General features: G+C 46.1%; 1 protein-coding gene across 1 annotated transcript; it reads right to left on the reverse strand.

The window, feature by feature from the left end:
• Window positions 1-45,417: 45,417 nt before the first annotated feature.
• C12H16orf87 (chromosome 12 C16orf87 homolog) lies at window positions 45,418-121,398 on the reverse strand. The gene is made up of 4 exons (XM_078670926.1): window positions 121,262-121,398; window positions 90,777-90,873; window positions 67,950-68,129; window positions 45,418-46,030 (listed from the first exon to the last, which is right to left on the reverse strand). The coding sequence occupies exons 1-4, from the start codon at window positions 121,295-121,297 to the stop codon at window positions 45,912-45,914; spliced, it is 432 nt and encodes a 143-aa protein (XP_078527052.1). The 5' UTR covers window positions 121,298-121,398; the 3' UTR covers window positions 45,418-45,911.
• Between the last annotated feature and the right edge of the window lie 14,754 nt (window positions 121,399-136,152).

Genomic DNA, 136,152 nt, shown 5'->3' on the forward strand with positions numbered 1-136,152 from the left:
CCGCAAGGGAAGCGAAGACCCTTCCCTAAGCGTAACAAGGGAAGAACATTTTAACAGACAGAAAGAGACTGTTATTTCCATGTAGAACTGTGCCGTCCAGTAAGAACGGGGCACCGAAAGAACAACAGTCCACTGCAAGAAGGTATGAAAAGACTGGCACTTCCCCTACAGCAACGAAGGTTTGAAACAGATCACAACCGATCCCCAAAGAGGACGACTAAGAGGTGACCAGGACCCTGAGTCAATAGAGAAGGCAGAAGGAGGGGAAGGCAACAGGAGAGGAAATAGAATCTCCTAGTGAAGGTGAATCAAAAGGCACCATATTACAGGAAAGAAGCCCCTTAGCAGAAGTTAGCTGTATATGGAAACTCTCTGAGGGGTGCAACAATGTGAACTCCCTTGACAGAAAACCCAAGGAAACTGAAGAGGCCAATGGAGAACACCACTTGGCAAGGTCCTTGCAGAACGGGGAGGCTGGGTGGGCGTTAAGGAATCTGCGGCTAGACAATGTCTCTACCAGATACATCGTTACCGAAGGTAAGTAACTTGTACATCTGATAGAGACATCTAACCGCAGATTCCTTAACTTAGAATAGATACCACAGCCATATCCCAGAAGGGAGGTGGGTCTGGGACAGGACAACAGAAAGCGTCAAGCATTTGAGATGGTCAACAGAGTGACGGACAATGGGGGAAGATGTGGTGGAACAGCCAGACAGCAACCCAAAGAGCTCGGAGAAATAACGGAATGCAAGACATCCCAAGAATGCCAGAATAGCGCTACAACATACCCGTATAAGAATGACAGGTAGAAATGGCACCAGCCATATACCAAAACAAGAAAGAGAGAGAAAGAACCACTCTCAGCATAATGGTGCAGGAAGAGCTGGAAGAGCTGGAAGAGCTGGAACCAGAGCCGACCAGACTAGCCTATGTAAGGAAGGTTGGAGGAACTTTTGCCAAGAACCAAGGCAAGAGGTAGAAACAGAGTAACGCCCTGAAAATAGCAGACAAGTACAAGAAACACAGCAAGCGCACACCCAGTCCCAAAAAGGGGAACAGGGGCGAACAACAGCAATGTAAAGCCCACCGAAGCTGGATACCACCACAAAATGCAGTAGGCAAACGGCCCCAAAAACCTCAAGGTGACGTAGCCAAGAAGCAGAAGACTGCCCGACCAGGCAGCACGAAGGCCAAAAGGAGAATCAACCCACGAAGGCCAACAGGAGAATCAACCCATGAACTCAGACATGACCGAGTACCAAAGACAACTGCCATCAGAAGTGCTATGTCGCAGGCGTAGCTGACATAATAGGACGATACTTAGTAAAGAGGCACATCGCTGACATAATAGTAGTACGATACCTGGTAGAGAGGCACATCCGAGGGAAATGGCAGTAGAGGAACAAAAAGCACCAAGGCATAGAAATTTGGGAAGAGTCTCAGAACCCAAGACCCAACCACCCAACGTGGAGGGAAGTAACCGGCGTCCAAAGAAATAAGGACAGTGTCTGAACACTAGGAAAAGGAGCATTTGTAAAACTGGGAACTCCCAAGTAAGTGGACGCAAGGAAGAGGAATGTCAAAGCAACCGGCCTGTATACATAGTGCATAACATCGAAATCTGTAGAGACAGAAGTAGTCAGGAACATGAAACATGTCGATACCAGATCATACCTAGCACAATAAGGGCAGGCATGAGCCGCTTAGAAGAGGAGATCATGAAACTTCCCTAGAAGGTGGAACACCATAGAACGGTCCACCAAGGGCGCATGTAGCCCACAGGTTCTCCAGGCCCTGGTGATGTAAGCAGAGCTATATAATAGCATACAAATACCCACACGGAGTATGCACACCCCAAACATTGGGGAAACACCTCTTAGGGTGATAAAGCCAGCCAAAAAAGCACAGCAACAAACCGAATCCGTGAACAGAAGGTCCGAGCCATATGACATTACCAAGCTGAGCTACCGGTTTAATACCACAGTCAGAGGACAAGACACAGCAACCTGTTGAATACTGCCACAACAGGCCAACAGTAAGGTCAAAACAGAAACACATATAAGGGATGCCAATAAAAAGGGTAATCACCCTTGCAGAAAAAGAATATGTAAGGCTCACTGCCCATGCTAAACATAGAGCGCATCTAAGGGATGCGAAATGAAAAAGTACCACCAGGGAAGACGTGCCTAGGAAGACCTAAGTGGGAAGACGAAATCCCACAAGGAGCCGTTGAACCGCCGATTCGGCGTGAGCATCCAATAACGAAACACCATCATGGGGTAAGTCAACCAGTTGCTCCCAGATATTTTCGGGGAAGACGCTATCTCTCAACCAAGCATGGCGCCTTAAGGCAACAGAACCCGCCATAGCTAGGCCTAAAGAATCCACCGTATCTAGGGCTGAGCGGACTGTGAATTCGGCGAGATCGCGGCCATCCCGGAGGAGGAGTAAGAGATCAACACGAGCACCTTCTGAGGTGGTAGGAAGCAAAGACTCCGCAGAGTCCCCAGGCAGAGGTAGCCCGAGCCAAAACACACACTGTATTTAAAGACCGCAGGGCTGCACTAGTGGATGCAAAGATGTTCCTATCCCATGACTCAAGCCATCTGGACTCCTGAGAGGGAGGAAGCATTAGAGGTGGCAGGGAGGGAAAGGCAGTCTGCAACACAAACCCCTGCACATCAGGTTGTAGAAAGAGGCAAACAGGGTCATGTGGAGCTGGACTGTGGGGGTGCAAAACTGAACGAGCCACTGTGCCACCTTAAGCAGGGCGAACCCAGGTACCCAAGAGGGCATCATAAAGGGAAGCCTCAAAGGGCAGAAGCGGTTCCACATTGCCGGACCCACGGTGAAGGACCTCAAGCAAGGGGTCCACAAAGGGGCAGAAGGGGGTTGCATGTTTAAAATGCGTGAGGCAAATGAGACCACTCTCAAAAAGGCTGCACCAGCCTCTGTAGCCCCACGTAAGGGAGCCCCATTGAAGAATGAGGATCCTGATGGGGCTCCTGGGGAGGCAAAGAGCCCGCCGGATCTGGGAGTTCCTGCGGAGGCTCCACGAATTCCAAGGGGGGCACTGGTAACAATACCTCCGGCGACGCCGGGCGAGAAGGTGGTGCCGAACTTTCTCCAGAGGCCTCTAGAGAAGAGTTCACAACCCTGTGTCGACATGGCGCCAAAACAACGCGTGTCGGCACAGACTGTGTCTCGTCAGATGACGACTCAGCTGCATCCGGCATCGAATCGGTACAGTAAGGTGTTGAGTCGGCGCCAAAACTATGACACGCTCACCTTCCAAAGCAGGAGGAGGCGGCGCCGGTGCCGGCAAGGCAAGCCTTTGGCGCCGCCCCAGTATTGACTCCACCTGATCCAAGGAAGACTTCGATTCCAGAGAAAAGAGCGGAGGCAGAGCCGAGGAGGCGAGCCTCCGGAGCCGGAACAGCGCCGACCCCTGCTCCGAACAGGCGTCCGCCTGCCCGGAAGCATGGGGTGTGCTCAAGGCAGGGCTAGGAGCACCAGCAACCACCTGCGGCGCCACAAGGAGCCCAGTGGGGCTATGCGGCGCGGCAGAGGCGCCGTGGGACATAGAGGGGAACTGAGGTGGGCCGTGCCCTAACGACTCCAGGTGGACCAAAGAGGGGGACCCAGCCGGACGACACCACATCTCCGACGTTCCTGGGGGGCAAAGACTCAGTTGGAGCCGAGGGCGAACCCACCGGCGAGTCCGTCGGGGATCCCACAAGAAGCAGAAGCCCCGAGGATGCCCCAGGAACAGGAGAGGACCCAAGGGAGGCTTGCAAAGCCACGACATATGCCTCCATCTGGGCCCATGTCGCCCCCACACCCGGAAAGGGCGGATAAAGGGGGGGAAACTGTTGGGAGCGCTCGTCCGGTATGTTCCGGGAACCAGTGACCCAGACAACAGAAGAAGTGGAGGCCGGAGACCTTGGCGACAAGCACCTCGACTTACCAAGTGGTGAGCGAAAGCCCCGGACCCACAAGGGCGATCGACAGCAGAACCGGATAGAAGAGGGACTTGACGTGGACGCAGAGCCGGGGGACAAGACAACTCCGACCGGGACAGCTGTGCTGAAATAAGCTTCATACGGCGCTCCCACCGAGACTTCGGTTTCAGACGTTGGCAGGTGTCGCAGTCCGTGGAGTCATGGTACTGCCCAGGACATCTGCCGCAAACAAGAATTACAAGTTTTAAAGCCCGAAGGCATTGCACACTGTTCCTGATGCGAATGCATCGAAAAGGAGGCCTGAAAACAGGCCAGAGGAACCGCTCACTCTGGAGAGTTGCACGCGGAAAAGAAGGAAATTGACGTCAGCGCGCCGGGTGGGACTTATATGACCTCGCTGACGTCACGTACATGGATGACATCAGGCCGGGGTCGTGTGGCTCCGTTTCCCAGCGCGCAAAACAATTTTGGATACAGTCTGACGCCTGGGATTATTCTAAATTAAGGAATCTGCAGCTAGATGTCTCTATCGGATTTTTAGACTCCTGCACCTCCCTGTGTCCATGGCTACACATGTACAAGAAAATGGTTCTCATCTCTCCTAACACAAGTTCCTGAAATGAAGGGGTCCTCGTAAATATTCATTTCAATTAGTTTGCATCGTATGATTAAAGAGTTCCTAGTCTGCGAAAATTAGATGGTTTGTGTTTGGTTGTGTTCGATTTGGCGTCCCTCATTTTGTAATGTTTTAACTAATTCCATTGTGACATTGCTGTTTTATACTGTGAAAGTACAGACATTCCTTATGGACACCAAATGTATATTTAAAAATATATATTTGTATCATGTCTTTATATTTAACCCACAATACAAATGCTTTTTAGCCACTGAATGTTCAAGCAGGGAAATGTAACAACTCGCAAAAGAAAGTGAAATAAATAAAAAGAAACTGTATTCGGAACAGCAACTCCTTTGAATAGCTTCAGTATACATAGAAGCACAAATCTTTTCATTTTTAATATGAGATCCGTCTGCAAAAGTCTTCATGTGCTTCTAAAAAAAATATACTCCCTTGCATTTAAATTCAAGTAAAATATTTCTTTATTACCATTTTAATATTAAAGAGGCATTAAGCGACAGAGTATGGATATTCTGAGGGGAAATTGGATACTGGACATACATAGGTAGGTTTCTTGTTAACTATTTTTAGACCTTTGAAAATATGTATGCCATAAATTACCACAAGCTCATACTTCCCTTCACATTCTTGCCACAGCTGGATTCAGAAGAACTTGAACACCTCCATGCTCTTTTATTTCAGCCTGCTCCTCAGGAAAAGCTTTACATTTAAAACCTCTTATTCCAGCAACAGGGCTTCAGGTGTGCTTCACATATGTCATTAGTCTGGAAGGTTAGCGCTCTTCTAGTTCTTTAGAATTCTGTAATGAAGCTGAAGTAGAGCACTGGTTTATGTTTAGGGAAAACAACGGGTCAGTTTGGCCCAAGAGTAGATTAATCAAGTATGGAGGTAGGAGGGCGGGTGAGTGGTTAATAAGCTGGCAGGGCAGCCCTCAATTGGAAGAACACGGGGATGAGCAGTCAATGGCAAAAGAGCCCAACGTATGAGGCGCCTCATACATTGGGCGCCCAAGAGTGAATCGCTTCAGCGTGCCGACCAGAATGGCTAATTGAAGCTCCACTAACAAGGCGCCTCATACGTTGGGCACTTTTGCCATTGACGGCTCATCCCTGTGTTCTGCCAATTGAGGGCTGCCCTGCCAGCGCATTAACCACGCACCCTCCCTCCTGCCTCCATACTTGATTATTCTACCCTTAAGGCTAGGAGCCCTGCCAGTGACGGCTGCCCCACGTGGCCTCCTCCAAAGAGGACCAATCTGCAGGTGCAGTAATCCCAGGTACCAGAGCTCCGCCGAACCACCCGGTGTCATCGTGGACTTCCACTACCCCGCCCCATTGATATAACAGTAAACCTTTTAGTGGGTCCCAGACCTTCATGAGAGCAGACTTGACCAGATTCCCCTCATGTACTACATCTGGCTTGAAGTAGTTCCCCCACTAACTAAAGAAAAAACGCACTTCAAGGCAAGCAGAATATCCCTGTATCCACCACAGACCGCTTCGACGACCACGACTCCCCCTCCCCCAGGGACGTCGCCACGGTAGAGATTTCAGGTTGCTCACTTATTGTCCTGAAGATGATCTTAAGTCCCTAAAAGATTGAAACACTGTTGACACTCACAACAGGAACTTCCTCAATTGTACTCACCTATGTGAAGTTCCTTTTCTGTTGTCAATGCAATGTAATGTTTTTAAGTTCATCTCACTTTGTCACATTAAGCACCGGTCACTTTATGTGAGCACCCGATTATTCAGACTATTTCTAATCCTGCTTGTGTAAAATGAAATCTTTATCTTACAACACATATGCTCCCCTACTACTTTCGTGCTCCCGCAATGATTAATTGCCTAGCTTAAATTTTACCTTGTGTCCTCCTCAGGGACCCCACTTGGTTGCACAGGACCTGATTGGGACAAACTGAACCGTTGTTTTCCCTAAACATCTGCTAACCCCAGGTTCTTCTAACGGGGTCCCCTTGTTCTACCTTACTGAAGTAAAACACTGGGGCATGAGATTGCATACTGCTGCTGGACCTACATGTTTCACTCAGCATGCCAGACTTTTTTACCTCACAAGGGTTAGGAAACCTTTGGAGAATGTACAGAAAATACGTCCTGATTTTAGGTGTCTAGAACACTCACCATAATTTCCATGATACAATGAAACCCCTCATTTTTTTTTTCTTTTACTGCAGTATCCTCAACAGGAAATACTCTCAATTTAACAGCTCCTATTACAGCAACATGGTGTTCAGGTGTTCCTCACATTTATCATGAACATACTTTGTTAGATTTCTAGTGGTTTAGTAGAACTTTGGGGTGAAGTTACAGTAGAACACAGGGGAATCAACTGAAAGGATGCTATTGGAAATACATGTCTTACTTAGCATTCCAGACTTTTTTGCACATGGATGAGAAAGATACCTATGAATTTATAATACATGGGAGCCTGCAAACCCCAATAGAAAAGTCCATCCATAATTTCCTAAATTGCATATGACTAATCCTTATCTAGAGTGTGCTGGGCCAAAAAAGATTGACTGGGAGGTCCTCTGAAATAATCTCTGCCATGGATAATAACTAAGCATTCCACTGAACACCTATTTTTTCCTCCTCAGAAGGAATACTAAGGCCTCAAGCCCACTTTTTCAAAAGAATCGAGCTATGCCTTATTAAAGAAGCTTAAATAGGCTAAAACCAGTCTGCAGTTGCTTGTATATCCATATGGAGGAGAACTGTGCTGGCAGTTCGGACTTGATTGTTCCAATTGGAAGAGAACCAAAGTTTATTTGGATAAGGAAGTCTCGATAAAGAGCGACATATTGGCAAAAACTATAGACTGGGGCATGGTCAGCATAGTGATCTGTGACTGAGTTTTATTCAAGCATTCCACACCTCACCTTTTTGTTTTCATAACTGTGAAGGGTATGCCCAGACTTCAATGCTATGCTCATTGCGCCACAGGAGTCAAACTGGACCTCAATGATGAGGGTTGAAACTGGTCTGGGGTTGTTTGTTAGGTTGTGGAGGGTACCGGTCCATACAGTTCAAGCAGGACCAAGGCTGATTTGCATATGGCTCGCCTCAGTCTAAAGTTGCATAGTGTGTAAAATAATGATGTATTGGGAAGAAGAAGATCAGAGTACCTAGTGCCTGAGATTAATTCAAGCATTCCAACCATCACAATTTTGATTTCCTGTGATTCATTTTTCAGTCAGTACTACAACAGAAATGAGTGATCCTGCCCTGCCAGCATCATACAGAAATTATTATTTAGGGTCTTAACATACCACTCTGTCACATGAATAATTTCATGTCAGGAGAGCAAAGAATTTCTTTGTCTCTGGCAATTTATTGTGAAGTCTGTTAAACTTCTGTGCGGCATCCTATGCTGTATTCTGCAAACTCACCCCATTTGGATCATTTAGCTTACCTACAAACATTAAATCCTGACCACACAGGAAAATAGTCTATATTCTTTCAGACAAAAAAAGGTATTTGTCCATTAAATATTCTGGGATTCTCTTTTCTCTATTTTGGGTATTTTATTAATTATGGGTTTTTATTGTTCTCCCAATTCCAAGTTTTCTACTGTCTCATCAGGGCCATAGTCTACTTCAGAGGACTGTCTCCTGGTATCTTGGATACTTGTTGGTCATTAGCTAGTTTACTTTTTTTCTTTTTTAAATTAAGGTCAATATCCTCACTCATCCGTTTTGTTTTCATATTTAGTGGACTTTTCTTTGACAGAGCCATCAATTTGCATGGTTTTCCTACAAAATGATACAACAATCTCTGCAAGAATAGGCCCATAGATAAAGAGCTGAAAGGAAATTATATGTTTTACCTACACATCTTCCAACAGACCAGCCCTTAATTTGAGCGGTGGTTTCCTGTGCTCGGTACCAGCACTTTATGGTCAACAATAGCTCTTAAGACAGCCTGCCACATGGTGAAGCTGTTGGTCTTGTTTTTTTGAGGGCTATAACAGTTGTTGTTTAATAATTAAATATACATTAAAAATCACTACTACCTGCAACCCAAGCTATAAGAATAGCTCTGGCAGCATGCATTAGTCACTTTAATGTATATTGAAAGTTTGAATTGTCACACTTGTAGGAGTGTGATGGCTAGTAGTGATAGTACCGTCATTGGCAACACCAGTGGGAGCAATGGTTGGTGCTATCTGCAGTGGCCTCCTGACAAGGGTCCTGGCACTTTGTTTTACATATTATGCACTGAAACAGACCTAGTAATGCCTCTAGGAGAATGCAGAGTAGGTACTTGGTTTAACTCTGAAGACGTTGATTAACAGCCTTGTCTGCTAGACATTTTGTTGTGCTACTCAGGTCACATATTCCTGTGATTCCATAGTTTGGATTTTATTCTTAAATCCATTCAACTCCTTCTCAAAGCTAGTTAACTCCTTCTAGGCCTCTTCTAGTGATTGCAATTTATTACCACGGTTTCTGGTAATGGACCTCTTATTGGATTTGATCTGTTCCAGTACACAACCATACTACCGAAACATTGGCACCAGTGGAGAACACCATGCATACCACTCTTCTTTTTGATTAATTAGAACAATTCTTTCGAAGGGGAAACTTTGAAGAGGTATACAGTGCAACAAGATACCTAAAGGGCTGTCCCTTTATTCCTTAAAGTGAGATGTCCTTTGATGATACACCATGTCTAGTTGTAGTCCCCATAACCATTACAAAGGGCCTCTGCAGGAAAATCCACAAATGGAGCATGTTTAATAGAGTTCCTGCTCTTTGGATTCTTCTCTAGGATCATCCCACTTGGCACTAAATGGCAACCCTTCTGGTAGATGCTCCTGTAACACCCATTCTTTCAGACTTCAATTCGAATTTTATGACACGAGGGTCCAGGAGAAGAGAACTATTTTCTATTACCTTATTAATGCCAAGTCATTGACCGAATGTTTACTTTCCCTTGAGCAAAAATAAAATTGCAGATTCAACTGGAACACTATAGCATTTAGCACCAATTACCGCTCCAAAGTTAAAGGGGCGTGACAAGAATGACTTGAGTGAATAAACAGCAAGCATTGGCAAGGCCAATAGGTTACACCTTTAAAAGACCGACCTATTAACGTAGCCAATGTTTGCTTCTATTGGCATTCAATAAAACACATTCTGAAATGACTGGTGGTGGGCGTCTGTGTAGACATAACCATGTGCACAAATGATTGGCATCTTGGGCTGTTTTTTCTTTCTTGCGTTGAGAGGCAGTGCTAGCAATTTTGGCATATTATTCGAAACGTATTACCCATTTAAAGATGGCGGACAGCTGATGGCTATTTTAGAACTAGGAGCCAGGTGTCTGAACAAAAGGAGGGTAGGTCAGAACTAGACATGTTATACAAATGAATTATCATGGCATCCTGGTTGCTCCCTTTGAACTATTCCAAAGTATTACATGTGGCTCAAATAGACCTGTCAGAATTTGACATTGTTGGAACTCGGTTCAGAGGGCCATGGGGCAAACAAGAATTAACGGGCCCCAACCATGGTGGAAGTGGCTTTTTGTCCTTGATGTCCCTGGGCCCGCCTAGTATGGGCTCAGAGCAACTAGGCCAAGTACCCCCTTCAGCAGTTGACTTAGTAGCACGGATCAATCTGTTCAAGGCTTCTCAGGAAAGATGTAGGTCTAAGGCGAGCATAAACTTGCAACTCAAAACACATTCAGCAACCCCAATAAATAATTGTCCAGTCAAATACTTGCCTTTATACAGAAAGGAATAGTTACCTGGTAAGACAAAATACAATACAACACACTGCAAACAATATATACACCCATAATGAGGTCGGCTCACTAACATTAACTGGGTCAGCTTTCCAGTCCCACTTCCCCATTCATGCATGATGACATTCAAGCTAGTCTCCACGTACACGTTCCAGTCTCAGAGGTTCTATGGAGGCATATAGCTGGATCACAGAGTTCCTGTGCTGGAGTAGGTTAATTCAGAGCAAGGCCCGGTGTCCCATATGTTACTCTTGTAGAGTGGAGGCTCCGAGTTCCCGGCCGTCGAGAGTTTAAGTCCTTGCTCTCACTCAGCATGGGTCATGCCCCCTGTTGTCTTAGCCACTGCACATGGGGGAAGAGGGACAGCCTTTTTCCTCAGTCACGGCCTCTTCATCCGGACATGCAGGTAGGGTTGTTGCAGTACATATAGTGCAACAAACCTCTCTTCACTGCTGCCCATCACCTGGCATACCAGAGGGTGGGGGTCCACAGGTGGTGTGACGTCACAGCCCTCTACAGGTCACAGCACTGTATGGTGCAGTGGATCTCACAGGTTTCATGGATTTTGGGTCAGGTAGAAGTGTTTGCTACAGGCATCAGCAGAGTGTTGCTGATCCTTCTGGGTGATCTCCCCTCACACAGCATGGGAGGCTGGCAGACCAGTAACCCCCAGTCCTGGTCACAACAGGCAGAACACTTGCTGATCCTCTGCACACTGATGTGTAGCTTTAGCTTGATGACTTTGGAGTCTCAAGCTCCCCTTTTTTTTATTTACTCTTGTGATTTAGTGTTTCTGTCTTCGTGTTCTGGGGTTGCTCACTGAAGAGCCTCCTCCTTTGTTGTGCAGTCAATCACAATAGGACAGTCTCCAATCTTAATAACCCCAAAGGCCAAGGGACGGACTTGAGGTTCATGCCTTGAAGTCAGCATCAATGATATGTGCTTCCAAAGATTACCAAACTGCCCCAGCCCTACTCTTTATGATTCTCTAATCTGCCCCTTCTCCTTCCTCAGATGTGCCCAAACACTTTGACTAGTGACCTCTTCTTTCATAATCAAAGAGCTCCACCGAAGAGCTTGGCTCTTCCTTCCTCCAGTTTGCGCCTCACCCAGCTCACGGAAAGCTGCAATCCACAAATATGTCTGGATGAAAACATCCACCTGCTCTTCCAGCAAGGCCGGAGTCTCACAAAATGGATCCCAGTGCCTTCAGTGTATTAGGCACTTCCCAAGTGCACACATATTCCAGCACACAGATGCATTCAGAAGAGCAGTCTCCAATGTACTGTATCTCTTTTAGGGCACACATACATCCTAGTCACTCATGCAGCCTCACACGCCAACTCCTACGTCATGTACCTTCCCACAGGCACACCCAAGTGAACAGATGCAACTGCTCATGCGTTTCTCCTGCATGGTACCGTCTTAAAAGCAAATATGCATCCTTATGCTGCATACAACCCAATTCAGGCCAAGGACTGAGTTAAGTACACAGCAGCAGAACATTACTGGAGTGGGCTAGGAAGCACCATTCTAGTTTCAGAGATACAACAGAACGGTTCACTCTACTGATCACTAATAACATGGTATGCTGCCACCACCGCTCTAGTGTTACGTGACTAAGTGAAGGTGGTAGCCTTCCAACTCCAGAGGGTAAATCTATGTGTACCACTTCTGGTTTAAGCAGACGGCAATCCATGAGACAGGCCTAGGTCGTAGCATGCACACAGGATCAGTACTTGGTCATGATCAAAAATCATTACTAAGGATCCAGATATCGCCGCAGCTGTGGCACACCTCAGTCATCATTGAAGGGACTTTTCTGTACCAACAGCATGGCAGCTCTCCACCCTACTGCTGAGCTCAAAGAAGTCATATTTGCCCATCTAAGCCAACATGTCTATTTTCACATTGGGGAGGTGGGGGGTTCAAAGCACATGCACTGGCCACTGGACAACATTACCTGAGTATAGAGAGACTAAAAAAACCGCAATTAAATTCTGACTATGCAAAATGGGGCATATTCTCACAGTTGTAATTAGGCCTATTCTATTACTGGTTGTAGATCTGCAGGTGATATTGTACAGCCGTTGGCACCCAATGATGATGCACTAAGAGTAAACAGTGGAACAGATAATAACATTTTACAAAAATAGCAAAATTAGTAGACCTGCATCTAGAATCTTGACTCCTAAGGCACCTCTATCCATTTGCCAAATTTAGACATATTGTTAGTCATTTAACAAGAGATGTCATTATGTAAATTCGACTCAGAGATGCATGGTTTTTATGTATATTCAAAGGTGATTTTCAGTCTTGCTATTTACTGTGTGGCATACAGAGGGAAAAATAACTTTAAGCCCTAACTGTAGACCATACATGCAGGTGAGCACAAATACACCTTGCAAGTTTTCATTTTGGATTGCCCGGGGGAGATGGCAAGATTACCCACCAGCATACTACAATAACCTCCAGGGAACATTTCTTTATTTTTTTCTAAACCATCATACTCACAGAAAATATTGAAGCAACCTACATTTAATACCCCTAAACAGCAACTGTCCCAGTATTTAAGATCCATCAAGCCAGTTTTGTGACAATAGTCACAGCCATGTACCCGTCATTGTTTGGAGGGCTTTAATAACTATTAAGCGCAAACTAGTAATTATGAGCCAGATGAAGGCGAAAAATGAGGTAACAGGCAGTTAACAGCGGGAAATGCCTAGCAGCAAGTGAGCAAATAAGGCTATAAAAATATAAGTCCCCAGTTTTACTACTTACAGGCAACCGCACCCATCGTCCCAGTTTGCTTCAAGTTACTGCTCCACACTTTCTCTGAACACAGAATGGAGCACAATAAAAGCATTGGCAAAGCCAATTGGTCTAGTCAATGGGCAAGATATCTATCAATCAATCAGAGTACTTGTAAAGCACGCTACTTACCCGTGAGGGTCTCAAGGCACTGAGGGGAGGGGGTGCCGCTACTGCTCGAAGAGCCAGGTCCCTGAGGAGTCTTCTGAAGGCGAGTAGGTATTGGGTCTGCCATAGGTGGGTAGGGAGTGTGTTCCAGGTCTTGGCGGCGAGGTAGGAGAAGGATCTGCCGCCGGAGGTTGTTCGTTGGATGCGTTGAACAGCGGCGAGGGTGAGGCTGGCGGAACGGAGCTGGCGGGTGGGGGTAGGGGGTGTAGAAGCTGAGTCTGCTGTTCAGGTAGGCTGGTCCGGCGTTGTGGAGTGCTTTGTGTGCGTGGGTGAGGAGCTTGAAGGTAATCCTCTTGTCGACGGGGAGCCAGTGTAGGTCTCTCAGTTGGGGGGGTGATGTGGCTGCGGCGGGGGACGTTGACGATCCGTCAGGTGGAGGAGACGTAGGTGTTTGGCTGGAATTCCTGCGTAGAGTGCGTTGCCGTAGTCCAGTCAGCTGCTGACGAGGGCCTGTGTCACCGTTGCCTTTACTAATCAGGTGGGAGTGGAGAATGGGAAGGCTGGTTGAGGTGGAGAATAAATAGAGAGCAGGAGGGTAATTATAAATCAATATGCCATAGGCACAAGAACAAGTATGTACTGTCTTTCAATGAGGAGGAAAACCAGCAACAAAAATAATGCTCTAGTTACACAAGAATAGTACGAACTGTGATAACCACTACTAGTGTGTACTCGTGGACACAACATGAACACTCGTAGAGCATTTTAAAAAAAAGTCCACCACTACACACACTTAAAAAGGGTCAAAAGTAATTAGGTGCACATAGTTCGCAACAACTCACAAGCCATACCAACTACCGGTGGCATCATTTACAATTCAAAACTGAAGCACCCACACTTAACTGCTTAACCGCGGCCATGGAACGGGTAGAGAACAGAAAGTAAAAAAATTAAAATGTTAAAAAAAATAAAAAACAACACGCTACGAATCAGCTAGCGCAGTCATAGTGCTTATTTTCTTCTGTTGGGAGGGAGGGGATAAGAACCAGGGACAGGGCAAGTGGGTGGGGTATGAAGAAACCAGAGCGGGGAGGGTGAGAGGGGAATAAAGAAACCAGAGCGGGGAGGGTGAGAGGGGAATAAAGAAACCAGAGCGGGGAGGGTGAGAGGGGAATAAAGAAACCAGAGCGGGGAGGGTGAGAGCGGGGAGGGTGAGAGGGGAATAAAGAAACCAGAGCGGGGAGGGTGAGAGGGGAATAAAGAAACCAGAGCGGGGAGGGTGAGAGGGGTATAAAGAAACCAGAGCGGGGAGGGTGAGAGGGGTATAAAGAAACCAGAGCGGGGAGGGTGAGAGGGGTATAAAGAAACCAGAGCGGGGAGGGTGAGAGGGGGATAAAGAAACCAGAGCGGGGAGGGTGAGAGGGGTATAAAGAAACCAGAGCGGGGAGGGTGAGAGCGGGATAAACAAACCAGGGCGGGATAAACAAACCAGGGCGGGATAAACAAACCAGGGCGGGATAAACAAACCAGGGCGGGATAAACAAACCAGGGCGGGATAAACAAACCAGGGCGGGATAAACAAACCAGGGCGGGATAAACAAACCAGGGCGGGATAAACAAACCAGGGCGGGATAAACAAACCAGAGCGGGGAGGGTGGGAGGGGTATAAAGAAACCAGAGCAGGGAGGGTAGGAGGGGTATAAAGAAACCAGAGCGGAGAGGGTGGAAGGGCTTTAAAGAAACCAGAGCGGGGAGGGTGGGAGGGCTTTAAAGAAACCAGAGCGGGGAGGGTGGGAGGGCTTGAAAGAAACCAGAGCGGGGAGGGTGGGAGGGCTTTAAAGAAACCAGAGCGGGGAGGGTGGGAGGGCTTTAAAGAAACCAGAGCGGGGAGGGTGGGAGGGCTTTAAAGAAACCAGAGCGGGGAGGGTGGGAGGGCTTTAAAGAAACCAGAGAGAAGAAAAAGACACCAGAGCGATGAAAAAGAAACCAGAGTGATGAAAAAAAAGCCAGAGATGGGAGGGTGAGAAAGGGAGGGGGGGGGGACAGATCGATGAAAAAGGAGCCAGAGCAGGGAGGGTGAAAGGGGGGGAAAAAGAAACCAGGGCGGAAGGAGTGGGAGGGGGCAAAAGAAACCAGAGTAGGAAAAAGATACTAGGATGGGGAGTGTGGGAAAGCAGCCAGGACAGGGATGATGGGAGAAGCAAGCAGGACGGAGATGGTGGGGGCGGGGGGGGGAGCAGCCAGGACTGGGATGGTGGGAGGGGGGAGAAGCCTCCAGGACCAGGATGGTGGGAGGGGGGAAGAAGCAGCCTGGACAGGGAGGGTGGGAAGAAGCAGCCAGGACGGGAAGGTGGGAAGAAGTAGCCAGGACGGGGAAGGTGGGAAGCAGCAGCCGGGGGGGGCGGTGGCGGGGGGGGAGAAGCAGCCAGGACGGGAAGGTGGGAAGAAGCAGTCAGGACGGGGAAGGTGGGAAGAAGCAGAGAAGCAGCCAGGACGGGGAAGGTGGAAAGAAGCAGCCAGGACGGGGAAGGTGGAAAGAAGCAGCCAGGACGGGGAAGGTGGGAAGAAGCAGCCAGGACGGGGAAGGTGGGAAGAAGCAGCCAGGACGGGGAAGGTGGGAAGAAGCAGCCAGGACGGGGAAGGTGGGAAGAAGCAGCCAGGACAGGGAAGGTGGGAAGAAGCAGCCAGGACGGGGGAGGGTGGGAAGAAGCAGCCAGGACGGGGGAAGGTGGGAAGAAGAAGCCAGGACGGGGGAGGGTGGGAAGAAGAAGCCAGGACGGGGGAGGGTGTGAAGGGGGAAGAAGCAGCCAGGACGGGGAGGGTGGGAAGAAGCAGCCAGGACGGGGAGGGTGGGAAGAAGCAGCCAGGACGGGGAGGGTGGGAAGAAGCAGCCAGGACGGGGAGGGTGGGAAGAAGCAGCCAGGACGGGGCGGGGGAAGACGAAACCAGGGTGGGTGGGGGGGGGGGGGGGGGGGGAGGAGAAGAAACCAGGGTGGGCAGGGAGAAGAAACCAGGGCTGCGAGAACAGAGCGGGGTGGGAAGTGCAAGGGGGGGGGGAGAAGAAACCAGGGCTGCCAGAAGAAACCAGAGTGGGTGGGTGGGTGGGAAGGGGAAGAATCGACAGCCAGGACGGGGAGGATCGGACGGTAGAAATGAAAAAATATGGACGTTGAGGGTGGAAGGGCTAAATGTAGATACCAGGACGGGGAGGGTGGAAGGGAGAAAGAAGAAACCAGGGCGAGGTAGGTGGGAGTTGAGAAGAAAAAAATAGGGTGGGCTGGTCAGAGGGGTACAATGAAACCATGGTGGGGTGGGTGAAAGGGAAAATAAGAAACCAGGGCGGGGAAGAAGAAACCAGGGCACAGCGGGTGGGGAAGAGGAAGAAACCAGGACATATGAAGAAACCAGGGCGAGGCAGTGGGAGGAGGGGAAAGGGGAGGAGGCGGGCGGGTGGGCGGGGAAAGCGGAAACCAGGGCAGTGTGGGTGGGAGGGGAAGAGGAAACCAGGGCAGGGTGGGTGGGTGGGAGGGGAAGAGGAAACCAGGGCAGGGTGGGTGGGTGGGAGGGAAAGAGGAAACCAGGGCAGGGTGGGTGGGTGGGAGGGGAAGAAGAAACCAGGGCAGGGTGGGTGGGAGGGGAAGAAGAAACCAGGGCAGGGTGGGTGGGAGGGGAAGAAGAAACCAGGGCAGGGTGGGTGGGAGGGGAATGAGAAACCAGGGCAGGGTGGGTGGGAGGGGAAGAAGAAACCAGGGTGGGTGGGAGGGGAAGAAGAAACCAGGGTGGGTGGGAGGGGAAGAAGAAACCAGGGCAGGGTGGGTGGGAGGGGAAGAACATAGGGCAGGGTGGGTGGGAGGGGGAAGAAGAAAAGAGGGCAGGGAGGGTGGGAGGGGAAGAAGAAGAAAATAGGGCAAGGTGGGTGGGAGGGGAAGAAGAAATTAGGGCAGGGTGGGTGGGAGGGGGAAGAAGAAATTAGGGCAGGGTGGGAGGGAGGGGGAAGAAGAAATTAGGGCAGGGTGGGTGGGAGGGGGAAGAAGAAATTAGGGCAGGGTGGGTGGGAGGGGGAAGAAGAAATTAGGGCAGGGTGGGTGGGAGGGGAAGAAGAAATTAGGGCAGGGTGGGTGGGACCTGAAGAAAATAGGGCAGGTGGGTGGGAGGGGGGGTACCAGGAACAGGGTGTGTGTGGATGGAAAGGGGAGAAGAAACCAGGGCGGAGGAACCAGGAACAAGGGGAGCAGTGGAAATTGGAGCAGAAACATGGACGGACGGGTGTGAGGGGGGAAGGTAAACCGAGACAAGGGGTGAGTGGGAGGTGGAGGAAGAAGAAACTGGGACAGGGCAGATGGGCGTGGGGAAGAAACACGATCAGGGACAGGTTGAAGAGGATAAAGCAACACTGACAGGGATTGGTGAGATTGGAAGAAGAATGCGGGACAAGGGGAGGGGCCAGAACAAGAAGCAGCATAGACTGTTAATGAAGCAACAAGGACAGTGGCGGGTGGGAGAGGATTAAGCAATGCGGACAACAGAAGGGGGAGAAGTAGAAAATACAAATTAAAAAAAAAAGTATCTCAATCACAGCACCAGAGCAGTAGGACATTAATAGATCTGGAGAAATCTGTACTTGGTCCGTGGTCCTGTCGAGAAAGAGGAAGTGAAGACGGCTCACGCTGTCCAATTATAAGGAGAGGGACAATGAAGCCCGCAAATGGTAAGCAATGGGCAGGCTCCAAGCCTAAAGAAGATCACATGTCTCACAAGCACACAGATGCAGGCGAGACCTAAACAGTTGTTGATGCAGCCTTCCAGTTGCTGACCCAATCTCACCATTCCAAATAGGTTGTGAATTGCTATTGCAGCCCTCCACATCTGTTAAGCTATTAAATCAGAGATGATGACCAGAATGGAGTACGTTGCCTGGTAAAGATTTTTCTGATGTCATATTTAATGATGGATGATGCAAAGGTTGAGTATTCAAAGTTAGTTTTGCCCAGTATAAGTATTCTCTCGCTACTTTTTTTGTTTTTACAGTGACTGAGTTTTAATCAGTTACTGTATTTGGATATTGCTTTGTTCTAGTTGAAATGGAGGATTACTTCTCTGAATATAACCTTTTTGTTCAGTTTGACAGGCTTATCCAATCACAGTTTTAGGATTAAGAGGTTTCCCCTTTTGGCGAAAAGCTTTTTGTCTTCAGCGTGGTCCCATCTAATACCTGTTCCTGCAATTGGCAAACATACTGTTTACACAAGTTTCATTTCCTGCAGTTTGCTTTTCACTGTAATGTTTGCTTCTTAATGGAGTTTTAGGTCTGGCATTAGACCAAGACGTTAGATGTTACCAAAATTATTTGTACAATACATTTACTTCTAGGGGCTTTTAGCCAGCCCTCTTCATCCATCTGTCTTTAATTGCATTACTGACATTTATCTTACACTCACTACAGCATAAAGCCACTTGCTAACTTCACTGAGTGGCGCAGTTCAGCCCTCGCACACCCAAAGTCGTTTCCATCAGTGCCAGAGACTACGATGGCAACGTGTGCCATTTGACAGCAAAAATGTATTTCATTTATACTTGCTTTTAGTACTTTTTAGGTTGAGCCTGGGCAGCGGAAGCGCTGCTCTGCGAGACATGCTGTATTGAGGTATGGCTTTGACGCTCCGCCCATGTCCTGCCCATCTTGTCAATTGGCTCCTGTTACTGTCCTTGCGAAATCGTTGCTTTTCATTTGTGAATAGGCTCAATAGTCCTTACTTGGTACCACCTTGTCTGAATTTGTAACCTCCCATAACAACTGAACTTTTTACTTGTGTTGTTACACGGTCTGCTCTTTAAGTGTGTGAGCACTATTTTCTTTAATGATCCTCCCCTATTTCACCCACGACATCGCAGCACACCGTACGCTTTTACTAAAGTATTTATTTACATTACAGCGCGGTCCGCTTTAACTATAGCGGCAGCGCTTATTTAATTTATGGCGCGGTCCGCTTTCACTTTAGTGGGTGCGCTTATTTTGTATTGTAATTGCATTTATATAGCGCTTACTATGCCCGACGAGACGTCAAAGCGCTTTTTCGGCGAGTAGCACGCTACTCCCGAACCCATAAATGAGTGTTAAACTAGTATAGAGAAAAATAAAAGTAATTTGAGTGGTGTATAGATTAGTCATTTATTTGGATTCAGAAGGATAGAAGTGGGAACAAAGGTTTGCATTTATATAGCGCTGGTTACACCTGATGGGGTGTTGAAGAGCTTTTTTGGCGAATAGCACGCTACTCCTGAACCCATTAAGGATTAGTGTTGAATTAGTATAGTGAAATATGAAAGTCATTTGAGTGGTGGATATGTTATTTATTTATTTGGGTAGCGGCAGGATAGTAGAAGGAAAATGGTTTGCATTTGTATGGCGCTTGCTACCCCCGATGGGGTGTTGAAGCACTTTTTTGGGTGAGTAGCACGCTACTCTGGAACCCATAAAGGAATAGTGTTGAAGAACTAGTATAGTGAAATATGAAATTTAGTTATTTATTTTACAGAGCAAGCCACTTTCACAATAACTGCTGCACTTCTTTATTTCATTATTAGCGCAGGCCGCTTTCTCTTTAGCGGCCACGCTACAGAATGAATTATTTTGTTTCACTTTAATTTAAAGCGCACCATACGTGCTTGCACTTTAATATTGGCCACGCCCCTTTTAAACGCTGCTCACTGTAACCTGAATACATGAAAAGCATCTAGAGAAAGGGGCGAGGCCACCAATTATAGTGCTCTCGCATTTAAGAGAATATGAGCTATTGGCATTAAAAATAACAATTCCTTTTATATATGTGATGCTTTTAGTGCACATAAAAAAAGGCATTGTCAATTACAATGCCAATAGCTTAAACGCTCGCAAATGCAAGACCTATTGCACTGAAAATGCCATTTTTGTTGGGAGATTAGATTGGGAAGCCTGCCAGCTTTCCAAACAAACTTTTTTTTTTTTAAACCATGACAAAAAATGTATTGACAAGGCCAAAAGAATGGAGATTAATGCCAAAACTACTGGCTTTGCCAATGCTGGTTCTGTAATGTTTTCACACCGCCTCGGCTCTTTGTTGTAAACAATTTACACATTTGTTGCATCTCATAAACGAGTCCACGAGTGCATTTGCAGGTCACACGTCTAAACTGATCAGTCCACATGTGAATAATGTTCAATCAGCCAGATTAGAACAAAGATTCCAAACTGCTTTTTTGAGACCTGGCCTTGGTTCTTCGGATCACTGCACTGCTGGGAGCAGGTGAGGCAGCCAGACAGCAACCCGGGAAACCGCACTCAACAGCGGATGTGCATCTCTGTAAATATCATTAGGGTTTACGTGTAACTCGCAGAGTATTAAAAGTAGCAGGTGCGGGGTTTAATTGTTATTTATTTTTCAATGCACCAAACCCTGATGCAACCCTCAGCAACATTTTCACAACAGTTCAGCACAGCTATCATGGGAATGCTCCTATGTTCTTTAGTGACATGCACTGTATCCATTCTCTTCAGTTAACCTGCCGTGTTGTACAAGGATGGGCTAAAACTGCTCTTTACCTGGCTGTGTAAAATGTTTCATTGTGAAACGTCAATTTTCTTATACCAATTTTCAGACAATCACCACGTGTCTGTCCCACGGGGGCTAAGAAAACCTCTCTGCGGCTTCCATAGAAAAACTCATAGAATTTATATATTCATGCACACACAAAAAAAATCACCCTGCCTGTACCCCTATGAAAACTGCACAACTACTGCTGCTACAACTAGGCAACGTTTCTTAAACATAGTTGGCACCTATCATTCAAAAAAAAGGGTATTTACAGCTCAGGTTCAAGATGACAATTACTGAAATAAGCTTGATTTTCATAATCTGTATTAAACACAACGTTTGAGAAAGTTGTTTATCTGGCGCAGAATACAAAAGACGACAGTTTTAAGTTTTACCATGCTTAATTGAGAATAGAACCAAACTAGGTGAAAAACAAAAATGTTTGGGGCAACCTTAAACCCTCTCCTACACAGGACATCATTAGATTAATGGGGTGTTCACCCACAAAATCAAAAAGGGACCTGGGTATTTATGATATAATAACAGTGGTCCTTGACTATAGATTTAAAATGAAATCATCAGTAAACCAATATACAATACGTAATGCGAATCAATCTGCATTTATAAAGACTGAATCTGTATGGGAGAAAAATGACTTCTTCTTAAGCTCTCTGTATGGCCTACAGAGACAGTACCCAAGGGGAACAACTAAATTTACAAGGAAAAGGACCAAACAATAATGGTATAATCTCAATTTCAGATTTTATCAGCAAAAAAGCAAACAATCACATTTATTTACAATACCAACAGGGACAGTGCTGTTGATATCCGGCGCAAGTGCTAGAAAAGAAGGAGAGAAAAGGGGTGCTCAAGTGTTTAAGTGAAAAGTGAAGAAATCATGCTAAAAAACATTTCCAATATTTACAACAATATACACAAGCGATAGCTTTCCGCAATTAATAATACAAACAAAAAGCCTGTTCACTTCCTTCCAGGAAGAATAATGGAAGGGGGGGGGGGGTTGGGAAAAACTATGATACAGGCAGTTTACAAATTGGGCGTCGACGTTTCGACCCTATTGCACGTGGGGAGTTTACTACCTCGGCGGCGGGTCTTCTTCAGGACAATAAGGGGGAGGGGGGGGGGGGGGGACAGAAGGGCTTGGCCACAATTCACTAGGATTCTGGATAGTCACCTGTAAGACAGAATTATGGTGGATTTTAGCCCAAATGTTGCTTAAAAGACTGGTTTGTTTAAAAAAACATTTTTTGGGGGGGGTTACATTACCAATTGGTCTTATTTGGTCCAGATTCCGTCAATTTGAGTGGGTCACCTGTTGGGTACAAGGTGGGATAGTGGTCAGTGATCTGCTCCCTACAAATCACTAACTGCAATTAACAAAACCTCCTTGTGAGGAGTATCCGTCAACTCACCTGTCTGTGAGGCAGTTTAATTGCCGGTGAGTGGACTCGGACAGCCTGGGGGTCCAATCTATAGGAGAGGAATACCCTAGTTAATTCCAAGTGGGACATAAAGCCTATCTACCTTCAAGTTTTAGTGGTAGATGTGGAATTGCACTTACCAATATATTTTTCTAGTAGGCTGTGGATTACCGGCGCCCCCACGGGCCGTCCGGTATTAGTTTTGACAGACCACTCCTATGTTGCAGATCAGGTTGCAGCGTGTACTCGCTGGTTGAATGGCCGTCGTGTTTCAGCACGAGCCGATATCTAATTAAAAGATTTAAGAAGCAGACGCGTTACTTGTATGGCCGCTTCGCGTTTTGCCGTTTCTGTTTGCAAGGGGCGGGGGTATTATATCTCAAGGGCCTGTTTAGCGAAGGTGTCTTACCTAAATTCAGGCTCTCTCCGAGAATTAGCCCAGGTCGAGGATTGTTATTTCCCAAACGGGACGAGTCAAGCGTCCAGATTCTGTAGTTACTACCGCGTAGTGGTGATAACGCGTGACTTTGTCAACCAATAACCTGAGGCTTGGTTCGCGCTTACATACTGATTCAAGCAACCTCAGACGCTACTGGCACACTATCACGTGTGCTGTTTGATCCAATGTCCTTACACTTGGCCCAGCGCGTGAACACAAAGGGGGGACTACAGATTTATCGTATTAGATCAGATAAAAAAGGAAGGAAGGACTTATTTAATTTACTTTCGGGTTCTTTTAAACCCCGTCCTCTATGAAATATTCATTCCATACTTTTAGATGACCTGTGCTACTCGCAACAGATGTGATACATTTTTTACTCAAATATATACACAGTTGATTCATAATTGTAGTTCTTCTTATTTACACAATAGATTACACATAAACAATAATACAAATGTTACAATATACATAATGTGTCAATACAATACACAAGACATCTATTACATATACATTGACTCTCAATTCTACATCATTTGTCACCAGAGCACAACAGTTGACAGAGTGGCCTCTAGGTGTACTAAACTGGGGACTGAATGCAATGTATAAAAAATGTTCCCATCTGCCATTTGTCATCTATCAACATCTGTGGCTATCGATAGGGGGTGAACTCTAGGTACAGATAAGGTGCGGACTAGGTACAGTGTCCCGTTGGTCATTCATCTGTTCCTAATTGACACCATCTGTCTCATGACCTCCTCACGGTCATTCAGCCCACGGTTTACTGTGTCGAAGAGGTGCATCCAACGGCATTCACGGGTACTCAATACTTTAGCATAGTTGCCCCCTCTTGGATTTTTGGTCACCTTCTCTATTATCCACCATTTGAGACTTTCAGGGTGGTGGTTAAACTGGAGAAAGTGATCAACAAGTGGGGCACCTAGTACTTTACAGCGTATTTTGCTGCAGTGTTGTAGGATGCGGGTTTTTGTTTTTTGTGTGGTTTGCCCTATGTACATGAACCCACACGGGCACACTATGGCATAAATAGCACCCATTGTGTTGCAATTTGTGTGTTGTTGCATTGTATGTGTGTGGTCATTATAAGTGCATGTCGTACATTCAGTTGTCATCGTACATGCCTTACAACTGCCGCATTTGTGGTGGCCTAATATTGGCGGAATATTCCACAATGCCGTTTGGCTCTCAATGTTTTTCTGCGCCAGCAGTGACTGCACCACATAGTCCTTTACACTTCGACCCTTACGGAACGCATGCATCGGAGGGTCAGTAATGCCTACCTCGTCAGCAACTATGTGCCAATGTCTGTTAATTAGTTGTTTGATCTCAGAGCTCCGTGTATTAAATGTTGTTACACATATGAGTCTATTGTCAATGGTTGCCACTTGTTGTTTGGGTTGAAGTAATGTATCTCTATCATTAAACCACGCTCGTTTTCGAGCCTTTCTAATCAAGCCTCTTGGGTACCCTCTCTCCAGTAATCTTTTTATCAGGATATCAGATTCCTTGAAATAATCATGTTTTTTGGTGCAATTCCGTCGCAACCTCAGGAATTGCCCAAAGGGTAAATTGTCCCTGAGGTTGCGAGGATGGTGACTTGAGTATCTAAGGAGGGTATTCCTCTCGGAGGGTTTCCTGAACAGTGTGGTATACAGGACGCGACGGAATTGCACCAAAAAACATGATTATTTCAAGGAATCTGATATCCTGATAAAAAGATTACTGGAGAGAGGGTACCCAAGAGGCTTGATTAGAAAGGCTCGAAAACGAGCGTGGTTTAATGATAGAGATACATTACTTCAACCCAAACAACAAGTGGCAACCATTGACAATAGACTCATATGTGTAACAACATTTAATACACGGAGCTCTGAGATCAAACAACTAATTAACAGACATTGGCACATAGTTGCTGACGAGGTAGGCATTACTGACCCTCCGATGCATGCGTTCCGTAAGGGTCGAAGTGTAAAGGACTATGTGGTGCAGTCACTGCTGGCGCAGAAAAACATTGAGAGCCAAACGGCATTGTGGAATATTCCGCCAATATTAGGCCACCACAAATGCGGCAGTTGTAAGGCATGTACGATGACAACTGAATGTACGACATGCACTTATAATGACCACACACATACAATGCAACAACACACAAATTGCAACACAATGGGTGCTATTTATGCCATAGTGTGCCCGTGTGGGTTCATGTACATAGGGCAAACCACACAAAAAACAAAAACCCGCATCCTACAACACTGCAGCAAAATACGCTGTAAAGTACTAGGTGCCCCACTTGTTGATCACTTTCTCCAGTTTAACCACCACCCTGAAAGTCTCAAATGGTGGATAATAGAGAAGGTGACCAAAAATCCAAGAGGGGGCAACTATGCTAAAGTATTGAGTACCCGTGAATGCCGTTGGATGCACCTCTTCGACACAGTAAACCGTGGGCTGAATGACCGTGAGGAGGTCATGAGACAGATGGTGTCAATTAGGAACAGATGAATGACCAACGGGACACTGTACCTAGTCCGCACCTTATCTGTACCTAGAGTTCACCCCCTATCGATAGCCACAGATGTTGATAGATGACAAATGGCAGATGGGAACATTTTTTATACATTGCATTCAGTCCCCAGTTTAGTACACCTAGAGGCCACTCTGTCAACTGTTGTGCTCTGGTGACAAATGATGTAGAATTGAGAGTCAATGTATATGTAATAGATGTCTTGTGTATTGTATTGACACATTATGTATATTGTAACATTTGTATTATTGTTTATGTGTAATCTATTGTGTAAATAAGAAGAACTACAATTATGAATCAACTGTGTATATATTTGAGTAAAAAATGTATCACATCTGTTGCGAGTAGCACAGGTCATCTAAAAGTATGGAATGAATATTTCATAGAGGACGGGGTTTAAAAGAACCCGAAAGTAAATTAAATAAGTCCTTCCTTCCTTTTTTATCTGATCTAATACGATAAATCTGTAGTCCCCCCTTTGTGTTCACGCGCTGGGCCAAGTGTAAGGACATTGGATCAAACAGCACACGTGATAGTGTGCCAGTAGCGTCTGAGGTTGCTTGAATCAGTATGTAAGCGCGAACCAAGCCTCAGGTTATTGGTTGACAAAGTCACGCGTTATCACCACTACGCGGTAGTAACTACAGAATCTGGACGCTTGACTCGTCCCGTTTGGGAAATAACAATCCTCGACCTGGGCTAATTCTCGGAGAGAGCCTGAATTTAGGTAAGACACCTTCGCTAAACAGGCCCTTGAGATATAATACCCCCGCCCCTTGCAAACAGAAACGGCAAAACGCGAAGCGGCCATACAAGTAACGCGTCTGCTTCTTAAATCTTTTAATTAGATATCGGCTCGTGCTGAAACACGACGGCCATTCAACCAGCGAGTACACGCTGCAACCTGATCTGCAACATAGGAGTGGTCTGTCAAAACTAATACCGGACGGCCCGTGGGGGCGCCGGTAATCCACAGCCTACTAGAAAAATATATTGGTAAGTGCAATTCCACATCTACCACTAAAACTTGAAGGTAGATAGGCTTTATGTCCCACTTGGAATTAACTAGGGTATTCCTCTCCTATAGATTGGACCCCCAGGCTGTCCGAGTCCACTCACCGGCAATTAAACTGCCTCACAGACAGGTGAGTTGACGGATACTCCTCACAAGGAGGTTTTGTTAATTGCAGTTAGTGATTTGTAGGGAGCAGATCACTGACCACTATCCCACCTTGTACCCAACAGGTGACCCACTCAAATTGACGGAATCTGGACCAAATAAGACCAATTGGTAATGTAACCCCCCCCCAAAAAATGTTTTTTTAAACAAACCAGTCTTTTAAGCAACATTTGGGCTAAAATCCACCATAATTCTGTCTTACAGGTGACTATCCAGAATCCTAGTGAATTGTGGCCAAGCCCTTCTGTCCCCCCCCCCCCCTCCCCCTTATTGTCCTGAAGAAGACCCGCCGCCGAGGTAGTAAACTCCCCACGTGCAATAGGGTCGAAACGTCGACGCCCAATTTGTAAACTGCCTGTATCATAGTTTTTCCCAACCCCCCCCCTTCCATTATTCTTCCTGGAAGGAAGTGAACAGGCTTTTTGTTTGTATTATTAATTGCGGAAAGCTATCGCTTGTGTATATTGTTGTAAATATTGGAAATGTTTTTTAGCATGATTTCTTCACTTTTCACTTAAACACTTGAGCACCCCTTTTCTCTCCTTCTTTTCTAGCACTTGCGCCGGATATCAACAGCACTGTCCCTGTTGGTATTGTAAATAAATGTGATTGTTTGCTTTTTTGCTGATAAAATCTGAAATTGAGATTATACCATTATTGTTTGGTCCTTTTCCTTGTAAATTTAGTTGTTCCCCTTGGGTACTGTCTCTGTAGGCCATACAGAGAGCTTAAGAAGAAGTCATTTTTCTCCCATACAGATTCAGTCTTTATAAATGCAGATTGATTCGCATTACGTATTGTATATTGGTCTACACAGGACATCAACACAATAAAAATAATGTTATAGTATTACAAATAATATGTATCATTAGTCCAAGACGAGTTATTAAGCATGCCTACAAACAAACGAATGAATGTATGACTTGCCTCAGTTTTGATTATTCTTAGTTTACAAGCGGCAAGGATTTTAAAACCTGTAATTTATGGGACTGAATTTCTGTAAATTCTTTCCTATAAATTAAAACAAGGCTTATGTTAAAAAGCAAAGGAAAGCCTCATAAAATGTAAAAATATGGTCCGTTATAGAGATCTACGGTTTAAATAAAAAACCTTAACTTCTCACCAGAATTGCTCAATGGCATATGATACACTATTAAATAGGTCGGACCAAACCGACAACAGTGCAGTTATTACATCCTACCTCTACTTGAATTAAAATTATGACACTAGAGCAATACGGTTAGCGATAACAAGCTGCAGTGACGTCACCTTACCAAACTGCTGTTTACTACAATGCTCTCACAATGCCTGCACTACTCTTTATCCCTGCCTGCTCTTGCTTGCTCTATTAAATGTTACAAACACTTCAGAAAAAACTTAACTTTAAACAGACCTACTGCATCTTTTCCAACAGTCTCACGCCTATGAGACCTCTTCTACAAGACCATACAGTCCCTACAACTTTCCACAAAAAAGCCTCTTTTCCATCAGAACCATCTTGCAATCACCTCGTGGTTCTGCCTGCACGTCCCAAAGCCACTCAGTCTCCATCCATGCTCCCCGCTTGCCGGCTCACTCATTCCTTCCTGTTAAACAGATCGCTCCTGTGGTAGGTTTACAACTGTATCCATTCTCTCCCCCCTTTAAAACAGACTGCTGCCTTGATACTTGTATGGTTTACTATTGTCAGTGTTGAACTTGCCATCATGACAAACTGATCTGTCTGTCAAATCTATGTCCTGTACCTGGGAGCTGGGTTCCTGGAAATTGCTGTGCAATAAAAATGCTAATAAATAAAATTGTTGAAAGGCTTTGGTATGTAGGTAGAGCATGGAGGAGAAAGCCATGAATCTTGTTTTACCGTGTAAAAAGTACACGAAAAATGAACATTAAAAGTTAAAAATACAAAAAAGAAATTTAAAGATTAAAAAAATTGAATTCTACAGAGTGTGTGTGTGTATATAAAGAGACCACAGAACTCGGAGACTCTGCTTAGCAGGATACAGTGTGATATTGTACAGGGACTTTACCATATACAGGGCACGAGTTATGCATGCTCTATGAATGGGGCAGTCTTCACACTGAATCTTCTTAAGACTACCTGGTTTGACAAGCAGTCACACTCAAATCAGAAAATAGGGGGTCCGTTTATTTTCTCTGAAGGGGAGGGATTCATGTCGGAGTATGTGGTCATATGGTGGATTACAGAGTCTTGGTCCGTAGACTACAAATCACCTCCCTTCTTCATAGCTATAGTGAGGAAGGTATACGGGGAACAATTTAAAATACCTGTTTGAGATTAAACCATAGTATTATCGCACAACTCCTCAATGGTCATCTTGTAAAACCACGAAGGATGTAAGGAGAGTCAAACGTGCCAGGATTCAAACCTGTGAGTACAGAGTAAGAGGCTCTTCAGTCGCAGTGAAATCTTATCACCAAAATACTGCGGTTATACCGAAACCAGGGCAAAATGATGTGGCCTCACAGCTACAGCGGTCAACCTCGAAGTTAGGGGACAGGGTTCGAGTTTCGGCGTGGATGCTCAACATCCTGCGATTCTGGGCAAATCACTTAATCTCCCCAAGTCTAACAAAATGAATGTGTCCGTCTGCAACGCAACTGGGCCCTTGTTTTGCAAACAGCGTCTTTTAATTGTTTGAGCTGGGTGTACCTTTTAAAAGGTGTGCCCAGCACAAATATTGAAAATGTGCAAACTCTGAAAACAGAGGGGCTGGTTTGAAGCCGCTCTGTGTTTTTACAGTGCAGGCGTCAACCCGCCTGCACTTTTAAACGGAGATTAGAGATGCCCTTACAGGTGGATTCAGTGAGCGACTGCACCTGCCTGCAAGGGGGTAGCTAGTGGGTCCATGGAACCCCCTTCCCTCCCTCCAAAGGGCGGCAGTCGGGGGCGTATGGACAGTGTGCCACCTTTTAGGTGGCGCACTGTCAGTGCGCCTCTTAAGAGCTCCTCTATGCCTGCGCCTGTAATAAGACACGGGCGCAGAGGCAAAGGGATTCCCTTATTTGTATGGTACCCCATGCAAATGAGGAGACGCTCTCTGAAGACAGCACATCAGTATTACAGAAGGGGGGAGCACAAGCCTCTGTGGCTCCTTCTTTAATACCAAAGTGCCAGGGTGTGGAAAATCGACGAGGGTTCAAAGAGGGCACAAATACCCGTTGCGCCTCCAGGGCACCTCTATAATACGGCGCCTGGAGTGAAGCACTCCAATACCTTCGGGTCGAGTTTGCGTTATATAAAGCTAAAAAAAAAAAAACTTTCAAACTATGAACATTTCGTTTTTTTTGTTGTTTTTTTTACTTGGAAATGCCAATAAACAAAACAGAATAAAATATTCACTTGGTAGGTGCACCAGACCGGTACCATCCAATATCCTCTAATGGGCTTATCGCTCTACAGATCCTACAGAAAAAACTCTCAACCATTCACCTTCACTTCACTCCCAGGAGATTTTCAATGCATCTCATGGAGGAGATCAAAATAGAGGATGATGCAGCTTTCAAGCAGTTAGGCCAGGAGATGGTACCTTCTGTTTACCTCGATTCATACCTGGGTAGAAGGGCAGTACTAATAGTCCTGGACACAATGCCCCATGCACCCAGTGCAGAAGCAGAACGTACTGCAGCTCGTGCATGCTGTTCTCTCAGATGTACATCTGTCCTCCTGTAGAAGTGCAGATATGAGCTGCAACTCTATGAAGCATGTAGTACTCGGATTCCCTCCAACGAGCGTATGGGGAGATCAGGGTGCAAAGCAATTGTGGACAGGGTGGAAAGTGTTTTCTCAGGGGGGGAAAGCGTTTTCTGTCCTTACAGTTACACTATTTTGCAAAAAGAAAGTACAGTCTGACTATGCTATAAAGAAAGAACCAAGCACACGTTTGGTCTGCGGCAGTCGTTCCACACAGGATGATGAACGTCCTATGAAAGACCTACATCTTGTCTGTTTCCCTTTTGTGTATAAAAGATGTGCTACATATAGTGGGGTTATTTAGTCAACTGAGGTGTATGTAAGGTGAACCGAAGGATATTATAAATGAGCATAAGAGTAGGTCACTGTATAGGAAAAAATGTAACTGTCTCCTATTCAATAAGCTTGAAAGTGATAGGCAAGAGAACTAGTGAAACCCTGCCGGTCATGGGTGTGTACATGTTTCAGCTCCTGAGCTACGACTGTTCTTTCAGCATGTTTCCAGGGTTCTACATACAAAAGGACATAGTAACTATCATGGTCTCTTGCAAGGGACCGTCGCAACTGCTTGCAGATCAACATGACCATACTTAGGAGCAGTCAGTGGAGGGTTAAGATCCAGGGTACTCGAGTCAACCATTTGCGTACCGGGTAATGTAAATGACAAAGCATGGCACTAGGGGGGTAGGGGTTCATTATTGTGGTGGGAATGACTGGTCTATATATGTGGCTCTCTGACCTGAGAGTATTAAACTCTAGATGGACTACTATTTTGTGAAAAATAGTGCAACTTCATTTAGCCGTGAATGGAAGATGTTATGTTAAGTTATTAAATTATTTATTGAGCGCACTATCACTGATTAGTTTCTTGGCGCTGAGATCAACAGTAGCACAGGTCAGGGTGAGTGGTGGAGAGTTAATTAAAATGCTTGTCTAAATAGCCAGGTCTTCAACGCTTTCCGGAAAGATAGGATATCTTGGCAGTACCGGATCTCTAAAGGAGTCAAGTCAAGTCAGAAAATTTATATAGCGCGCTACATACCCAGAGGGTCTCAAGGCGCTTGAAGAGGGGAGGGGAATTACTGGTCAAATATCCATGTTTTAAGTTCCTTTCTGAATGCTAGGTGGTTCTGAGTGAGGCGAAGGTGAGTGGGAAGTGAGTTCCATGTTTTAGCTGCCAGGTAGGAAAAGGATCTACCTCCCATGGTGGTTTTGTTGATGTGAGGTACAGTGGCCAGGGCTTGGTTGGATGATCGTAGCTGGCGTGAGGGGGTGTAGAAGGACAGTCTTGCGTTGAGGCATTCTGGTCCGATTTCGTAGCGGGATGTCTAATATGAGCCTGGCTGAAGCGTTCTGGATTCGTTGGAGTTTTTTCTGGAGTTGAGCGGTAGTACCGGCGTAGAGGGTGTTTCCATAGTCCAGTCGGCTCGTGACCAGAGCGTGGGTGACCGTTTTCCTAGTTTCGGTGGGGATCCAACGGAATGTTTTTTTGAGCATGCGAAGAATGTTGAAGCAGGATGAGGAGACGGCGTTGACTTGTCTGTTCATTGAAAGTGAGGAATCCAGGATGACGCCCAGGTTCCGTGCGTGGTCTGTCGGGATGGGTGCTTTTCCAAGGGCTTCTGGCCACCAAGAGTCGTCCCATGCGGAGGGGGAGGTACCTAAGATGAGGACTTCTGTTTTATCTGAGTTCAGTTTCAGACGGCTGTGTTTCATCCATTCGGCTACTTCTTTCATACCTTCGTGTAGGTTAGTTTTGGCGGTGCTAGGGTCATTGGTGAGAGAAAGGATTAGTTGAGTGTCATCCGCGTAGGAGATGATGTTAAGGTTGTGTTGGCGGGCGATGGCCGCGAGGGGGCTCATGTATACGTTGAAAAGGGTGGGGCTGAGTGAAGATCCTTGTGGTACGCCGCAAATGACTTCAGTGGCCTCTGACTTGAATGGTGGAAGGCGGACTCTCTGGGTTCTTCCGGTGAGGAACGAGGTGATCCATTCCAGTGCTTTTCCTTGGATTCCGATGTTTCTGAGGCGCTGAAGAAGGGTGCTATGGCAGACTGTGTCGAAGGCTGCGGAGAGGTCGAGGAGGATGAGGGCGACTGTGTCTCCATTGTCCAATAGAGTTCGAATGTCGTCTATTGCTGCGATGAGGGCGGTCTGAGTCCTGTGTTTTGCTCGGAAGCCGGACTGTGAGGAGTCGAGGGATTTGTTGGCTTCGAGGAAGGCGGCGAGCTGGTTGTTGACGGCTTTCTCGATGACTTTGGCCGGGAATGGAAGGAGCGAGATGGGGCGGTAATTTTTGAGTTCGGTGGGGTCCGCTGTGGGTTTTTTCAGAAGGGCGCTGAGTTCAGCGTGTTTCCAGCTTTCCGGGAAGGTGGCGGAGTTGAAGGAGCAGTTGATGACGTCTCGGAGGTGCGGTGCTATGATGGAGTCTGCTTTGTTGAAGATGTAGTGAGGGCATGGGTCTGTGGGGGATCCTGAGTGGATGGAGTTCATCAGGCGGATGGTGTCCTCAGTGGAGATTGGGTTCCAGTCATTAAGGATGTTTGAGGGGGGTGAAGGTCCAGTAGATGGTTGGGTGGGTTGGTCTCCGCGTTGGTCGTCGAAGCTGTTGTGGATGTCTGCAATTTTGTTGTGGAAGAATGAAGCTAGGGAGTCGCAGAGGGCTTGAGAAGGGGTGATGTCGTTAGAGTTGGCCGAGGGATTGGTAAATTCCTTGACGATGTTGAAAAGTTCCTTGCTGTTGTGGGCGTTATCTAGTCGGTCCTTGAAGGCGGTTTTCTTGGCCTTTCGGATCAGTTGGTGGTGTATGCGGGTGGCGTTTTTGAAGGCGTCCTTGGTGTTGGTGGTTGGGTCTTTTTTCCAGGCCTTCTCAAGGGAGCGGCAGAGTTTCTTGGATTTCTTAAGATCTTCGTTGAACCATGAGGTCTTCTTGCTGCCAAATTTGCTTTGTCGTTTTTTCAGTGGTGCTAGGATGTCGGCGCTGTTGGATAACCATAGGGTGAGGTTGTTGGCGGCTTGGTCGGGGTTTGAGGAGTGGGCTGGGTGGTTTAGAAGAAGCGATGAGGAGATCTGGTCGATGGTGATTTTGTTCCAGTTTCTTTGCAGAGTTGGTTGGGGGTGGTTGTGGGGTTTGGGCTTGTTGTAGGTAAAGTGAACGCAGCTGTGGTCAGTCCAGAGGAGAGCCGTAGTGTGGCTGAAGGAGACATGGTTGCTGGAGGTGAAGATAGGGTCGAGAGTGTGACCTGCGATGTGGGTGGGGGAAGTGACCAGTTGTTTAAGTCCGAGGTTGGCGAGGTTGTCCAAAAGGGTGGTGGAGTTGCGGTCGTTGTTATTTTCAAGGTGAAAATTGAGGTCTCCCAGAAGGATGTAATCTTTGGAGGGGAGCGCGTGTGGAGTGATGAAGTCCGTGATGTCCTCACTAAATTGTGCGCGGGGTCCTGGTGGCCTGTAAAGGAGGGTGCCTCTGAGTGTGGTATTGGGGTCGGTGTGGATCTGGAAGTGAAGGTGTTCAGAGTTGGCGAGATTGACGTCAGAGCTGGTTGAGATGTGGATGGATTTCTTGTGGACGATAGCGATTCCTCCTCCTGTGTGGCCGGTACGGTCCTTGCGTATGATCTTATAATTTTATGGGATGGCAATGGTTATGTCTGGGGCGGAGGAGGCGTTCATCCATGTTTCTGTTAGGAAGGCGATGTCCGGAGAGATGGTGTCTAGTAGATTCCATAGGTCAATGGCGTGCCTGTGGACCGATCGGGTGTTGAGCAAGATGCATTGTAGGTGGTTGGGGTCAGGAATCTGTGGTGTGATCGTGGCGGAATTGTTGCCGGTGCTGGTGAATTTGCAGGAGTAGCATGAGAAAGGTCCATGGGTGTGTCCAGGAGCGGCTTGGACGCAGTTGGGGTAGCAGCCGGGGTTAAAGGCTAGGAGGGTGGTGGCATCGTAGGTAATGCGGGAGGGCTGGGCAATGCGAGGGCCAGGGGGTCTGGCGCTGGGCGCGGTCCAGGCGCGGACGGGCGTAGACGGGCTTACCTTTGGCGCACCTTCGGCGCGGCCGTAGCGCGTGGACGCTGCGCGTGGGGGCATTGGCCATAAATGGATGGTGGAGGGGGCGGAGCGTGGGAGGGTCCGCTGGGAGGCGGGAGCGAGGTCGAGGGAGGGCTCGGGTCAACCAGGGAAATGGCCGCACCAACAACAACAACGAGCAAAGGGGCGCTATGAGGTCCTAAATATGTTTACAGGTACTGTTGTGGTGGGAGCGGGTTCGAGCGCGGAGACAGGGTTAAACACAGCCAATGTAATCACGGAAATGAGCAGCCAATAAATACACATGGATATGCACAGCAAATATAAAACAATTTACAGTCTGCCAAATCGCTATGATAAAGTTTAGGCAAACGTGCGCGCTAGCTGAAAGGCAGATGCAAATGTCAGCGCTACACTCAGCCAAAGCGCTATGAACAAATTTAAACAAACAAACGAGTGCGCTAGCTGAGAGGCAAATGCGGAGGTCGGCGCTACACTCAGTCAAAGCGCTATGAAAATAATTAGGAAACAAACGAGCGTGCTAGCTGAGAGGCAGATGCAGAGGTCAGCGCTACGATACCACAGGTGGAGGCTGAGGGAGGAAGCGAGGGGAGCGACCACTCGCGTTGTAGGCAAGATGGTCACAGCTCTCTGTGTGGGTGAGGACGGCCCGTAGCTCTCGTGGGTGGGAGGGGCCGCTGGGAGGAGGGAGCGAGGTCGAGGGAGGGCTCGGGTCAACCAGGGAAATGGCCGCACCAACAACAACAACGACGAGCAAAGGGGCGCTATGAGGTCCTAAATATGTTTACAGGTACTGTTGTGGTGGGAGCGGGTTCGAGCGCGGAGACAGGGTTAAACACAGCCAATGTAATCACGGAAATGAGCAGCCAATAAATACACATGGATATGCACAGCAAATATAAAACAATTTACAGTCTGCCAAAGCGCTATGATAAAGTTTAGGCAAACGTGCGCGCTAGCTGAAAGGCAGATGCAAATGTCAGCGCTACACTCAGCCAAAGCGCTATGAACAAATTTAAACAAACAAACGAGTGCGCTAGCTGAGAGGCAAATGCGGAGGTCGGCGCTACACTCAGTCAAAGCGCTATGAAAATAATTAGGAAACAAACGAGCGTGCTAGCTGAGAGGCAGATGCAGAGGTCAGCGCTACGATACCACAGGTGGAGGCTGAGGGAGGAAGCGAGGGGAGCGACCACTCGCGTTGTAGGCAAGATGGTCACAGCTCTCTGTGTGGGTGAGGACGGCCCGTAGCTCTCGTGGGTGGGAGGGGCCGCTGGGAGGAGGGAGCGAGGTCGAGGGAGGGCTCGGGTCAACCAGGGAAATGGCCGCACCAACAACAACAACGACGAGCAAAGGGGCGCTATGAGGTCCTAAATATGTTTACAGGTACTGTTGTGGTGGGAGCGGGTTCGAGCGCGGAGACAGGGTTAAACACAGCCAATGTAATCACGGAAATGAGCAGCCAATAAATACACATGGATATGCACAGCAAATATAAAACAATTTACAGTCTGCCAAAGCGCTATGATAAAGTTTAGGCAAACGTGCGCGCTAGCTGAAAGGCAGATGCAAATGTCAGCGCTACACTCAGCCAAAGCGCTATGAACAAATTTAAACAAACAAACGAGTGCGCTAGCTGAGAGGCAAATGCGGAGGTCGGCGCTACACTCAGTCAAAGCGCTATGAAAATAATTAGGAAACAAACGAGCGTGCTAGCTGAGAGGCAGATGCAGAGGTCAGCGCTACGATACCACAGGTGGAGGCTGAGGGAGGAAGCGAGGGGAGCGACCACTCACGTTGTAGGCAAGATGGTCAGGAAAGGTGTTCCATAGGCAAGGGGCAAGTGTTGCAAACCTACGGCCACCAGCACGTTTGAGTTTGAAAGGGAGGGTCTGGAGGAGGCCTTGGTGGAGTGAGCGAAGGTTGCGGGAAGGAACGTATCTGGTGATTAGTTGGTTGATGAATTTAGGGCTTTTGCCGTGCAAGGACTTAAAGATCATGCAACCTGCTTTAAAGGATTGAGTGCACAGTTTAGTCCCTCACCCTTCTTTGCCAAAAAGCATCAACTGAGCTTTGCAAGGGGGGCGGTTTCTTGCTCAATCAATCCTTGGCCTCTGATAGAACTGCCAAAAATAGCGCCAACTTTATGATGATTGTAATCTCATTAAAGTGCGAAACCTTATAGGATATAGGCTAAAACTATCAAGATATTGCACAAAAGCCAGCTCACCAACTAAAAGAAGGCAATTAATCAATCAAAGCATTTATATAGCGCACTACTCACCCGGGGGGTCTCAAGGCGCTAGGGGGGGGGGGGGGGGGGTCCGCTACTGCTCGAACAGCCAGGTCTTGAGCTGCTTCCTGAAGGCGAGGTGGTCCTGGGTCAGGCGGAGGTGGGTCGGGAGGGAGTTCCAGGTCTTGGCGGCGAGGTAGGAAAAGGACCTTCCCCCTGTGGTGGCTCTTCGGATGCGGGGGACGGTGGCGAGGGCGTGGCCGGTCGATCGAAGCTGGCGTTTGGGAGCGTAGAAGTTGAGGCGGTTGTTGAGGTATCCTGGGCCTTCGTTGTGTAGGGCTTTGTGTGCGTGGGTGAGGAGGTGGAAGGTGATTCTCTTGTTGACCGCGAGCCAGTGCAGGTCCTTCAGGTGTCTGGAGATGTGGTTGCGACGGGGGATGTCCAGGATGAGTCGGGCTGAGGCGTTCTGGATCCGCTGGAGTCTCTTCTGGAGTTTGGCGGTGGTTCCGGCGTAGAGGGCGTTGCCGTAGTCCAGACGGCTGGTGACGAGGGCCTGGGTGACCGTCTTCCTTGTCTCGGTGGGGATCCACCGGAAGATCTTACGTAGCATACGCAGGATGTTGAAGCACGACGAGGAGACGGCGTGGACTTGTCCGGTAATGGAGAGGGAGGAGTCCAGGATGAAGCCCAGGTTTCGTGCGTGGTCTGTTGGTTTGGGTGCGTTGCCTAGGGCGGAGGGCCACCAGGAGTCGTCCCAGGCGGAGGGTGAAGATCCCAGGATGAGGACTTCCGTCTTGTTCGAGTTCAGTTTCAGGCGGCTGTTCTTCATCCATTCGGCTACCTCTTTCATCCCTTCGTGAAGGTTGGCGGTGGCGGGGTCGTTGGTGAGGGAGAGGATCAGCTGGGTGTCGTCGGCGTAGGAGATGATGTTGAGGTTGTGCTGGCGTGCGATGGCTGCGAGGGGGCTCATGTAGACGTTGAAGAGGGTTGGGCTGAGTGAGGAGCCTCGAGGGACGCCGCAGATGACTTCGGTGGCTTCTGATCTGAACGGGGGGAGGCGGACTCTCTGTGTCCTTCCGGCGAGGAAGGAGATGATCCACTCCAGTGCCTTCTCCTGGATTCCGACGTTGCTGAGGCGCTGCACTAGGGTGCGGTGGCAGACAGTGTCGAAGGCCGCGGAGAGGTCCAGGAGGATGAGGGCCGCTGTTTCTCTGTTGTCGAGCAGGGCTCGGATGTCATCGGTCACTGCGATCAGGGCGGTCTCGGTGCTGTGGTTGGCCCGGAAGCCAGACTGCGAGGAGTCGAGGGATCCGTTCGTCTCGAGGAAGGCAGCCAGCTGCTTGTTGACGGCCTTCTCGATGACTTTTGCTGGAAACGGGAGCAGCGAGATGGGGCGGTAATTCTTGAGGTCGGTGGGGTCGGCTGATGGCTTCTTTAGTAGAGCGCTGAGTTCGGCGTGCTTCCAGCTCTCCGGGAAGGTGGCGGTGTCGAAGGAGGTGTGGATGATGTCCCGCAGGTGGGGTGCGATGATAGCGTCGGCCTTGTTGAAGACGTGGTGAGGGCAGGGGTCGCTCGGAGATCCGGAGTGGATGGAGTTCATCGTGCGGACGGTCTCTTCGGTGCTGATCGGGGTCCAGGCGTGGAGGGTGGTGGTGGGGGGCGGTGGTTCGATCGTGGCGTGCGTCGGTTGAGTGCAGAAGTTGTTGTGTATGTCCGCGATCTTGTTGTGGAAGTAGGAGGCGAGGGAGTTGCAGAGGTCTTGCGAAGGGGTGATGTCGTTGTTTCCGGCGTTGTGGGTTGGAGAGCTCTTTAACGATGTTGAAGAGCTCCTTGCTATTGTGTGCGTTGTTGTCCAGTCGTTCCTTGAATGCGGTTTTCTTGGTGGCGTGGATCAGTTGGTGGTGTTTTCGGGTGGCGAGCTTGAGGGCAGTCATGTTGTCCGGTGTTGGGTCTCTGCGCCAGGTTTTCTCGAGTGCTCTGCAGTTCTTCTTGGAGCTCTTCAGTTCGTCGTTAAACCATGGGGCTTTCTTGCTGCCGGGTCTGTTCGGCGGGGTCTTCAGAGGGGCGAGGTCGTCTGCGCAGTCGCTGATCCATTTCGTGAGGTTGGTGGCCGCTTGGCTGGGGTTCGTTGTGCTGGTGGGAGGGTTCTTGCTCAGGGAAGTAGCGAGCTGGTCAGCAGTGATCTTGTTCCAGCTTCTGCGTGCAGCCTGCTGCTGGTGATGGTGGATCGTGGTCCTTCTGAATCTGAAGTGGACGCAGCTGTGGTCCTTCCAGTGGAGTCCGGTGGCGTGGCTGAAGGCGATGTCCTTGCTGGATGAGAAGACCGGGTCGAGTGTGTGTCCGGCGTAGTGGGTGGGGGTGGTCACCAGTTGCTTGAGTCCGAGGTTGGCGAGGTTGTCCAGCAGGGTGGTGGTGTTGCGGTCGTTGTTGTTCTCCAGGTGGAAGTTGAGGTCCGCGAGGAGGATGTAGTCAGCGGAGGAGAGGGCGTGCGAGCTGACGAAGTCAGCAATGTCCTCGCTGAATTGTGTGCGTGGTCCCGGGGGTCTGTAGATGAGGGTGGTCTTGGGGTCGGTGTGGATCTGGAAGTGCAGGTGCGCGGCGGGTGTGAGGGTGTCGTCGGTGTTGGTCGTGATGCGGATGGTGTTCCTGTGGATGATGGCGATGCCTCCTCCAGTCTGGTTGATGCGGTCCCTCCGGATGATCTTGTAGCCGTCTGGGATGGCGATGGCGGGCGCTGAGGAGGCGTTCATCCAGGTTTCCGTGAGGAAAGCGACGTCTGGGGCTGTGGTGTCGAGCAGGTTCCAGAGCTCGACGGCGTGTCTGTGGATGGAGCAGGTGTTGAGCAGGATGCACTTGAGGTGGTTGCTGCAGGAGTTCGGCTTGGACGGTGCTGGTGTGGTGTAGGTCCGAGTGCAGGTGAACTTGCAGGAGTGGCAGCTGAAGGGTCCGTGGGTGCGTCTCGGGGTGGCTCGGTAGCAGCCTGGGATTCTACCGGCGTTGAGTTCGGTGGCGTCGTAGGTCCGTCGGGTCGGCTTCCATCGGTGGAGGCCAGGGGTCCAGGCACTGGGCGCGGTCCCGGCGCGGACGGGCGCAGACGGGCTTACCTTCGGCGCTCATTCGGTGCTCCCGCTGCGCGCGTCCGCTGCGCGGTCGCTCAGGGGGCGTCATTGACTTGTGAACCTGGTGGGCGCTCAAAGGGTGAATCAGTGGTGAAAGTAATCAATTTCTGATAATTTTGCCTCCAGTCATCTGCCTCACAGAGCATGTACTCACAACACGCAGAGCACAGCGCAAGATGACCACTGTTTCCATAGTAACACTGTTTCACCACTATGGAAAGGGGTTGTCTGCGACTAGCAACCCCACCCTAGCATAAGGGCAATTAGATGTCAGCCTAGGCAGCTGTCTGGTCTTACCTGGATAAAGACTGCCAGATAGGGCAACTTTTTACCGTATACCCCAACATGATGAAAATAGCTTCAACCACTACAAACCAAAACTAAAAAAAAACATCCATTCAGAAGACATGCTCTGCACAACCAACTACAGACAGGGGGAAAATGCATGTAGACCACGTTGAGACCCTTAATGAACACCCTACCATGTGGCAGTGATCTATGCAAAGCCATCTGAAAGGTAGGCGTTGCACCAACTAACTACAAAAAAGAAAAGAAATTAAAATAAAAAATAAAAACTTTCAATCAAGTTTTTCCTCGGTCTAGCATCACCTTTGCTAGGTCCAGGATAAAATAGGAAACGTTTACCAAATACAGCTACTTAGCAGATTAATTCACCTATCATTTATTTATTCTGTTGCACTTGCATGCATCTTAGGGCAACTTTCAGCCATATGCAAAGCTATATAACAAAATATATTTTTTTTTTATAAAAAAGGTACTGTTCACTGTTTTAGAGGCCAGTGAAGGGGATCTGTAATCAGATACCCAGAAACACCCGCCTATCAAATCCAGTTTCATTCGGTTACACTTTGCAGATCTACTATGAGCTAAAATATGTAACCACGTTTTAAAAACAAAATGGTATAAAACACTATTTTGATGACGCAGTAGATGACTGAACAAGGTTCACAGGGTAACCTGATTAGGTCGAGCCTACCAAAGAGCACAAGCTCTCAGATTGCAAAAACATTGTGGGCTTGCAGCCTACTCATTGATTACCACTGGCTGGCTTTACGGTCACTCATTTGCTTGCCTTCTACAAGATGGCTTTCCTTATTTCAACATGTCCATCTTGTGTTTGTCCTTCCCATGGAGTGAACCGCTTTACCAACTCTTTGAATGGCTGACTTCGGTGCTCACTTACAGGAACTACTTTTTTTAAATGTATTTAAGCAGGGCACAAGTCCTATGTTTTATGTTTTTTATTTGTAGTCAAATCTGAACCTAATAATACATGTTATAATATGGTTCCCTGATTTCTCTATAGGAACAACTTAATCGGTGATCTATAATATTGAACAATCCAGGACTAATTCTTTTATTTTATCTGACTCCTTTTAGTTATACATATCTGTTTATACTCTAGTGTGAGATACTAGTTAGGACAAGTATTTGGGGCATGTCAAATTTTACCCTACCTCAAGATGGCCTCCGTTTATATTCGGAACACTAAAACGCTGTACGAGTAGTCTTTACACCTAGCATTCAGGGCATGTCAAACTTTACCCCACTGTAACATGGCTTCCGCTTATACACAAAACGCCAACGCGCTGTATCAATAGTCTATACACCACCATCACGTGTTGTAGGGGCGGGACTTTGCTCTGGACACGTCTAATTTTACCACACTGTAAGATGGCTTCCGCTTATACACAGAACGCCAACGCGCTGTATCAATAGTCTTTACATCACCATCACGTGTTGTAGGGGCGGACTTTGCTCACGCTTTAAATTCGTGCGCTGTTTCATTAGGCGGGTCGCTACCGGTATTGGAGGTCGGCGGGTTACTGATTACCGAACAGGTGAGATGCGTGTGGGCTAAGTAGATTAGAGACTGTTGTAGTGCAACACTGACCCTACTCCAACTCTTTGAGTTAGGGATAACTTTACAATTGTACGATGTTTTTCCCTTTGGCTCGATATGATGCTTTTGGCATTACTTTGCTGTTGGGTCAATTATTTTTATTATTTTACAGACTTATCATGGTCTTGTATTACGTGGCTCGCTAACATTGAAGAGGAATCTCCACCTAACACTTTCATCTTATTTATAAAGTGAGTGTGATACTCGTATCCTTTCCTTGGTTTTCCTCATTGTTTAGGGTTATGATTAATTATGATTATTTTACCTTGTGCTTTACGATTGTGAGCCATTTTATCTTTCCTTAAAGAAAATAGTGGAGCGATAATTAACTATATGACATGGCGTACTTAGCCGTGGTAAGTGAGAAAGGGGCTCACCTCTTTGGTTTATTTTGCGAAGTTTTTACCTTTTAAATGTCGGACACCGCGTAAAGATATAATGAGGGTGTGTGTCTCTTTGACTTATGAGACATAATGTTATCAACCCATCAGGGCATGACATGTGTGGATGTTAGTATACTTTTAGAGGAATTAGGCGCTACCTTAACTACTGAATACTTGTAAACTCACTATACTATCTCCCTCTTATACAGAACTGAAAACTTTGAATCTAATTATCTAATGTGGTGCTGGCATCCACCATGGGATGCTTGGTAGCCTGAATTGGCTTCAATTCTCTTTATCAACTTCGGTGAGAGATTATTTGAATTATTGTTTCTGGTAAATAGTGACACCCGTATATATCGACTCTATATATGATTGTGATTTACATTAATTTATAGACACATCATAGCGGCTGGTCACTATGTGAAGAATCTCTCCTCAGATTGAATACATAGGAGAGGTGAGTGGAGTCTCACTTATGGTTGGATGCTACTCTAGTTGCGCAAGAACGCACACTATGGGTAGGATTATTGGGATTTGCACTATGGTTCGCTCTATATGTGCTGATGATATGAGAGTTAGGATCCCTGTGTCCAGAACAATCTACTTAGTATGTTATGTCATTCTCTCATCTACCTTAGGAACTATGGCTAAGTGTTTGGCGGTATAATCAGCACGTAATAGCGTCCATCTGAGGGACACAGGTCGACCTATTAAGGCAGAACCTGAACTCGTCCACGCTTGGACTATCTCTTGGTATGTTTTACCCAACATGTATTGATATTTCATTAGGGACCCAGGGGATAATAATGTTTTGCGCTACACCCCCACAGTGCAAACAGTGTTCATACATATTTTCTCTTCCAGTGTTTGTATATACTTGTGTACCAAATTTTAACTCTATTTTGTATCGAAATTGAGCTAGTGTGTGAGGGGTAATCATGGTGGTTTTCTCTTATTTCGGCGATATCGATGACTTGCAATATATTCCCTTAAGGATAGTTTGTTTCCAATGCATGTATATACTTTTCATTGTACGTCTCATTAGATATTCTATCTAATACCCTCACTGAGCCGTGATGCAACCCATATCAACTGTGTTTCTTCTTTGCATATGAATCAGCCATGGAGATCCTTATCTATAAATTATGTATTATATAATGATATGAAGATACTGACTCTACAGGTTATTTGTTTGTGGTTTTTCTAGGAATAATGTAGATGCTGTAATATATTCTGTTTTTAAAGTGTATATAGAGAAAGAGGTAAATTTTTACTGTTTTTAAGTATATTGATTGTAGTTTTTGTTCTATGCTTCCAGCCTTGAAAAAGTCTCACAGAGACGAAACACGTGTCGGCGGTGTGAGCTGTGAAGTTTTCTTATATCTATGGATACAAAATAAAGTGTTGAAAGAATACAACATGGTTTGGATCTTTGAATTTGGAGTATTGCTTCATTATAATGGACACTACATATTGTGGACTGTGAATGAATTTACAATACTTTTTCGTGCTTGGATAGATTCAGAACACTTATCTAGGTTATCCTAGATCAATCACTATTTGGACATTTTTTGGGAGTGCTGTTTGGCCTGCTCTCATTTTCTAGGGTAACCTGATTAGGTCGAGCCTACCAAAGAGCACAAGCGCTCAGATTGCAAAAACATTGTGGGCTTGCAGCCTACTCATTGATTACCACTGGCTGGCTTTACGGTCACTCATTTGCTTGCCTTCTACAAGATGGCTTTCCTTATTTCAACATGTCCATCTTGTGTTTGTCCCTCCCATGGCGTGAACCTCTTTACCAACTCTTTGAATGGCTGACTTCTGTGCTCGCTTACGGGGAACTACTTTTTTTTTTGTAATGTATTTAAGCAGGGCACAAGTCCTAAAAAAAAAAATTTTTTTTAAAAGTGGGGGGGACGCCGTCACCGAAAGTGACATCACAGCAGGAAGTGACATCATGAAAGGTGGCTTGCACCATCAGGTTGGGGAAATAAGGGGCAAGATATTGCTGAAGAGAGAGCAACGGACATGGACAGATTTAAAAAGGAGAACATACTCATGTAGCCGTCTAGCTGTGGGATTATCCACTGAGGTAGGGCCTCGGGTTTTCATCCAGAGGTTTGTCCTGCAGCCACAATTCTAGACTGTATGAAACTCCTGGCTCAGGCCCTAGCTATGCTGGTTAGCGTGTCCCTGGAGGAAGTGGGTTTGTTCCAATAAACGTGCACGGCCACTTGGTCAACCTGTATCTATTTTCTTAAAGCTCCTCGTCACAGAGAGGCCAAAGAGTGAAGTCCAGCTGTTTGGCAAGGGGGGGGGGGGGGGGGGGGGACAGCGTCCACCCGGTAAAATAAGTGGTCGACCCGCGTGGTACCCCAACTTGAGCCCTGCATTTAAGCTCTCCATGAGAGTATGTGTTTATCAGCTGTCTCCCTTGCATGCTTCACGCTGTTCTATCTCACCCATGTGCTTCTCCCTCGACACTCCAAACTGCTTTCACTTATGTTCTCTTCCTCGTGTTCTGTTGCTCCCACCCACCTCATGGCTTCTTCTCACCGACTCCCCAACCCGTTCATCAGTTTAAATGTTTTTATTTTAAAAGCGTTTTCACGTTTTAAATGAGCACTTGAAGACTATTTAAAAAACTATATATATATATATATATATATATATATATATATATATATATATTACCGATCCATCCAGTAAAAAAAAAATAAAAAAATCTAGTGTCTTTTTGTAGGCATGTGCATGCATGTTGAAAGAATCAGCGCACCTACAAAATGACACCGCGGCTGCGTCAACTCATCCTTTTATGAAGATATGCACACACCAGACTCAGTGCTGTACATTATGGTAAAAAAAAAAACAGGACAAGTCAAATGGTCTGCCTTATAGCCTTTGCCAATGGTTGTGGGAGAAAAAAAAAGCACAGGCAAAGTTAAATGGTCAATCTTTTAGCCTTTGCCAATGCCTGTAAGAAAACACAGGCAAAGTCAAATGGTCTGCCTTATAGCTTTTGCCAATGCTTGTTTTGTAATACACCTGCAGAAGATGAGCACTCAAGACCTTGGGTTGAAGGCACCCTAATCGGACTGTGCTGCGAGTTTATACTAATAGCTGAATCAACTCTGTCCACATAAAAAGTAAAAAAAAAAAAAAAATGGAAACGTACAACTACTACATCATGGTGAACAACATCAAGCCCAAATGTACTGAAATAAATATTTTCCACTCTAACTTAACATACTGTAGCACCAAGACACCAACGAGTAAATCCGAGATACAGGATGTAAACTGCAGTATTCATCCGCCGGGCGCTCTTATCGGCCCGACACAAAGTGCAGCCGTCGGCTTATCCGGCATCTGGGCTGGTTTCCCGCGCCACCCGCCAGCTGTCGCCTCAGACATGTGCCTCATGAAAGGACCGCGCGAGGACCCACGAGGCCCGATAAGGAAGCGAGCTCCGTTCCGCACAAAGGCGCCATTCAGGAGCCATAAACTGCTGCAAAGGGAGGGCCGGGCAAAGTCAACAAAACCCCATCTGCGAGTTTTATTAATAACAAGCTCGGTTAGCGATACATTATCAATGCTACAGTGCATGACAACTAAGAAGGCGGGAAAACTGTACACGTGAGCCTCGTTACCACATACATATAAAAAAATCTCATATATAATTTATTTGGAATAAAAGCTTCTTTTCCTTTCTGCGAAAGCCTTTCAAATGTCACTAGCAGCCAGCCGGTGTGAAATGCTCGGGGAATTTTCTTCCACACCGCCTCACATTCCTATTCCAGCAAAAAGCTGTCTTTCCATGATTTTTTTTTTTTACTGTAAGTGCTGTCGTTGTAAAGTCATTCATTCCGGCAAGTTAAAAAAAAAACGTAAGAATTGTCTTTGAGTGAGGGTGAAGTGCCTCGGGGGCAGAGACGATGTAAAAGCGCTTCCCCGTGATGGGGCTTCAGCACGGTCCCAGCGGAGCCAGCAGCAGAGGTAACCCGGGCCTCCCTGTCGATCATCACAGGATCAGTCTCTGGTTGATTATTTTTCTGTTTATTTCTGCCAGTGCCACTGAAAACACAAAAGCCTTCTCGTCGGAAAGGGTTGCGTACATATCCACTTCCTTTTCTTGCTTTTCTGTAGAAATAAAAAAAGAAAAGGTCGTTAACAGGCTACGTCAGGGAAAGGGACAAAAACAAGAGGAGGCAGGCAAGCTTTGGTATAGCAAGCAAGCAAATGAGTGTCAATAATGCCAATTAAGGATACAGTGGCTGGCTCAAAGCGCGTTGTAAATTCGCAATAGGTCTTTCACAACCAGAAAGCTCACTCTGTGTGAGGGGAGGCTTAAAATAAGCAAATACAATAAAAAAAAAAATTAAAAAAAAAGGCAAATGTTCACATCTGCATTTTACTCGTCAATGTATTCATTAATAAATTGGAGGCCAGACAGTGTATAGGGCTAAAAACAGTTATGTTTACTCAGTCCTACATCTCAACAGTCTCCACCAATAGGCATTCTAGAAAGTTGCTCTACTTGATGAGAATTGCTTGGGTTTTGAGACTCCTTGTGGCATCATTCACCAAATGGCCCTTTTAAGACATTAGAAGGAGGGCCTCTTAAGTGAGTCTTGGAGGCGAAGGGATCAGAATGTGGATAATATTTTTATACTGCACAACACGATGCACAACCTCCCATGCAGATCAACTGGACAGTTTATGTGAAATGTAAGTGCAAGCTAGTTCTGGTACAGGGACGGCAAGTTATCTTCCTGGAGACATTAAAAAAAAAATCTGTTCAGGCTACTGGAGAGAAGCCAAGTGAATTTGGTTACACCCAAATTGTAGGAGATATATATATATATATATATATATATATATATATATATATATATATATACACACACACACAGAGAGAGAGACAGTCTCGTACTAAACTGGGTGATATTGAGTAACAAGCAGTCTAGTTATAGGCAGAGTATATTATATTTTTGATCACATGCAAAAACGAGATTCCATGAACTACCTCAGAGGATACAATAATTGAACATATCTAGATTGGTCTCTATTGAAATTTTCGCTGAAAACAAGACTAACTTTAGTAGGAGAGCTCACCAATAAATGAATCACAGCAGAGCAAGCAACTCCTTTTAAAAGACTAAAAGACAAGAGGAAAAACCTATTTTTTTCCCAAAACATACATATTCCTGAACTCCCTAGTTTAAAAACGTAAAACTGTGCTGTTTAACCACAAAAAAAGGGGGGGGGGGGGGGGGGAGGAGGATGACGATACAGACTCGAAACACTAAAAGATGTTGAAATGAAAAAAGGAACTCTAAATAAGAGCAGTACGCCAACCTTCCACTAAGAAATGAATGAGGTGGTCTGCACACCTTATTTCTTAGTGTATTCAATGAATCCAAAGTTATTTAAACTGCTTTATTCTTTGCGTGCAAACTGGATTGTGCCTCGCCATCATGCACTTTACATGAAATATAGACTGTGGGGAGCGCGAAGTTGGCACAAGTTGATACGTAAAGTTTCCTAAAACGCAATTTGTCGCATATGTGGATAAGAGTGAAAGTAAAGATGAAAAGAAGATAAAACTTTTTGGTTAAAATATGGATAAACATTTAACATGGACAAATGGATTAAAAATAAGTTGGATCTCAGTATCCTATAGATGCAGTGCATTTTGGAGTGGAGCGTGATTTTCGCGCTCCCCACAGTCTAACCTTCCACTAAGAAGCTATTCAATATTCTAAATAAGTTAGAAAATCTAAATAAGGTAGAAAATCCAACTAAGGTAGAGGTCAACAAAGCCTCTGTTAATACGTAAAACTTCAGGACGAAAAGATCAGGTAAAGAATCTCACCAAATATGCATCTTAACAAGAATTAAACAGATCTTTAGCCTGAAAAGTTAAAGCCCACCGCTGAAGTTGTGAAGGAGTGACTGTGGGTTTTATGTCAATATATGCATGTTTTGGCAAGTGGCGCTTGGATAGTTTGGGCCTTCATTCTGGCTTCGGAGCTTCTCGATGGCTCATTATCCAATGGAGCTAGAGTTTAAAGGAATCAGCCCGATTACAAGTGTTGCCAGTTCTTTCTAGGTCTGGCTTCACAGTGCATCTAAGTGGGCTTTAGCTCGACCCACAGGAGTATTTCTCTCACACCTCATGCGGTTTGGTACATATTTCTGTCTCCTATGGAGTGCTATTTTACATCTTAAAAGTACACGGATCTTGATACATTAAATGTTTCATAGATGCAGTGTATTCAATCAAAAAGGAATAGATCTGCAATAAGCTTGCTGCAGTGGGGGTAGGGAATTAATCTAGTTTCAAACAACGTGCAGGCCAGACCCTTTTGCTTTCCAACTGCTTAAGGCTAAAAATTAAACCAGAAGGGGTTTTCTTAATCATCTATTCGGATTCACATAGGGACAGCTCAAGTCATAAACACACAAATGGCCAGCAAGTTCATACATGCAAAAACACAGTTTGCATCATGATCAAAAACAGGTATATTTTCTCAAGCCCATTTTTTTTTTAAAAAGAGCTGAAAAAGACTTTTAAAAGATGGAGCGGATCAAGCTCCCAATCGCCCATGTATGTGAGGAGCTCTGGGATGGGCTCCAACTTAGGATTCCAGGCCAAAGAATGATCTTCACCACGACAGAGTGTTACCCAGTAACAGAATCAATCAAAATCAATGAACCTCCTTTGGCTCTCTGCATTTTTGCCTGCACCATATTAAAGATGCGGGCAAAGTACTCACTCCTTTGCATGACGCCATGCTCCCATGTAACTGAGGGAATGCCCTTGTGACCCCCCCACCCCAGCACAAAATGTGAGTCAGTGCATTTTGTATTATAGAAGACGTAGTAGATGTATCTGCAGCCCTTTCTAGGCAAGAAAGGATGAAAATGCCCAATGGGCCCCAGGGCACTTTGTGTAATATGATCCCAGGAGTCGCATTAGAGATGAGGTGTGCGATCCTTCTATGCACCATGATGCACTCTTGGGTGTAAGGCATTGACTAGGACAATGTGCTCCATCTTAGGAAGTTTGCTGTTCACAGTGCAGCCACAAACTCGCATCTGCACTGTAAACCATGCATTACAGAAAGAGGGCCCATCAGTTGGAAGTAGTCAGTCTTACACTGCAGGCACCATTCCGACTGCACTTTTGAAGGGTTCCTCCACAGACCTGTGGGCCACTCAGTCAGGGACGAACCTTTCGAAGTATGTAACTGGAAGGTGGGGCGTATGGGCAGGGTTGGTAACCTTATTGTGCGCCATCTCTATGAGGCGTGCAGTCTGTGCACCTGCTTACAGCCTCTTTGCCTCTGCACTCAGGTCAGTAATATTACACAGGCTTAGCGATAAAGAGTACCCTCATCTGCAAGGGGCTAAGACCCCATGCAATCAGGCCTCCTTGAGATTGCGCCAATACATATTTAACGTAATCCAGGTTATCAAAGGGGTTACTCAAGTGCCTGCACCCACTTCTGTAGTGCCATATTGCTCTGCAGGCAGTAAAAGCAGGTATACATGCCCGTTGTGCCCATGGGGCTCTCTGAACAGTACGACCCAAGATGTGCCAATAAATGTCTGACAAAAATGCCCTAGATCCGCTGTATTTAACAAGTTATCATTTTCCCTTCCGCCAGTCCTTACCGGCTATCGGTGATCTTTAGTTAGCACTTGGACTTTCATTTTTGTGCGAATTTTAGAGGAAGTGAATACCACGGACCAATACAACGCTATATACTAAAGCTACACCCCGCCAGCAACCCATCTTCATACCAGGAGCATCCTAGGTAGGTCAAGCCTCTGCTGCACTCGGATTGGTACAGAACAAAAAAGGTAAGACTCTTTCTTGCAGACAGTCCATCAAGGCTAAAACAAGCAACCCTCCCACGCAGCGCTATACAGCACAGCTAGAGAAGGCATTCCTTCTTCACAGTGAATCATGGCTAGCTCAACATCTTTCTTCAAAGCATGGAGGGAGGCTAAGAGAAGGATCCCACTGAAAATAAATTAGCACAGCAGGACAATGGCAAAGGAACTTCTGAAAAGACTGGTACAGAAAAACTCGTCGTTCAGATGGTTCATAATCTATGCCATTCCATCATTATCCTCTCTGCGGAGAGGGCCATACAAATAGAGCAACCAATGACGGCGGTGGTTTTGGAAACCTCCATATTTCCCAAGCAAGTAACACTACACTGAGACCACCAATTCAATTCTCATAAACCACTGAGCAAATAAACCAAATGACAATCTTAGAATTTCATTTATTGCATTTCTCATCAGGCATATCTACACTCAATATTTCTCACAACAAACCTAATTAGACAAAATGCCCTTGCCAGCCAACAGGTCAGCCCCACTCTTTCCAAACTGCTACTCAATAACAATTTTTCCTGATCTTTGCATCTTTAACCCTTTGCCATACTCCGGAGTCTACTGAACAATTAACTAATCCTGTCCAGCCATAGAATGAGGCAGCTGAGCAAGTACACTACTACTGTCGTTTAGAATTGCCAAGTGCCTTCTCCATGCAGTTTTCAAGATCGCATTAGTCCACCATACTAGAAAGCGTGGCATGTTCCAAGACAAAGGAGATGTCTGGAACATAGCGTGGACTGCCCTGTGTACAATTACAGCAAGTCTCACTCCGAGATTCAAGTCACTCTAAAGGAAAGAGGTCACCTCTACCAGATGTAAAGCAGCTACACAGATCCATCATGTATGGGACTTCTTATGCGGCATGGCAGGGGTAGGTCAAGTCAGTGAGGGCTTTAAATAGCAATTCAAAATCAGTTTAATTATTTGTAGGGCTTCCACAAAGCACACACTCACTTGGCTGGTCTCCTAGCACTGTACAAAACAGTGAGGCGATAAGGCAAAAAGAAAACAGAGGCACAAATAGTACATCTGAGGTTTGCAAAACTGCCAAGTGGAAAAATACCATCGGAGTACACAGTGTAATCTCTTTTAAGCAAAGTAGCAGAACATGGTTTTTAACCGCATCGGTGCGGCGCATTTTCCCGCTGTGCGCTGAAGATTTAAAAATCCCGCGGTTCATGACGAGCTCAGCTCGTCGTGAGCGTACGAGAGGTGTACCTCATGACGAGCTGAGCTCGCCATCAGCGTCGATGTGGTTAAACATTGAAAAGTGCACACCAGACTTACGCATTACAGAACAACTCCAATGTCGACTGTTAGGGAACAGACAACTCAATCACCTGCACGAATGCATAGTTTCTTGGTAAAACGTACCTGGATAACCAGTGCGAATAGCGTACAACCTAGGGTCTTATTAAAGTCACACCCATCTTAATTGAACATGGTCATGAAATCGGGAGCGGTGGCAATTCTTGTTCTACCCCGAATCAAATACAACAACTTTGAATAAAGGACCGGGATGGGGTATTTGCGAACAGTTTACATAACGCAGCCGTTTACAATCATAAAGGTATTTAACATGGATAGGAGCGTGAAGTGTGTGAGGGGAGCGTGGCAGGAACAACAGACGACCTCATTACCAAAAATCTTTCCAGTTCCATGTTCTTTATTCTCGGCTTTTGGCAGTTCACATTAACACAACCCAAAAAAGCGCAGTGACCGGAAGGACCCCTCGAGGGTCAGTGCAACCATAACGTCATCCAAAGCTTGTCCGGACTTCGGGACCTACCTCAGGGAAGGGGGGGCCCTTCGGTAGGTGCTGACAGTGCAGTTCCTGCTACAGTGCAGTGGCCCCCCTTTCGATGTAAACAGGGGCCATGCCACAGGAGATGCAGTCTCCGGTTGCTCCTTCTAGTGGAGTGTTCCCTAAACCATCACTCTTCATCCCCCCCCCCTTTAGAGGGCACTCTAGGAGATGGGAGTAGGCGACAGGATGTCATACACACATCACTTTTTGCCACTGAGGGGCTTCAATAAAACAGTGCATAAACCCTAGCAAACTCCCTTCCATTTCAAGGAGCCATGCTCCCATGCAAACCAGGGAACCCTTCTTTGCAAATGTGTGGGTGTTACCTTTTCACTATGCTAGTTTATTAATTACTATTTTTATTATTTAAAACATTTTTTTTTTTTTTTTATAGAGTTTTATATAGCGCAAACTCAACCCAAAGATATCAGGTATCAGACAACATTACATGAGCACCAGTTTTGTTACAGATGGACACATTCATTTTGGTTAGGCACGGGGAGATTACGTGATTCACCCAGAATCACAGGATGTTAGTTGCCAAGACTCAAACCCGGTTCCCCAGCTTTGAAGTCGACCGCTCTAGCCGCAAGTCCACATGCTCTACCCCACTACTGATCATAGAAATGGGCTGTGCATACGCTTGTGTCTGCTCTCACCTTCTGTAAACCCAAAGTGACTGGCGAGAACAGCTTTTCTGCTCTCCAGGCCAACATATAAGAACATGACCATAGTCTGGATCTTCGGTCTCAAACACTGTTACACTGAATGAGTTAATTTTCGCATGTATGTTTTTCTGACCACATGGTGTAGACTATGTGTCATATTCCTCGTGCATTTCCTGCTAAGGCCTTAACTATGCTTAAGTGCCTTGCGTTTTATTTGTTTTTACATGGTGGAGATAAAGCCCCAAGGACTTCAGTCAAGAGGCCCAGTTGGAATACTTCCTTCCCCAAGCCCTAATGACATTTATTTTTGGAGGACAGATCTTTGTGTGTTCAGTTAGTTTGGAGGGGGAGTAGTGGGAAGGGGGGTTTATGTTGGAGGAAAGTGAGCACCCTCCCTACTCATTTCGGAGGGAGAGCAGGATTGAGGTAATATCTTTGAGACCCGTTACTCAACGGTATAAACTTCATCAGCAACTTCTGATTCAGAACAGGATTCATTAAGGCTTGAAGCTCAAGCCATCCATTAAATACCATCACAGACATGGTCTCCAGCCCCAAAGTTTCTGGCACAGAAATAAAAGGATAAACCAAGGCAATGCTCAGCACACCAGAGAAAGAGAGAAAACAATCATCAGGGACTTTAGTACGGATGCAGACACCTTTTAGAAACTTACAGAATTAGCCTTTGTTAATTTAATGTTCCCCTGAGTCACTACGGATGCACTAACTACCACCATACAGCATGCACCACAAGGTAAGCCACTTTCTGCACCCGAACCACTTGTTTCATGGAAGGATAAGGATAACAGGGATTGATAAACATGAAAATATCTGCAAGCTACCATTATGAATCCATGACCAACTCTACAGCACTGCTCTTTAACAATCACACCCATTCGCCTTTGGTTTCCCTTTATGTTTGACTTTAGGCACCTTGAAAAATTATTCCTTGTAAACTTTCAGACATGTTGTGTCCAGTTGAGAAAATGGAATGTTATCAGCAGAACTGAAGCTTCAAATAAGATAGGCTTGTTCTCATTTCGAAACTCGTGAAAACACACCCAATACTGGGAGATGGAAAAAAACTACCAAGAATGTAAAGAATATTGGCCTGTAAAAGGCTTGTTAACCAACGCCCCATGAAGAAATATCAAATTCCTTACCAGCAGCAGTGCAAGCAAAATACATTTCTTAAAGGCACTCCTAGTAATATTAACTAACATAGTGGTCTTTCAGAGCGCGGTCATTTTGCAGATGAGAACCCAGCATGCAGAGTATCCTAGAGAACTTGTCTTCTAACTGTGTGGCTATTCCCCACACCCTCACCAGCCCCCAGGAGCAGGAAGTGTTTGAAACATTACACATTTATTTGAAAAATAAAAATAAAAAAACCTTTGCAATTTAAGAATAAAGGGGTGAGGAGAAAATGATTTTAGAAATAAACAAGCATTAGAAATGCAATCGGGCTCGGATTTATTTGAGTTTGAGCTAATGGCATTGTAAATGGTAATGTATCTTTGCTAAGTGTTATGGAGTGTGTTAATGTGGTGTGTAGTGGAATTATGTGTGTTAGATTGTAATTGTAGCAATGGTGGCATGCTGTGTTTCTACATGAATATGTTTAAAATTAAAGTGTACCATACTGAGATTGGTACAATACTTAATTGTGGATGTGTAACAATCGATGCATGTACTGATGGCCGTGACTGCCTGTAGAAATTGTGCACTGATGGCTGGTGGTGAGCAGTAGCATTGGTGGTGGTGGTACTGCTAGCCGCAGTACTGGTAGTGGTGGTACTGCTAGCCGCAGTACTGGTAGTAGTAGTACTGGTGGTGGTGGTACTGGTGGTGGTAGTACTGGTGGTGGTAGTGGTATTGGTACTGGTAGTACTGGTAGTGGTAGTACTGGTGGTCGTGGTACTGGTAGTACTGATGGTAGTGGTAGTACTGGTGCCTGTAGTACTGGTAGTACTGGTGGTACTGGTAGTGGTAGTACTGGTGGTGGTGGTGGTACTGGTAGTGGTAGTACTGGTGATGGTGGTGTTACTGGTAGTACTGGTGCTGGTAGTGGTAGTGGAGGTGGTGGTACTGGTAATGGTAGTACTGGTGGTGGTAGTACTGGTGGTGGTAGTACTGGTGGTGGTAGTACTGGTGGTGGTAGTACTGGTGGTGGTAGTACTGGTGGTGGTGGTGGTGGTAGTGGTACTGGTGGTGGTGGTACTGGTACTGGTAGTGCTAGTGGTGGTGGTACTGCTGCCCATAGTACTGGTGGTGGTGTTACTGGTGGAAGGTGGTGGTACTGGTAGTGTTAGTACTGGTGGTGGTGTTACTGGTAGTACTGGTGGTGGTGGTACTGGTAGTAGTGGTAGTACTGGAGGTGGTGGTACTGATAATGGTAGTACTGGTGGTGGTAGTACTGGTGGTGGTAGTACTGGTGGTGGTAGTACTGGTGGTGGTGGTGGTACTGGTAGTGGTAGTACTGGTGGTGGTGGTACTGGTAGTGGTAGTACCGGTACTGGTAGTGCTAGTGGTGGTGGTACTGCTGCCCGTAGTACTGGTAGTGGTAGGACTGGTGGTGGTGGTAGTACTGGTGGTGGTAGTGGTACTGGTATTGGTAGTACTGGTAGTGGTAGTACTGGTGGTGGTGGTAGTGGTAGTACTGGTGGCTGTAGTACTGGTAGTACTGGTGGTGTTGGTGATACTGGTAGTGGTAGTACTGGTGGTGGTGGTGATACTGGTAGTACTGGTGGTGGTAGTACTGGTGGTGGTGGTAGTGGTAGTGGTAGTACTGGTGGTGGTGGTACTGGTGGTGGTGTTAGTGGTACTACTGGTGGTCATGATACTGTTAGTACTGGTGGTAGTGGTAGTACTGGTGGCTGTAGTACTGGTAGTACTGGTGGTGCATGTATCAATGATTCTAATTTTTCCTAATGAAATAGCCATTGGCATTGCGTGAGACACACAAGAGATTTGTGAATTTCAATTGTAACTGCGGGAAGGCTCTGTTTTCCCTGAATATTGCGTATTCACGTTTTTTCCACAAACTTTACAATAATGATGACTGCATGTTAACTCTGCGAGTCAGGCTCGACAGCAGACTGCAATCAGGCCCGTAAAGATTTCGGAAGGGAGTAGGTGGGGAGGGGTGCTCTGCTTTTTTACCTCCAGTTACGGCTTACACTTGTTTAGTTAGGTTGAAGAGGGGCGTTGTGCGATCACAGGTGCATCCATCTTTTGCTGTTGAGGAAACGTGCTGTTACATACAGAGAGGAGATCGGTGTGCTGCTGCTCAAAGAGTAAAGAAGGAGAAACGCCCTTGAACTGAAATGCACCCTCTGACAGCTACCCACAGTCGCACGGCGCTCAACGCTGGCTTCGGCTGGCATTTCCTGTTCCGTGGAGGTTTTGAACTCCTGTTCTAGTTTATGAGCAGAATATGAGTCTCTGGGCTATGTCCGTATGTGAGTAATTCCAAGAATGCTCCCTTTTGTAACGAATGCGGGCGACAAAAATTAAACACGAGGGCCCCGTGATTGTCATTTAGATTTAACCAACACGCCTTGAACGCCATGGCAAAGACTAAAATAACTGCAACAGTTGCCAAAAAAAGGACATAAACATAACTGGAAACTACCCACGTGTGACGAAGGTCACTTTTAACCCTCATCATTTATTCAACCAGTAGTCTGCATGTCAGCACTTATTAAAATTCGGACAACAAAGCTTACAGAACCAGAATCCAAATGTTTTATAATAAAACGGCTTTAAACCCCGTTTTAGAAACCACAGACAAAAATAGTGCAGCGCAGCGTGCGAGGAAAGGAAGGAAATGGCGGCCTTTGGAAATGAGAGTATTCAGGAAACACAAGAACTACAGTGTGGACGAGCACGTGTGAGTCATCTTCTGTGAGCCTCGCCTCTCGTCATTTTACATTGAACGCGCTCACCGCTCAGACCATCTGGATTGCATTACACGGGCACTCTGACAGCTCCTAATTAAAATTAATGGTCTGCCGTGCGCGTAACCGCACAGAATATGCCAAAAATGGCCGCCTAACATTACATATACCCAATGGCATCAAGACTACTAAAAACACAGCACCGCGACGACCAATCACTATTAAGATAATAAAATAGCGCACTGAAAATGCACGAGCATAGAAAAATGTATCCAGCATGAACGAAAAAGCCGCTACAATACGGCTCGCAGCTCCTCCCCACTTCTGACGAAGTGGTGACGTCGCCGAGCCCGTAAAAAGGGAAGGTATTTAAAAGGGTAGATATGGACCCTACTCAGAGTTGCTCTAGGTAAAACCCATTAGTAGTCGCCACTTTGGTGTTTTCAAAGTGGGACTACAATAAATATTCCTAGAATCAATTCGCTGAGAATAGATTTCTAAAAACTGAGACCTATTTAAACAAACACAGGCACACACATTATCCTGATACGACAGGCTAATCAACAATTAAGAGTCTAACAGAGAACAAGGTGGTAGGACAAAGACCAAGCTAAAGGCTGGAAATAAGTCCCCCTCAAAAATTCAAATTTTATAGATTGTTCCACCACTTTCAAAGCATGACAGCACCCTTTTAGGTCGAGCCTGGGCAGCACATATGCTGCTCTGCGAGGCATGCTGTATTGAGGTGGGGACTTGAAGGTCTGCCCACATTTTTCACTGGCCTGTGTCATTGTCCACTGTAACCTGTGGCTGTTCATAGGTCAAAAGGCTTAGTAGTCCCCCTCCTCATTTTGTAACCTCCCATGGCGACGCCCCGTTACATGTGTTGTATCTCTGTAGGTTTTAATTAAAGCCTCCGTTCACTATTTTCTCAAATAACTTTGTCCTGCCTGACACACTCTCCCAACGTTTTTTTTATTTTTAAGTTGCGCATTCGAGACCTCTTGGATATTCTTCAGTATATACTCATTATATACTTCTATGTGTATGTCCTTTGTGGGGTCTGGAGATCAGCCCTAGGACTTGCCTGCTTCCGCTTAGGGACTTTTTCTTCTGTTCAAGTGCCTCTATTTAACTGTCTTGCTAGAAAATGACCAGCAGAGGTCAGTAAAATACTAGAATTGCTTTCTGCTGAGAGACTCTTTTTAAATTTTCCTGGCAACTGCTTCGATTTAACTTTGACAGAAAACAACCAGCTGAGGTCAGTAAAATACCCGAATCACTTAAGCATTCTCTAGATTCCAGGCCATAGAAATTAACTTCCACTAGCACCCGTAGACCATAATATTTTTTCGAATCTTGTATTTTCAGTAATATGACCACAGAAAGCCCTGATTCTATATTAAAAACAGAGCCTTAGACTATACCATTTCCTACTGAAAGGAAATATTTCTCTCCATGGGTTCCCATACCTGGCGTGTCACGCCGTTTGGTGCTTACTGTCCCTCCATGTTAAAGAACAGTAGATGTTTCAGCACCCAGGCTAATATGCTGCATAGCTAAATACATACAAGGTCCCAAAGGCGAGACCGATTGCATTGCAAATGCTTGTTTTTTATAGCACTCGTTTGTAATGCAATAGGTCTTGCATTTGCAAGAGTTTAAGGTATTGGCTTTGTCTTTTATTTGTGTTTTTAAAACAGATGAATAAAAGGCATTGTCATTTACAGTCATTTACAATGCCAATAGCTCAAACGCTCATAATTGCAAGACCTATTGCATTGCAAATGCTTGTTGGTTAAATGCTGCTACTTGTATTTTAAGTGTCTTCACATCAAAGACAGAAAGAAGACAGACATACAAGGAGATCAAGCATTAAACAGATTAACTCATGGTAAGCCACGTACAAGGCTCGAGGCTTCCACAAAGAGCATTACTCTGATGCACCAGTGAGTCAAGTGCACAAGGTTCAACTCTTGTGACCTATTATGGTGTCTGCAGTAGCTTCAGCTACCGGTCACTGAGTAGCCCAAGCAAAGGAAGGGACAGCCTTCCCTGTAGTATGGAAGGATGCATTGCTAAAGCTCTTACTTCATTTAGAGTGAATTAGGAAGAAAGCACACAAATATGCGCTCAAGCAGTGCTGTTACGAGCTTTGTTTCTTGTTCATTTGTTAAATCCAAGCAGCTACGCTGCGCCCTGCATGCAAAATAAGCAAACTCTGGATGGAACTTCTCCATCAAAATTTTCATGGCAGCAACTCAAAACAAGGAACTAGGACAAAAAAAATTTTTTAAAAACCCAGACGCTGACCCTATTGTAATTGATATTGGTTTTTTTTGTTTTAATTTGAACATACAGAGATGCTTTAACAAAATGATACCGTTCTTCTCCTGCCTACATTTAGTGCTGTGAATGAGTTTATTTATGGAAAGAAATCCAGAAATGATTAAAACATCTTTATGTCCAGACCTGATCCCTACTGATATCATATTGGAGGAAGCAAGTTAATTGGTGTCTCCCTCAAGGTTTCTTTCCCCGATTGCAATGGGATGATTTTGGCACTTTCCTGCAACTGCACCACAAACTAAACCTCTTCAATTGAATTAAACCCTCAAATGTATGTGCAGACCAGGTTGCATTATCGAGGCAGCTTTATTACACATTGTTGATGACCCTTACACAGCCTCAACACTACTCATTGTCGGATTACAGTCTTCGACTGATCTGCTGCATTATTATTTTGGAATATTTCTTAAGAAAGTATTCCAAGATACAGACATTAATAAAAGTGCATCAACAATGCAGAGGTTACAAAACGGAATTTCGGGAATAAACTCGATCAGAAGGTACTATAACATACAAGGAACCTCACAGCGGCACACATACATTTTTTATTGGTGTTGTAAACTACAATCTTTTTTACTTATTTTCAGGTCTTGCCTGAGCCAGCGCGTGCGCTACTCTGGCGAGACTTATAGTAAGGGCTTTATAAAATGCTACCACTGTTGCGTATGTTTACGGTTACGCACACGGGTGCGCGCTTCAGTCATGGCTCATTAAGTGCATCACTCCGTGATCACTTTCACTTTGACGGGCGCAGCTGAAGGAGGGATTTGCAGTTCCCTCCGAGCAGCGTCCCCATCACCATGGCAACACTCGGTCGGCTGACAGTGCTGCACTGTCACCTACTTGGTAGCGAAGGTTCATAATGGCATCTCTTTCAGGCTCTTTCCACTCCGTGAAGTCGTCCGCGGAGACACAACGGGGCCTGGATACCTTCTCTGATATTTTTTGTTGTAGAGCGGGTGCACTGCTCCCTGGGCTCAAAGCCTCCGCCTGAGGCCCCTCCGCGGCCGCTCACAGCCAGAATATTAAACTACCGGGACAGGGACTCGGCTCTGCGGAAAGCGAGAGTTAAAGTTGCTCCGCTATGAGGGGACTGAAATATCACTTTACCTGGGTTTCACTATCAAGGCATGAGGCAAAAATTTGCACCCATGAAGAGGAAATTGCGCGACTTAAAAATGTAGTAAGCAATGCTCTACCCCGCTCGCCTGAAGGTCACAATCGATGGCAAGGCAAAGATATATTCGGACCCTAGCAACCTGCAGCATGCTTTGAAACATATAGCCAAGGACAAATGAGACCGAAGACCACCCGAGGTAGCTGACACAGAGGGGGTAAAGTACTAGTGCATTGAACCAAAATGACTGTTGCAGTGGGGGCTACTGTTTTCGTGGAGTACCGGCTGTTTGGACGTACCACCAGCAGACTGTCAGTGGTAGACAGCGATATGGGCATAATCCAGCAAGTAAGATAGAATTATAGACTTTATAACGCACAAGACTACGATACATTTACAGTGCACACGAGGGGCGCTTAAGTGTTTGTATGCAACATGTTCTAATATGTAAGTGTTTTTGAACGTAACAAGCCCTAACACCTAAATTCAGAAATTGAGGTGTCATGCTGATACAGGAATTGTTGCAGTATTCTAAATATTTCAGTTGATGACATAGATATGGTAAAGTTTAAAGTTAAGGCATTAATGGCGTGTGCTCCGCGGCTCCACAGGGTTGCTGGGCACCCTCCTCCCCAATGTGGATTTCACACTTTAAAGGGAAGATAAATGGGGTTGTTCTGCAGGGGGGTTTAGGGTGGGTATCATAAAAGCATGTTGAAGTTTGGGGGACATGCTGTGGGTGGGTGAAGTTGGAAATATGGATGTGCAAACATGTAAAGAAAGTAGCCTAAGAAGTAGATCTAGGACAAGGATAATTAAACAGCAAAAAGACAGTGATTAAGGGTATGCACTACAAGTGGGAGCGGGGATAGTAGAACCCCAAGACTCCAACAGGACAAGCTGCAGTTCACAATTGATTCCTTTATTTTTATTGATATTGGATACGCGAGGGACAAAGCTAAGTGGGGACATTAAGCAAGCTCGCGATACGAGAGGGACAAAGCTAATTTTTTTAACATGGAACATCAGAGGGTTGAATGATGCATGTAAAATATGAAAAGTGGTATATCTGCACAGGCATTAATTTTGTTGTTGCGATACTCCAGGAGAACCATTTAAAAAAAAAAAACAATTTTTTACAGAGTTTTATATAGCGCGAACTAGACCCGAACCGAATCAGGTATCAGAGCGCTTTACATAGGACCAGTTACGTTACATGAGGACGGCACACATTCATTTTAGGCACGGGGAGATTAAGTGATTTGCCCAGAATCACAGGAGGTTTTTGGCGTCGTTACCGAGACTCGAACCCAGATTCCCAGGTCCGAGGTCGAGCACCCTAGCCGTTAGGCCAGCTCCTCTCCCTCTTGCACCACACTCAGGGCCCCTTAAGCAGAGAAGAATGAAGAGAAATTGTGTAGCAGCTGGATTCACATCCCACGCATGAGGGGTGATTAATATGGGTTAGGCAGGGTTCAGACATTAAATTACAAACATTAGAGACTGATCCAGGAGGTAGATATGTGATAGTTCACTGTCGCTGGGGCGAATTCTGCCCAAGACTGGTGGGTGTATATACGGACCTAATTAGGACGACCCTCAATGTTTCTGGACATTGCATTACAAACGTGTTAAGCACGCAGCGATGCCCACACTCAGGGGAGGTGATTTTAAGTGTGTAGAGTCTCCTGAGATAGACAGGTCGAGAGGTCCAGTTAGGCGGCGCTCAGCAGCAACTAATGCAATTGGGGCAATAGCGGAGACAGACAATTTGCTTGATGTTTGGCGCCATTTCCACCCACAGGGGAGGGAGTAGACGCATTACTCATCGGCTTACGATATACACACGCTCATTGACTACTGGTACGCTTCTTGTGAGTTAGTTCCACACATAACAGGGTGCACGCACGTGGCCAGGACATTTTCAGATCATTCCCCAGTTAGGTTACAAATTGAGACACAGTGGAAGAAAGGAAGCAACCTGGTCTCTGTTTGAAGCAAAGAGCAAGGCGCATGGTGGAGAACTTTCCCACATGATTGAAAACTAATGGTTGCGAGACAGATTTTTCTCAATTAACACAGTATTCTAGGCTGCACATTTACCCTTCAGCATGCACAGTTGGTACATATATAAGAGATTAATGTGGCACATAATCTTTATGCAGAGGTTGGTCTGATGTTCATTTATTCACAAGTTCCGTCTGATAAAACTAACTTGGTACAAACATGCACATGATGAAATGCGGGTTTAAATTCAAATCTGTGACTGATTCACAAAAAAGGCGATGTGCTAGCGAACGATTACATATGGGAGGAAGTTTTTGCAACTGGTGAGCACATCACACAACACTTAATTAATTAATTGTGGATTTCTAAAGCGCTAGAATCGACTCCCGAAGGAGTATCTCTGCGCTGTAGACCGCTGGGGAACCCGTCCTGGCTTTCCCTGTGAGATCGTCCCTACTGGGTATCTCCAAGGTGAAACCAGGCATCCCCGGCGTATGTGGGGGGCCTTTGTGGAGATGAGGCAAGCTAATGCCCAGAGTTGCCGAGTGTGATCCCTGGTTAGAGTAGGCACCGAGGCGAGAATTATCGAGTCCGCTGACCCTGGTCCACGACCCTGCCGCGTCGGGAATTGAACCCTGGTCCCTGGCCGTCCTCTGCTTCCGGGTCTGCCGCCTCTAACCAGTGAGCCACACCACTCCACTGCAAGGACAGATTTGCCCAGCACCAACAGCGATCAGATTCTGCACCAGGAGTGTCTAGAAGACAACGCCTACGTCGCGTTATGTGCAGGAACATAACAACTGGGATGGACACATGCGCAGTAAATCAGCTCAACGCCCCACCCACTGAAAATCGTGCTTGTCGAGAGTAGCCAATACTTTGTTTGTTTTATTGAAAAGATGTATGTAAGTTTGTGTAGCGTAGCGTACGGAAGTAGTATGTCAGGGCTACCAGCAGCGGGTGGTTTTCACAAGACAGTAAATATTGGTCCCGTACAGCATATTTCGCTTGTTTATGTGACGAAGCATATGTGTTGGGTCCCAAACTGAGTGCTTGGCACCCCTGGCTACTTTTCATGGCGCACCGGAGTGCCATGACGCACACATTGGGAACGACTGAGAAGTGTTAATTTAAATTAAATTTGTTTTTAAAGCCATGATCCCGTAGGGGTGATGTGTCGGCACACAAGTGAAAACAACTAATAATAATTTAAAAACAACCTGACTAAGCATGAAGCGAGCCAGCCAGCCGTGGAGCAGGGAGGGGGCATCTTTAAAAGATAAATCGGGGCGTGCATGATCGGGCACCGCGATAACCCAGGAAAACACGATTTGGCTTGTTTACGTGACGAAGCGTATCTGAAGCGTTCATTTTAATTACATTTTTTTAAAGCAGCGATCTCTGTAGGTTGGTGAGGGTAGGCAAGCAGTGTTGTGGTAGGAGGCCAGCACACAAAGCGAAAGCAACTAATTATAATAAAAACGAGTCCGACATAGCATGAAGTGTGGTGGACGGCCCTGGAGAAGGGAGGGGAGGGAGAGTCTTTAAAAGATTAAGCGAGGCGTCCATGATCAGGCGTGGCTCTGAGCCAGGAAAACACATGGACTTTAGTTTGCGGGAGAGAGTGTCGTGCCTACCACAGTAGTTAGGAGAAAGTCATTAAGAGAATAATATGCACAAACTGTAAATTAAACATACGGAGTAACGACACATGTAACCGGGACAGTGCTCATGGGAGGTTACTACAAGAGAAAAGGAGGTACTAAAGTGGGACTACGAAACAAATTACCCAATGAAACAAAACCATTGCCAAAAGACAGTCAAAGCAGCCAATAAAATACAAGGGTGGAAAATGGGCAGAGCTTAAAGTCCATATTCAGAATACAACAGGTCTCGAAGAGACAGCGCAAGCGCTGCCTAGGGGAGACCTAAAAAGGGGAGGAATGAGGTAGTAGTATTATGTGGTAATCTAAATAATTAGAAGGAGGGAAGGCATAGTGGGAGTCGATTTTTTAACACTTAATACAGTCACAAACTCTACTCTTAACAGTACTTGCAAAACACATGTGGATATTGATTGCATAGTCCTTAATTGGTTTCTTTCACACTTCACTAATTGACACTTGTAAATAGCAAGCATGGGCAAAGCCAACATGTCTTACCTTTAGGACCTATTGGCTTTGTCAATGGTTTTTAGTGATGCTGTACCGCATGACTAAAGAAAGAAAAGAAGAAAAAAAAAAAGATACTATGACACAGCCACGTCAGTTTGTAGACAAAAGCTGCATCGCCACGTATGAGTGTGCCTATAAAATTACGTGGGAGTTGAGCCGCCATAGACGGAAAGAAAAAAAAACAAAAAGGAGCGCGCAAACGTGTTATTTTCACCAAAAAGCAGGTGGAGTTAGCAACACAGGTCTGTTCCACCAGCTCTCCGCCCTACTAACTCTCACATGCCATTCATAGAGATCTTAAACTGCATGTCTGTGTAGGACACATCCACATTTTACCTCTCCAATTGCCTTCTGATTACTGCCTGCTGCCTTTGCTATTCTCCATCGGTCCTTTATATCAAGACCAACTCCTGATACTCCTTTATTGCATGACTTGATTCCAGCATCTTCCACCTCTTTCCCATCCGCTGCCTCTGCTTTCTCCCCCTTCCAGCAATTACAGCTACATTGTTTCACCACCCCATACTCCATTTTATTTTCACTCTTTGTGTTGGGTTATTCTCCTCCATGATGCTTCTCCTGCCTTCTCGCTCACTTCCCATCCTTATTCTCACATCACTACGTCTTTCACTTATACTTTCGTTCGACACTTGATTTGCCATGGTTTCAGGCTGTTTATCATTCGAGTTCTCTTTTTATTTCATGTTCCCGGATTAGTTGTAATTAAAAATTCTGTAAAAAACACACAAATGTATATTTGACATTTTGTTGCACATATGTAACATTTGTTTCAATTGTAAAGCTGTTCAGCACTCTTGTAAGATGATCACGCCATAGAAAACTGCACACAAATTAATTTCCAGAGTGTACTACCAACTGTTCCCAAGGGGGATGTCAGCTGTTCATGTTGTACATCCGTCAAGATGATTCAGGCACGGCCTGACTGCAGCAGCCCAATCAAGCTTGGACAAGTGAGAGTGTAGAACTGCAGTGATCTCACACGGACAGCTGCCCTCGCTGCAGTGACAGCGCCCTGGATCTACCCATACTGAGTGACCTGGCACAGGGAGTTGTCCTTACTACAGTGCCTTTGCACTGGGTGGGGCCAATACGGTAGTGCCCTTGCACTGCAAGCGGCACTTACTTCCGTGACATTACACCAACAGCTACCCCCCATCAGTGTCCTCACGCTATGAGCTGCACTCATTCCAGTGACCTCATCCTGAAAGGTGCCCTTCCTGCAGAAAACTCAAACCAGAGGCTACCATTACTTTACTGGCACCTCCAAGAAATAGGTTGTTCTGCAATGACTGCACAGAGAGACTCGTATTTCCACAGCCATGTCACAAAGCTGCTTTTACTGAAGTGAGATCACATGTCTAGATCACAAGTCTACCTATGCTACCTACCTACTCGAAATCTGGGCAATTCCAAGAATTGGATGAGGTGGGCTCACTCACACAATGTGTCCTGCTTCATTATAGGCTCCCTCATCCCACACTGGTAAAATGATATTACCTGGGGGGACTGTCTTGAGGGAGTTCTTAGAAATTCTGTAACTGAACATTTATCTGAGACCCCGTTTTCCTAAATAAAATACCATGGGATAACCCACAAAAATTACTTTATTAGGTTGTACCCTCGGTACGAGTAAAAATAAAGGAGTTTGTTCAGAGGACTTTATTGGGTACCATGGCCCTTACATACCTCTGTGGTGTTGGCATGTTTCTGCCCACAGTTTAGAATAAAAAAGATCTCAGGCATTCATCAGGGCTTTTTTAAGGATCCCCATGTTATTGTATTTTTTGAAGGTACAAGGAAGTTCAATTGTAAACTAACCTGAGTAGAGGGGAAGATAAGACATAGTATTAAGGTAGACAGTCAGTTATAAAACCCACGTGAGAATCACATGACAAGAGCTTACACACTGTACCTTCTACTGTGAGGTCACAACTAGAGTAACGTTTACTGTAATTACATGATGCAGAAAACTGCTCTTATTGCAATGCCCTCACACGAAGAGTCCTTACTGTATTGATAATGCAGTGAAAACAGTTAAATCCTGTGGCCACTGCCCTTAGTACAGTTACTGGAGGGCCATTACCACTAATTCTCTAAAAACCTGGATAACAGCAAAATACAAGAATTGGCTAAGTCAATAGATATCGCCTACATAATCTATTTGATTTCCAATCACTTTAAGCCATGTTGTAAAGCATCCCCAATGCTCTGTAACATTGACTAAATAGGATAAAAGCCTATTGTGTAATGTTGTAGGTGCGGAGACCACGAGTGCACAAGCCTACATAGTAAAATGGCCACTTTTCCTTTTTATCTGCCGACCCAACTCGGATCTGTAACTAAAAAATGTAAACAAACTTTTTGGAAAGCAGGTAGAGGGCAGCAACACAGGGGGAAAGCACGGAGGGCGAAGGAGAAAAGCAAGTGAGCATGAGAGCAACATGCACCTGGGAGGGGGAGAAGCACACAGGTGAGAAAGGGATGTATGACGTTATAACGCATACTTTTACAACGCAAAATCTATTACAACGCATACATATACAACGCAAGTTTTTACAACGCATATACCTTTACAACGCATACCATTACAACGTAAGTATTGGTAAGTATATAATATTTTTTTTAATGTAATATAAGTAAAATTAATATAATTTAATTCAATTAATTTATTTTAATTTTTTTTTTTACCCTGTACCCCAAAAACCCAAAACTGACCCTGAACCCTAAAAATACCCTTTTACCCAAAAACCCAAAACTGACCCTGAACCCTAAAAATACCCCTTTACCCATAAACCCAAAACTGACCCTGAACCCTAAAAATACCCCTTTACCCAAAAACCCAAAACTGACCCTGAACCCTAAAAATACCCCTTTACCCAAAAACCCAAAACTGACCCTGAACCCTAAAAATACCCTTTTACCCAAAAACCCAAAACTGACCCTGAACCCTAAAAATACCCCTTTACCCAAAAACCCAAAACTGACCCTGAACCCTAAAAATACCCTTTTACCCAAAAACCCAAAACTGACCCTGAACCCTAAAAATACCCCTTTACCCATAAACCCAAAACTGACCCTGAACCCTAAAAATACCCCTTTACCCAAAAACCCAAAACTGACCCTGAACCCTAAAAATACCCCTTTATCCAAAAACCCAAAACTGACCCTGAACCCTAAAAATACCCCTTTACCCAAAAACCCAAAACTGACCCTGAACCCTAAAAATACCCCTTTACCCAAAAACCCAAACATAACATTTTAAATATAATTATATACTTACCAATACTTACGTTGTAATGGTATGCGTTGTAAAAGTATCTGCGTTGTAAAAACATGAGTTGTAAATGTATGCCTTGTAATAGTTTTTGCGTTGTAAAAGTTTCGTTGTAATGGTAGTGCGTTGTAAAAGTTGCGTTGTAAACGTTGTATACCGTGAGAAAACCATGCTGGCAGGAGGAGTACATGAGGGTGAGAAAATTGCAAAGGGGAAGGGGTATGGGGGAGAGCAGCATGGTAGATAGGGGGGGCGGGGGAGGAGAGAAGTACACTAGGGTGACAGCTGGAAAACACATGCACTTTTGTGGAGGGCTTAAAGAAAAAAGTAGCTCATGAAAAAGCAAGCAGTGTAAGGACACAGTAATGCGCCTGTGGTCCAAAAAAGAGACAAACAAAAGAGGCAGGAAAGTCCACTCACATTAACGAATAAGAAGTTCGCAAATGTGAGGGACAATGAATCCAACCAATGGTAAGCAATGGGCGGGCTCTAAGCCCATCGTAAAGTAATAAAACGTCTAGCAACAGACAGCACAGTTGCTTTCTACGAGGCTGGACCTAAAAATGAAGGGAGAAGCAGCCGAAAGCCAAGGAGATGCTCCAAGCAGAAAAATGTATCACAGAAACAGATGTAAGTATTTCACTTGATAAACAATTCTACCATATAGAATAGTCCTAAAACATGAAGGGTTAATGACTTCAGGAACACCACCCGAACAAGTTTTTCAACATCATCTGTGCAGCTGTGATGTAGGTGGCTTAGTACTGATTAAGAGTGTCTTGTTGCTCTGCATTTGCACAGTCCATCCATTGTAGTCTAGGGTGCATACCTCTATCATCTTCGTGCTTTTTGAGTGTCATATTCTTGGGTCGCCCTCGCCCCCGACGGATGTGGTCCGACTGGCTACTGGAACGCAACCTTTTCCGGTTCTCTAAATCTTTATTCACCGTGTAACTGATTCTCTCTCGCCTTCCTCTCTCTCTGCGTCTCCTTACATCGGATTTGTGCTCTGTTTAGAAAAATAGATTTATGGAAGTGGTCAGTGCTTTCAGACAGGTCTTCCCTTTTGTACATTAAGCACGGCTGCCTTCACACAGTAACGAGCCAGAGATCATTACCGGGCAGTAGAGTGTGTGCATAGGCAAAATGTTATATTCAAGTAAAGACAACTTAATTGATCACTTGATTTTTTTCTTCTTCCAATTTCTCATTCAACCTTTCAAGTCTTCAAACCCCATTCTACTGGAGACCTTAATAGCGCCTTTTACGATTGTATTTGTCAATTACTGTAACTCGTGCATTTCATGCAACAGTATTAAAACGTATTACCCATGCAGAGAGTTCTGGTTTCAGATCAGTCTGGCAGAGCGGTCGAATCATAGATATAGGATACTCAACAAGATCATTTCAAGAACTAAGAAATGCACACCAATCGTGGGGTGGGTGGGGTGGAGTTGCTGGTCCAAGTCTAAAGAGGCCATGCTGTAGTAACAGGTTTCTAGAGCACGCCTGTTGAGCCTCTTTGATATGTGTGCAATATGTATGACCCAGGGCCAACAAACGCCACCGTACTGACGTAAATGTCTTCAAAGAGGAGATTTGGGGTACATAGGAACAAATTTGCGATACGTGGATAGGCCTTTTTAAAAGCATGTCTGATTAGAAGTTGGTTTTCTACATAATACTTGGATATTGAAAACTGTCCTTCAGTGAAACAAACCAATAAAAACACAAAAAAGCTAAATATAATAAACGTGAAAATAACTATTTGTTTTTGTTTCAGATTGTTCTGGTGGTGCAAATAGCCCGGGCGCGAGGTGCTGGAGGATTAACTGGTTCTGGTTAGTCGTCTCAGTCCTGGCTTTACAGCCCAGTGGGAGGGACTGGAGGTCACTGGGAACAGGCTAGGAGGGCTGAGGAAAGCAAGAATACACAACTTGCGTTTGAGGACAACAGAAGACATACAGCTTTGCCTCTGAAAAGCAGAAGGGTCAAAGAACTGCTAATTAAGGAAAACCAAGCGAAGGACTGAGAGGACAACATGGACAGTGAAGGTCGGTCAAGAAAACCGTTGTAGGAACTGAAATGAGGAAAATGAAAGGCTGAACGGAAAACAGGACGGGGAGGGAAGGAGCAAAGAAGCAAGTAAAGAAAAACAAGAGGACCAGAATAAAGGGGGAAAGGAGGTATAAGATCAAAGGGAGTAAAATAAAAAACAGAGGACAAGGAGAACATCGAGGAGAAGAGCTGGGAGTAAGAAATAAAAGGTGAAGGCAAGAGTGGAGGTAAAAGACGACTTAACACAGCAAAGAATATACGAAAAACATTGGAGGAAAAAAAAGAAAGTGTAGGACATGTGTAGGAAAAGGCATGAGGTAAGAGGAGGAAAAAGGCAGAGGAGGAAAGAGTAAAGTAGGCTGAATAGGAGGAACCGGAGGTAAGAAAGACAAGGCGAGTAGAGAAAACAGAAGGGATGAGAAGAGAAGTATGAAGAATAGAAGGGAAGGAAAGGACAAGAATAATGGGGGGGAGGGATACACAAGGCGACATGGTGAGAAGGACTAAAGAGAAGGTGGAAGAAGGGCTGAAGAAAGAACTATTAATTTGCCACACAGTTAAAGACAAAATTTGCCCACAATACTAACCAAGCAATGATTTGCGAAAGGTGGTGAGCAACTAATTTGGGCTACTTTTTTGCGGTGTGCCTAGGCATACGTTTGGTCCTCATCTGACCAGCTTCAATTAAAAGCATCATCCCAACATTTTTTTCTCTCCAGTTTTTACGAAAAAATAGCTTTATTATTAAATGTAGATCAGGCATAATGGCCATCTTTCTCGGCAGGCTGCTGAGACCACGTACCCTCCCTTACTCTACTTCGCCTGTACCATACGGCTATAACCGCCCCACCGAGAATATCACTGCATCTGGCAGCAATCTCAGCTGTGTCACAATTACCAATTCCTGCTACTGGCATGCGTTACTGCAGGAGTGTTTAGACTACAGCTGGTTGAACACATCAATTGCTACACACGGCAACTGCAGCATCTTATAAAATACCACATAGATAGATCAAAAGTTCTTCTTGTAGAAAAATAATTCCTGGCTGAAATTATCAGAAAACAGAAACAATCTGCAGCACAAGCAGGTCCTCTTTAAATATTTCAGTGTTTGTTGATAACACCCAATTTCCAAACATTAGCAGTTGAATAAGGTGTAAAAAAAATTAAAAAAAATTAAATTCAATATACATTTGATCTTACATTTTGTAGTGATTCTCTTGGATTCGCAAAGGTTTATATGGCCTAATATACACTGTGAATAACATTTTATCATTATCACTGTATAATCGTAGGCTATGATTTAGATTTTAAAAAATGCATGCCTGAACTGAAATGGTCTCCAACTTAATTTTCATCTATGTGTGTTTGTGACTTCACTGCCCATGCTAAATTCTTAAAAGGTGTTCAACTCGCACCTTTCTCCTTCCATCACTTGTGAAGAACATCTTAAGACCCTTGGATGGGGGCAGCAAACGATGGACTGCTTGTTATGTAATGTTATATTAACAAAATCTATAAAACACACAATTACCAAAGGACTACATGCGCTATGGGAAGTGAGCTTCAGAAACAGGAGGCCACCTCCAGTTTTATAGCTTTAACTGGAGGTGGATGAAAACCGTGTCAACAGTCAATAGGAGTTATTAAGTCAAATGCCCCTATGCCCATTAACAACCAGGTTCTCAGTCTAGTCTGCGTTAAGCTTTAACTTACTGCTCACTGTCCAATAAATGTCAGACAGCGGGAGCGCCAAGTGGGATCTTTACCTAGATACAGTAAGAGCTGGCGGCCTGTGTATATACCGCATCCCATCTCTCCAACCCCATCTGGTAGGATGTACGTATGCTGAAGGAGAGTACAGTGCCATAAAGAACTTTGGGTCTAGGCACAGACTAGCAAAGGCTCAACACACTTTCACTGAAACGCACATTTAAGCAGTAGAGATACAAGTTTCTAGATATTAATGAAAGATGTCCATATGCCATGTATTTATGCATTTCTCTCAGTCAATTGGTGTTGCATTAGGTGTACTCTTACAAGAGGTACACATTGCTTAGCTACTAAGAACGCAGCCTTTGATCGCATTACACGGTGCTGTTTTGTATTGCTGCTTGCGGATTGAAATACTCCTAAGCCAGTCTTGGTACTTTGCCGGTACTCCTCGCGGCTGTGATAGAGAACTATTTCGGACTCCGGCTACTTGGTGAACTAACTTATGAGGAAAAGGGGGTCGGGTGAGGGGGTGTGCGAGGATGGAGGGGACTGTGATCACACCCTTTCTCCTGGAGGGAAAAGTGGGGTATCTTCCTTCAGAAGATAGTTGTCAAGTTTGAAATCGGAGGGGGCACAAAGTCAGTCATTCCTTTACTTCAGATTTGGGATTCTTGGTTTCGAAGTTAAGGTTCCTAGTAGTACAGAGTCAACAGTCGCCACTGTTAAGCCAATTCCCATCATTTTTGTGGTGCATTTGTCATTATTTTTTGCACCCAATGGGGCTAATGCCTTTATCAACAACATTAATGTTACCATCTGCAGGAATGCGGTACAGCGGATTATACCAGTGGGCAGCCTTTCCACTTCTGTGATGGAGGACTGAGAAGAATACGGAATTGAGCGGCTTTGATTTCTAAAATGTCACTTTTGAAGAGGGCTGGCTTGCTCCTGTGAAGAATGTTGGGCCTCCAAGAGAGGCCCCATTAAAAAAAACCTTTGTGTTTACACTCTGTTAGACGTCCATTTGTGGTGCATGTGGGACCCAGTTTCAGTGTGCTTTAGAGTACCAAACTCAGTGATTTGTTGGTCAGAAAGGTCACAAAATAGGGCCCAATAAAGTCCAGACGTAGACAGCATAGTGAATTGTGAAAAGCCCCTTATTGAACTCTCAATAAATAGAAATTACATTTTACAACAGAACACTTAACTCAATTGGGACATCAAGAAAATTACAGACTACCCTGTAATTACAATTACCTATAGATTCATCTAACATAGCTTTCCTAGCACAGAGGTCACGCCAACCCTAAAACTAACTGCAATTTTGAACGCAAATGTATACCCCAACATGAATGCAAACACTAAACTTCACTCATACTCCTCTATAAATATAACATGCCAATTATATTGAAATAAGACGATAGATTATCACTCTGAAGAAATGTCAGCATTTCACTGTTCTCAAAACAGGAAAACCTGGGTTTAGGGACAGTCCTGAATGTCGGTCTTTGCATGATGATTAATTTGCTCTTCACTTGTTTTTTCTGACGATCTGCCACCCTGTCCCTTCCTGCTCTTCAAAACACTGCTGCTGGACTGTTGCATGCTAGTGTACCGAGTGGTGATATGTAGGTGTGCGCTCCGTCAGTCAACAGAGCTATACACAGTCAACCTGTAGAAACAGTTCAAACCTTCTAGCAATGGTAGGAAGATCTCCTTACGCAATCGCTTGATGATCAGAAGTGAATGTACATATTTGGTTCATGAACTAGTCGCAGACTGGTTGTAAGGTGATCAGAGCGAAGAGTAACTTATCTCTCGCTGGAGAAAACATTAAATGACCCCTGATCAACAAATCTAAAAGACACAAAGGGGGAAAAAATGTAGTTACATTTTCCAATGCTTGAACTACAGTAGCCAGCAGTGATAGAAGATGCTGTTCTCTGACACAATCAGACATGATCATACTGCAATAGACTATTTGAATAGGGTTACATTTCCTTGACTGTTTTGTATAAAATCAGCTAATCTCAAGATGTGCCAGAGGACAAGAAAGTGAATTAAAGTGGTGAGCTCTCATGCTTTCGTATATATGATCAAGGGTACTATCCCCAGTAAAGTGTTAAAGGATAAAAATAGTGAAACAAAATTTAAGATCTTGCCTACACAGTGCAAGAACTGTGCTACGAGACGTATTATTTACTGTTCAGTGGGCTTACAACCCACCCACCTCATACCATTAGTTGTTTTCGTTGTAAGTTTGCAAATAACTGACGATTGCTTCCGTAGGTTTCCTTTCCTGGGTTTGCTCCTCCCCGAAGCATGAACCAAGTATATGTATTCTTCCTAGTCTTTTTGCAAAACACTTTTTTTTATTTTTTTATTAAAGCGTTTCTGCAATATTCCTGGACATGCAATGTGCTTCCCTACTTTGACCATAGGCATACAGCTTCTTATTTAGGTTGCTTTCATCCTATCTGCCGTCTCTATTAACGCTTTAGGTACTTACACCCACAAATGTACTTCTCTTCGCCACACCACGCCACTAACTTGCAGCCATGTACCCGTTATGGCTAAAACACATTTGCACAGCCAATAGCTCTTGCATTTGCGAAACCTATTGGCTTTGCCAATGCTTGTTTCCTATAGAGACTGTGACCTCTTTTTTTCTGCTGGGATAGTCCCCTGGAAGCCCACAAGTGCCACTACTGATACTAGGTGTGCGGAGTACCAAGGTTGCATAGTCTTGATTCCTCATGCCTCTATAATCCAACCACAGACACAGCAGGTTCCTTTTTATACCACTCTTGCAGGTGTGGGCTTACTCTTTGTCACGTTTTTCTCCATCATTCCCTTCTTCCCTCTGTATGTTTTTCGCTCTTGCTCAGGGACAAAGTTTGCCGACAACAAATAAGTGCCAGTGGGCCCCGTCTCATATCAAAAACTCAACTTCAGTACTGTGTATGATACAGGTAAATCTGTACATAATGAAGCTCGGACTCTTCGACTATTTACAATGACCAGAACAATCCATAAAACAAGGAGGAGGTTTTGGACCACGTTCTTGGCCTATTGGGAAACTGGCACTAAAATATACAAAACCACTCTTTAGAATGGGTTTGGCTAAAGCCAAGGAACTCAATTATTGGTATACAAGCTGCAGGTTAAGACCGAGTGACCCAGAAAATGATCAAGTCTCTCACAAACAGGAGAATCTCCTACAGAAAAAGAATAATTTTGGGCAGTACACTGATGCCAAAAGAAAGACTAGACTCGCATAGCGATCCTGGGCGAGCTTAGGACACAGTGTTTGGCCAAGATGTTTGGTAGACATGCACTCAAAAAACTGTCATTTGTGCTGAGACAGTCTTTCCAAAAAGAAAAGGTCTTTTTATCTATATCAGAAAATAAGTAATATGGAATCTACACCTCAAGTACCAAAGGGAAATGTAAAAAAAAAAAAAAAAAAAAAAAAAAAAAAAAATATATATATATATATATATATATATATATATATATATATATATATATATATATAACCTTGGAGTGGCTAAATTGGCGAAATAAAGGATGTTTCCTGACCTGTGAGTGCGCCTCAACTTCTTTCCGTGAGGAAGGACTCTGAATGATACAAACACGGCCTGGGTCCTGGCCGAGAGGAGCGCACCCCCAGCAAAGCGCGCCGGATTCTGCTCGAAACGGGACCAAGTTGCTGACGGTGAAAGCCAGTGAGCAGCGGTAGCCACCAGGGACCGGACCTTGGATTGGGCCCCAGAAGACTCGAAAATAGAATTCCAGGGGACACAGGCAACACCGTAATCAAATAAGCACAAATACGACATCACTCACTGAAGAGAAAAAATTAAAAGGCCAAGGATCGCACTACAAGGACCAGCATGCTCTTCATGTTAGCCCGCACTGGGCACCCACCGGAGGGTAATTAATTAAGTGAGCATCAGCGGAGCCCTCGTGCGCTCGGAAGGCCAATAGATGTCAGAAGCCCGCCCTCCCTCCTCCCTCCGAAGAAGGCCGATGCGGCCGAAATGCATCAGGACTAAAACCTTGGAGTGGCTAAATTGGTGAAATAAAGGATGTTTCCTGACCTGTGAGTGCGCCTCAACTTCTTTCTGTGAGGAAGGACTCTGAATGATATATATATATATATATATATATATATATATATATATATATATATATACACACACACACACACACACACACACACACACAACGTATCAGAGGGTTAAAACGGTCAACACGATATACGAGATAGTGGTCACCTTTCTTGCACAGGTTTATTTCTGATAATAGATTTACATGGCGCAGAAGATAGAAAAATCTAGTTGATCGCACCATTTTTAGGTTTCGACTGGAGCACGGAGCTTTAGCTCCGCCTCCAGAGAAATCTGTAGTCTTCAGTAAGGGACACTTGAATACGCCCTCTGTTCCATTGGCTAGCTCCATAAATGGAGGCTAGCCATTGGAACAGAGATCTGTCTGTCATTCACGGACCAGATTCGGGGGCGTTCCCGAGATTTTTTCCCTGGGCGTGCCCTCTGTGTAGTCATGCGGCCGTGGGCGAGGTTTATTTTTTTTTTGTTGACCAGGTTTTTTGGGCCATTCCGCGGCCGACCGCCAACGGAGAAAGCCTTCCCGACCCCCCTCCCGCTGTCCGTTCCCGCCCCCCCCCCTTTGCTTCATTTTTTTCGAGCGCACATTACCGCGGCCGTGGGCGGGGTTGCCGGAATGCCCGCTCCGTGCTGGGCCTCCGTTGTTCCCCAGGTGAGTGCTTGTTTCATTTTGAATGCTGTGTGGGAGGGCGCTATTCCAACTAAAGCTATAGTGTAACAACCAGAGTCACCGACATTTGGATCTGGAGAAATGGGTTCGAGCCTAAGCGTCTGCTCAGCATTGTCTGCCAGCTTATCCCTTAGCCTGTTCCAGCTCAAACTCTGTTCCTGTTCTGCCCGATTACCCCGCTCCCGGTTCCTGCCTCGTTTCCCTTCCCTCTTCCCCGTACCGTGTCCATTCCTCCTGTCCCACCTCCTTTATCTGCTTCACGTCGTAAACTGCGTTTTTGTGATCATTCGCTGTTAGACGCCGCCGGCTGCTCCTTCATTCCTGCCGCAGCTGCCTCGTCTTCGGAGAGGAATTACTGCTTCAATCAATAGCGGTAATTCCTGCCGGTGTTTCCTTCAGCTCTCATTGCTCCCGCGGAGGCGGCCGTGGAATTTTGCATTTGTGTCTTTGTGAACCATTCAGTTGCCCCAGGTGAGGAGTTCCGCCCCTCTTGCACCTCTTCTTTTCTGTGGCACATTTCCCCCTCCTTGTAACGTGAACCTGAACCTGATTCCTGATTCTTGGGATACAACATTTAGTACGTCCTCGCTGTATGTCCCACTATTCTTTAATAGTGTCCAAATTCACAGGGCATTCTTTACTTAACCGATTACGGTAATACCCAGCAGAAGCTACGCTTGGTTTATTACTCTTTTATTTGTTTGTGAGAACCAGTCCTAGAACCGCATTTGTGTTCCTGAAGTTTACTGGCCAATCAATTCTTTCCTCACATAAAGACACCTCGAATACTTTGTACATATAGAGGTGAAGCTTCATATCTGGCAAAGACGTATTTGCCTACAACTTGGACTTCGCTTGGACTGTTTATAAGACATCACGAGATGTCCAGCTGGTAAGGGTAAATTGTGTTTCTGCAGAGCCTGCACTGTTTATCTCTAGGTTGTTTATGATATTCGGGGAGGAGGGAAGGCACTTCGAACCTGGGGGCCGGCGGTCAGGCACTGCACTAGTGAAGAGCGGTGTTGAGCCGCAGAAAGAGGTTCTGTTCAGAAACGAAGATAAGGAATCGCCATGGCCAAGTGGGGCCAGGGAGATCCTCGCTGGATCGTGGAGCAGAGAGCAGATGCCACCAATGTTACCAACTGGCACTGGTAAGTAGCTGCCACATGTCTAGATTTTTCTATGGCTAGAGCTGTATATTTTGGTAGAGGTATTGTTTCTAGAACATGTCCTCCGAATATTCGTTGCATCTTTATCGTGTATAGTTACGTTGATTTATAGGTGTCTAATAAATGAATGATCTCATTGTCCCCTAAAAGTCACTAAAAATAGATCCTGTAAGGTGACTACCAAAGAGCGGTGTTCCGGTGGTGCTGGAGAAGGGAGATTGATGGGAGAATGATCCAACCCTGTCGCTGAAAGGAGTTAAGTCGAGTGCTTATATGGGAAGCGGCAGCAGTCGGGGAGGTTATGCTAGGCGAAAGATACCTTTACAGTATCTTGTGTAGTGGCTCTCGCTAGAGGCGGCACAGTGAAGTCGGCTTCTGTAAACGGGGTTACTACTCAGATGTTAGAATTGCTGTTCTCTGCTGCAATACAATTATTAGGAGAGTACCGGCTCTTTTCAGGAGCAAACAGGTACTCTGGATTCAGAATACCAGTGTTTCTGTATTTCCATTTTAGAACACTTTGTTGATCTCTTTTACATGCTTTGCGCGTGTCTGTGTACACGCGCTGTTTTCTTTTGTGTTCAATGTTTCTTTCACGTGGTTGCATGCACGTGTTTGTTCTTTGCATTCTTAAGTTGTATGTGTTGTCTTTTGAATACTCTGATTCATGGCACAATCCTTGTGTTCCACACTCCAACACTGAATCGGGCCCGTTGAGTGAGAGCAGGCAAGGTGACAGTTGCCTGGAGTTTCTCTTGGCTTTCAGACATGTAACCGGAGGTGCTTCTTCATTTTGGAATACATCTTCTTTTTATATAAATCTACTTGTTTCATTAATACTTAACACACTGCTTTTGGGTTGTTGCTTACGTCTTGGTTGAAAAGTTCTAGTGCGAGCAACCTATTTCCTGCCTGTTCGTCGCTCATCTCCAACCCAGTTGAAAGTATTAGCACCTCCTGTCATGGCATTGGCTTTCGCTCACACCTGCATGCTACATCTTAAGAGACTACTGCGGCAATTGGTCTTCTGCAATAGACAGCCTAGGTGTCCTACGTGCGGACATGGTGCCTGTTTACCCTCCTCCTAGGTGTGCCATCATGTTTTCATAACATCAGGTACTCTGACACTTAGAAAGCCTGGTCTATCAGCTGTCCTGTCCTCTCCCGTTTTTATTTGTTTTATTTTTTTGAAGGAGCAATAGGCGGCGCACAACAATAGTACAAATAGCCTTGATTCCATATTAACGACTCACTATACAGCTTGAATAAAAGAGTCAACAACATGTATATGCTGTCCATAACTCTGCGAACATTAATCACATAGTGAGTGATAGTCTTGAAAATATTCTAACCCCTATACCCCAAATTATCATGTACTTTATCTGGCCTCCATGGGTTATATATATATATATATATATATATTCCTTAGCTAAGACATAGCGGTCATTGCATGGGTGCCACTATGTTGAGACGCGGAGTCCGAGTATATATGAAAATAAGGTTTATTTAATGGTGACAGCACTAAGGCCCACACGCAGGTGGGAAACCCAACACTGGCAAGAAGCGTCTCAAAGGTTGGAATGCACGAACATTCCATTACATCACATTTATAGTGGAATGAAAGGGAGGATATGTTATAGAAGAGAAGGATAGTGATAGGGTGAAGGAGAGTGAGATAAGCAATAGGGATAGAGTGAGAAAGGTAGGTGGTGATTTCTCGCACAACACCTCCCCAATCACAAAGGGAAAACACTAAATTTAATACAACACAAACTCGTTGAAGTGTTTGGGTTGTTTGACTATTCTTCTATGAAGTGAATTAAGGTCACAATGAGAAGTACTAGTTAAAACATCTTCAATGAAGGAATTGGTATCTGGTTCATCACTAGATATAGAACCTTCAGAGTGTCTCAGACTTCTTGGTTGAACATGTTCACTAGTATTATTATAATTCACTAAACTTTCTGGTACAGATGTGGGATGGATTGTGGATGTAACAATTTCCTGAATATTGTGTCTGAAATCGTTATTTTACTGGGAGCTAAATTGCTATCAATATTGTTCCACAGCTCACTAGACTCTGTACAAGTAATGGGCAAACAATGTGGTAACGAGGGGCGGTCAGCGTCACTCCACTGACCTTCATTAGCTCGGTGGGTTACTAGAGGGGCGCGCTGTGAGGGGTAGGGGGGGTGCATGACAAGCTGCCGCCTGCTGTCTGACATATGGTTAAGAGCCGTGCATGTGCGCACTGCTCCAGAGTGTGTGCGTGTCTGACTGCTCCAGTGTGTGCGTGCATGTGACTGCTCCAGAGTGTGTGTGTGTGTGTGTGTGACTGCTCTAGAGTGTGTGTGTGTGTGTGTGACTATTCCAGGGTGTGTGTGTGTATGTGACTGCTCCAGAGTGTGTGTGTGTGTGTATGTGACTGCTCCAGAGTGTGTGTGTGTATGTGACTGCTCCAGAGTGTGTGTGTATGTGTGTGTGTGTGTGTGTGTGTGTGTATGTGACTGCTCCAGTGTGTGTGTGTGTGTGTATGTGTGTGACTGCTCCAGTGTGTGTGTGTGTGTGTGTGTGACTGCTCCAGTGTGTGTGTGTGTGTGTATGTATGTGACTGCTCTGGTTGTGTGTGTGTGTGTGTGGCTCTGGGTGTGCCTGGCACTGGGTGTGTGTGGCTGGCTCTGGGTGTGTGGGGCTGGCTCTGGGTGTGTGTGTGTGTGTGTGGTAGTAATTGCTGTCTGCTGAGCTCGTCCGTAGGGTACAATAGTTCTCACATAGTACAATAGTTCTCACATTTGCGAGAGATTAAGCTATTGGCAATGTAAATGACAATGCCATTTATTTATCTGTTTTCAAAACCAACCCATAAATACAAATTTTGTCATTTACAATGCCAATAGCTCTAACTTCTCCAAAGGCGAAACCGTTGCATTGTAAATGCTTGTTATATTTTCAGATCACAATCCTCAAGTGATCAACCAGACACAGGAAGAAACAGAAATTAAGATGTGCAAAATTTAGTTGACAATGCTCAGAAGGAGAGCAACACCCAACACTGATCGCATAAGTCGAGATCAGGGTGCTCCATCTCTACAGGCATCAACAAGAAAATAGTAGTTTTGATCAAAGTGTACTAGCTTCTCAACTGGTAAATCGGCTGTAGGGTGGAAAAACAATGATCGAACCTTTTGATTGCTGTTAAAAATCCTTATCACCAATCGCATCAAGTGAAGCCCGATCTACCAATAGACGAAAACACGGTAAAATGGGTTTGGTCTGATGATTTAGATCACAAAAAAACTCGATTGAGAATTAAGCAGTTGTTAAAAGGTAGTGGAAAAAAATTGCGCAAGCCGTGCACAAAAAATAAAAAAAGGTTACTGCTTTGATATAGTGAAATTTTGGCAACCTCTTTTAAACAGATGGAACATGGGGGGGGGGAGGGGGGGTTTAGAGTAGACCTTCCCCATAGGTTAGTCACAATTCATGTAAAGGACAGTTTAGAGTAGGGCTAGGCAAAATTACCACCAGCAAACTTTCGCAAGCTTTTGTACTTTCTTTTAAAAGCACTATGCTTACAGTAAATAAATACTTGCTCACAAAATGCCGGTGGGAGACTGGTTTGCAAAGACATTTTCTCACCTTGAGACATCCTGTGCACGAACCAGTTCCCCGACAGAATCTCAAGACATTTTAGGCCAGGTGCACTCCAAGCCGGACAGGCCTTTGATTCCACTGGTCATTTACCTGGTGGGCTGGCACCCTTGGAGGCTGATTTTGTGAGAGGCTTCAAAATAGATAGGGTGGGTGTGAGGAACAGAGAGAAAGCGAAGAGAGAAGGAGTTGAGAGTGGCTGTGGAAATAGATTGCAGGAGATGAAAGAAGCTGAGCAGGTTTCAGCATTTGCGCCAAGATCACAGATTAGTGTAGTTACAGGACTTTAAGTGAGCTGCGTTCTGCCAGTGCTGAGCCCGGCAGTTCTAAAAAGCAGGTGCTGTGGCGGTGTCCAATCTGGCTCTCCATATTTGCCTTCACCCTCAGGGTGAAAAAAATATAAATCTTAACTTTGCAGAAATTCCACCCTTCACCACCTTGGATGTAACTTCAAAGGGACTCGTTATAGTTCTTTCAAAGTCTCATCGTGTTAGAATTGAAGCATTTTTAATATTGTATACAACGAAGCTATAGTTGATGCTTATTTATCAAATGGCCCCAAACAACCATTGACAAAGCCAATAGCCCTGGCTTGTTGTAGGTATGTTCCTTGTCGCATTATATATCTGGATGCAATGACAGAAGCAGCAAAATAGCAGTTCATGGCACAATATGCCAAGCACAGATTTTTAGCGTATGTGTTCAAGCCACACCCTTTATTACATTGGGCACGCCCCTTTGAGGCCCCCTCCAGTTGTCTCAACCCTCTTGAAGCCCTGCGTAGCTCCCCTTTGCATTTACCTATTTGCACTTCCTACGATCACATTCTTTCCTTCACTGAAGGGCGTGCACTGTACAGCGCAGAGTTCAAAGGAATCATTTCCCTGGATGGCGTCCAAGTGTTTTTAGTGAGTGCCCTCACATTGGTTTATTCAGGCTGACAAAGGCGCGTTTTCACAGAAAATAGCCCTGCAGCGCCGTTAATATCAAAGTCGTTGGCACTGGAAGGGGTCGAACAAAGCTTCCAGAAATGAAAAATGCTATTTCGCCTCCCAGGTGAGCTGAAAGTTTATGTGCGTGGCAAATCCTTTGGGCGAGCTTCAAATTCACGCCTGAGGCCTTGTTGCCATGAACTGCATTTTACTGAGAATCTACCAACCCATGCCTTAAACTGGCTGCAGCTGTGGCTCACAAACGGCTGCAGCAAGGGATGCTGGGAGGTTTGTCACACAGTTCGTACTGTATGGGCCGCTCTTCCCTTCACACAGAGCTCTTTGTAGGAGAAAAGCTTCAGTTGAATGGAGCCAACCAAAGCCCTGATTTCTAAAAACTCTTTCCTCACTGACGGACATGCAGCAGAAGGCCGTCTGGAAAAGACTCAAAGCACGCACACACACACACAAAAAACACAAGAAACAAGTGACCGCCCAGCGTCTATTAATCTTGGAAATTTATAGTTGTATGTATCGAGTTTACGGAGTGTCACACAAAAGTGTCATAAAATTGTAAGTGCTACAATCACTGCTACAGTCACAAGCTGAAGCTGGACAAGGTAATTATTACCGGACAAAGAATGACTGACTATTCTAATGCAGTGAAGGGAGGCAAAAATTCACCCCCTAACCAACCAATTCATACACAGCGCTTTGTGATACACTACAATCCTCATTGTCCTTTCTATAGCTTGTCCGCCCAATTCTGTGTACGTTTGTGACTCAAAGCACTCCGCTAAACCTTGTAACAATTACTGCAAACATCCTTGGGCACAAAGGAACACAATAGTACTGCAAGGTCACTTAACTTCTTCTTTAGGCTTTCATTTTCAGGGGGTACCAAAGTTCAGTAGTCACAGCTAACCCTTAAAGGGAGGTGTGGGGTAGAAAACCTCCAAGTAGTGCTATTGTTCCTAAGAACAATATAACACTTCATTCAATAGGACTTGTAACTTAAATAAGCTTTATGCCATGGCCAGGACTCTCAACGTGTATCTAGTTACTCAGTAACTGTTCTACAATCCCATAGGGATGCTCATGCTCCATCAGGGATACAGTTGCAAAGGTTATTATTCTTAGACTGCAGCCTAATGGAGCATCTTGCTTTGGGTATTCTCTCAAGCACATCCCCTACCTTAATCGGTTTTCTGTGGCAGATCCTAGGCTTCTCTTATGCCACAAGAGGAGGCGTGCTGCTCCGCACAGGGAATGTTGGGCAGCACTTGCACCATTAGTTAGCTGTTGGGAGTAGCAGCAGTCTCAGACGGGGAAAGATGGGAGGTGAGTAGGTGTGGGGGAGGTACATGGGCCCTGGCACACAAGAAGACCCTAGACAAAGGACAGTGCAGCAGCAAATACTTATCTGTGACACTTGGGCCTCTTATGGACCTTGGCACTACTGACGAAAGAAGGGTACAGTGGTGGTGCAACTGCAGACATTTGGGCCACACACACACACACATCATACGCAGTCAGTCATCAGACAGAAGCTGAAGCTCCCAGGCTTTCAGAAGACGCAAGGCAAAATTCACAAGGGAAATCACCAATGTGTCTGGGCAGCAGAAGACGGGCTTCCAGTCTGGGCAGATTGAGTCCTTCCATCCGCCTCACTGCAATGCTGTGAATTACTGGATTTGGGATCTGGGCTTACCAAGGCTGGTCCTCTATACAAAGTCAGTCTACCTACTTGTCTCCTTCAGAGGCTACTGAGTCAAGTCTTTTCCTTGGTCATAAGAATCTAGTCCTTACCGCTCAAAGGGAGGCTGTCAAGACAACATCTCTTTCCTCTGAACAACTGCACAGGAATTCTGGAAGTTAAAGGTGAACCTTGAAACAGGCAGCTTATATGCAGATGAGTAGCCATTGCCCTCCAATCAATTAACTGCCCATATTCATCGCTAACCCCAAACCTTCAGATTGAATCAATAAAGACATTACATTTTAAGGCATGCCATAGGTCCATGGCAACTAGCCAGGAAAATGCTGTAAATTTCATATGTGAACTACAATCGAGACGTCCTCTAGCCAATCAGGTGCTATTGCTAGGGTCTGCTGTCTCCAATTCTCTAGCAGAAAACAGGACGAGGGGAATGGGTAGGTTGCTCATTTCTCTGTAGAATATGTTGCCCGAAGCTTTTATTTAGGAAATCTCACTGAAGATGGTTGGTCGTCAGGCCAAGGGGTAACATGCTGGAACAGGCTTGACCCAAACCTAGAAAACACAAAAAGGTGATGCATGCTCTCATTCACACAGTGAGATTTCAAAGGTGTCCAAACAAGCATTGGCATGCCTAAGTGCAAGTGACTGGTTTGCCAATGTCTTAGTCATGTTGTACAGCAGTGAGGCAGCTGTGCAGCGTGGTTAAAGGTTAATAAATTGTATATATATCAGCTCGTTGGGGTTTGGTCCATCAATTGAGCCGCACTCGCACACAAGCATGCTTTCCCCACAGCCTTTATTGGTATGGTCAGCTGCGCATGCCTGCAACTATTAGCACCTGCCAAGTGCCTGACGCGTTTCAACATTTCTTCTTCAGATATATCACTCCTTAAGTCTCCATTCTTAATTTTAGTTATTTAATCAGCACATTAACCACCATCACCATGAAGCATCATGGGACTCATAATGGGCTAAGATGGAAAGACTATCAAATGGAAATAAAGGATGGACTCACGCAACCGTGAACAAGACCATTTCTTGGTCGAAACGTTGGTGATGGTTGTTAATGTGCTGATTAAATAACTAAAATTAAGAATGGAGACTTAAGGAGTGCGGTGATTCTTTTGGTGGATGAAGTAATTACAAGGTTAAGTGAGACCTAGATGGCTCATTGTAGCTTTCTCCACGGCCCAGTTTGTTTTGCAGTTGTGGCTTTGGACGTTGGGGACTCAAGAGAATGCTGAACCTCTCTGAAGAGCTCTAATTAGAGCGAAACACTGTCAGGGGTTGCTTTTACTCATTTTAGGTAGGCTTGAGTTGGTATTTTACCAATATAAAGCTGTAATACTGTGCCTGGAGTGATAAATGGCTTTTGTCATTTTACAGCTCGGCAAGGACAGCACTGTGCTAGTCCTATGCTTAAAGACTTTGCTGTAGAAATGGCAAAAGACTGTCCTTTTCTATCTCGGCGTGGATGGCACTGTGCTAATCCTATGCATAAAAACTGATAGAAAAAGACATTTAAGGTGATCAGATCTAGAGTGTCGCTGGTGTTGAGAGTGCTCTAACAGGAGCTGCTTTCCACCTAAACTGGAGAACTACCCAGAGTTCTCTACTTTTTTTTTGCGTAATTTATGCGTCACTCTATGCCTGAAAGGGTTTTGTTTTGAGAGATATATATATATATATATATATATATATATATATATATATATATATATATATATATATATATATATATATATATATATATATATATATATATATATATATATATATATATATCCATCCAGCAGGTAGACGGACTTCACGGGGGAGATAGCTCATTGTAGCTTTCTCCACGGCCCGGTTTGTTTTGCAGTTGTGGCTTTGGATGTTGGGGACTCGAGAGAATGCTGAACACGGTTAATAATGGACTGCACCTGCCACTACATGGCCCTTCCTGTAATAGGCATTGTCGGCACTCACTAAGGGTCTATTATTCCTGCTTACGGATTCACCAACACATCGCATGCTAGGGGCTGTAGTCTGACATTTGACCACAGCTGCCCGGTTTTAAGCAGGATCAGCTGACCTCCTACTGGGAGTGCCGTATAAAGAGCACAGGAGGGAGAAGATGCAGACTAGTGGTGCATGGCGTCTGAGGAAGGCAGGAGCAGCCGAAATGCATTATGGATAAAGGGTTCCCACTTGAAATCCCCTTGGGTCCTTGGACTGATTTCTACAGAGTGGTCTTTTTCGTCATGTTTTCGCGCCTGCCAGAGGCGCGCTACAATGACCAGTCCTGGGAGTTTCCTGGCACCGAATTTCACAGTAATCAAGGGATTGATTATCCCGGGGTCGCCACAAGAACGGGCCACACCAGAGGCTGCTGCCAGCAGGTAGACTGTGACTTCATGGGGGAGATGGCTCATTGTAGCTTTCTCCAAGGTCCGGTTTGCTGTAGAAATGGCAAAAGATGTCCCTTTCTATCTCGGCATGGATGGCACTGTGCTAATCCTATGCTTAAAGACTTTGATAGAAAACTAGACATTTGAGGTGAACAGATCTAGAGTGACGCTGGTGTTGAGAGTGCTCTATACAGGAGCTGCTTTCCACCTAAACTTGAGAACTACCCAGAGTTCTCTGCTTCTTTTTTGCATAATTTATTTGTCACTCTATGCCTGAAAGGATATATATATATATATAGATATGTGGTACGATAAAGCCTGCGCTCCCCGCGTCACAGTGCTTCTCCCTCTTTTTAGAGTTGATGGGGGTTGGCAACACGGACAACAGGAGAGTGGAAGGAATGGGACACACCGATAATAGGTGGGAGTGGAAAGGAATAAGAAACACTGATAAATGGAGAGTGGGGGGTGGTTTGGGAAGAAAAAATACAGACTGCGGGAGGAAAGAAACTAAACAAAACAACAAGAATGTGGGGCGGAGGGGGAAGAGAGAAGAAATAACTCTTAAGGTGAAAAAAAACAGTATCTCAAACGCAGCAGTTTAAGGAACCTAATGAAGATGAAGCAATCAGTACTTGGTCTATGCTCAACATGAAAGAAAAGGAAAGTAAACCAGCATGTGATGTTAATGCGAGGCAGAAAGTAAGAGTGAAAATGAAGCTAAGGAATGGTAAGCAGTGAGCAGGCTTCGAGCCCCTTGTAGAACACAATATCTCTTACAGGGGAGAGCATGTGCACTGTTGCAGTGGACACTGAAAAAAACCTCCGTGATTAGCATTTTGTGGGCAGGGTGGAATGAGAGGAGCGGCTAAGGGAGACCTACACAGTGAAAGGCAACTGGCAACACTGATCACCATCAAACTCTATGGAGCACCCAACAACGTTAGTGGCACAATACAAGGTGGGACACCCGTCCCCCAAATCCGAGGGTGTCCCACATCCCATGTACCTAGACAGGTGAGCAAACCAATGTACATATTTCCCAATATCTATTGGAAGCTCCACCTCGATGCTCAGTAAAGCACTGCATCGATTTTGTTATCTTCTAAACTGTTCACCGGTGCTGGAGCAATGCATACTTAAAACCTTCATTTAAGATACAGATGCTGCACCCAAAAGTGTTGATAGCATCATATGTTCCACGGCTCAAGAAATTATACGGTGGTTCTCTCTTCTAGGATAGGAGTGGGAGAGGTCTGCTATGCCCACCTTTGCAATTGTACCAAGATCACCGTATGCTCCTTAATTCTTTAAACACAGTTTATCCCGCAATTATCAGTCATGGTGATCTGATCTTTCTCCAGGAGGGACTCCTGGTTGGGTTTAAACAAGCATCAGCAAAGCTTACAGGTCTGCTGGGGAGTAGCTTGGTCACCAATAGTGGGAGGTGAGCTTTAGATTTTCCAACAATCACTCTGGATAGATTTTTAATATACTTTATAGACAAGCAGGGAGCATGAGAGGGGATACTGGGGAAGTGGAATGTGAGGAAAATATGGATTGGTGGGGTTACTAGGTGAGAAAATGCATTTTTTTTAAATAACCAAAAATGTCAAAGCAGAGAGGGACAGTCTACATGTGCTTTTTTCCCTGTGTAAATGTGAAATTTCCTTGTGAAATCCAACAGGCACCTCACCATACCCGACTGAAAGCATCTGTGCCCTACTATTTAACAGAAAATACATTTATTAGGGGTGTGCAACACCCCAAACACACCCTCTGAAGCTACACCCCTGCAGGACTGGATTTAATGTGGCAACTGATGTTAATTCAGACATTCTCAAAAGCTGCTGAGCATATTAAATCCAAATTAACTGCATGCTTGCCTACTGCACATAGGTGGTAACGACCTGAATGAGACTGCAATGATCGAATTTACTTTTCAGATGCATTTATGATAGATAGATAGATAGATAGATATCGTCCTTCACACATTCCTTTATAAGCACTTCCTAGAAGGTGGAATGATAAACCAAGCAGTCAATAATATGACATAGGAGAAGAATACTTTCTCTGGGCAGAGAAAATGGTAACACAGACAAACGCACTGTCAAAAACAAACCTGAAAACAGCTTTGTTTGAATACGAGGTGGGACTTTATCTTAAGCTGGTTGATTACCAGTCTCCATGCACTCCCTATCTGGAGAGGATGTTGCAGGGCGTCCAGTTCATCTTCACAAAGTGGAAAAGTAGGTATTACCGCAGCATTTAAAGAGTTTGAGGAATTCATGTGGTCTCAAAGCAGACCTTCATGTATCCAGGACAAAACTATGTGATTTTCCATTGAAAATGCCTTTCCTACAGGTCCCTGCAGGGCCTCTCTCCACTCCTATTTGAAGGTATGTGTGAAAACTTAGCTACCTCGCTGATTAACAGTTGGAATTGTAGTTTGCAATTCAACCCCCAAAACTCAGCAAAGAACCACCAGTTTACAAAAGACAGACGTCAGCAGAAGCACCCTAAACACTTAAAAATGCCATAATCCCCTAAGGCTTGATCCTTAACTGAGCCTTCCACCTCAACTAAACTCACCCCAGAAGGGCACCTTCTAAATACACTTATAACTCAGTTTTCTCCAGCAGTGCACAATGAAGACTCCTTGACATGTTAATGCTCACCATGTGACACCAAAGCTGTGGATGTGGCATCAAAGTCAAGTACATTTCCCACAAACCACAATAGCATTCAGTGTAGAAGCATATAAGTGTAGCTTAAACATTACCTAGATGCAGTCCGGAAATAAAAGAAAATTTTTTAAATCTGCATAGGGAAGGCATTGGGCAACTGACTGTCCCTAAAACGGCCTCCATAAGTGTGCCCTTGTCCAAAGCTCTCCTATTCCCCTTGTTGGGGATGGATCCCGCATTTATGCCCTGGAGTCTCGAGAGTCCACAGCGACAAGGGAGTCGCACATTGCGGAGGACTGGGAAAGATCCCCTTACCACTGGGAGCCATCACCTACCCAGCGGACGTTGGACACTGTATTTCCGCTGGGTTTCCTACCCCCTCCTCTTCATCCTTCAGTGTGCGCCCGTGGACAAAGCACTCCTCTACTCTTGTTTGGTAGGGAACCAGCCTTTATGTCCTGGAGTCTCGAAGACCCCGCTGAGAGAGTCCACCGCTACAAGGGAATCACACATAACGGAGGACTGGAATTGATCCCTTTACCACTGGGAGCCTTCACCTACCCAGCCGGACATCAGACAGGGTTACTTCCTAGTATCCACACAGTGTCTCCTACCTCCCTCTCCCACCTCTTCCCTCCTTCGTTCTTTGTTTACCTCCCCTATTCCTTTCCTCTCTCCCCTGAATTTCTCTCCCCCTGCCTGCTTTGTTTATCCTTATGCCTATGCTATCCTTTTGTAACTCATAAATATTGCTCCAGTAACTGATATAACGGTGTACCTATGTTCTGAAACAATGTTCTTCCTCATGTAAAGCGCTCCGATACCTCCGGGTCTAGCGAGCACTATATAAGACTTTTCAAATAAATAAAAAAATGAAAAACAGCAAAGCTCTTTGTCATACTCATGAATACACATAAAACAAAACAATCGAATATGGACCAAGCTCAATTTATAGTCACATTATTCAAAGCAAACAATTTCTCACCTAGACATTTAACAAACCTCGGATAACCATAAACAGCCTTTATTGCTTCATTAGCAACAAAACAAAAACACAAAGAGAATGGTGGAACAGGGTGACAAGAGAGGGGGGGATACACTGTGCAGAAGAGGGTCTGGAAACGTCTCACAGGAAGGTTGGATCTGAGCAGGAGCTGTTTGAGGGTGGAATATGAAAGTGCAGAAGGAGAACGCAGTGAAGGGAATAAATGTCCTTGCATAGTGCACAATACATAATGATTTGCCTCTAGGCGTCACAGTTATTTAAAGAACGGAACCGAGATGCTGGGAGATCATGTGGTTTTTCAAGCATCACACGGTTTGCTTCAGTGCAGAATTCAAGATTCAATCCCTGGTTTCCTAGATACAAAGTCTGCAGCTTAGTTGGTTGGACACGGCTAGTACACAGAACAAAGTGTGGGTCGGAAGGAAGGGGAACACAAGTGGATTAAGGTGAGAATATAAACCAAAGGCACAGAGAGAAGGAGCACAAAGAGAAAGAATGAAAAAACAAGCAGAGGGAAAGCATGCCAAAATGTGGCAGACGTGCAAGCACATAAGGGAGCTCTCTTGCCCAGGAAGCAAGGCCACGTGCCACAAGGAGGCAAGAAGGGTAGCAACAGCAAAGGTAGGTGGTGGGCAGAAAGTGCAGGAGAATTCAGAGCGAATGGGCAACTTGAGTGTGAGGAGGGCAAATGGATGCTGAAAATAGGTGGGGTGGAGAGACGCTTCAAGGCATGGGCAGAGGGGGCATTTGCCCAGCCCCCCCCCCCCCACCATCAAGGGAGCCTTTGGGAAAATAAACGCATCTTCACCTATGACGTATAAAATCAATATAGTTAACATCGGGATTAAATTAGCAAAATCCTCGAAATTACGCTGGCGGGGTGGGGGCTATGCGTGAAGGAGGGGGTACAGTGACTTCTGGAGAAGGAGGGTAGAAGTTGGAGGGGGGTACAGAGAAGATGGGTGAAAGATGTCACAGTACGTAGATATGGGCGAGTATCAGGGATGGGTTCACAAAAACATGTATTAACAATGGAAATTGGTTACTAGCTGCACCAAACTGCGCTGCAATAAAACCAGCCCTTCTAGAAACAGGATCGGACCCGTCTCCATTCTCACGCGCCATGGAAGGAAATCCACCCCCTGCGTGGGAGCCGCAAAGGCGGAATCCACGTAAAAGCAGGCAGCCCCTGTGCCATCAAACTCAGGAAGCAATAAACGACATGCATTCAGCAAAGAACAAACAGCTGCAGGGTTAACGCGAATATTCATTACAACTGCTTCCATACACAGAACTACAGTTAGTGGAAAAACACGTTCTATCGCTTCGTTTCGGAATCACTCCACCCGCTCCCCATGTGGGCAGATAAACTCCGTTCTGTAAATACAGCTCTCTCCTTTGTGCTGAAAGAGTTTCCAATTTCAGTGTTCTGAGCACAAATAACCCCGGCCCCATCCCTGGGATTTCATTTCTTCCACCAAATGGAAACACAAGGGCAAAGTCAAACACTTCTGGTTGTCTGGTTACCTGCGATGTGGGAGGATTTGTCTTTGTGTTTGGCGTTTAAGAGCTTTCGGCTGATAAATATGTAACCGCAAGGGCACGATTTGCAGGCGACCGGAACCTGAAACGAGAAAGTGAATTCACTATTTTACAGAGTAAAGGTTTCCAAGAGGTAGGCCACTAAAAGGTGCGTGGGTGGAATTAATTCATTCAATAGGCGTCGAAAAATACCCCTGCCATAACTTTCCAAGGGACATTAGGTAAAATGCCTGATGTGTGTGTGCACTACCCTTCCCGCCTCCCCACAGCGTTTGCCACCTCACCCCAAAACTATGGAATAAAACGAGCCAAAGTCCAACAGAAATCACACTTGGTGGACAAAACCCAGGTAGGTGAGCTGGCATAATGATCTCCCTGGTGGAAATTATTATGGATGGGTTGCACCACATTTAATTGAGGCCAATGATTTCAATACTAGTCTAGGTGCATCAAACAGGAAAACGCAAACAAAGGAATTTGTTGTAATCACTTGACTCTAGGTTGACAGTTGAAAAGTCACATTTAGAAACGGCTACGGTTTGACTCAAACATTGAGAAAAATAAAGTTGAAAAAGCCGAAATGTACACAGTCACATCGTTTTACACCCCAATACCTACACTAAGTTATAATTATATAGGATTATTTATTTAGACAGATTGAATAGAGCCATTTACATGTATCGCACTGAACAGGTCACCAACGCATCTTCTCAATGCTGGGTGTGCTGGATCAGCCTTGAAATCAGAACCACAGGTCAAAGATGACGACAGAGAAGCCCAAACTCTCCATCAGGAAAGCTCGGAGTCAGAGCAACACCGTAGTTTATCTAAATGTTCATTCTGGTGTATTGGACACATACAACTCGACCAGGTAATAAACAGCAGATCCATTCATATGGCAAAGATAATTTACTATCTGTATGTGCATGGTGTATGCCATCTTTTTATGTCAACACATGCTTTGGCTAAAATGATTAAAGTCCACTAAAGACCGGATGGCAGAGCAAAGACTAAGAACGGCTCTCATTTAAGTATTGTCCATGAAATGAAGGCACTTTTTACATGATCTTGGCTTCCAGGACCTTACTAGGAAATGGGAGATTTGATATGGGTTGGTAATGGTTGGCTCCACAGAGTCCGCGATCTGCTTTTTGGGTAGCGGGTTTCATGGATGCCTAGCCACTGAAAATTTACCTTGCCTGATGTACTTGAGAGTTCTGTGATGTAAGGGGCTTAAGTATCAGTATCCCTACTATATTTGCTAATCGCTGCTGGGCGGGAATCTGCTGGCATAATGGAGGGCTTCATTTTCTCAAATGTTTCTTGCATTTGCTGCTGGCTCAGCTGAGGGAATGAGTGCAGACAAGTGGGAACTGTAGGTGGAAATGCAGGGTTTAGCTGGTGCAAAAATAATCTTGAAAATGAGGAGCTCCTCACAGTGGTGGCAAATGCAACCTGGTTCAGTGAACTCACAGAATATTTTGAAGAGATCATGGATTTGGTGTTTCCACAATGCAAATTGCATAATCTGCTTTTACGGACATACAAGTCATGCCATGATATCTCACAAGAATTTTACATTTAGTACTGTCCTTCTGACATCTGCGCCCCCCCCCCCACATCATCCTCATAGTAAAGTTCTCAAAGGAGAGGCGGATTGTATTTTCGATGTATATATCTGTGTTGTCTGTACTATGTGAAACTGACTCATTGCATTCTGCCCAACTAGGGATTTGCAGATTATATTGTAGCCCAGAAGAACTCCTCTGCAATTATATAATTTTGGTTGTAGATGTCACCTTACCTACTCCTTACATCGGAGTTACATTTAGGATCTGGGTCTTCACAAGTGTAAGTGTCCAGAGTACTAGAGAAGGCTATTTTCAAGTTGGGTTGCCTCTGTGTTCATTTGGCTGATTATGGTAAATTAGATTGGATGTGTGAATTAGGACTACTGTGTTTGACCAGTTAAATGAGAGATGGGTATACAAGTTTTAATGTTGATAATTTCTTCTTGAAAAGGGATTATAGGAGGTCTCCACAAAACACCATGAGTTATCATACGTTCAATGTTGGAAGGACTTGTACGATTAAGACTGTTTATGGGACAAGTTTATTTTACGTTAGTCTGTGGATGGCTTCTGCTGATATGATCTAACAAGTTATTTTAAAAGCAGTCAGGTTTTTTTTTCTGACAGAGTGCCCAGTTAGAACTTATTTTGTACAATAGGAGGAAATGAACAAGATGTTATATCCCGATCCAATCCCACGACCAAGTGCACACCTCTCAGAAGCCACAAAACAAGGAAATAACCAGTCCACTCCTTTTGCTTCCACGCCTACTCCTGCATCACAAAATTTTAAGTCTATGAGTCTTGCATTAATGGACCGACATTGTGCAGAGGGTGTGAGGTGGTGGTCCCTTGTCTGCCAAGGGCTCGATGGAACATATATCCAACTCTTGCAGGTCCAGATTTATTTCACCATCATGGCTTCTACCTTGCCTGCTCTTTTACCAGTCAGATACCCAAAGAGGCATCCTGCAAATTACTATGGGGCATCTAGTGAGATGGTAGCATTTTAGGAATTGTTGGACGTCTTTGAGAGAGGCTGTCAGCAACTGTTAAACATGCCTCAGACATACAGGTGGTAAACTGATGCTCCCCAACAGTACAACCCATTCCCACAACCACTGCTCACAAACACAACAGAACACATGGGACAGTTCACAGCACCTATGCAACTCAGCACACGAGCCATACAGCTATTGGACCCCAATAACAAAACCAAATGGATACTCTTCACCCTAGAGAATCGATAGAAGCAACAAAATCATACAGCTCATTCATTCAAAAGAATTATCGATAAGTTGGTGTGTAACAGGGTCACACCAGGATCCACCATTTACGAAAATTGAGAAATGCCAAGAAGATACCATGACTCCCATCATCCAGAAAAACAATAACAGAGCAGAAAGGCATGGTGCATAGGGCAGCAGATTTATAGCGAGTAGAAGCAAGCAGTGGATTTTTAGTACAACCCGAGACTGGATCCAGTAAGGATATAAACGTACGTTTGTGTGGAGAGTACTGCAAAACCATACAAATGGCAATTATGAGCCGTATATGAATGCGGAGAACAGAACATAACTAGCATATGTGACGGGAACTGGAATATATATCAGGGTGGTAGTGCAGCGGGATCTCACTTGGAGTTGGGTTAAACACAAAGTATATATTTATTTTCATCTGATCACCAGTTCTTGGGAAATCCGAAATATTCAGCAGAACCAAACCAACGTTTTTCGTCCTGATTTATGAAGGACTAACATTCCAGCCCTGAGAAGCCCTTAAGAGCCCGCCAGTGACCTTTTGTACGAGTCAGCTGATCTTCAATCAGCCACTTGCGGCTTCCTGTGCGACCGTGAGCTCTGGCCTCAAATAAACACGCCAGCTCGTAACACAAAGGTTCACAGACGTCTTTTTTTCCCTTGAATCTGTACTGCTTTCATGCACGTTTGTGCAACCAGAGGCTCTATATTATTTTAAGGACTTTCAGAAAGTTCTCACAAGACGCGACGTGAATACTTAAGTGTCGATTTTAAGAGACTTTCTTGCCCGTCTGCAAAGAACAGGCTTCTTTCTGCCACCAATGTACACAGATAAAAAGGCGATGTGCTACAGTTTTCTAGCGAGCATAGTTTCTTAAAAAGCCATCTTTACATAAACACATTTGGATCAGCTGGTTTTGAATGTTTCTAATGAACATTTTAGCAAAAGAATCCATAATAAGTTTGTGTGCTTGATCTGATTTTGCGAGGAGGTGTTCAGGGTTGCCCTTCAAAAGAAGGAAAGTTTACCTCTCAGCAGAATGAGCCCGGTGTCCACCCACCCCTGCAAACTTTCACTTTTCCGCTGTCCTAACAGCCTGCATACTATTAGCTTGTTGGGGGATCCGAGCCTACCCCTCTGCAGCTCCAATGGTGGGTTGAACCCCTGGTACAGGCCATGTCCTTCCAATTCTGCAGTGATCGCTGAAAGAGCACCATTCATGCCCAGCCTCCCATTGTTCTGCAGGTACTTCCCACTCGATAAAACGTCTGTTGGTAATCTGGAAGTTCCAGAGAAACTTGAGCCAGGCCTGCTCCAGCGATTGCAGCAATATGTTAACAGTATACACCCTGCGCTGAAGTATTTTGCCTGCTCTCCATGGTCAGGGAAAAAGCTGCACTAGATGCAGAAGAGTGAGGGCAGCAGGCTCCCATTTCTACAGGCACACCAGCTTCGGGTTCTGGTATGCCAACATGAAGGGCAAAACTAAGCCTGGGGCAGAAAAGGAGCCAGAGATACAATGGACAGCCTTGGGCCATGTGGTGTGTTGGAAGTTTTATCCCAACTAATGTTTGGAGACTTTCTGGTCACTACCCGCAGCCAGAGAGGTAAAGTTTATTCTCACCCTTTCTGACCTGTGACAAAATGGTGAAGCACAAGTGACCATGGCCATGCGGCCCTGATATTCTATATAGGCTGCAAGAACATCCTAAGTGAAGGCAATTTGTACCAAGTATAGAATACAAGACTAAATGCTTCTCCTCACAGGTGTGTAAATAACATGCCAAATTATTAATGCTTATATGAATACCCTTTAGAACTGTAATCTTAACTAGTCATTCTTGCGGTCCCATTTTAGAGATTCAATTCTTGAATTTAATATTCTGTTGTATGCAGCCGTTTGCACCAAGGCTGAGCTTTGTTTTTACCATTTCCATTTTTGTCCGCCAGATGTTTGGAGACTTTTCTCAGAACGTAGGAGGAGGAAAAAGATGATATTGCAACTAAGCTTTTGCTGGCGGTTAAGTGCGGGAAGCAATTTCTGTAAACGACAAGGGCAGCCTTAGCCTTTTATGAGCGCCACAGATATTAAATACGTGCAGTCAGTGTCCACTTTACAGGACAATATTCAGCGGTACTGGTCTCACACATTCTCAATTTTAAAACAGGCCAGATTTAAATGACTAGGGCATATATTTAAAAAAAAATGTTTAAAGGGTATGCTTTAGCACACTGAGGACATTGAAAATGTTGAAATAATATATCAAATTGCACGTTCACAGCTCCCTGGAAAATAGTACAGAAAAATGAACTGTTAGACGGACCGGGAGGGTCGGCCGAGGATAAGGGGAGAGGTCTCCGGGGAGATCCGTCTCCAGCAATCGTACAGACAAATAACTTCCCCCCCACTGACGGACACCACACAAGGATAAGGTTCAACGTTACTTTATAAGCAATTCTTTAAGTACGGTGAGGTGGTACAAGGAGGTCTGGACTCCGGGGTCCCCTCTATTCTAGTCTCTTGGTTGGGTAAGGTGGGTAGCGGGACAGTCTCGTTACCACTCTGGGGGATGTGGTGGTAGATGAATTAGCTCACAATCCTCGAGCTCGGCGTTCTAGATGATCGGGCCGCGGCGGAGCCAGCAGGTCCCGGGATGGTTGAAGGTAGTGACGGTCCGCGGCGGAGCCAGCAGGTCCCGATGAAGATGGGTGCAGAGAGCCGCGGCAGCGCCAGCAGGCAGATCGGTAGTTCGCAAGGCAGGGCTACGGCAGCGCCAGTAGTCCGTCAAGGATGAGTTCTTCACTGCGTCTCTCGACTCCAGGATACAACTCCCTTCCTGCTCTGGAGCTGCGCCAGTTATAGGTCTGGCGCCCTTTGATGTCCGGACCCTCGCACTGGGAGGTCGGGAGGTCCGGGATGAGGGAGTCCAGACACCCAGCAGGGGGGTGGAGCCAGCGCCTGGGGGAGCTGGGGGCGATCGGCACCTGGCGGGGGGAGAGCCATCGACACCTCTTTCTCCCATTGACCTGCCAAGTAGTCTGCTCACCTCCTGGGTGGATGGTGGTGCCGGGATGTCGGGGCCTGGCCAGGCCCAGGGCTAGGGTTGATCGGAGGCCACGCGGCCTCGTGGTGCCGTGTCCAAGATGGCGCCCAGGCCGGGCGAGAGGGTCGGTAGGGAATCGGGCCCACGATGTGGAGATGTTCAGGGGCAGGGGCCCTATAGGAGATGGGAAACGGGTGGTTGTTGCGTGTAACGCCTGAGGAGCGGGGCTCGGGCCTGGTCGTGCGGGGAGGGAGCAAGCCTTACACGTGGCCTGTCCAACATGCGTCCCCCCCAGCTGAAGGCGGGGAGAGTCACCCATCCTCTTGGGGACTCTCCTCGTCGAGGCGGAAAAAGCGTGACAGGCCATCTGCGTTGGCGTGGTCTTGCCCGGGTCGATGTTCCACAGTGAAGTCCATCCCCTGCAGGGAGATGGACCAACGTAGTAGTTTCGGGTTTTCCCCCCGCATCTGCATTAGCCATTGCAGGGGTCGATGATCGGTCTGGACCCGGAAGTGGGTGCCGAAGAGATAAGGCCGGAGCTTTTTGAGGGCCCACACCACGGCGAAGGCCTCCCTCTCGATGGTGCTCCAGCGTTGTTCTCGGGCCAGGAGCCGTCTGCTGATGAAAGCCACTGGCTGGTCAAGTCCTTCGGGGTTCAGCTGGGAAAGGACGGCCCCAACGCCATGGTCGGAGGCATCTGTTTGGACGATAAATTCCCGACTGTAGTCGGGGGCCTGGAGCACCGGGGCGGAGCACATGGCGGCCTTCAGCTTCTCGAAGGCCGCTTGACAGTCTGGGGTCCAGTTGACCTTCTTGGGTTGGTTTTTGGATGTGAGTTCCGTGAGGGGCCCTACAATGCTGCCATAGTCCCTCACGAACCGCCGGTAGTAGCCTGTGAGTCCCAAGAAGGCGCGGACCTCGGTCTGGGTGATGGGGGGCTGCCACGACTGGATGGCAGCGATCTTGAGTTGCAAAGGGGCCACCAGACCGCTTCCCACCTGGTGCCCGAGATAGGTCACGGACCCCTGGCCAATTTGGCATTTGCTGGCCTTGATCGTGAGGCCAGCTCGTTGGAGGGCCTGTAGCACCTCTCGGAGGTGGTGGAGGTGGTCGGACCAGTGGCGGCTGTACACAGCGATATCGTCCAGGTAGGCGGCGCTGAATTCTTCGAGTCCTGCCAGGACCTGGTTCACTAGCCGCTGAAATGTTGCTGGGGCATTCTTCATGCCGAATGGCATGACCTTGAAGTGATAGTGGCCATCAGGAGTGGAGAATGCAGATCGTTCTTGGGCCCGGGGTGTGAGACCGATCTGCCAGTAGCCCGCTGTCAGGTCGAAGATGCTGAGGTAGCGGGCAGCTCCCATGCGGTCGATTAGTTCATCTGCTCGGGGGATGGGGTGTGCGTCTGTTCTGGTGACCGCATTCAAGCCCCGGTAGTCGACGCAGAACCGAAGCTCCGGCGTGGCGCCGGGGGCGGCCGTTTTGGGGACCAGTACCACTGGGCTGGCCCAGGGGCTGTCTGAGGGCTCGATGACCCCGAGCGTGAGCATCTTGGCCACCTCCTCTTGGATGCAGGCCCGTACCCGATCTGGTACGCGGTAGGCCCGATGGCGGACAGGGGGACTGTCTCCAGTGTCCACGTCGTGTAAGCACCAGGGGGTGACCCCTGGGGTGAGGGAGAACAGGGTGGCGAACTGCAGCAGGAGGTCTCGGCAGCCTTGGCGCTGTTCCAGGGTGAGGGCCTCCGAGAGTCGGACCCCGTCCACGGAGCCGTCCTTCTCCCGAGACCGTAGGAGGTCAGGGAGGGGTTCGGAGTCCTCCTCGGTTCCATTGTCGGTTGCCATCAAGAGGCTGAGCTCTGAGCGTACAAAGTGGGGTTTAAGTCTATTAGCATGGAGGACCCGGAGAGGGTTTCGTGAAGATTCCATATCGATGAGATAGGTGACAGGGCTCTTGCGCTCGATTACTTTGAAGGGCCCCGTCCATTTGTCTTGCAGGGCGCATGGTTCGGTGGGAGACATTACCCACACTTGTTGGCCGGGTTCAAATTCGATGGAGGATGCATTCTGATCGTACCACCTTTTCATGTCCTCCTGACTGGCCTCCAGGTTTGCTTTTGCCATCTCTCTGAACCGTCTGGTCTGGTTGCGGAGGGTTAGGAGGTACTTGAAAACATCTGGAGGGTTCTTTAGAGGGGGCATTTCCCAGCCCTCTTTGACTAGGCTGAGCGGCCCCCGCACCGGGTGCCCATACAAGAGTTCGAACGGGCTGAAGCCGAGGGACTTCTGGGGGACTTCTCGGTAGGCAAAGAGAAGGCACGGTAGTAGCACATCCCACTGGCGACGGAGGGGCTCTTCCAACCCCCCAATCATCCCTTTGAGCGTGCGGTTGAACCGCTCAACCAGTCCGTTTCCTTGAGGGTGATAGGGGGTCGTGAATCGGTAGGTGACCCCACACTGTTGCCAGAGGGACTTCATGTATTTTGAAATAAAGTTTGTGCCCCGGTCGCTGACGACTTCTCGGGGGAAGCCCACCCGGGAGAAGATCCCCATCAAGGCCCGGCCGACTACCGGGGCTGTCACAGTTCGCAGGGGAACAGCCTCGGGGTAGCGGGTGGCGTGGTCCACCAGTACTAGGATGAACCGATGTCCTTGTGCTGTACGGGGGTCCAGGGGTCCCACAATGTCTATCCCCACCCTCTCGAACGGGGTGGTGACCACTGGAAAAGGTTGCAGAGGGGCTTTAAGCTTGCGGCCGCTCTTCCCGCTGGCCTGGCACGTGGGGCAAGATCGGCAGTGTTGGAGTACGTCGTTCCTCATCTTGGGCCAGAAAAAGTGGGTCACCAGGCGACTGTAGGTTTTATCCTGACCCAGGTGGCCAGCCAGGGGGACATCGTGGGCCAGGTTTAGCAAGAAGTCTCTAAAGCGGAGGGGCACCACTAGTACTCGACTGGCCCCTAACTCTGCGATTCTCTGTTCGCTGTACAACAGGTCATTGTCCCAATAGACCCAATGGGTTCCGGAGGTATCCCCTGCACTCTGGGCGAGGGCTTGTTGGCGGAGTCCCTCGAGGGAGGGACAGGTCTTCTGCTCGTGGCGAAACTGTTCTTGGGTGGGCCCCCCCTCCTGACGCCACTGATCCAGGCCGGGAAGGTCCTGAGGCTGAACGAGCCCCTCGGGAGTTTGTTCTGGGGTGACGGCACGGTCGGTGTCTGGAGCGACCGGGGGAGGAGGTGCCGGCCATTCAGGTTCTTCGGGTCGGGGGATGGCACGGGCAGCCATGGACCGGGTGGTTACGCACGCCCAATCCGGGATGCCCAACATCCCTAGGTGCTCTCTCCTCTCTACGGCGGCCCACGGGGAACTCTCAAGATCATTTCCCAGGAGACAGTCTACGGGGGCATCATCTCGGACCGTCACTTCCAACATGCCGGAGACTCCTCCCCACTCGAAGGGGACGCAAGCCATCCGACATAGACTCTCCGAATTGTCGGCTGAACGGACAGGGCAGAGGACGTTCGGCAGAATCTGTTCTGGGGTCACCAGGTGACATCGGACGGCCGTTACACTGGCCCCGGTGTCACGTAGGGCTTCGGCCCGGCGTCCATTAATGTTCACCCATTGACTGTACTTCCGGGTGTTGGCGGGTAGGGGGACCCGCGGGACCATGTCTCTTCCCCCTAGGCACGCTAGCACCATGGCGGCTGGTTCCCATTCCTGGCGTTCTTGCTCACATTCCTCATGTTCTTCGTAGATTTGTTCTTCCCCCAGGGCGGCGGCAGCCATCTGGCGGGGTCTCGGAGTCTGGCTCTGTGGACAATTCGGGTCGTTGGCGTAGTGGCCGACTCGCTGGCATCGGTGACACGTGACATTGGCTCTGTATCCCGGCCGCGCCGGGGTGTTGCCCCGGGTGGCCGGGGGTGGGGTGCTGGTAGCGGGAGCGGCCGGGGCGTTGTCTCTCCCTCGTCCCTGGCCCCCTCCTCCTCCTCGGGGACGGTGCTGACCGTGGTTGTTCCGGTTCTGTTCATGGGGCCCAGTTCGGCCCACTCGGGTAATTTCCCACCGGTCAGCCTCGGCGGCAAGCTGTCGTGGATCAGTTAATTTACTGTCGAGGAGGTGCTGCCTGAGCTCGACGAAGCAGTTGTTCGATAGATGCTCCCATACCATGAGATTGAAGAGTTGCTCGTAAGTCGTTACGTTGCTTCCCTTGATCCACCCCTCGAAGGCCCGGCTGAAATAGTTGACGTATTCCACCCAAGTTGTGCCCGGGATCCGAGTGCAGTTTCGGAACCTCTGGCGGTACATTTCGGGTGTGAGCCCATAGCGGGTGAGGAGGGTAGCTTTCATGTGGTCATAGGAGGTCATCAGATGGTCTGGGAGCTGTAGCAGGGCATCGCGACCCTCATTGACGAACCTCCCCCATAGACCGGCTCCCCAGTCGCTTCGATCGATCCGGTGGGAGGTCATAGCGATCTCGTAGGCCTTGAACCATTGCTGTATGTCGTCCTCTCGGAAATATTCTCGAACGACATCCTTGGGGATGTGTACCTTCCTTTCTGTCACCCCCGGGGGGCGCGGTTGCTCGGGCACTCCTAATTCTTTGTTCTGCTTGCGTAAGTCTATCTCAGCTAGTTTGCGTTCGTGTTCGTACGCCAGTCTCTTCTCTTCAAGCTCTCTTTGTCTCTGTTTCTCTTCCCGTTCTTCTCGGAGCCGTAGATGTTCCAGATTTAGTTTCTGTTCGGCTAATTTGAGTTCGCCATCCATTTTGAGCCGGGCCATCTCTAGCTCATGTAGTCGGTTTTTTTCTCGTTCTTGGATCTCATCTTGCGAGAGACCCGTTCTTCGCTCCTCGGGAGCCGTGCTGTCTTCCTCTGCTGTTGCGAGATTTTGGTCCGGGGGTCTGACGGCCCCGGTTTCTGCCCATGACTCAATGGCGTGCTTGAAATCGTCTTTAGTATTCAGACCGGTGGTAGCGATACCTAGTTCAATGCAGAATTGTTTCAACTCACGATGGCTGTATTCTTCCAATTTCTCCATCTGGAATTTTTCGGTGGATCCGCTTTCTTTGGTTGACATTGTGGTTTTGTCGTGGGGTGAGCTACTCTCTGTACGATTACGCGTTGATTCGGATCCCGTCGCTGGCCACCAATGTTAGACGGACCGGGAGGGTCGGCCGAGGATAAGGGGAGAGGTCTCCGGGGAGATCCGTCTCCAGCAATCGTACAGACAAATAACTTCCCCCCCACTGACGGACACCACACAAGGATAAGGTTCAACGTTACTTTATAAGCAATTCTTTAAGTACGGTGAGGTGGTACAAGGAGGTCTGGACTCCGGGGTCCCCTCTATTCTAGTCTCTTGGTTGGGTAAGGTGGGTAGCGGGACAGTCTCGTTACCACTCTGGGGGATGTGGTGGTAGATGAATTAGCTCACAATCCTCGAGCTCGGCGTTCTAGATGATCGGGCCGCGGCGGAGCCAGCAGGTCCCGGGATGGTTGAAGGTAGTGACGGTCCGCGGCGGAGCCAGCAGGTCCCGATGAAGATGGGTGCAGAGAGCCGCGGCAGCGCCAGCAGGCAGATCGGTAGTTCGCAAGGCAGGGCTACGGCAGCGCCAGTAGTCCGTCAAGGATGAGTTCTTCACTGCGTCTCTCGACTCCAGGATACAACTCCCTTCCTGCTCTGGAGCTGCGCCAGTTATAGGTCTGGCGCCCTTTGATGTCCGGACCCTCGCACTGGGAGGTCGGGAGGTCCGGGATGAGGGAGTCCAGACACCCAGCAGGGGGGTGGAGCCAGCGCCTGGGGGAGCTGGGGGCGATCGGCACCTGGCGGGGGGAGAGCCATCGACACCTCTTTCTCCCATTGACCTGCCAAGTAGTCTGCTCACCTCCTGGGTGGATGGTGGTGCCGGGATGTCGGGGCCTGGCCAGGCCCAGGGCTAGGGTTGATCGGAGGCCACGCGGCCTCGTGGTGCCGTGTCCAAGATGGCGCCCAGGCCGGGCGAGAGGGTCGGTAGGGAATCGGGCCCACGATGTGGAGATGTTCAGGGGCAGGGGCCCTATAGGAGACGGGAAACGGGTGGTTGTTGCGTGTAACGCCTGAGGAGCGGGGCTCGGGCCTGGTCGTGCGGGGAGGGAGCAAGCCTTACACGTGGCCTGTCCAACATGAACTGAATGTGGTTCTGCTTATTGTGTGTAATGTAGGTGAAGGTTTAACGATCGTGCTGTCAAGGGCCAACACAGCAGAAACTAAAACACGTCTGCCGCAGGAGGGCGTGGACTGAAATCACAACCCTCACAGAGGTGACCCTCTTCATACATACGATCCTATTTCAGCATTACAGAGAAGGTCAACCCTGAAGGAAAGAAGCAATTTGTTTGATCAGCTCGAACAACAGCTAATGTTCAAATCAGAAAAGTAAGTCATTGTAATTATAGCTTTAAATCGAGTTTTGTTTCTGGAAGCACGCAGTCTAACAGTCAAGTTGGAAAGCTTTAAAAAATGCCATAAGTTAAAAAAAAAAAAAAAATCACACAGAATAAATGTTATAATTTAATGCCAACTGAGTCATACACGCATTCTACACAACCACACGCTAAGTGCAAAATGACATAATCTGCTTCCCCACAACACATTAAAATGTCATTTCAAGTCACAAAAGTGTTCTGCACCTTTTAAAACACAAAATTGTGACAGTGCAGTAATGCATACCCCAAACATAAACCTCCCGAGGTAAAAAAAAAAATAATCGCCTCATCATGTGGTTACACGTATCATGTTCCAGAAACAATTACCACCCGCACGAACAAGACTAAGGCAGGAGTAGGGGGGTGCTCTCTTAATGAGACCATTGTTTTGTTTGTGTTGTCTGTTTGAAGTCACTCAGAACCCCTCTTCTAAAAAGAAAATCTCCATATTTCAGTTATCCATCTATAATTTTATATGTATTGCACTCAGAAGAGACGGTCTGAAGAAAAGTTTATGTACTGCTTGAAAGAAGTGGTGTGGGATAGGGCAGAGGTGGGGGGTGACTAGGAACTATTTTATCATGGTATGTGACAACATTGTCCCTTGTGCATTCCTGTCCCTGACATACTTGTCAATGGTATTTAGCTTACACCACCCAAGAAGGCACCCGACCAGACCACGCCCCTAGTACTTGGGCAACTGAACTTTGACACGGTTCTTCTCCTCTCCATTTTGAGGTTCCCAGTCATCGCATGTGAAGGCATGGTGGCTGCCTGGAGGGCAGAGATATTTTAACACATGGGCAATTACACACACCCCTCCCCCTCCCAGATTTCAAGAGGTATCTTGGGAACTTGCATATTCTATGACAGAGGACAAGTGGGGGTATCTCATCTCTATTAATCTATAACAAAGAATATTATGTAATCCCCATATAAACAGCAATCACTAATTTCTATATAAATCAGCGACTTGTGACACACCAAGTCGGCGATCATAAAGAAAACACATCAGAACCCTACTATTATAAGGTTATTACAGTTGAGTTTCCAAGAGATAATGCCTGCTGACAGAGCCACCAGCAGAAGTGAAAGGCAGGTCAGGCCACAGTGCATAATTCAAGCTCTGTTTAAAGCAACTAATCAAATGTGGCTTTTCTTTCTTCTGTTCTATTTTAATAGCTTGCACAGGCAAGCAGATGGCTGGTTTATTTTTTGCACTACTTAGAGAGAAGAACTAGAATCGTTCTGCATGTTTCTATATTTTGAGCTACAACAGCTTTTTTTTTAACCAACTTGTATGGAAATGTCCAACAGTTTTTTGATGCGTTTATCTTTGCACTAGAGGTTTTATTCTTATTCTCATTCTTGCAAACATGATCGCTCTTTCATATGAAAGAGCTTCGGACAAAGCTTTTAAGTGGTTTGTGGGAAAGGTGATGTGTGCTATATATCATAAGGGATAAAGTACCTCTTGGTGTGCATAGAATATTACACGTAAACTCAGAGTTCTTTAACCCCTTGGCTGCTGGGGTCATTCCCCTACCGTGCTGGGGGGACGCGCACAGCGCCCCGGTGCTCATGAGCCACGGTTCTCGTGTGCTCATGACGTGCTGAGCTCGTCATGAGCACACCAGCTTGTGTAGAACGTTAGCACAGCAGGGGAATTTTCCCAGCGTGCGAGCGTTCTAACGGTCATGACGAGCTCAGCTCGTCATGAGCACACGAGAACCGCTCGTCATGAGCGTGGGAGGGGTTAACCGTTCAAAGTGTCTCCAACCAGTTGATGGTGAACTACAGGTAACTCACAGACTCCTTCAGATTAACTCACAGCCTTGAGTTCATTTTTCAATCAGTACAAGGTCACATTTCCCTTTTAAATGTATGGGAAGTTGGTGTATTTTACATCATCTTCAGACTGCAGGTAGCAGGGCCTGATAATAAGCAGTCCTGAAGTCAGATGACCCAGGGCACAGAGGTGATGCACGGAGATACTTAAATTTTAAATAAAAGTCCTTGTCAAATACACACTGGAGCATGAGAACAAATTATGTTTCTCAATGCTTTTAAATTGGAGAAAATTCAAATGAAGTCTTCACTTAATGATTAAGTTAACTCTTCATTTTATCCTAAATGTAAATGTAAATGTCATGGTACTTATAGAGCGCACCGTCACCAGATGGTCACCTTGCGGTGTCGCCTATTCGGCTTCCTGGCGCTGATACTCATACCGCTGTGGAACCCCTCCTGGCTTTCCCTGTGAAGTGTCCACTCCTGGGCACCCCCAGGGTGAAGCCAGGCATCCTTAGCGCTGTTGGGGCCGGTGTGGAGGCTAAGCAAGCTATTGCCCAGAGTTGCAGCGTGGTGCCCGTGATTAGAATAGGCACCGAGGCGAGAATTAACAGGTCCGAGGAAATTGACCTGAGACCCCACCGAGGCGGGAATCGAACTCTGGTCAGAACTCTGCATCAGGGTCTGCCGCTCTAACCATTGAGCCACACTCCTCCTATTTCCAAATGCCGTATTTACGAACAGCAGACCTCTTGCTCACAGCGTCATATTTAAACTGAAAAATGCAGCCATTTTTTAAGTGGGAGAAATGAAGCTCAGGAAAATGTTCCATATTATTCCTTATTAGATCTGCATTTTGTTTCTAGGCAACAGAAAGACCCTTTGTTTCTAGGACCTGCAGGACAGAATCTGACAAGAGATTTTCATTTAGTGAACCCGCCACGCCTTTTGACATCAGGCACCAGTTTCAGCGAGAAGCAGAGTGAGGCAAACGGAGTCGGTGAGCTTCGGGCTCCATGTCTTTGAGCCCCATGCTACATTGCGTCCCACCCCCCTCCCCCCACACAGCGGATTTTATGCTTGAGTGGAGCAAAGGGGACAGGCGAGTGTGCTCCGTGCTCCTGGGATGAGCCAGACCAGAGTTTAGAGTCTGAAGCCCAGAGGATTCAGCGTCAGTGCCATGGCCTACTCTGGTTCCCTAGAGCTCTCTCAGCCCCACTGAGGTAGGGCTTAAATTGCGGCGTGCGAGCCAGCCATAGCACTCGGGTTGTCAGTATCCAACAGGAGAGTCCTTCGTGGAGGGGGCATTTGGTTTGGCACGCGTAAAACTCTTCTGCCAGGTGCTGTATTCTCCCCCCCCCCATCCAGAAAGGAGGAGGTGGGAGGGAAAGAAGCAGGCAGAGTATTGGTGATGCAAGGTGATGAGCTGGACTTTGCGGTCTAGAGCTATAGTGGCATTTTGGGCATTTAGTGTGCAGTGAAGGCCTAGTCCGAGGGCCACCCTGAAGGTGCAGAGGCGGCCTACTTTTGGTCGGTGCAACTTGTGCCTCCTGGTAGGGAGACTGCACTCACTATCTTTTGCTAGATATTGCTAACCTTCTGCTTGTCATTTGTATGCCTGGACCTAGTCGCTCTTGCTGCCTGCTGGTTTTGCCCACATTTATTTTATTACTTATATCGCTTCTAAATTTGTCATCGCTGCTAAGCCTGCTGGATATTGTTAAAAACAATTCTTCAAATTCGACCTCGGGATGAGCGTTGTGTGGTTATTGATTCCTGGACATGTAACATTAATATATATACCGAAAAACCAAAATATTCAAAGTTTAATACCAAGAGGGGTGCAGTAGGGTGGTTGTTCGAGTGGTCACAACAGGTTAAGTTCTCACTCAAAGAGACAGCCATGCTAGGTCAGGGTTCAGTGTTCACAAAAATTCCTACTATGTGTCTTGTTTCTAGCACCTCAAGCAGTTAATGCACCAGGACTCCAAGCCCACTACTCTTAAATTCACCTAGCAAGTTTTCTAAGCTAGTCGGACTATTATAGAACTTAATCAATCACTGTTAGGGCAGGCGTAGATTCTTTGTAGGTGACCTACTTTACTTCAGGACGTGTTCATAAGATGCCATCAAGGTGTTTGCGTACTAATCGTTTAGTTTCTACCTCTGGCTCAACTGCTACATCCTTTAATCCTCCCACACTTTTAAAAACAAAAAAACTATTCAGCATGAGAAGCCACAGTCTCATCTGTCGCTCCTGAAGTCTCACGCTTCCATTCTGACTTGGTTTTCAAAGAGTAGAAATGGGGATGGGAATAGGGAGTTGAAGATGGTTTTAGGGACATGTAAAGAAGATGAATTCTTTTTATTAAGTTTGAACCTGTTTCCATTACGAATAGGTACTGGATCCTGGGAAGGTATACCCATGGATGAGAGTCTTTGTGACCTTTGTTTGAACTATGTTCCAGATTTAAATCATGTGATATTAGTTTGTCCTTTCCTACATCCATTATGACGTCAACTGCACTGTAATGCCCAACTGCATTTGCACTTTGTCTTTGGAGTTTTATTTAAAAGTAGAGCATGGTACTAAGCTGAATGGCTTTCCTCTTGTATTTTATATATTTGTATAATTTTTGTTGTATTTATTGCTCCATGCATAATTTGTCATTGTATTTATGTGGACCTCTGAGTTCCAAAACATAATAAAAACACTAGAAGCACAAAAACAAGAGGCTCAAAAAACGGATGTATGATGACTCAACGCAAACTAACAACGCACACCATTACATCGCATTCCTCACATCGCACACACCATTACATCTCACGCATTCACCATGTAAACCATTACACCGGACTCCACATTCACATGCATGCAAAATACTTTTTCATCGCACACTACAACCATGCATTCTATCACACCGCAAAATTCTCCGTAACGGCCCCGCCAAACACAGTACAACGCCCTGACACTTCCCTCAACCCTAAGGTGTAAACAATAAAGGCAAAAAAGTACCATACACTAACAACCCTGAGGTGTAAACGGCAAAGGCAAAACAGTACCATACAATAACCGTAACCCTAAGCCCTAACCCTAAAGCCTAAAACAGAAGCATATACGACTCCTAACCCTAAGCCCTAACCCTAAAGCATAAAACAGTACCATATACGACTCCTAACCCCTAACCCTAAAGCGTAAAACAGTACCATATACGACTCCTAACCCTAAGCCCTAAACCTAAAACACAACCATATACTACTTTTAACCCTAAGCCCTAAAGCCTAAAATCCTCCCCTCCACTAAACTCCCCATAAACTACCCTAAAACTGTCCCCTCCACTGCGGCCCTAAAGCCTAAAACTCGACCGTAACTGTCTCTCGTCGTGTTTCCAGCGTTATCTCCCCGCCATCCATGTCCAGGTGTCTGCATTCTAAAAGCGCCAGCGATGTAATGGCGCCAGGGATGTAACGTCGTGCGTAGCGAACGGACGTGTCGTAACGTCGCGTGCATTGTGAAAGCCCGCGAGGTATACGCATGCGATGCGATGGGTGTTCCTCCTCAAAAACATTTATCCAAGGTGGCGTCATGGATAGCCAGGCCTCCATGAACTTCTACTACATTTTCAACGACAAGTCAGAATTTATAATTTTGTAACAGCTCAGAACAATACTGACTATCGTTACACATACATCCAAGATGGACAAGAGGAGTACCAGATTGAGAGAGAGGCAATACTCGTGCTTGCACCATCAACTCAATTGTTTATGTGCTCTATAATACGTATTACTATTCTAAATGTAACTCGGTATTGTACAAGTACCGTAAGATGCACACAAATAAACAAGCAGCGGCAAAACCAAACAGCCAAGACTTGGTACACCTGTATTTGTTTTCTTTGTGGAAAACATCCATGTTCAAGCTACATAGTATCATCCACAAAGCAATACATGGAATGGGACCGCTCTTCATCAGGAATAAAATCACCAAACACATTCAACAAAAAAACCTCTGCTCTAAAGGGGCATCTCGCCTCAAAATCCCAAGAAGCAAGAAAAAAAACATGGATGGCACATCCTTCTCTGTTCAAGCAGCCAAACTATAGAACTCTTTACCCCCTAACATAAGATCCACCGACAACCACCTTATCCTCAGAAAACTACTCAAGAATTGGCTCTTCCTCACATAAGCACCATACAAAAACAGAAATGTACAGCATATCCCTCTGTATATAAGCATTTATTATGGCTATAGATATGTACCTATCTTTGTGTATTGCTTTGTATAAACATGTAGAATAGTGATGTTTTTAAAAAAAAAATCATCTTTGGTCTGCATGTACTTGCTTCCATTGTGCATCTATGTACCTTCCATGTACTTGGATCTGTGTGTCTGTGTATCCAACGCACTACCCTATTTCTCATCTTGTACCTCTATGAATAGCTTTAAGCTTCATATACTTACCTCCTTTATGCAACTATATACTTTCAATGTACTTATGGATCTATATATGTATCACTTTCTTCTAATTTAGCATTTCCAATGCACTACCCTATTTCTCAGCCTATACTTCTCTCAATATATCTTCTAGCCCAACTTTCTGACTCATCTCAAACTTCTTTCTAGTACCCCTTCAAATGCACCACTCTATTTCTCACGCTATACATCAATATATTCTCTACATCCACTCAGTTCAGTTCATTTAGTCTTTATTTCGAATAAAATTCATAAAAGACCACAAAATAAAAACATTTTCAATATATCAAAATTTTTACATTTTACAGTGGAACCCCAGGTATAAAAAAAATTTGCCATCAGGCAATATACAAACATTAAAAGACAAGTTAATCAATAAAGGGTTACAGGTTCTTTGCGCAAATCAGCCACATCCACCCCAAAAATTTAGCAACACAGATCACAGATTTTTCAGTACGCATGTCACGTAATTTCAACAGGGCTGTACGATTCCCATCACAATTTAAGGTTTTACAAATTGGTCTCAACCATTTTAGTCGGGGCAATCGATATGCTGGGCAAGCAAAAAACAGATGACCAATACTTTCAACCTGGTCAGGACAATAAGGGCATTTAATGCTTGAGTTCTTTGCCCACTTTGCAGTAAAGGAATTGATCTGCAAAGTGCCCACCCGAAACTGATGATACAGCTTACGGTCTAGGGTTTTGCATATCAAATCCCAATAGGGCTCAAGGGACGGTATTATCTTGTGTGTTAAAAACAGTCCTGTTAGGCTATTTTCTGATGAGAGGGAGACCAGTGCAGATTTCTTTGCAGCCCAAAATAGCTCTTTAAATTCCGCTTTAGAAGGGAACCCAGAACATTCAGGATGTAGCCATAATTCGGGGAGGCCCATAGAGTACAAAATTTGTTTGACCTCCCGCAACCAAGGAATTTTCTGGGCACCCCACAATGATCTAATCTCGCCCAGTTCGTGACCGAAAAGACTAAGCTCTTGGGTCGTCCAGAGGCGTCGCCAAAAAGCAACAAGACGATACTGTGCCATCTCATCCAGGGGTCTGCAGCCTAAGTCCAAAAGCAATGGTTTTATGGGTGTCGATTGAGGTAGCCCCACTAAGTTCCGAAAGAACCTGTTCTGTGCTGTGGTTAGTGCTGACAAGCCTTTGTAGCCCCATATGTCCACACCATACAGGGTAGCTGCATTAACCTTGGCCTCATAGATTTTTAACGCTGGTGTGATGCGTTTGGTCAAGGTTTTTTTCTGTTCCTTCAGCAAGCATCCTGTGAGGCGAACAAATTTAAGAATTAAAACCTCCAACTGGGGGTTCCAAGTAAGTTGATGGTCAAGGGTCACGCCCAAATAGGTCATGACTTTGACCTGTTCGATTGGGACACCTCCTAATAAAAATGAACTTTTAATTTGTTTATTTTTGTTAAAAACCATAAATTTAGTTTTTTCAGCATTAATCTGAAGGTCATTTTCTGTGCAAAATTCTGCAAATCTATTTAGAGCTGCTTGTAAGCCACTCCGAGTCTTGGAGAGGAGCAGGGTATCATCGGCGAATATTAACATGGGGGACTTTGATCCCCCCAGGGTGGGAGCGTCTGTTTGTGTTTCGCTAAAGAAAGCAACCACCCGATTAATAAACAGGAGAAACAGGGTGGGGGCCAGCACGCAACCCTGCCGGACCCCCCGTTCGACAGGGAAGCTAGCGGTCACCTGGCCCTGCTTCCCCCATCTTACACGGGCAAAGTTATCCTCATGTAAGCGCCTAACCAGCTCTAATAGTTCAGGCGGAAGGCCCATGAGTCTAAGGGCATCCCAAAGTTTAGCCCTGGGAACCAAGTCGAATGCCGACCTAAGATCGACAAAGGCGGCATAGATGACACCGCCACCCAAAATGACCACCTTCCAATACAGCATGGTTAGACGAAACACCTGATCTAGGGTGCTGGTGCCTGATCTGAACCCTGCTTGCATGGGGGAGAGTATATTGTTCTGCTCAATCCACCCCTGTATTCTAGCTAGGGCCATTCTTGATACCACTTTCTGTATGGTATCAATCAGGCTAATGGGGCGATAGTTTTTCGGTGAAGATCGATCCCCTTTCTTATAGACTGGAAGTATTTCAGCCCCTTTCCAGGATTGTGGTACCCTTGCCCCTGCTGCAATAGAATTTGCTAAAGTTGTTATGTAAGGGACCCACAGTTCTAAATTCAGTTTAAAAAGGTCTGCTGGTACTGCATCTATACCTGGGGCTTTCCCAGACTGGATTAAGCCTAAGGCATGTTCAGTATCCGAAGTACAAAAGGTAAGCCTATCCCCATAAATTACTGGTATGGTCCCTACTACGGACTCACCTGCCAGCTGGACAATATTAGGATCTTGAAATTGAGAGGAAAAAAATTTCACCCAATTAGCAGCGGAAACATGATTTTCAGGTGTAAGTGAATCGGAGCCCCTGCCCCATCTGACTAACTCCCAAAACTTAATTTGGTTGGACGACTCACAGGCTTTAAGGAGTTCAAGCCAGTACGAATCATCCCATTCCCTTTTAGCTTCCCAAATGATATGTTTGTAGGCCTGTCTCGCTATCCTAATGTCTGGAGTGTTTCTAGATTTAACAGCAGCAATTAAAATGCTGTGTGCTTCTCTACAATTTTTGTTATACCAACCTTTGGGTTGCTTCATTTTCTGTTTTCTACATGGCCTAGTGAGCAGTTCCCTAATGGCCACAAAACATGCCTCGTGGAGATCAACAATAATGGGCTTTGCTTTGTCATTAGGTGGTAATGCACTCATCTTATCTCTAGTATCTAGGACCAGTTCTTCTATTTGACAGACAAGCTCCTGATCAGCTATGACCCTCGACCATTTGACCCGTCTTCTGTTGTCACTCAAGACTAGGTCTGATGTGATACAGGCTGTTTCTGCCAGCGGGAGCCCTAGACCTGGGACCTTAAGTACAAGTGAAAGTGGGTTGTGGTCGCTCTCTGGCCTTGTTTCTATTGACATATCCACTATGGTATCCCAGGAGTCAATGTTGACCAATATGTAATCGATGCGACTCGCACTAGACCCATTATTAAATGTTGGTTTGCCCGCCTTGTCAGATAGGCTACGGCCGTTCACCGCCCGGAACCCCCATTCCAGGCAGAGTCCAAGCCAGTGGAGAGCAGCCTCCGTACCCCTGACTCCCTTAGTTATTGCTAGCGGGGGAATATTCCAGATAATATCATCCATCCATACGTCCTCAACAAAGTTCAGGATGGGTTCGAATGAGCAGTTCAGGTCACCGGCCACTAAAACGAGCTGGTCACTTTTGTCCTCATTTAGGAGGTCTTCCAAGTCATTAAGGATAGGTTGTTTTTTACCACCCTGACAACCTCGGGCATAAATATTAATTAGAACAATATCCTTACAATTCTCCTTGCTTAAGGATAAACAAAGGAGATCAGGGTTCTTCACCAAGATTTCCCTAACGCTGAAACCAAGTAAGTTTTTTATCCATATGGTTAAACCACCCAAAGCCCTACCCCTGGGGCCCTGTAATGCAGGTTTATAAAAATTTAGGAAGCCTACTCTATACAGGGGATCAACTGACCAGGTTTCCTGGAAAGCGATGATATCATGTGTAGTAATGTAATCAACCCAATCATCGTTATCCAGGCGACCCCTTAAACCTGCTATGTTCCAAGAGGCCATTTTAATTTCATTAACTGAATTACTAGGGCCAGGAGTCTCAGATTGTCCCAGAACTCTTAACTCAGCCGGAATTGAATTATAAACAATGTCCAGTGTTAATCGTGGGCCTGAAGGCGACATGGAACAAGCCATACTGGGTAGTGCCTGGGGGGCGGAATGAGATCTACTGGATGTTTTAAAGCATCCACCCCCCCCAAGTCAGTCGACCTCATCCAAGCAGCCAAACATATTTGATGTAGGAACACCTTGCCACCTGGATCTCTGGATAAGCCCACCATTCCCAATTTCTCTGTGCATGGGCTTTTGGATTGTCGTCCAAGACCCTCCCATTCCAGGCTGCCGTCGAGGAGGATAGAAAAAAGTGAGAGGTCTAACAACGACTGAATGGTCGTCTTCACAAGGGGCCCATAAACAAAGATGCTGTGCTGTATGGGGGTCAGCAAATGACACCACTATACAGTCACCAGTAATGGATTTATGGGTGGGTCCAACCCATGGTACTCTTTGCACCATTAAAACCTGACTTCTTTGGTGACTAGGTAGCTGTCTATTCTTGTTTAGCCAATAAGTGACCTTATTTTTAAGAGACCAAAGGTTCTCTTTTGTTTGTGGGTCAAGAGTAGGTACACCAGCTAATACGATGACATATGGACTGGCCTCTGGTGGTAGATCGATGTAACCACCACGAAAATTCGGTCGGCTAGATTCTAAGGATGGCAAATTCTTGTTAGACAATTGGTTAGGCTGTTGTACAAAAGATTGAGGCCTGGGTTTAAAACGTGCTACATTTCGTTGAGAACTAGTTTGAGCCCTAACATTAGATAGTGTTGTATTTTTGGCAGGGCAAGCTTGTTGTCTGGGTTTGGGTGGTAATGGATCCTGGGACGGGAGACAGACGCTAGGATTAGAAGTAGTAATAGCGCTATCCCCAACTATTGTACGAGGTTTTGGTACAGGTTTAGGTCTTGGAGGTAGGGGGGCCGGGGGATCTGACTCTAATGGCTGGGAAATTGAACCCTCACCCTGTGAGAGCCTAGCTTCCATTTGCTTAAGACTAAAGCTAGCCAATGTAACTATAGTCCTATCCATTTCTAGCAAATGGTTTTCCATTCTGGAAAGTCTAAGTTCCAGTGGGGTAAGTAGCTTTTTAAGTGTGTCCCAAACAGTTTGTAAGAATTCCTCGTCCCCCCTCCTATGTCCCTCTCCCACACTCAATCTACCCTCATTGGACCCTTCCTTATTCTTGTCTTGGAAAATTACCACTGGGGGATCAAACTCAACACCACTTGGAACAAGGCTGATGTCACTGCCTAGTAAAGCTGTGGTGGTTTTATCTTTTACTTCCCCAAACCCAAGTGTTCCCAATGGTCGTCGACTATTAAAAAACTGGGATCTCGCAATTTTAGCCTTTTTGCGAGCAAAAATAGACCTAGCCAGACTTTTTTTCCGCTGTAGGGCAACCTTTCTAGCATTAACAGCAATCTTGGGCATGACAATTTTTACTGGAGAGCTTATCCCAGCCACATAAGTAGGTGGTGCAGGCTCCTCCATAGAGGTTAGAATAGATTCCTTAGCTTGCTCGGGAGGAAGTGTGAGTGGCGGGTGGTGTATATCAGCCACTGCAAGCAGGGGACAAGGACCAGATATACGCTCGGGGGTTAGTGCTAAGGCCAGCTTTCCTAGGGAGGATTTCTTGGAAAAAGCAATATCTAGAGACAATTTACGCGCAGCGTCTAGTTCTAGGGAAACCCTGTGCTGCATTTTATTGATTTCCGCATCGATGGCCAAATTGGTCTTCGTGAGGAAGTCATCCAGGGTCCCACTGGGTTTTTTAAGGCCCTTGGCAGTTTTGCTACGACTGCCCCGTGAACACATCATAAAAACAACAGAGAACAAGGGCACAAAGGAATTAACGCAAGTAAAAACAAAGTTAATATAAAAACCCAAGGGATATGGCCCAGCCCAGACCTCGAACGGCCCGCTCTTAGCCCGGTCTTTGCCCCGGGCTGCGTCCCGCGCTGCGGGAGAACAAACACTGTTTGTAGTAGTTGGTAAAGGGCGGGGGGGCGGAGCTACAGGGAGAGCGGACCGGAAGGTGGGCTCGGTCTCGCAGGGACACCTGGGTCAGGTAGTCCCTGCACGCTCGCGGCCCTGTAGCCTTGCTGGTCCCACAGTCCAATCCAAAGTGCCCCCACGACAACAGGCAGAGTCGGCACAAGTCCCAAGACGAAGCGGCACCCGCGGAGCGGGTGCGGCGAGCTTCTCCAACAAGGGCAGCAGGTGAGCGCGAGTCCAACAGAGCGCTAACAGCAAAACGGGTGCCCCAAGGGTCAGGGGCTGCTCCAGGTGATTTTAACAGCCCGGCGATGGGCGGGGGGCGGAGCTACAGGGAGAGCGGACCGGAAGGTGGGCTCGGTCTCGCAGGGACACCTGGGTCAGGTAGTCCCTGCACGCTCGCAGCCCTGTAGCCTTGCTGGTCCCACAGTCCAATCCAAAGTGCCCCCACGACAACAGGCAGAGTCGGCACAAGTCCCAAGACGAAGCGGCACCCTACATCCACTCATTTATCCCAAACACCATACCACTACTATGATCCCCAAAATAACCCTTTCTAAACTCTCTCCTATTCTACCCCTCCTTGCATCATCTGACACCTTTTACTATACTGATTACCCAAAACAAACCTTTCTAAACTCTTCCCCTCCAAAACCCCTTTTTACTCATCCAAAAGCCTCCTCATACTGTTATGACCTCAAAAAAACATTCACTCTTCTATCCCTCCACTATTTTTCAATCAAAATAACAGACTAACATGTTCACTTCTCAAATTCCATATCCCACACTACTAATTCACCACTAATCCTTTATGGGTTCCAGAGTAACGTGATACTCGCCAATAAAGCGTTTCAACACCCCACCAGGGTTACAAGCGCTATATAAATGCAAGCCTTTTTCCCTTTTCTACCCCTCCCCAACCCTTCTCAAGCTAAATAACATATCCACCACTCAAATTAATTTCATGATTCACCATACACTAATCCTTATGGGTTCCAGAGTAGCATTCTACTCACCAAAAAAAGTGCTTCAAAACACCCATCAGGGGTAGCAAGCGCATTATAAACACAAATCTCTTTCCCTCTTCTATCCCGCCACCCACCCTTCTCTATCCAAATATCTAACATATCCACCACTCAAATTACTTCATATTTCACAATACTAATTTTCAACATTAATCCTTTAAGAGTTCCGGAGTAGTGTGCGACTCTCCAGAAAAGCGCTTCAACATCCATCAGGAGTAACGGGTGCTATTGAATGCAAACCGTTGCTATCCTTCTCACTCCAAATAACTGAATATCCACCACTCAAATTACTTTCATATTTTGCCATACTAATTCACCACTAATTCTTTATGGGTTTCAGGAGTAGTGTGCCTCAACACCCCAGCAGGGATAACAGTCCTTCCGAATCCAAATAACTGACCAACCTATCCACCACTTAAAATGTATTTGCATTTTTCACTATACTAATTCAACACTAACCCTCTATGGGTCCCGGAGTAGCGCGCTACTCGCCGAAAAAGCATTTCGGCACCTCGTCAGGGGTAGTAAGCGTTATATAAATGCAATTACATATCAAACAGAGATCGATATGTGAAAACAATTCAAAAGAAATTAAAAATAAAAAGTTTGAAGCCAGGGTGTATGTTTAGAAAAAAAATGCCCCATTGCAAAATACATTTTAGAAAACTGAATAGCAGACACTGACATACTGCCCCGAGCACTGAAAAGGACTACTTGCTGATGAATCTGCACATGTGCAAACAAATGCACAAGCAACATGCTGTTACAGTGAAGGGAGCCACGGACTGAAGTGGGCTGACTCATTGCCCCATGATAAGCTATAGTGGGAAGAAATAAAATGCGAAGAATATTTGAACAAGCAGGCAATGCCAATAGACCACCCGATGAATGCACTGTCAAGCCAGATCTAAAAATCCATCTATGTAATGACTGCCCGCCTTCCATCTATCCAAGACACTTTAATAGCATTGCAATATCGTGTGTGACCCTGAACGTTCAACCTCAGGCAGGTGAATAAATGAACAGAATGATCAAAGGTGCATGGAGGGCAAACACTTTTTTGTGGAAGCACACAACTTTTGCCCAAACAAAACATGTACTCCTGGCTCTCAAAAACGTGGATGGAGCCAAAGTCCCTCTCTAGTGATGCTCACATAATTGTCTGGAATAGGTACACTGTTAAACCAGAGCATAAAAAATAAAAATACATGAAGACGACTGCCCGAAAGAGAAAATAAATATAAAATATATATATATATATATATATATATATATACACATATATATATATATATATATATATATACACATATACATATATATATATATATATATATATATATATATATATATATATATATACACACACACACACACACACACACACACACACACGAGACAGCAAAACCTCTAGAGCAGACTCAGGCCAGGCGTAAAGAACAACTACTGTTCTCATTCCATGCATCTAAAGCGTCCAGACCTCCAGAGGTACGGAGTACTTTGAATAAATTATTCATGTACTTTGCTCGAGAGCACTGAAGCTCGGCATGTGTCATAAAATACCCGCGTGCTGGCGGGAGGACAGAAAGCTGTGCTTACCGGGCCAGACAGTTTACAGGAGAAGCAGGCAACCGCCCACGGGAAAGGTATTATTTTTAGGGCTTTCCCCAAAGCTGAGATATAATGAATTACATGAGACGTGCAAGCGAACATTATTAAAACGGTGATGTCGGACATTGAGAATTAGCATTTGCAAAGTACAGTAATGGAGAGAGATGCGTGACCCACAACCTTGCACATTTATTAAACGTCTCATATCAGTACAAAGACGCCCTATGAGTGCCGACCACATAGAAGGAGGCCGTTCTACACACGTTCAAGGTGACTGTACTTAAAGTAAACCGGTATTCCCTCCTCCCACTACAATTCTTAAAATGCTCAGGTTGGACTGAGAATACAATAACAGCACCCTTTTTGTGGCTTCCAGTTTTTGACAGATGCGACACCAGCAAAGAGTCACTTTTCCATACTTTATTATTGTCATAATCCCACAAGCTCGGCCCTACTCAGTGTCAAAACTCTCTCAAACACAATTAGTGACATAATGCCTGTCGCACACCTTGTCACATGCTCAGTACCCACTCTCACAGCTAGACTGTGGCACTATAGTCCTCTAACACACCAAGGGACAGACTGGGCGCACACACACGCTCCTCCCTCTACTACACTTAAGCAGTTATACAGTGCTCTTTGCTCACATCTAGCCAATGTAAACAGTCCAATTTACATGCCGAAGCAGATCTCACACGCCTAGAAAGCAACGCCGTTCCTTGCTCCTATTCTGTCACACTGCCTCTCACGCACCTAGTGTTCTGTTGCCCCGCCTGCATACGTTCCCAACCTCGCCCAGCCCCCTCCAACCTGTTGCCGCCCTTCTCCCACAATCACACAGTATCACATCGCTGCTTTGGTAAACCACAGCTTGACCTATCACCGTCACATGTTCTCTCATAGATCTCTTCAGAATCAGTCTTGTCACATTGCCCCACACAAATAGCCACTGGAACACTCTACGCTCCCACTCAGCTTCAGACTACTACACTCTATGATTATGTATAGGTATAGAGTCTATACCTATCCATAATCACCTTTTCACAGACCATCAAGCAAATACATAACCAGCATAATACACTGAGACCATGTACACCTACAGTGCTGTACTGCTCCCTCACATGGGTCGAACATCGTAGGATAAGCCTTCTGGCTATTGCAATAGGTGTACTGTACCTATTCAAGTACAAGTTCTTTAATGTGATCCTATTTCTACAGATCACCAATGTAGACACCACTCTGAAACCCATCACTGTACACTGCACGCATGCTTTCTCTGCCAGCATCACATTCCCCAAGCCACACCACTCCCCTGCACTGTTCCTTCACACAGCTTCAGGCAATCCCCTGATGCAAAACACAGTGCACAGACTCTCTTGCACATTGATCTGCAATTACAGTCTAACACCATATGCTACTGTGAAGACCTACCTGGTATTCTACAATTCCCTTTGCACATGGTAATCAGGTCAGGTCTCCTTAGAATCCATCGCAAAATGTCACTGCAAATATATGCATGCTATTTTCTCTATGGCCTTTGTTGTATTGGTAGGTATGAAAGGAGTGATGCATTATTAAGTGTCACTAACATTCTACCAGCGGACCATACACCTTGCACACTTAATGGTCAGATTGGACCTGCTACACCAATAAAGTTTAACTGTACCATACACATCTATCTACTCCATACATTCTCCTATGCATATAAGTCAAGGCCACCACAAACCAGTGTGCAAAGCTACAATTATAAAATAAATACTAAGCACACAAAGCATGTTGCTGCAGACACAAGCATGCAAACATTCACACCGTAATCCACACAAGCAAATACAATAGGCCGCTCTGACTTACTCACCTTATAACCCAGAGAGTAAGGCAACGTAAAGAGGACATGTACAGAGGTGGAACAATGTATAGCGGAAATACGCAACAGAGACAGATTTAGGTTCAGAGTCGAAGCAGGATGTAGGTAGTCGTGTAAGTGAGGTGCACAAGAGGAGTACATGGGTGGTATCCTCTATCAGTAAATATAGATGCAGGAGTTGATTGGTGAAAACGACAAGTGTAAGAGAAAGAGCTAAGAGGATGACCATGTATAGAGCAGACACATGGTAGAACCATGGAGTCGGTGCATTCTGTGAGTGCAAGTGTGGAAGAAGGGTGCAGCAGCCAGGTGCATATGGTTTTAACAAGAGGCAGACGTTCAGTAAAGGGGCAGGAGCAGCAAATTCGGTGGTATGCAAGGGATTTCCTCCCCACCCCCATTTTCCATTGCAGAATATCTAGTACGCCGATATCCAATTTTTAGATTTGTACATACTAACAAAAATATACCAAAATAAAAGTCACTCAATACACAGCATGTCATAGAAAGAACTAGAAGACCTAAACACATGCTGCATTCATGAAATCAAAAGCTGAACAGGAGGCATAAGGAATAACTAATGGAGCTAGAAGGACACGCAAACCATGTATCTCAAGTTCTAAAGGTACCTCATGGGAGTAGCTACCCAAACCTTGAAGGCTGGGTAGTGTGTATTCTCCCCTCCCCTCCCCACACACACACACTCTCCTTAAATATAACCAAACGTGCATCTTCTAGCACAAGCACATTGCTGATTCCAAATTATCTTCACTACCAGCAAGCCATACCAAAAACTGTTATAAGTACATAGCAGGAGCAAGAATTGGACACCCCACACAAATATTGGGTAATTTACTTAAAACAGCCATCAAATAAACGTTATACATCATTTTGTATCCCAAAAATAATGGCAAGGAAGAGGCAGCACCAACAATACTGCATTATTGTCAGGAATATATAGGGGGGGGACGATAATAAGACATAGATTTGGCTACTACGTGATGGACATAAGTGAAAGAAGCCAAAAATAAAAAATAAACACTATGTAAAAGTAACACACTGTTTGACAATGGAGATGAAACTTGAAAACTCTGCCTGGTCATAATTATAATAATAATAAAAACGAGCCCACAGCGTGTCTTAACCCAACAGACGACGAGGCACATAAAACAGCCTCCGCAAAACTGCTGAGAAAGTACAATGCGCGCAATCCTAAAGTGAATGTCACCCATCAAGCACAAGTTAATGTAACATGCATTAGCATCCTGCAGTTATTTCCAGTCATACAGCGGCTGCACGGACACCACGTTGCCGCCAAATACAAGTCGAAACAACGGATGGCACCTCCGAACAGTGTCGCGTAACTAGCATATCAATTATGTAATGGTTGTCTTACGCAGGCTGTCTACAAGCTAACTGTCACAACTGGGGCACATGTTAGCAAGAAGCACAGTACTGACCGCGGTGTGGGTACGGTAGATAAGGAAAACAAGAGAGCAACAAAGACTGCTGTGTACCGCACACCACCAGGCAGTGTGGATGACCAGCGATCACCACTCCTCTGCCACACACCAAACAGGAGGCGGGGAATCCCGACACGCTCACCTGTTGCTCGCACTCCGGACAGGATTTCGTGGCCATCTTCACTTCCTAACCTCAACCCAAACACAAGCCATAGTCTCTAATCTCCACCTTTGCATGCACATAGCGGCCCGCCCCTTCTCGGCAGCACTTCCCCTGGCTCCACCCTTCTGCGCATGCGCGGTACGACTGGCACTTCCTGCGAACCAAACACTCCGCCCCATGCCAACAGCGCACTGCGTCGCGTCTTTTCTTTACGTAGAGAAGGTACGGCGAAGCACGCGATAAACGCACTTGTGTGACTATTGCATTCAAAGAAGACAAAGCAAATCCTGGTCATACCCAGACGATGACGTCCCGGAGTAGCTTCGTCGTAGAGGTGCAAAGTGGGTTGTCCGGACAGAAAATAGCGAGGTGGGCGGAGCTCACCTACCTAGCCAATGGAATGACAAGGCGTGCTGGAGCACCGCCCCTTCATTGAAAGTACGAAAATGGCGGTCTCGACGCCCGGGTGCCTATTTTTAAACAGCGTTTGTAAGAAGATGGCGGTTACAATTGCTTACGCTATAGTTCAAATTCAGAATTTCCCATTATTATTTCTTTTAAGTTGAACTGTAAAGGTTTGCAGAACGCATAGTTGCTAAGTTACAAGTTTTCGCATGTGTGACATTTCCATGTTTGCAGAGTTTTCTGTGTGATATTGCAAGACCTCATGAGTGACACTTTGAGTGACACTTTATTTTGAGCCAAACCATCCCGCTGTGTAAAGAAATTATTTTCAAAAATGTCTTTTTTTCACAACTGTAGTGGCCCAAAGGGGCCTTGAAGAGCTGCAACAGTCTAGAAGCATTGAAAATGCAACAAGTCTCGCCTTTTATTAAGTTAAAACCATATGCTTTGCTAATGGTATCATTTAGCAAAGCAAATGGCTTTACCTTGATGAAAGGAGAGACATATTGCATTTTTAATGCTTTTTTTTAATAGCACCAACCTCTACCGAAGTTATGAAAGCGCCGCAATGGCCGATCATGCTGGTACCTGATTTACTGTCACTCATGTCATGCCATCAGAGAGTAGGGAGTGAGTAGTAGAGAGTGATTAGTAGAGAGTAGTTGAGAGTGAGTAGTAGAGTAGTAGCGAGTGAGTAGTAGAGAATGAGTAGAGAGTAGAATAGTAGAGAGTGAGTAGTAGAGAGTAAATAGTAAAAAGTGAGTAGTAGAGAGAAGTAGAAAGTGAGTGGTAGAGAGTAGTAGAGGGTGAGTAGTAGAGAGGGAGTAGTAGGCAATGAGTAGAGTAGTAGATAGCGATTACCTTTTTTTTCCATACATTAAATATACATATAAATAGGTGTTTACACATACATATAAATATACATATAAGGGGCTCCAACCCCAATTGATTATAACTGCCCCTCCCTCCAATTTTTTAGGGGGTCCCATATCTTCTTGCCAAAATCACGCTTTTTCTTACCCTTCTGGAGATATAAAGTGGATTCGATATATGAATACCAAGAAGCCTGGTCAGCCACATTTGAAAGGTTGGGGCATTTGGATCCTTCCAAGCGGCTGAAAGTAAAATACGTAATACAGCGACGGCCAGAAAGATAAAGGACTCTGTTTCTTTATTAATAAGAGCCGTTTTACTATCGCTCCCGAGGATCATCACCGTCGGGAAAAGGCTGATTTTTAAGCCTAGCAGCCCCTCCAAAAATTTCTCAATCTCAGTTTTTATCAGTCTAAGCTTCTCGCAATAAAAAAACATATGTAAGAGATCTCCAGGGCCTTTCTGGCACCTAGGGCAGTTACTATCGATCCTCATTCCCCAATCGTGTAACTTGGATGGTGTGTAGTACAAATTGAAGAGTGTTTTGAAATGCTGAACCTTCAGGTTTGAGGACCGTAGTACCTGCTTATCCAAACTCAAAGCTTTATCTAGATCGGTATCCGGGTCTTGAAGTCTGACTGCCCAGGCAACCTCGTGCTTCTCAAGATCGTCGGGCGATCTTTCTATCAGAGCTTGATAAATACTGCTAATCCTATCACCTCCTCTTAACAAATATCCCAGCACAGGGCAATAGGGACCGGGGACGCTATCCGAAATAACAGTTCTGAGTGTTTGTGAAACCTGGAGATACTTAAAGATTTGGCCACTGGACAGACCATACTTCTCCTGTAGCCAGTTAAAACTCATTATGCTACCATTCAGCATCACATCGCCCACCGTTCCAGGCCCCATCCATACTCAAATTTGGTAAATACCCTGAGTTCCACAGTGGGGTATGCATATTGATCTTAGGGATATGAAGCACTTTCTGCAGATTTTTCCACAGATCCCAGGCGCTAAGCGCCCCCTTATACCGGGATTTTTAAAAAAATCGACGGCTAGTTTTTCTCAACAGTGCCCCCACGGCCTCCTTACCCAACAATAGTTCGTACATTGATGGAAGAACATAAAGATCAGAGGTCGGGTCATATGAGTATCTCCCATTGAGTACTGGTTCAAATAAAATAGACATCTGCGTCAACAAACAGGCCCAGTGGTAGAATCTTATGTTTGGGACTGCTAAACCTCCACGTTCCTGAGGGAGAGTCATATATCTTGCTGCCCGCCTGGTTTTACCATACTGCCAGAGAAAACTATTGAAGATAGACTCCATCTTTTTTAACATCCCTTCCTCAATTAAATAGGGTATGCATCTAAACAAATAAAGGAGTTTGGGTAACATAGTCATCTTTAGCACGTTGGTCCTCCCTATGAGAGATAGATACAATGAATCCATCCGCTACAAATCTGACTCGATTTTTTTAAGGAGTGCGGCAAAATTATCCTGAATAATAGAGCATGTTTCTGCGTTAATTACTACCCCAAGATAAGTCGCAGAATCGACATATCTTTGATCGACTTTAACAACCTCCTTTGAGCAGATTACCTGGGTTTTTGACTCATTCAGGCGATACCCCGAGTGCATACCAAACTCCCTAGTGACTTCCACCAGTATCCGCATGGCCTCAGCTGGCTCTGATGTAATCACTTCCAGATCATTGGCATACGCCAATATTTTGCTTTCAAATCCATTAGTTAATGCTGGTTGGATTCCCTCATTCCCCAGAAATTGCCTGACCAGCGGGTCGATGTACAATGCAAACAGGATAGGTGAGCAGGGGCAACCCTGGCGGGTGCCCCTGCTTATCCTAATCCTATCTGAGCTCTGGCCCATCATCTGTATTCGAGCCATTGGATCGCAATACATGGCCTCTATGGCCATCCGGATTTTTGGGCCAAAACCTCTCTCCATCAGGACGTCCCACAGGTATAGCCACCTGACGCGATCTAACGCCTTTTCCGCGTCGAGGAGGATCATGGCGACCCCCCTCCCCCCAGCAGCATAGGCCTCAAACAGCGAGATTGCTCTCCTAACGTGGTCCGCTGTTCCTCGACCGGGGATGAACCCATGCTGCCAGGGGGAGACGAGCCCACCAATGACCCTCCCCAACCGCGCGGCCAGGATCTTTGCGTACAACTTATTGTCCGAATTGATCAAGGATATGGGCCTGTAGGACCCAGGATTTTCCCTTGGCTTTCTCTTTTTATGGAAGACTATGATGTTGGTGTCTTTCCATGATTCCGGGATCTTGCCCGTACAGATGATGCCATTGAATAGATCCAACAATATTGGAGCCAGCTCTGCCGAAAGACACTTCTACACCTCGAGGGGAATGCTATCTGGCCCAGCAGCCTTACTGGCAGCCAGGTCAGATAGTGCCTCACGGATCTCATCCAGCGTTATATCCAGCTCCAATTTTTCCCTGTCAACTAATCCCAACCTGGGCCCATTATCCGGATACCTGCCATGTGGACACACCCCACCCATTTCTTCCTTATACAGGGTTTGATAGAAGTTTGCGAAAACTGAGAGGATGCCCTGGGGTTCCACAACATCACGACCATTCTCATGGATGCTTGTTATTATGTTTTTAGTGTAGCCTTGCCTGACCCTTAACGCTAGTTCCTTCCCAGCCTGCTCCCCAGTCTCATAGATTCTCCTCTTAAATGTCCAGTATTCCGCTGCCGCTTTCTCTGCCAGTTGTTTTTGTAGTTCCGCTTTAATTAGGCAGATACTGATTTGACTCTCTCTACCTTCCCTTCCTTTTGTTAGATCTTGGCAGTGCTGTTCTGCCTTAACTAGATCTGCCAGAAGCTTGTTCCTATTGGCTTGTACTTTTTCCTGGCCTGAGCAGTGTAGCTAATGACCTCCCCCTCAGTGCTGCTTTAAATGAGTCCCACACACAGTTCCTTGATGCACTATAACGGTTGGCATTAAAGAATTCACGGGCCCATTTTTGCATATATTTCACAAACTGTGCATCAGACAAGAGTTTCCGATTGAATGTCCAAGCCCTGCAGTTCCTAGCTAATCCTATACCATTGTATGTGATTGCCAACGGGCTATGATCCGAGAGGACCTTGGGAAGTTTCCTAATGCTGATATTGCTAATTTCTGTGGATGATATAAGGAAATAGTCCAGCTTACTATACCTCTGGTGGGGGCAAGAGAAGTATGTGTAGCCTGGGTCACTAGGCTCCTTTGCCCCCCCGCACATCCGTTAGACCATGCAACAGCATCATAGACCGGAGAGCCATAGCTACCCTTGGTTTTCTGCCAGCATACGAGCTTCCCGCAGAAAGATCTAAAGAAATATTAAAGTCCCCGCATACCAGAATGGGAATCGGCCATGTTGACAATTCCTCTTCTAATATTTCGAAAACCTCTGGGTCATCCTGATTTGAACCATAGATGCCACAGACTGTAAGGCCACACTCCAACTCCGCCAGGGCCCATCTGCCCAGTGCATCAGACTTGGCCCGTTTCGCCCCCCCAGCATAGTTTCCCCCAAAATCACTACCCCCCTTACTGTTGATGTTTCGGAGGAACATGCCAGAATATTGAACCCTTCAACCCTGAGGAGCTGCTTCTTAGCCCATGGTAGGTGGGTTTCCTGAAGACATAAGATATCGATAGGTTCAATTTTGACAAACTGTGCCAGTCTTGCTCTCTTCCTCCAATCGTTCAACCCACCTATGTTTATTGAGTATACACTAAGGCTCGCCATACTTATTGTTAAAAAAACACCTTACTTTTGTCTGCAAAGAGTGAAAAGAGACTTTTTCCATAGCATATATACCATTTCCTGAAAACAGAAGAACTATTAAAAGCACTGTGCCATAAATTCTCATTTTAGTTTGCTTTTCCACCCCCAGCCCGTGCCCCCCCCAAGATCCCCCCCTCCACCCTGACCCCTTCCTACCCCTCCTCCCATTAGAAGCACTTAGACCTTGGTCTGAGCTTGTGATGGTTGTGTGCAGCAGCGTGGAGCATGGGCACAGCTGTTAATTAGATCAAAACAGTCATATGAGCCATATCTTAACCAAGAAACACAGAAGAAAAAGAAAAAAAAACGGAAAAACAGATCTGATCTAGGGAAAGATCCAACACAGAGCTCAAATCCATATATCTAGGCCCAATACCAGCTGTATAAGCAAAGAAAGGAAAGGAGAAAAAGTCATACTGCTAAGCCAGGCAGTTCAAATAAATAGAGCAGCAAGCATATTATAAGTTTTAGACCCCTCGCCAGACTAAGCGCTCCGCTAGTCAAACTTATTTGATTCACACAGAGTCCAAGAACTCCTTTGCCTTAACTTCTGACGAGAAGTATAGAGTCTTTCCATCTTTAACTATCTTAAGCTGCGCTGGGTTCACTAAGTAGGCCTGGATATGTTTGTCCTGAAGGGCTTGATCAGCTGGCGGAGTCTCCACCGCCTCTCGACCGTTGCGTGGCAAAAGTCCGGTCTCACAAAAAAGGTCACTCCCTCGCTAGATCTTTTTGCGTCGGGGCGGGCCTTTTCAGATATGATCTGCCGAAGGACATAGTTCCCAAAGAATATCAAAACTGCCCTTGGTTTATCGCCGCTTCCAGCCCCGTGCGAACTCTAAACGGAGTACGATGTATTCTCTGCATTTCTGCCGCCCAGTTCCACTCAGATAATTCAGGGAATGCCGACTTAAAGAGGTTGATCATAAAGACCCTGATGTCTGAGCCCTCTGCCCCTTCCGGAACCCCCAGGACTCGCAGGTTATTGCGTCTTAACCGATTTTCCATGTCGTCCAGTTTCCACTGGATATCGACAACCTGGGCACTCTGGGAGTCTACCTTGGATGTTGCTACAGCGGCTTCTGCTTCAGTTGCCACAATCCGTTCCTCCAAGTTAGTGACTCTATCCCCCACATTAGTGTATGCCTTGGGCAGTTTTCTAACAACACCCTGCATCTTACGCATTGCCGCCTGTGATTTCCGGGTGTCCTGTCTAGCTTCTTCCCTATGCGTAAGGATGGTCTGATATATGACATCTAATAATGGAGGATAGGATACTGGGGCCTCGGTATTGGGGTTTCCCTGAAGGGGTGTAGCTAAAGAGTGGTCCCAGGCCAGATCCCGCTTGTGTTGTACATGGACGTTTCCCTGAGCGACTGCTCTTTTAGCCGTGCTGGGGGGGTTCTGTTCCAAATCACTGTCGGATTCCAAATTGCTCTCTTCCTGAGAGGAGCTCCTCTCCTCACCGGACCATTCTGCATCCTTTGACACCGAGAAGAAACACTCGCTACTATCTTTCTCCTTCTCTTGTTCTTTGCCCCTTTCATCCATAAGAGTCAGCTGGGCCAGGGGAGGGCACAATAGTGTAATCTCTTTCTCCTTCACTCTACCCGTATCCCCTCCAATCGCCAGAGCTTGCCCCGGAGCCGCCTCCAGCTGGTTATTTGGCAGTACAGGTACATATACGGGATGTATGGGATAAGAGGTGATTTCAATTGTCCCCCCACTATCAGATGCATCTCTATCAGGTTGTTCATCAGTACCTGTAAACACCAGGAATCCCTCGGCCGCCCCTTGCCCCCCTGTTTCAGCCAGACCTTCTGCCAGCACAACAATTGGCGGCGTCACATCCTCCAGCCCCTCTGCCTCGTCCGGAAGGGGGGTAGATGCGGAATTAGTACCTGACTCTTTAGCCTCCTTTGCCTCTTGTGTCGCTGTCTCCTGGGCTGAGGGTTGAGGCACCGCCACAACAGCATTCTTCTGGCTCCTTCCTCCACGAACCAACAGCTCCGAAATAGAGGGGGACTGCCGTAGGCGCTGTACCACCTGTTTGCCTCTCTTAGGTAGTGTTTAAACCAAAGAGAGGGGCTCAATGTAACCCAAAGGGAAATAGAGCTCCAATATACCGTTAAGTTAACAAAGTTTTTTTCCTTTTGGGAGATCGAATGATCTCGAATTCAGACAGTCACCTCATACAGTCAAATACTCACACTCAATAGAGAACTTATCCACTATTTGTTTTGGGAAATGCTCAACAAAAGAAAAAACCTAATTTATAAAAATATACACCTTTATTTTCAATAAAAAATACATGAATCCATATACAGTATCAAATAAAACCTAACACAATACATTTAAAATCACCTAAAGTGAAGTGGGAGAAGTATGGAACAAGACAATGCACTTAGTCTTTGATATATGTTAATTTGGACACTCCGTTGACAACCTTGGGGAGAAATATTTTCCTTATACCCAATTCTTAGTTGACAACTCCAAATTTAACCCATGTGCAATGCGTCGACGCGTTTCGGAAGCTTGTGATGATTTTAGCCTCCTTCCTCAGGACAGTGTGTATAGTTTTTCTCCCAGTCAGTATTTCACCTATGCAAATGCATCTGGGTGGTTAAAGCTTGATCCGGACATCATCTTAATTGGGGTCGTTTATTGATAAATTCAGATCTCCCGCATTCCTGTTTAAATTCGGCAATTGGTTTATAACGGAGCCTTTCGCTTGGAACGGGATGTATTTCAGTACTGGATTTCAGTGTCCTCGTTCTGCTCCTTAAGGTTCTTGTCTTATATATAAACCTTTGTCATCCCATGTGTTCTATGTCCGCCAATATGTTTACTCCTCCCTGTTCTGTTAGAGGAGACCTTTGTTATGTGGTAATTTCGTTGCACCCGGGTATCCAACGCTCGTGGCTTGTTAAATTGCCAGGCAGATATTCCCGGCGTGCTTCTCCTGCGTCTACACGATCGGCATTAAAATTTGATAAAAACCACCCAGATGCATTTGCATAGGTGAAATACTGACTGGGAGAAAAACTATACACACTGTCCTGAGGAAGGAGGCTAAAATCATCACAAGCTTCCGAAACGCGTCGACGCATTGCACATGGGTTAAATTTGGAGTTGTCAACTAAGAATTGGGTATAAGGAAAATATTTCTCCCCCAGGTTGTCAACAGAGTGTCCAAATTAACATATATCAAAGACTAAGTGCATTGTCTTGTTCCATACTTCTCCCACTTCACTTTAGGTGATTTTAAATGTATTGTGTTAGGTTTTATTTGATACTGTATATGGATTCATGTATTTTTTATTGAAAATAAAGGTGTATATTTTTATAAATTAGGTTTTTTCTTTTGTTGAGCATTTCCCAAAACAAATAGTGGATAAGTTCTCTATTGAGTGTGAGTATTTGACTGTATGAGGTGACTGTCTGAATTCAAGATCATTCGATCTCCCAAAAGGAAAAAAACTTTCTCTTAGGTAGTACCGGCGTTTCACCAGGTTCACCTGTATTCGGGTCTCCTGTGGACAGGGATGTCTCTGCTGGCTCTTGCTCTGAAATTGGGGCTGAAGCTGGGGCCACCTGTGCCTCCTTCATTGCCTGTGCTGACTGTGCTGCTTGTGCTGCCTGGGTTTTCTTCTTTGCTGCCGCTGCAGCCTTTGCTGCTAATCCTGCTGCCGTTTTCGGGGCCATTATCGGTATGATAGCCACAGGATGCCGCCTCCGTTGTAGGAAACTGATCAACACAGCCGCTCCTCCCGCAGCTCTTCCCTCGGCTCCCCCGGCCTGCCACGACCAGCTACTGACACGCCCCCAACGCCGCAGACGTCGGATCCAGAACGACAGAGCGGCAGCCAGCAGCCTCAGGATCCCGTCTGTAGCCGCGAATTGCCTCGCTCCGAGGCCCGCTGCTCCGGTCCGCCAGAGAGCACACAACATCAGCACACCTTCGCCCGGTCAAAACATCCAGGTAAACCGCTACTTCTGTGGGGGATGGGGGTTACTGCGCCTCGCCCACGCTGCTGCTCCGCGGCTTCCTCACACAGCCGCCATCTTGCTTCCAACCGACCTCGTAGATAGTGATTACAGAGTGAGTAGAGAGTGAGTAGTGGAGAGTAGTAGAGATTGAGTAGAGAGTGATTACAGAGTGAGTAGAGTGTGAGTAGTAGAGAAGAGTAGAAAGTGAGTAGTAGAGTGAGTAGTAGAAGATGAGTAGAGAGTAGAGTAGTAGAAAGTAGAGTAATAGAGTAGAACGTGATTAGAGTTGTAGAGTGAGTAGTAGAGAGTAGTAGATTGAGTAGAGAGTGAGTAGTAGAATGTAGTAAAGTGAGTAGTAGAGAATGAGTAGAGTAGAGTGATTAGAGAGTGAGTAGTAGAGATGTAGTAGAGTAGTAGAGATTGAGTAGTAGAGAGTGAGTAGAGTGAGTAGTAGAGAATGAGTAGAGAGTAGAGTAGTAGAGAGTGATTACAGAGTGAGTAGAGTGAGTAGTAGAGAATGAGTAAAGTAGTAGAGAGTGAGTAGGAGAGTAGAGAGTGAGTAGTAGATAGCAGAAAGTGAGTAGTAGAAAGTAGAAGAGAATGAGTAGAGTGAGTAGAAGAGTTAGTAGTAGTGAGTAGTAGAGAGTGAGTAGTAGAGAATGAGTAGAGAGTAGTAGAGAGTGAGTAGTAGAGAGTGAGTAGAGTAGAGTAATAGAGAGTAGTAGAGTGAGTAGTGTAGTAGAGAGTAGTAGAGTGAGTAGTAGAGAGTGAGTAGTAGTAATAGCGAGTGAGTAGTAGAGAGTGAGTAGAGAGTAGTAGAAAGTGACTCTTCTTCTCAGCTTAAGTTTGTACATAATATCACTGTGTAGGTTTCCCACAAGTGATCACAACTGCATTAAATATGTCAAGTTTGGAACAAATGTGTACAGAAACATGACAAAAGATATGGCCAAGGAAATGCTCATTAACATGGTAGAAGTTCAAAGAATATATCATTGAAATCCAGGGGAGGTTTCAATCTGGTACCCTGAATAGAGCAGCGATACAGCAAATCACAACTGTGGCAAGAGGCTGTTCACACTTTCAGCTGTTTAGGATTTAAAACACACCCCTATATGCATAGGGGCCGTAAGTCTTTGTGGCTAGTCTTAGAAAAGTGACATTTTCTCTCCTCAACCTCTCTAGCATAAAGATTGTCTGCTTACTAAAGCAATCCTGTGCCCCCAGGACCAGCTGAAGCTGCAGAGAGAGCCATTTGTGTGCAAAGAATCGGAGGCATTGGAACGGAAGGCGTGCGCCATGCAAATACCGATAGAACAATATAATATTAAAACAAACAAAAGCAGCACAAAATAAGATAAAATAAACTATAAACTAATAGCACAGCGTGAGCACCTGGTGTGGGAGCAAGGTAAAAGCCCCCAGCCTGCCTTTAGCTAACGCTGCCGGATCCAAGCTGTCAATCACAGGGAACAGATGAAAGAGATGACGCCAAGGGGTGGCCGTCCTCACCCCATAGGCTCGTCTTAACCTAAAACTGACCTCGGATTTAGATATGTTGGTGACATAAACCAGAATGCCATCAGAGTAGCTTCTTGTGCAGAAGATGTTAGCATTGCCATATTTTTAAACACTCATTAAGGGTGCAGTAGGCCACAGAAAGGCACAGGGGGCGACTGTTTGGGAGGTAGTGACGCACTGCAACAGAGCACGGCCGTAATACCCCCTTCATTTCAGAAAACACCCTGACAGCGAGCAGCCAGAATGTATACTCTTTTTAATGGCACTGATGTCAAAGGACAGCTGCCAACGGGCCGCATAATAATCAAAGAATGGGAACATCTTTCAGGTAACAAATCTCCAGTGGCTAAAATCCATACCCTATAATCTGAGGTTGATACAAATTACAAAGGCTTCTCAGTAAATAGTGCTTTACGCTCACAGAAATTGAACTTCTACAACATATTTTGTTTTGCCTCTTGGGATCTGGCCTGGCAGATGTGGAAACGCTTAGAATGGAAATGCAATCATTACAACTTTATTGCACTTTAAAAATTGATTTTGAGGCGTCCACCGGTGCAGAATGAACACGAGTGCAACGGGCAAGCTGAGCTAAAATAACTTATCATGCAAACACCGCTCCCCCAGAAGCCCCCGCCCCCCGCGCTAGCCATTCGCAGGCACACGCACCCTCTACCACCTGACTCCTGCTCCTGCGAAGAATGTGAAATATTCCTTGAGCCAAGCTAACTCTTCGCCGGATAAAATCTGATTGTGTTGGGCTGAGGTGGCCAGTCTGCGGCTCCCGGAGGCCCTGGAAGTGTCCGGCAGTTACAGTAGAGCCAGCGGGACGGGCCTGGGAGGAGACAGTCTGGAGGCCAGGGGCCCAACTCCACAGGGAGCGATGATCTGTCCCCATCCTCCAGATGGCGCGGTTTCCCAAAGTCTCACCAAACACACACCTATATTCACTTTCCCCAAGCCTCACAAACGCCATACATCTGCACATACACACACGCACAAACACTCACCGACACATTTTCACACACACAAACTCACACGCATACACACCAGTGTTGAAAATTAGTACGTTTTGGTGAACATTATCTGCGCCATCTTGCCTCTTCCCCTGATGCCACACTTTTGTCGTGCGCGCCCGCCATTTTAAGATGCCCCGATCAGAACAAACCCTTTTGCATGCCGCTGGCCCCTGACATAGCCCTTTGCCTTCGCTAAGCCTGCACGCTGACCACCCCCTGCTTGCACCTGCCTTGAGTCATAAACCCCTCTTCGGCGCTGCTCTGCCCCAGGCCCTCATCCTGTTCCCAGCGCGACACCTCCCTGCTTTCCTTTCATGATCTCCGGCCCTTAGATGCAAACCCCCTTTTTCCCCGTGTGCCCGTTTTGTCCTCCCCGTTCCCAAGCCGACACCCAGCTCTGCCGATACCATCCTTGCCCCTCCCCGTACAATAGAAAGCTTCCCCCATCAAAGAATCCCCGGGTTGATCAAAGCCCCCACCCCATGAGACCCGATCAAACCCCCCACATTCCGTGAATCGGCGGATTATCCAGCTGCGCGATGCTCATCACCTGTTGTGACTAGGGTGGGGACTTCAACTGTAAATGTGTATGGGAACGGGCCCAAAGGGGAGTTCCGAGAATGTCTTTTCCGTACATCAAAGCTTTAACATGTATGTGTAATCTACAATAAAGTCATAAATGTGTGTATAAGAGGCCAGGCCTGAGGAATACAGTTAGAGCACCTCAGAACGATACCTTCTGTCCGTTTCGTTGTGTTCTCCTCCGGAGAGAATACAAAACCTTGTTTCCTGCTTTCCAGTCTCCAGCGCCTGCCTCTTCATTTGATTTAATAACTAGAGGGTCACAGAGGCAATACCGCCGGGCAAATATCGATTGTCCCCGACCCGATTGAACTTTTTACAATTGGCGTCCCAAGCGTGGGGCCCATCAGCGACTCGTGGATCCAGTGGGAGAGGTCCCGACGACAGAGTGAACGACTGCAACGATCGGGAGAGCTCTTGCCCAATAGACCCTCGTCTGGCAGCCGATCATCCGAACTTCACTAGTTCCGAACAGACCTCTCTCGAGTGATCTACGGTCCTGACTGGGAACCATCAGGAGTGCCGTGAGAAATACGAGAAAAAGAGGACGATCGGGCGCTGGATTCGGAAGACAAGAAACTGTCCACATGGTCCGGGTAAGGTCGTGTTGCCACGACAAGTTGCGAAAAAATTTGTTTGATTGCTTGATTGTTCAAAAATACTAGTATTGCTCGTTTTATTTTTATTTTTTTTATTTTGGAGATTCACTGTCTGCAAACGGAGAAACAACAGGCTCTCTCTCTTTGCAAGCAGTGGAGGATAGGTAGGGTAGCAGCCGTGCTTGTTTTCTTTCTCCCCCACTTAATAATTGCTTGAAACTGAACTGTTGTTCGCAAAAATATTGTTTCCTGGAGATTCCCTGTCTGCAAACAGGGAAGTGACCACCCTTTTTGCAGATAGTGAAAAGGGTAGGTAACGCAGATCTTTGCGGACCTACTCATTCTCCCCATTGTTATTTATTGGTCTTTTGGTTTTTTGGTCCATGAGGTATTCACTGCCTGCAAACAACGTAGAATAGAAATATTCTGTCTAGTCTTTGCACCTAGTGATAAGATAGGCAGTGCTGACTTTTTTAGTCCCTCGTTACGAGCCGTCATGTCTGTCTTCTCCCCACTGATAAATAGCCTGTTTAGCCCGGACCGGGTGTTAGAGGTGGACCATATAGCTCCACTAGAAGGCACCCCTAATAAGGACATGTTCATAAACTATGGGTTAGTCACCATAGCTTATAATAAATTATGGCACAGGTATACCGAAGAGAGTCAAGACAAACAGTGGCCACTGGCAGGATCCTTTGACCTTGATAAAATAGAAACGTTAGAAATAGCCCTTCGAAATAATAAGACAACGCCAATTATGCTCGACAGTCTCGGTATGTGGCGCAGAGAGGCTATGCAACGACTGAGAAAAGACGAGGACAAACAAAGTAGAGAAATATACCGACAGGACAACCCCAGGACACCGCTACCCACGACTTATCCCCCGACACTATGCAAAGGACGACCAGACTTAGGGTCAAACCAATGCGCTTTTTGTAGGTATGTCGGACACTGGAAAGCCCAATGCCCGACTCTACTGAGCGTGAGTAAAGGCAAAGGGCCGACAAGAACGACAGACCGACAGTACGAGAAAAGGCGCGAGACAAAGAAGAACCCGACTTACATAGACAGACCAGACAGAACTACCACGTTTGATTATGCCCGATGGCACAGATTTCGCCAGGAAAATCTCAGCGGCATGCTCAAGTTCTCCTAGGTCGGGCAATGTCAAGACGGGAACCCAGCCTCGTTTAAAATTCACAGACGGAAAGAGATAATTATGACCAATAACTGTTTTTATATTTGTCTTGGGTCTTTGTATGTCGTACTTGTACTGTCCCCCGTCTGAGTTTGTGTGTATGTAATGTACAAATCTGCGTCATCCCTCTACACGTGTTTCCGTGTTACTCGACCTCTGTTAGCAGAAACTTAGCATAAAAGCAACCTGGAAAGAAAGAAATGGTAAAACAAAATCCGTAGACCATTAATGAACTTGAACTTTTAATTTAACACAACAAACAAGGAATAATAACGATAAACTGTAGAAAATGAAAGTCAAACAGAACATTCGCCCCCCCCCCCATTCTGGAACCTTCCAAAGTAGGGCAGGGTTACGGCTACGCCCAACCAACGGCAACCCATATAAGGCGAGCCCGGCCGCCAACTCTTGGTCAGGAAATCTTAACGTATGGGGGAGCCGGAGGAGAGGCAGGAGCCCGCAGCCTGGGCATTTGCAGGTAGTCCCGCCACATGTCTCCTTGGCCGGCCGCAACGGGCCTGGAAAGACTAAGGTAGTCCCGCCACATGTCCAGAGGAGAACGAGGCACCTCTTCCTTTTCTCTTCCGTCACAGCCGCAGCAGTCCTGGACGGCGGGATGTCCTGCACGTACCTCCACAACAATTTGTCCAAGTTGGGCTGGGAGGGAGAGGCGACGCGGACGAGCCTCTCCCACCTCCACCGATAGGAGGTTTCCCAGCCCCCGGCCCGACGCCGAACACCCCCAGTCAGGCGATGGTGCCAATACTTCCACAGCACCGAACGTACAATGGTGGCACCCCAGTACTTGCGCAGCACCGAACGTACAATGGTGGCACCCCAGTACTTGCGCAGCACC

The sequence above is a fragment of the Lissotriton helveticus genome, chromosome 12 (genome assembly GCF_964261635.1).
Source record: "Lissotriton helveticus chromosome 12, aLisHel1.1, whole genome shotgun sequence".
NCBI classification, from domain to species: domain Eukaryota; kingdom Metazoa; phylum Chordata; class Amphibia; order Caudata; family Salamandridae; genus Lissotriton; species Lissotriton helveticus.

Bases quoted from the DNA above. Each gene is read 5' to 3' on its own strand.
- C12H16orf87 (XM_078670926.1), bottom strand. From the start codon at position 121,297: ATGGCCACGAAATCCTGTCCGGAGTGCGAGCAACAG. The intron at 90,874-121,261 runs GTGAGCGTGTCG...TTCTCGTTTCAG, and splicing joins GTCCGGAGTGCGAGCAACAG to GTTCCGGTCGCCTGCAAATC. The intron at 46,031-67,949 runs GTATGCACCCTA...TTATTTCTACAG, and splicing joins AAAGCACGAAGATGATAGAG to AAAAGCAAGAAAAGGAAGTG.